Source organism: Chlamydotis macqueenii, chromosome 5, assembly GCF_036417535.1.
Source record: "Chlamydotis macqueenii isolate bChlMac1 chromosome 5, bChlMac1.mat, whole genome shotgun sequence".
NCBI classification, from domain to species: domain Eukaryota; kingdom Metazoa; phylum Chordata; class Aves; order Otidiformes; family Otididae; genus Chlamydotis; species Chlamydotis macqueenii.
In genome coordinates this window covers 4,496,064-4,625,177 of record NC_141560.1, presented here as the reverse complement: position 1 = coordinate 4,625,177, position 129,114 = coordinate 4,496,064, and the positions used below count along the sequence as shown (strand labels likewise).

At 45.3% G+C, this 129,114-nt stretch overlaps 1 protein-coding gene across 3 annotated transcripts; it reads right to left on the bottom strand.

Annotated features, from left to right (window-relative positions):
* Positions 1 to 44,660: 44,660 nt before the first annotated feature.
* PELI2 (pellino E3 ubiquitin protein ligase family member 2) lies at positions 44,661 to 119,047 on the bottom strand. Of its 3 annotated transcripts, none has more exons than XM_086749429.1 (6): positions 118,875 to 119,047; positions 92,826 to 92,955; positions 57,076 to 57,177; positions 50,098 to 50,295; positions 48,946 to 49,134; positions 44,661 to 46,076 (listed from the first exon to the last, which is right to left on the bottom strand). In XM_086749429.1, the coding sequence occupies exons 1-6, from the start codon at positions 118,949 to 118,951 to the stop codon at positions 45,510 to 45,512; spliced, it is 1,263 nt and encodes a 420-aa protein (XP_086605555.1). In that variant the 5' UTR covers positions 118,952 to 119,047; the 3' UTR covers positions 44,661 to 45,509. The 3 variants fall into 3 exon arrangements, with proteins under 3 accessions (XP_086605555.1, XP_086605556.1, XP_086605557.1); XM_086749430.1 differs by having other exon boundaries at positions 118,899 to 119,047; XM_086749431.1 differs by lacking the exon at positions 57,076 to 57,177.
* Between the last annotated feature and the right edge of the window lie 10,067 nt (positions 119,048 to 129,114).

Below are 129,114 nucleotides of genomic sequence, written 5' to 3'. Positions count from 1 at the left end.
GCAACGCGGACCACTGCCCGGAGGGGGACCCTGACCTCCAGGTGCTGGACCCACAGCTGTATGCTACCTAAAACTGCATCTGCAGTGGTCTAGGACTTTCCCTGACTCCAGCCGAAAATAACAGAGTTGTGGGCAGGCCTGGGAGGGCATTCACAATCTTGCAAATTCACCGATTTCTATGTATTGCACTCAGAGGTCCCCAGTCTACAGATGATGGCCAGGCTGAGCGCAAGATCACCAACTACCGCTGGCCACAGAGATCCAGAGATGTTTGCAGGAGGCAGCGGGATGCTGCTTGCACCACCGGCTTGCCTGGCAGCGCTACCCAGGGCTTGTGAAGGACAGTGGCTGCTACCACCGACCTTTTGAAGCAGCGCCGATACGTCCAAAACACCGGAGGTATTATTTCAGATTAAGCCCAGATTAAACCCATTTAATTTTAACTCAGATTAAGCCCCTATTTAGAACCTGGCCCTGTTTCCGATGCAGCTGGGCTAAGCCCCCCCCCATCGAAGGGCTGCGAATCACCACAGCCGGGTGTTGGGTACCACCCAGCCTCTCCCCCCCATCCTCTTAACACAGACCAGTTATAACACTGAGTTTCTAAAATCAGGCTTGGCTTGTGAAAACTCATTTAAGAGTAGAGCCACACGTGGCTTTTGGGATGGGGGTTTAATGCTTCATGGCTTCAGGAGGGACCCCAGCGCCTGCTGCAGCCCACGGGGGCTTCGGGCAGACGTGAGCACGAAGGAGCTGCACCGATTTAATCTCTAAATAACGATGGAAATGCAAGTGTGCACATTACTCCAAATGAATGTATCACCCACACATGCTACGCTCTCTGCATATTTAATTACACAGTGCTTTCTCCTGCCCTGCTTTTTAAGAAATACTCCACAATCCATCAGTGCCTTTCAAAGAATAACTGGTTTCAATGAAATTTAGGGAAAGAAGAGTTTTGGACTTGTTCAGACTAGCTGGAAAACAGCAGTGGGGAGAACACAATCAGTCTCATTCATTTTTTATTCCTATTTGTGTTGCCAGGGCAGCCGAAAAGTCCAAGTCCAGACCAGACCCGGCTGTGCGAGGAGATACACAACCCTCAAGATAAGAAAAAAAAACATCTCTATATCTGAGATGTAACCATGAAGTGCAGGACGTGAGGGATGCACATGAGTACGCACAGCGAAAGAACGAGGTGCTTTTTCTTTGACTGAGAGCTACAAGTCTTCAAGGTCTCTTAAAAACCAGGCAGGCTTTGCAGCACTTGGTTTTTTATTTGATAGATTTTTGGAGTAGCTCTTACTCTGACTTGCCCAGCCCAGCCTTCCTCCTCACCCTGCGCTGGGCTGTGATATTAGATGACTGTGCGGTGTGTTTTCGCTTCCTATTGACTGGTTGTGTACTTCCCTCCTGCTAATCCCTTGTTAATGGACACTTTCTTTGAGCCAGCTGAGATCTGAGTTATGTTGTCTTTGTGCTTCTTGCAGGTTTTATTACTTGGATATCTTTGTTTTCATTATTTTGAGATTTGGGGATTTTGTCTCTTTCCTTTGGATTGATTCGCGCAGTTAGAGACGGGCTGACCTCCCACGGCTCCTGTTTGCGTTTGATCCGGCAGCGATGGGAGAGCAGCTTCTCAGCAGCAAATAGCGCAGTCCCACACTTTGGCCGCCAAAGCCAAGAGAAGACCCACTTTTGGCTTTCGCTGGAAAGCGCCCCTTGCTTGCAAAGCAAAAAAATAAAGCATTTCCGATGCTCCCCTCACTGAACTGGGGTGCACTGGTTCTAACTGGGCTCTGCTTGCAGGGAGGTAGCAGCTTGAGCGTGCAGGAGCGGGGAGCCCCACAACTCTGGCCCCAGGATGCTGGGAGATCCTGGGAGCTTCTAAAATGTGGAGCCCAAGGCTGATGGAGTGTGTCTGGGTGCAAGCTGTCATGATGCGGGGAAGCCAACAGTGACATCGCTGGAGATGGTACCCGTGGAGGTGAGGATACACGTGCACAGCAGGTTCAAGGACACCACTCTGACCTTCAGAGGAAGGAAAAAGCACAGCCCATGGAGCAGTGAGGAAGGATGGAGAGCCCAGACAGAGTTGCCTGGCAGTGGGATGAAGCAGGGTCCCTCTTCTAGGAGGGACGTGGGATCTGCTGGTGGAGGAGCAAGGACAGGCTCTGGTGGAAAAGCAGAGAGGTGGAGATCCAGCAAAGCCACCGGCAGAAGGGAAGCACACAACTGAAGGCTCAGTTTTACCAACCAGCTTTTCTCCTTCTGACACAGCCCCAGGCAAGAAGCAGAGCTATACGGCCGTTTTTTCACGTCTATGTAGTTTAGCCCCATCATCCTTAGCTGGTCCCTGGAGAGCTGAGGCTGCACTCAGGGACCAGACGGGCCACCGAGAGTAGGTGGGAACCGAAGCAGTGTTACATCAGGTTTTCAAGAAAAGTGAGGGAAGGTGTTTTCTGGTGCAGAAATCGGAAACCTGCCCACAGCTTCAGAAGATGAGAGAAAAATTAAAACTCTGAGAGTTCGGCCAAAGGGACGTGGTTTGTAGGTGAGTTTCTCAGTCAGGGCAGTCTGGTGCTGGTCCTGGCGGAGCTGTGACTATGATGTCCCCGGAGCTGAGGACATACTGTTTTCAGACCGGGAGCTGCTTCCCGCCAAATGCCAGGGTCCAGCAAAGTCCTGGCATGTTCATTGTCCCCACTTTGTCTTCTTAGTGCCCTCTCCTCAAAAAAAATAAAATCTGATATTTTGATGCTTCCTGATAAAAGTTACATCTGTCAAAATGACCTTTTGGTTAAACAGCAATAGCTGACATTAATCCTATTATTTCATCACGATTATTTTTTTTTTATCAATGCAACGCAGCTGCCATTTCATCTTGCACTAAGTGAATTGAAGTTCTCAGCTGGGGCACACCACGCTCTCAGATGTGTGAAACGCTGATAGCCACAACATGAATCGCCACTCCTTTTGCCTCCTGGGACCTCACACTTGACTCCAAGTCTACATTGCGATGGTCGGAAAAGTCAGCTCAGCATCAAGAAAAATAATCTCTTTCCAGATCGTGGATTCATCGGATGAAGTTCATAGTTACCTTTTGGGGTGCCCACAGCTACTTGCAGCTGGGCAAGGTGAGGACATTTGTTAAATTCTGCAAAAGGAAGAAATGTGATAGAATTGCTGATGTCTTAAAAGAAATAATGAAAATAAGACAGTCCTACTCCAAGACTGATTTTAAGGCAGATAAAGGTGAGGGCTAAAGCATTTCAAATCCATTCCAACAAAGTCCTTAAGCGCATGCTTTAAGGCAAGCAGAGGAATAATGCCGTTGACTCAAAGCGGTTGTTTATCTGGTTATATTTATGAGGGTGCTTAAGTGCTTTGCTGGATCACAGCGTGAGGTGTGACAGGCCAAACACCCTGCTCGTATGTTGGTAACGGCCTCAGCACACATGACCACGCTGGTGTGAGCTACTCACAAGCTTCAAGGGGAGATGCACCCAGAGGAAGGTACATCTGTGACAGAGTTAATTATAAGGACAGCAAAGCCTGAATAGATGGTCTGGGAAGGTGGTGAGGTCTCACAGGAGGTCTTTATGAGCCCGTTAGACAAACATTGGTCTGGTTTAGAGATCGTTGGTCCCACCCAAGGGCCACACGTGGATTAGGTGGCTTTTTGATGTCCACCCTAGCCTTAGTGTTGGTTTCTGTGCAAGGGAAGGGCTGGATTCACAGGAGGTGGTCGTGCTGAGCTGGTCCTGCCTCTATGCTGCACTCACCGTGGATAGACATGGGCACGGACATGGGGATGAGCACGGACATGAGCAATTAAGTTAGGTCTGAGGGTCTGAGTCACCATAGGGGCCCTCTGGGACCCACCTGACAGTGGGTGCATGGTAGCAGTGGGTGGCACCCATGCGTGGAATGTCCCAGCCCATTCAATGAAGAAGTGACCAAAGCAATTCCCTTCTTCAGGGCTTCCCAAGGACCTAATTTCCAGAGAGTTCAGCCAACACAGCAAGTTCCTGCTCCTCTTGCAACCCTGCAGCTGGACTCCTGACAAACCAAAGCTGAAGCTTTCTCCAGGACCAGGATAACACTCCCAGAAGAGGCCGAGCCTTAGAGAATCCCTCTGTATTTAGGAGATGGTGTCGGACAGTGCCTACTTCTTCTGCAACTCTTCATTTGTCCTTTACAAGGTTCTGTGATTTAAGAACGTGTGTTAAATCTTCTGCAACAATCAATTCAAATATACAAGTTTGGCTATTCAAATTACTTTTCCAAAAGTACTTTAAAATGCATTAAGTTATTAATTGCCTGCTGGCACTTTAATCAAATGGGAAAATTGACATAGCCAGAGGCATGTATTTTTGTGGAAAGGAAATTTATTTAAGAAGAAACAGCGGCTCTTACTGCTTAATTTAAACTGAGAAAACTGTGGAAAATCAACTGCTATGGAAAATTAATAAAACATTTCCAGCTGCAAACAGTGACTAATTGTACAAGATGAAGACTGCCTGGAATTAATAACTTGCAATCTTCTGTGTGAAGAACCCCCTACCAGTTCAATTTACTGGGAGATTAAATTACTTCTAAGTTTGCCGTATTAAAACAGAACATGAATAAAATGTTAGTGAAAGCACATCTATTATTTACTGTCTGTGATATGGATATAATTATTTCCAAACAACCACAATGTGACGTGACTGGCAATATTTAAATTATTTGCTAGCGAATGTAGTTATGCCACCTCGATTCCTATAAAAGGAGCCCAAATGGGTTTTTACAGATGGCATATTCCTGCCAAGGGGAATTATCTCCCCATCCTCTGCTCCGTGGTGCCCAGCATCCCCATCTCAATGCTCTTCTAGCACCACCACCACCGTACTCCTTCCACTGCCCCGTGTCGTATGAACTCCATGCCTTTGCTTGATTTTTATATTTTTTCTGCCTTTTTAAAGTTCACCACACTGAATACCTGGTGCAAACAAGAGCTTTGATGGTGGTAGAGCATAATCAGGAGACTGTTTTGCCTGTGTGCAAGGGCTCCTTGCTGAAGCCGGCACAGAAAGCTCACCTGTGGAGCCGGCAAACCCGCTCTTGTTTTTTCAAAGCGTGCCAAGTTCACAGGGCGCATGAGCCCACTTCAAGGGAGCAGAAAATATGAAGGTGAAAAAGAAACAAATCAAGGCGAGAGGGTATTGGCTAAAACCCAAACAAAACCCAGCAGGATTTCAAAGGAACCCAAGAAGGAGCTGGAGGTGGTAGAGCCACGGAGTATGGAGGAGTTGCCAGCCCTTGGGGACACTCTCTGGGATGCCAGGCTGATGTGGTTGCCTACATCCCCACTGCCTTGCCATGAGATGCAAAACACTTCCAGGACCTTAGCATAAAATTGAGACTCCTAAAAAGACTGCAAAATACAAAGTGTTGCAGAGAGAGAGCACAGGAGGTCTTTAATGGGCTGTAGGGTGTCAGTCCTTGCCCCTCTGCTTGGAGAGGACAAGGGAGAAGGACTGTGTAGCAATATCCTCATTTTAGAAAGGGGAAACTGAGGCATGGAACAGCCCATCGCTGGACATCAGGCTGGGTCACTGTGTTGGGCATCTTGCAGTCACAGCCCCAGCAGAGAGACCTGCTCCATGTCCCTCTCTATCCAGCTGGCCAACTGAAGGATGCCCAAATTGATACTCCCAGCAAAGCCTCCCACCTGCTCAAGGGTGTAAGGACATGTCAAAGTGCTCTCAGGAAGTGATAAAAAGGAATGAGAGCAATGGAGCTGGAACAACCCCAGCTGGAATCACTCAACAACTCATTCAAATAGAAATAAATTATTTAGCATTAAATGGGATTGTTTTTAAAGCTTTGCACAGACATTATTACGAGGTGAAACACTGGCCCAGGTTGCCCAGAGAGGTGCTGGATGTCCCATCCCTGGAAACATTCAAGGCCAGGTTGGACGGGGCTTTTAGCAACCTGATCCAGTTGGAGATGTCCCTGCACCTTTCAGGGGGTTGGACTAGATGGCCTTGAAAGGTCCCTTCCAACCTAAACTATTCTATGGTTCCATGAGTGTCAGTCTATTCTCACAAGTGAGATAATGAGAAGAAATGGTCTGAAGTTGTGCCGGATGAGCTTCAGATTGAATATTAGGAAAAATTTCTTCACCAGAAGGGTTGTCAAGCGTTGGAACAGGCTGCCCAGGAAGGTGGCAGAGAGATCCCCAGAGATATTTAGAAGATGTGTAGATGTAGACATGGCTTAGTGGTGGACTTGGCATTGCTAGGTTAACATTTGGACTTGATGATCTTAAAGGTCTTTTCCAACCTAAACAATTCTGTGATTCTATGATTGTTAAATACAAGTGCAATAAGCCAAAGCTGTCTAGGCAGTGGTGTCGCAGAAGGACAGGACCAGCCACATCATGGCCGAAAGCCCACCTCATCCTGCAGCCCCTCTCCAGCGCTGGCAGTCGCTTCTGACCTGAGTCAGAAGAAGTTAAGCAAAGGGCTTCCTTGGGCTACTTGGAAATGATGTGTTAACCTATCTGAGGACCCTACTAGTCTTGGCTTTATGAGAAAAAATGAAATGCTATACCCTCCTCTGCCATCGCCACTGCTTGAGGCTCTACAGACCTCTGCAAACTCCCTCTTCTACTGATGGGTTTCCAGTGGGGCTCTTGCTGGGGTGGGATCTCAACAGGAACCATTTGCACATGTGTTTAAAGGGATTTGGGCATGCTCTGTGAAAATAACTGTGTTGCAAAAAAGGGAAAGATGTTCTGTGGTAACTGTGAGCATCCGTATTTGCCATTTATTAGTCCTAATCAGTCCTCCAGTGTCCTTCCCAGCTAGAGGTAAGGTGGTCCCTCTTGCTTTCTGCCAAGGAAGGTCTCATCAGGAGGATGCTGGGCCTGAGCAGGAGGCCCTGCAGAGACCAGTCACCTCAGTCCCAGCTCCTCAGCGTGACACTTGGTGAAAGGCAGCTCATGTTCAGAGACAGCCTTTTGCAACGTGCTTCCAAGGCCTATGTGCGATAATGAGCCTAATTATAATTATAGGCATCGGGCATCGAAATATAAGAAGTCCTTCTCTGTCCGTAAATAAATATGGAATTGTAGCTCAGATCTTGTAGGTTAATATAGAGAGCGTGCATGGATGGAGATGGAGTTTCCCAAAGACGCTTTCACGTTTCAATAATTGAGTGTGTCACATTTAATTGCCGTAGGCCTGTCACTGTGCAAACCTGGGGACTTCTCCTCTTGATGTCAGCTTAGACCCGATTGCTTAATTGCATTACCTGGGTGATTAGATAGAAATATAGCAGCCCTGTGCTGCACGGCGGTGAGGATCCACTTACTAACAGAATTAGCCTGGCTTTAGTATGGAAAACTTGTCCACACACACGGATGGACAGAGACATATGACTTAACCCGGCTGTAATCACACCGATTAGACCCAGGGGCTTGTCCTCTTAAATAAATACTTAAAAATTACACAAGTTTGGTTCCAAAATCCTCCTTTGTGCTGTAATTTGGATACCAGCAACCAGAGATATCAGAGACCATGGGAGCCATCATGGTCATCCCATGCAGCACCTTTGCAGGATCAACCAGGAGCTCAGTCCAGGCCAGGTTGAGATCCAGATGTCAGTACATCTGGACCTGGATGCACCAGCCATAAAGGTGCATTTTAGGCTTTGTGGAAGTACGGTTCTGGGAAAGGTTTGGGCTGTTCCAGGCTTCCTCAGTGAGTCACATGTGTTTGGTGCCAGAGTCACAGCAGGTCCTCTGTGGTTGTAGCAGGACCTGGGGAAGATGGAAGGAGCAGTGGCTCACTGCCATCATGACTTGTCACCACGCCCTGCTGCCACCCTACCTTGTCTCAGCCAGGGAGGAGAATTAGCTTTGCTCTGGGGTGGGTTCAAGAACAAGAACAAACCAATAGCCCCCCACAGCAGCAGTAGGGTGCAAGTCTTACAAAAGCAAGTGGCTGTAATGCTCACCTGGAGACATGGCGAGATTTGTTTGCTGAAGGTTCCTTTTCCTGCCCGTAGGCAAAGAACTGAGGATGTGCCAGCCCGCAGCTGTGTTCCCACCGGCTGGGGATGATCAGCATCAATGTTGGCCATGGTGTGACCCGTGAGGAGCAGGAGGAAAAAGGCATCGCCGTGCAGATGGTGACTGGTATTTAAGGCAGGATCAGCCCCTTTTTCAGCCCTGACACCGCTGTTCACCCCTGGCTGGGACAATCTGGTCTTTCTTTGCTTTGAAGGGTCCATTCCCCATCTGAACTCATCTCTGCCTGCACTTGTCCCACCCATTTCTACCACCCTCAACTGTCACGTTTCCCTCTGACGTGCCACCAGCCCTCCCTTTCTCCCTGCCTTTTGTTGCTTTTTTTCTCCCCCTTTCTTTTTTTCTTCTTTTTTTTCCCCTTAAAGAGCGAACAAAACAAAACAAGAAAAAGCAGTACCAAGCCGATCCTCTTAACCCAACGTTCTTACCCTGGGGAGGGCTCCGGCAGCGCCGAAGCGCGCGGTGAAAACCCCCACGCATTTTGTCCTGTTTCTTCATAGCAACTCGAGCAAATTGAAAGCCGCGGAGGGGTGTGCCCCCAGGCACTTGGTAAATCCACTTCCTTTGTCATAACAAGAACAAATCCCACCTTTGAAGTTTTTCCTTCTTGTTACAAGGGGAATGTCTTTTGTTTAATCCATTTTAGCCTTTAATGCCTGACCTGGATCAATCCTGTTGGGTAGATTACACACTACTCACGCCGACTTTAAACTACCCTACAGGGATTTTTGTTTCCCCGCTCCTCTCCCCACCACATCGGTGTGAGAATCTCAGCAATAATCGGCATTATGACTTTAGACCATCACTCACTTTGAAGGAGGAGACTGTCCTTTAACAAAGGGGAGGGAGGGGGAGGAAGCCCTCAAATATTAAACAGATTTAATCAGCTTTGAGGTCTTTCAATCTCAAATTCATACCAGATCTTTATTAGTTATGAAAATCAGTGCAGAACTTGGCTGGGATCTGTGTCCTCCTTCTCCGTTTCGTGCTCCATTTGGGACTGAACTCATTTGCCCTTGCAACCTTCCCAGTGCCGATCTGGGGGAAAGCCAGGACTGTTGCAAACAAATTGTCAGGGTGTCCAGCACCCACATTACTGCACTGTCCTTCTCCGTCCCATTGCTAGTGCAAGTGGATGACGCTGAAAACTGCTACCAGGAGGACCTAGATGCCCTCCTTGATGACCCAGACGTGTGCAGTGCAGCATGGAGGATAAATCTATACATGAATCCATAACATCCATCTCATTAAACCTTGAATTAGGACTTGTTGTAAAAGCTCAGCTATTACCAGCCCCTTATTTTGCAAAAGAACCTGTAGCATGGGCTTCCTTCACTCTCTAATAACAATGAGGGTGGTGGAAAACTGGAATAGGTTGCCCAAAGATGTGGTGGATGCCCCATCCCTGGAAACATTCCAGGCCAGGTTGGCCGGGGCTCTGAGCAACCTGATCTGGTTGGAGATGTCCCTGCTCCTTGCAGGTGGGTTGGACTGGGTGGGCTTTAAAGGTCCCTTCCAACCCAAACCATTCTGTGATTCTGTGATTCTATGAAAATGGAGAAGAGACGAGGAAGTAGCTGCTTTGGGAGCCAGGTTGTGAAAGCACCAACACCCTAATTGTAAAATTTTTTTTCCTTTTATCAAGTCTGAATCTGCCTCCTTCTGTTTTAAAACCATTACCTCTCATGCAATCGCAACGGGCCCTGCCAAAGAGTTTCTCCCCATCTTTCTTATAAGCACCCTTGAGGTACCAGAAGGCTGTTATTTTACACTTGTGTGTCTAATTTTTCCCTCCTAACTGTACCCAGAAGCCCTGGGCCTTAGGGACTTGTATCTGCTTATTTCTGACCTCAGCTCATCAGGGTCATTTTGGATTTCTGTACAAAAGCACTGATCTCTCTCCCTCTCCAAGCTCCACAGAAGGCAGGCCTACCAGCTCAGTGTCTCATCCCACCAAGCGCGAGAAGGCAAATGGAAGAGATTCAATGACTCAAATAGGTCAGGGACATCTTGTATTGCAGCCCTTAAAAACCACCAAACCTCTTGAACAGATGATCCTGCCCGATGGGTTGATATCCTCTGCCCCAGGGATAGACAGGGCGAGACAGAATTTGGAACTTCCCCATGAGCGGGGGTAAAAGGGAGACTTGTCTACCTCCTGGGACCCCAGCTAAGTAATAAGTTGTGACCAGACTCTGTGTCACTAAGCAGATCCTTTTTTAGGAGCTGGGAAGACTGGGAACATGAGGACAGTGAGGATGTGGGACTCCCATCAGAGACCAGTTAATGTCAAGACAACGTTTTGCTGAAGTTGGGTGACTCGGGGACATCTTCCACCCTCACTCCTCCAGCAGCTCGCGACAGGAACCATCCAAGATCATCCCAAGCACCCATCCCACAAGAGTTGGGAACCATCTGCTCGTGCCGTCACCTGTGGCCTCATTTGAGGACTTGCAACAGGAGCCACAAAACGCCCACCATGACCCTGCTGTGTCATCCTAGGGGAAAAATCAAAGAGTAGAACTGTTTTACAGCGAAAATATCCCCCTGGGCTAGAGTGGCCGTGGGTTAGAGCACAAGACGTTGCATCCCTATTCCTGACAGCATCACCCTGAGGGATAAAGCGGCTTTTCCTTGGCTTTCATAGGGCCAAGTCCCAGCAGTGGAAGTGGCAGAACATTTCGACACATAGAGACCAGCTAGGGAAGGGGCTAGTTAGCCCCCAAACATCCCTCAGGACAGTCAAGTAAGGGACCATCTTCTTTTACTTTTTTTATGAGATTGATATGCTTTGAAATTAGTAACCCTCCACTAGCAATCCAAATAGCTCGGAATCATTAGGGTCAGTACGTCTGCACTCCTCAAAACGAGCTTTTACCTGAATTAGCATCTCAAAGAGGCAGGACTCCCTTCCCTGTTTTAATTCCGGCATCTCGCTGCACATCAGGATGGTTTTTGTGGCCAATCCAAGCCGCACATCCCAAATACATTCAGGGGAACCTGCTGGCTTGTTTAAAATGTTCTTTTTCCTTCCCATTCTTTACTAAATGCCTATTATATTAATGTTTAAAATCCATTTAAGTTCATCATGGGTGGCTTTGTGAAAAGACACCGGCTCCATCATTGTAATTAGATGATTTATTGCCCTCTCGTGGTGACATGCGCTAACTAGAGAAGCTGTGATTTAAATTGGATGATCCTTCCACGAGTGTTTGAGTGAGAAATAAAGGGAGAATTATTAATACTATTAGAGAGCAACGGCGTATATGTGTGAGGGATATACCGTGCTAGGAGAGGGATTAGCCAAAACTTGCTGGTTTGCAGCTGAGCTCTGCTTTCGTGGGTGTCCGGCCTGACGTGGAGCCAATGTCTCTCGTCAACCGGAGCTGTGAGCGGGGCAAGGTGCTGGCACAGCAACAGGCATGTCATAAAAACCAACATGTTAGCCAAAATCACTGGATTTAGAGTGGGAAGCCACAGGGAAACCACCACCCTGGGATTTACTGCTCCAGCCCAGCCCAGTGTCCTGGCTCTGCCCCGTGAATGGGGACATCTCTGCCTTCCTTCCTTTCCAGAGGCTACTGGCCACAGGAAGAAGGGAAGAGGTTAATTTTTTTTTTTTAATTGAAATGTTGATTCCTCTCTTCTCCCTGCTGATTAAAGTATATTAAGCACTACCTGGTTTCCAAGCCTTTGAGCCTGCAACCCTCCTTGTCCTTACTCTTGGGATGGCTCCCAAAGTTAACCCACTGTAAGATGATTTCCCATCAGTGTAAGTAAATCCACATTAACATTATTCTTTGATTGAATTAAAAAACCAAGCAGGCCTGAACTGCAATAATTTGGTATAAAAACCAAGTATAGACCTAGCCTGGAGCTGTTATTCAAATGCCTGGGTTAATGCAGTGTAAAACCGTGAGCACATCCTCTTACGATAGGGCTTAAATCTTTTGAGAGTGGCTTATATCAATCTAGTTTAAGTCAATTCCTCACCGAGTTAAGCTAAATTGAAAGAAGCATTCAGACCCAAACACAGAGCTGGTATTACCTAATCTCTTCGCACATAGCCATGGCTTCGGCCAGGCGCCCACACGGTGGGAGAGGGGAGGGTACCAGGAAGCTTTGGCCAGACCCCATTGAGCACCGGGGCAGAAAGTTTCCCAATTTGATCCCTACTGCTCTTTGCAAACACAGCTGTCCCCTCTCAAAGGTTCGCTTTGCTGGAGACCACGGCGTGACCATGTCCTTTGCAGAGGACAGGGGTCTCCAGTTCACCATGCCTTTGCAATGAGTCTTCATGCCCAAATCATAAGTGTCTGCTCTTCAGTCTTTGGAGAAAATCCCTAAAGTTGGGCTGATCCAAAGCAGAGGGCAAGGCTAAAAACCAACAAGGAATGGTTTCCTTGCAGGAGGTAACTGCTACAAAAGGAGTGCCAGACATGATGGATGGATGCCCTGTGACCACCAAACGCGTGTGTGCAAATAGTGACTTTCCAGTGGTAAAGGAAAAAAGCTTTTTTTTCCTACCTGACACCAAGCCCTGTAGGTCACACGCTGGTTCCATGCCCACTTGCCTGAGCTTTGCCATCAAACTGGCATCATGCTGGCTGGCAGGAGGCCCAGGACCTCCCATGAGGAGCATCATGACCTACACAGAGGTAACTAAATAAAATCAATAAAATCAAGCCTTGATTTTTGGCATAGTCATTATGAAGCTACTTGGTCATGTCCCGTGAGCATGTGGACCATCAGCCTTGGATGCACCGGCACCCTTCATCTCTGCCCCTCAGGATCTCCACCTGCTGAGCAGCACCTTTCCAAAAGACAGAGGCAACCCCAAATGTTGTGACCTCCAAACACTGCCTTTACTTGTGCTCAGCCAGGTAGACCTCCTGCCCTCTGCATCCATCACCGACAACAGGAAGAAAACTTAAAGTCACCAGTGGTGAAAGCATCAAAATCCGTTGGGAGATCCTCAGGTGATTAACTAGGCACCACTTTGAGGGTCTTGCCATTCCTCCTGTTCCCAGAACTGGAGTTTACCTTTTGGGCGGGACAAGAGCTGGTTTTAATCCATTTCATGTGCACTCACAGTCATTTGGGTGAGTGGTAGTTTGGTACGTAAAGCCATATGGAGAAAATAACTCTCTGCAGAGTGATGCCGAGTAGGGAACCTACTAAACGGTAGACTACTAAATAGATAAAAAGTCATTACAGACGGCAACACCACTAAAATACAGAGATTAATGAACCCATAAGGTCTGACTTAAAAAATTCTCCTGTCCTTCTGCAGACCTCCTGGTCAGCCCGCCATCCCGGCTGCCCAAGAAACCAACTCCTTCACCTCTGTGGCAGAAAAAGGCCAAGGGGGAGCAGGTTTGGCAGGACCAGAGTCCTGGCTGTGGTGAGCTGGAAGGTGGCTTTCCTGCAAGTTTTGGGTGTGCTCAGCCAAAAGGACCAACCTGGAACTAAAAAGCCTCCTGGGCTACCCTGTGGTCCCACTCGGATGCTCCTGTAGTTATCCATAAGGACACTTTGAGTTGGTGCTTGGGGGCCTTGATCAAGGGTCATTGATGCTTGAGCATCATTTATCTGTGGAAACCATACCCCTTAAAGAAAGGGGGTTACTCTTTTTCTCTCTTAGCACCCAGAAGGTGACGGGTTTCATTTCCCCAGGTGATGCTGACTGTCCTGGGCAGCAGGATTTGGCCAAACCCTGCACCATCCAGGCGTTGGCATTAGATGGCAGCAGCGCTCAGGGATGGAGGGGATCCAGCCCCCCTGCCTCCAATCCCTTCCCTGCACCAACCGATGAGCTGATGACCGGCTTCAGGTCATTTCTGCAGACCGGAAGGTTTGGCTCCTGTTGTGCATCATTATCGACAGAAAATTCCGGACATCGGCAGAGAAGATGAGGGTATTTCAGAAGCAGCTTTGGGTTGTCAGCATTATCCCGAGCGCATTGCTGACCGTGGCCTTCAGAGCATTGTTGGGATTGATCCCAAAACAGCTCTACTGCCGTCCCAGACTGAGGCTGGAAGAGAAAGGGCTACCTAGGAGCACCGGGTGGCATTGAGCGCGCGGGTGGTGGGGACAGAGAGCTGGAACAGCTCCCGCGGGTTGTGCCTCCATCGATCCATAAAGAGATGCAAAGTCACCTCCTTGCACCATCCAGAGAAGTCATCTGCTGGGGGAAGAAAAAAAAAAAGTAGGAAAAATGTCACTTTTGATAGTACAGATTAGGGTCAACACCCTGTTTGGGGTGTTGGGGTGCAACGGGGGGACTTTGGGATACCCTGCCCAACTTTTGGAAGCAATTTGCAGAGGAAAAAGTGATGATCCACTCCAGACATGGTTTTGGGCCAGCCAGTGGGGAGCCCACAGCGTTCTAGTGTCACCGGCACTGACACACCATGAGCACCCAGAGACATGATGGCAGCAAAACAGGTAATTCCCTTAAACCGACTGGCCAAAGAGGGACGCTCTGCGGAGTCTCAGGCCTGAGTTAAGAAATCCCCACAGCTTTTTGGCTTCATGGGTGGTGTTCCGGAGGTGCTGGGGGTCCTTTTCCCCCGGGCTGGGTGCGCAGCCTGCAGCAGAGAGGACGTGGCCGCCAGCCCGGGGTGGCACCGGGGCGATGTGCAGCCGCTGCTCCATCCAAAGCACCGGCGCGTGGCCAGGCTGCTGGGAACCGGCTGTAAACTGCAATGCAGTCCTCTGCTAACGAACGCCTTCGGCCCCCGTCAGACAGCAGCCGTTTAATGGGTATTTTCATAAACAACAACATTTTCAGCCCCAGCTTTCTGATTTTGCTTTGTGAAAAAAAAATTTGAGAAGGGAAGGCCCAGTATTTATTTTTTTAATCTGACCTGTCCACTCACTCAGTCTCACATTGTCTTATCTGCCATCCTGATAAGAGCCCCAGAGAAAAACCCAGCAAAGAAATCAGCAATCGAGAGTTATTTTATCAGGTCTGTGTGACAGACACGGGGACAGCGTGTCCTTTGGCCCCTCAGAGACAGGGGTGCCTGGAAACCAAAGGGCTGTGTTACAAAACAGGTCAGAAAGCTGACGTGACTTCAGGGTTTTGTTGTTTTTTTTTTTTCTCCTGGTACCGCTTCTGGAAATGCCCAGTGCACCCATACGCACACCCCGCGGGGAGCGGCAGGTTCAAGCCCTGCTAACTGGAGGGTGCTCGACCATGGAGTGAGTCTAGAAAGTCTTTGCGTCAGAAAAAAAAAAAAAAAAGTTTTTTTTCTTTCTTTTTTTGTTTCATTTTTTTTTTTTTTGGCTGAATCCTCAGCTGGTTTTGCCCCAAAGCCCACAGAAAGATGCTGATCCCCAACTGCCTACCGTATTACCGGCATGGCAGCACATGGAGTGACCCAGCTGCCCCCTGCAAGCAGCATCCCCCCCAAATCTCTTCTCTGCAAATGCAAAGCCCTCATAGCAAAAAACCCATGACAGACCAGAGATACGACAAAAAAAAAAAAAAACAAAAACCAAGGACAAGCTGACCACGATCTCCAAACCTGAGCAACAGCCCTTTCCCGGGCCAGGCTGGGATCTGGTCCCATGTGCCCCCACCCAAATATTCCTGCCGGAGCCACGTTGCACCTTGCAGAGTGAAAAACCAGCAAGCTGCAGATTAGCAAGTTAACCAGATCAATATTATCCAAATTTATATTAAAAAAAAAAAAATTGCCTATAACCTTCAGCTGTAACCTTTCTCCGTCTCGCTGATGAGATTCGGCAGCCTGCCTGCCAAGAAGGAGTCGCGGGGTTTGCCAAGCGCTATCGAGCAGCGTGCCCTCATGACTCAGGGGGATTTCGTGCCTTATCACATGTGCACTGCAGTGATTTGCACCGCCGGAGCCGGGGAGAAACAGGAGGTCACATTCACAAATGTCGCCAAAAAAAAAAAAAGATAAAAATCCTTAATTACTCCCCCAAGGGCTGTTTCGGAGCTACCGTAGGGCCAAAAGTGAGATGGAAAAAGGTTCATTCAGGAAGTGGGCAGACAGATGTGCCCGAATCACTGAGGCACAATATGGTCCCTGACCTTAAAACAGGGAACCTGACCACCGTGTAATGAAAGCAGAGGGTGGAAAAGCTCTACATCAGCCCTTCTCATCAAGCTTTGCAAGGGAGGCAGTCATAACAGGGAAGATGCTGTCTTGAAACGCAGATTTTTTTTTTTTCCGAATGGGGATTTTGCTCTGTGCAACGTGCGGCGATGCCAAGAGAGGGCAGCCCAAGCCACCACATCTCCGCCTGGCTTTTCCCAAATCTGTACATCGAGCTAATTATTAGGATGCAGTGAGCAACTAGGAAAAAAATAAAAAAATAAAAAAATAAAAAAATAAAAAAAAAAAAGAGGTTTTTTTTTTAAAAAAAGCATTTCTTACTCAAATCCCAGAGACAAAAATGCTGGGAGAGAAAATATGAAGAGAAACCAGAAGGAGACTCCAACTTTGGAGGGATGGAGAGGCTGAAGCCATGAGGTTGCAAACTGTTTATGGGCAAGAAAATAAAATTTTAAAAGATGTGAAGTTCAGCTGTACCCAGTGATGGGGGGGCGTGCACTGAAGGCGGGCGCCCTGATGCGACGGCTATGTTTCACCCCGTGCTCGGGAAAATGAACGGAGGACCAGGGGGCTGAGGTGCTCAGATGCTTTGTTTTCAAAATGTTTTGGGAAAGAAAAAAAAGAAGAAGCCAGGAAAGTTTCCTACCAGGGGCGTAAATCAGGTTTGTGTGGGATCAGGTCCTGGGTCCCTCGCCCCTCGGAGTGGGGAGCAGTGATTTTTCATGCGGGTGGCTGTGATTTTGGTCTCCCCCGAGCCCATAAAAGGCCTTTTCCTTGCAGAAAGAGGCAGCTTTCCACATTTCCAGAGTCTTTAATAAATAGTGACAATAAAACCGGCGGAGATAGGGGGTAATGGACTGTGTCCATGTGTGAACATGTCCTCAGGGCATTTCCAAGCGAGTGGCTTTAGCTCGGCGACCCTAATTGTGGGGGAGAAGCAGGTGGGGTGCGTCGCGCTCCCCAGGCCATTCAAAACGTGCATTATTCCCAGCCCCGACGAAACACTGAGCTCCTTTCTTCCATTTCAATGCGGATTTGGGCAGTCTTAGAAAGCAAGCATGTGTGGCTGAGGGGAAGAGAATGGCACCTCCCAAGCTATTGCTCCCAGAGGGCCTGGGGAAGGGTTTTATCCCTGTTTGTGGCACTGGATATTTTCCTTTCTGCAAGGAAACAAAACCACAAGACCACTTTTTTTTTTTTTTTTTTATTTTTCCTCTCGCGGCGCCCGGCTGAAGCTGGGCTACATCCAAGCGAGCGTTCGGAGATGGCGTTGGTGAAAAATCCGGGACATCGAGATGAGGATCTGCCCCTGAGGTGTCTGAATTTTACCCGGAGAAAATAAATGAATCAGGAAGAAAAAGAATTACCCAGCAAATTCCCTCAATGTGTTTTACCAATTTAAAGCAATGTTAATGTTGATTTATTGATTTGGAAAGGTACTTACATTTATAAAAGCAGCAAGGGCTTGTCTATAGTGTCAATAATGTAACACAGACCTGCTGTCTCTAATCCTGCGAGTCCCTTATCAGCACATAAAATTCATCATGTGAGAAGGATGCAAAGGGAATAAAAGCCAGAAAACTTTCTTTTTCCTGGGGAAAAAAAAAAAAAAAAAAAAAAAGAGAAGCTAAGCCATGTTTCCAGTAAAGGCCAAGATGCTGTATAATGAGCCAACTATCCTGCAAAGAGCCCAGGAGTCAACCAGGCTGGACATCAAAGCAGCAATCGGATGGAGCCGCGATCGCTGGCACATCTGAAGCTCAGGGATCAGTTACTTGAACAACACCGTAAATCCCTCAAATGGCCCCAAAAGACAGTTCCCCCAGGGATTCAGCCCAGCGGCTGGAAACAGCATTTCCCAGACATTCCCAGCAGGAAAGGTGGGAGTGAGGAGCAATTTCTAGGGGTGAAGGATGATGCTTTAGGGCTGGCTGAATAAAAGCACAGAGGTTCTGTGAATAAACTTGGAACGACCTTCCCCAAATCCAGGGGGTTTGTGTGTATATTTAATGGCAGAATTTGGTTTCTGAAAAGCCCCGAAGGTGTTAGGTCAGCGAAAAGTCACTTTTCCATAAGAAGGGCCTTTTGGGTGGCTTGGCAAAGTGTGACGCCAAGCGAAAAAAGGATTCAGGAGGAAAAAAGCTGAGAGATACTGGATGCCAAGCAATGGACAGACATCCCTGGGGACACCATGGGACAAGGCTGGATGGAGTTTTTTTCCCAGGTCGCCGCAGCTCCAACTGCTTGGTGGCTTGTCCAGAAGAGATTCATCAATGGGACAGAGGCAGAAGGAAAATCCTCTTACATGGCAAAGGCAAACCAATAACCTGCTCCAGTCTTGCTGTTAGGAGACGTGGGAATAAAGACCTTTTTTTTTGAATAGGAGGCAGAAAATAAATAATTTCTTGTGGATCCAGCATGGCCCAGGTCAAACAGGCAGTGTAGAAAGGACTTGCTTGTTCAAGAAAATCCATATAAGGTCCCCACAGTTTGATCAAACCCCTCATCAGCTTTTTAAAGTAAGAGAGAAATTGAGCGTCTTGCACAAATTCTGCCCGGGGGATTTTTCCAGGCTGGAGCAACCCAGAAAGGATAGGAATGGAAGAAAAAAACAGTCAATTTTCTCAGCCTGGACATCCTCCCTCTGCATCTCGTGGAGGTCCCGGATGGAGCCCCCATGTCCCCCCGTGGCCAAATACATCCCGTGAGGATGGGGTGCCCTGCCTGTGGTGGAAAAATGGGAGGTTGCTCTCTTAGCAGACAAATTATCCACAAATTGTGCAAGCTGCAAAGGTCGTTTCAGTTACTGAATGATTAAAGCATCTAATCTCTGAAGCGATGAGGGTGAATATGGGTTGAAAACCAGGATATTTGGGGAGGGGAGAGGGCTCCTCCAGCACCTCTCTGGGGGCTGAGCCCTCCGAAAGAGCCCCAGATAAGTAAGACATCATTAATAAATCAATGACAGGGAAATGAAAAGGGAAGTAGATGAATCAGCGAGCTGATCGGGTCACAGATGAAAAATAGCACATCTGCTGCCACTTCCAGTGCGTTAACAAATAAAGCCACTGGCTCAGACACACTAATGCTTGGAATAATGAAGCTTCAAGACCGATTAAAGCATAAATCACTTTTTAAAAATGCAGGGGGTCCTTCTCTGACCATCAGGAGACGTGTTTGCTGTATCCCACGTGTTCCCGGCGGCTGCCGGCTGGTGCAGCGGGCAGCACCGCAGCCCCGTTCTGCTCCCAGTTTCCGTAGGGTTGACTCCCGTCAGCTGAACACACCGAGCCATGGCTAATTTGTACGTTAAATCCATGCCAGCGAATGCCTGCGACCCCCACACTGACCCTCTTGTTGGCTGGAGGGGACCCCAGCACTGTCCCCTCTTCTTTGCCCGTTTGCACCCATTTGGGGTTTTATTTGGATTGAAGAGGGCAGCGGCCGCAGGCTGCAAAATAATCTGCTCTGTGTTATTGGCTTGGATTTTAGGAAGGAAGATGAAGCGACTTTTCCTCAATGACATAAAAAAGCAGAGCTTGGAGCAGCCCCAGCATCAACCCACAGGGTTTCCCTGGAGACCTTGGCGTTGGGTCAGGGACACGAGGGCGAAAGCGTCGCAGGTGGACCCGCACCACGTATCACACATCGCAAGCGGACACTGAACAGTCACAGCTCACAAAAACCTGCATTTTTTCATCCTTCTCCCTGTCCATATATCCCCATCTCCCCTCTATCGATCATGGTGACACAGCCTGGTGAGGTGTCCCAAAGGCTCCCGCTCATCCATCAGCTCCGTGCCAGCCACCCCACTGCAAACCAGCCTCTGAGGGCTTTGTGGGGACACAAATCTGGAGATGTTGGCACTGTCCAGACACCCACACTGTGACCCACAGATGCAGCCAAGGGGTCTCCCCTCCCCTCAATTTCTCCCTGCACATCCCCACCTCCTCCATCCCCTTCCCCGGACACTGCGGTCACTCGCACGTAAACGAGGAGATCTATAAGCTAATCAAGCTGCTTCCCTCCGGGCTTGATAGAGAGACGGTTCGTTATTGGTGTTTCTATTTTTAAATACATAAGAACTGCCTGGATATGATAGCAATAGGGTCATCCGTGTCCCCAGCTTCCCCGAGTCATGACCCCTACCATCAACAACCGGGGTGCGTAGAGAGGCACAACCAGTACATGGAAACTTGGCACCCAAAATATTGATGGAAAGAGGCAGTTCTTCAGCCCCTGAGGACAACTGGCATGGACAACTACCCAGCCTGTTAAAAATAAAAGGGGAAAATTAAAAAGAGAAGCCCCAGGCTCTTGGCATGGGGACTATGGCATGGACTGCCCAGCTGCATCGCCCTCTGTCCCATCTGGGGACACACTGGGGTGACTTTGGGTCTCATCCTGACACCGAGCTCCTCCGCTCAGCCCCGGGTCATGAAGACAGAGCGGCATTCCCAAAAATGAGGATTATTCCACAGCGGCAGCCACATCACCCGCTTGTAAAAACCAGAGCAATCAGAGCTTGCTCTTCCAGCCTCGTTAAATCACATTTAAACGAGGGCAGCGCTCTGCTCAGGGGTCGGGGGGAGCCGGGCTCCGCAGCCGCGCGCAGGATTATTGTACAACGAGATTACGGAGCCATTACAATTTCATACGCTGCCGCTATCCAATTACTTAAGTACAAATGCCTCTCGGTGCACGCTGAATTGCAACCCCGGGTCCTACCAGCAAGTACGATTCTCCAGGCCGATTGCCGCGTGGTGAAAGGAAACTGGAATTATCAATTTGCAGGGAAGGCCGGAAGGGTCAATATCGCTGCCGGATGGCGACGGGAGGGTGCTGGGCTGGGGGGTTTGGAAGGAGACGGTTTAAGATCAGATGGCAGCGAAGGGCCGGGGAGTTTCTGATCCTGAAGGAAGAGGTTTGCTCTCGCTGCAAGACCTTCGATTTATTCTGGCAGCAGCTGCCTCCGTTTGTGTTCACATTAAAAGGCAAAGGAGCAGCCGGCGACATTCGTTCATTAGGAAAAGCATCGCGAAGGAGCCTGCTCAGGCTGAGATTACCTGTTTGCCAGTGATATTAATCACCAAAGCAAAAACTAATTATGTGGTTCACTAGTTTTTTCCTTTCCCTTTGACAGCTCTGCCACAAAACCTCCGGACCTGATGGGCAGGAAGATGCGCTCTGCCATCGCGATGGCACAAAATGCCTCCTCATTCCAAAGGGGAACTGGCGAAGTGATTTAAGTTGAGCCTGGAAGAGCTGCGGGAGCTTCACAGATATGGACAAACCCAAACCTCGGCTGTGAACGTCCACGGGATTTGCACCCGGAGCCAAACGGGGTTTTGCACATCACGAGCCTCCAAGGTGAAGCCCCACATGGGCCTGAGACATCGGGGCTGGACAAAGCGGTCTGGGAGGGGAGAGCCTCAACTGACCCCTGCACCCCTTCCCCATTACTCGCTCCTCTTAGCGGGAACCCCTGAAATCGAGGAGAATAAGTAAAATTCATGGTTTTTTAAAAAGTCATTACAGTCACCCATCGCAGAGCGATGTGGTTGCACTTCTGATTTTTTTTAAAGGTGCACTTTCACATTGGGAAGTGTTTAAAAATGCAGCTGTTGTCCTAAAAAAAGCACCTTGGGTGTGCTTTCAAAAAAATGTCTGTCTTTTGAGTCCAAAAGGTCCCTCTGTTTGGCTGGGGTGGCAGGGCAGGGTGCTTACATTGGGGCTGGGGAGGTGCCGAAGTGGAGCCCCAGGAAAGAGAAGAAAGGGGAAAAAGGAAAAAAAAGGAAAGAAGGGAAAAAGGAAAAGAAGGAAAGAAAGAAAAAAAAGAAAAAAAGAAAAAAGAAAAAAGGAAAAATTTTAAAAAGGGCGGATAAAAGGAAAAATGAAAAAAAGGAAGAAAAAAGGAAAAAATAAAAAAGGAGAAAGGAGAAAAGGAGGAAAAGGAAAGGAAAAGGAAAAAGGAAAAGGTTCAAACACTGCAATCCTGGAAGCAAGGCGAGGATGGAAGGATGGGAGCAGCAGCAGGGCCCGCCGGGGCCGAGTGTCTCAAGTCGCCGCCGAGCGCTCGCCGAGGAGCAAACCAAGAGCGCTGCAGCTGAAGTGGGTTAATTCCCATCGCGCAATGATTATTTCATCGCAGCAGCGCTCCTCGGCGAGGCACGGGCCCTGCCTCCGCCGCCCGCTCCCCGCGCCGCCTGTGCCAGCGACGGCCTTCCCCCGCCGAGCTCCCAATCTAGGTCAGAGCCGCGCTTTGAACGCCTTTCAATATTAAACAAAACCAAGGCGCTGCGAATAACACATCTGGGGGGGTGGTTCTGCTCCCGTCCGTCAGCTCTGTGGGAAAGGCAGCCTTGGAAAAACACGGATAAAGGGCTCTAGTGCTACGCGCGTCCCACACCGGGCAGAGCCCGCAGCGGTAGCGATCTGCCCTGCAAATATTGGGTATATTGCTCAACCTCGTGGCGTATGATGGTGGTTTTTTGGCTGGAAAATCCCAAGAGTTTGCGTTCTGCTTGAGCTCCATGGGTGGAATGAGGGGTCTGTGTTTTCCCCGGCAAGGAAGGGCACAGAGCCATTTCCCTGTGCGAAGCTTTCCGCCGCTCCTCACAAGTGCGAGGAGTCCGGTGCTGCCAAACCTCCCGGCATCGCGGGCGGGATGAACCGCCACGTCACCAGGAAGCACGTGGGATTTGGGGAGCGCTGACCATGGGGAAAAGCAGCGGTGCCCTGTATCTACAGGCAATTGCTCTGAATTGGCCGTTGAGGGGCTGCTGGTGAGCGCGGTCGGGGTCTCCCAGCTTGGGATTTGCTTCGCCGCTCCGTGCCCGCGCTTTCCCATTCCGGCTGCAAAAGCGCCTGTCGAAAGGGGTTTCAGACCCAATAAATCCAACCTCAATTTAGTGCCTGTTACACTCCAGAGGGAGAAGGACACCCCTCCCCAGAAAAATGCACTGGCTGATTTTCATCCTTGTGATTTATAGAGCTTCTAGTTTAAGAGATGTTCCTCTCCTCTCCAAACGAAGCAGACGCTGACAGCTCCATCCATCACCCAGGCTGTCAGAGGCATAGTGCTTTAAGTAAGCTATTAAAGTGAGATCTAGCTGGTTAACAGTCATAACAGACCAGAAATTAGAGAGTTTACTTACTTCAGCGCCCGGTGAAATTAATTTCCTTTTAATGACCTGGGACCGGAGGCAGAGATCGCTCCGGCCTGGGAGCTGTGAAGATCCTGGAGGAGCATCAGCTATGAGCACCTGCCCGAGCTTGCTCTGGAGGGGGAATCTGTCTTCGTTAGTGATGGCAGAGCCTAATTAACGGTCTCAGACACCCATGGAGCTTGGCCAGGTGAAGGAGGCAGCAGGACTTTCCCTTGGAGACACCTCCGTGACTGGCTGGAGCTGTGCTAGGATAAGAGACAGGTATCAACCAAAACGAGACGCGCACCACTTAACAACTTTAAATAAATTTTGTTATCTATGAACATTACCTATTCTGCTTTTTGTTTCCCTAAAGTAGACGTTCATTACTTATAAAGTGAGCGTTGCAACAGATATTAAAGTTTTCTCCTAGAATTAACCCTTGAACTTGTTCTGCCAAGCCTTAGAATCATAGGGTTAAAATAATAAAGAAACATGATCTAGGCGTGATTATCTAAGGAAAAGTCCTACAGAAGGTTGAAACCGAACGTAGTGACTGTAATTATCTAAAAGGAGGCCTATCACTGTGTGATAAAACTGTCAAAATAATGATTGGAGGCTTCTAGAAATCAATAAAGCTAATCCTATGTCATAGCTTGAGAATTTAGAAGTTGTATTTTGAGCTCAATTCATGACAGAGCCATTCAAAACATTTAATAAATGAGCTGTAGTACCTCTGCTTAATTAAGAATTAAAACCATTCCTGCTGGGCTGGTCCTGCAGCACTCTGCCCAGCAAAGCCCATCACATCCCAAAAGCGAGCAGTATCAGTGGCAACAGAACACGTTCCTCAGCTTTTTGTTTTTCTCCCAGCTCCCCGCAGGAAAATCCTGGCACTTTGTCTTTTTTAGAGAGCCCGGCGTCCTTGTCATCTTTTCCCTTTCCATTTCCACCAGCCCCTTTCATCCCTTCCCACCCCACCATCTGTCTTGTCCACCTTCGTGCCTTAATCCAATCTCCCCGCTCGTATCACCTTGCCTCCGCGTCGCGGTTGATTTATTTCCGAGCAGCCAGTTTCTGCGCCAGCTGGGTCGGGACACCTGGAAATTGGCTCGGATTTAATTTCCAGACCCGGGAGAGGAGCTGGGAGGGCAGATTGCTGGAGATGTCCAGCAGGAATAGCTCCCCACCGAGACAGACCATGAAGGGGAAATTGGGACCCTGACCATGTCCCCGGCCCAAACCCCTCCCAAGGTTTGGTTTCATGGGCACAGACCCACAGCAGCCCTTGTCTTTATATCCACAGGGGAATATTTGGCTCCACAGGCTCCATTCCCAGCCCTGCAGAAGGTGAAGAGCATGGCGCTGGGGGACGTTGCCTTCCCCTGGGACTACAAATGGGAGAAAGCCCTCGTGTCCCCACCCTGGGGCCAACCCCTGCTTTTGTGGGGGGGATGTCTGCCTTCAGATGAATTTATGAAGCATCATTGCAGCGAGCAGAGACCCCACAGAAGGACACGGCCAAGGGACCCCTTCTGCATGCCGACAGCGTGGGACAAGGGACGGCTGTGCCACAGCCAGGGATTGTTCTCTCACCCTGGAAGCAGCCTCCATCCCCATCAAACCATCAAACCAAACGGCATTCGAAGCTCCAAACATCGATTGCACCGAACACAGAGCCTGCCCAGAGCTTCTTGCATCCAAGAGTTATCCCTCCGTGGAGCAGCAGCCGCTTCGTGATCAATTGGTGTTAAAAGCATAAATCACACCTTGGGGATTTCCCTCTCGCACAGGCTCCTGCAACGCCACCTGCTTGGGCAAAGCCAAACGCCATCAGCCCTGGAAAAGCGAGCGGTGAAATCCAGCACCGGGAAGAATCGGGGAGGAAGGAAATTGCCAAATCTGCGGCTGTGAATTCACCCTCCCTCTGCCCTGCGTTGGGAAACGACGTCTGTTAGTAGGTGAGCTGCCTCCCCCTTGGCATTAATGACATCGTTATCTATCGTGCGCTTCCTCGGCGGCTGGTTTTGCAGCGAGTGAGAGAAGCCGCGTCCTTGCCAGAATTAAACGAGACGCGGGGCCCTCGCCCGCCTCAAAACGAGTTTGCCAACAGGGATTTTGCTGGCGTTTGCTCTCATCCAGGTAATGCTTCTGGGCAAAGAGCCAAGCCCAGACCTGCTGTCTCCCATCGGCATCCCAGCCCCTTCAATACCCAAAAAAAGAGTTTTCCTCCCTCTGCGCCCCCAACTGCTGATTCCCCTCCCATACACGACCGATGCCACCCTGCGGATGCGCATGGGCAGATCAGGAAACTCCTTGGGATTAAAAGGAGCCTGCAAGGAGAAGAGGAAAAGGCTGGGTTAGTTCGGATCGGTTCCCAGGCCGGGTTTACCGTGCGGCCCCGGGACGAGGAGGCTGGTGCTGGGCAGCGGCACGGGGCCAGGACAGCTCTGCTGAGCTTAGTTCAAAGCAATTGCAGAAATACAGCCAAGACTAGGGAAGAAATAAGATGTGAGGATAATCCAAGTCTACCGATATCGCTCATTATAACTGTGGAAATCTAATTACAGGCGAGCAGGAGCATCGCGGGCGCCTGGCCCGCATCCTGCCCTTTCCCATCTCCATGAGACCTTCTGCCCCGGGAGACGCGGAGGGGGCTGCTCTCAGGAGCTCCTTCTTGCCCTGCTGTTTGCTCCATCAAAATGAAAAAAGGCAATAATAATAATAATAATTTAGAAAATAATCAAGGTCACAGCGTGAGGGCAAACGGCTCCTTTTTGGCAAGGCGACGGGGCGAAGAGCAGGGTCACACGCGGCGATGGGGAGCGCGCCCGGCGCCGAGGGAAGCTCGGGCAGACAGTGACAAATGGGCAGGACGATGAAAAGATACAGCCGTATTTATTACCGCTGGTCACTTCTGACAGCAGAATGTTAATAAGAACACTAATAGTCGATATTTCTTCGGGAGAGGCTTCATCCATTTTTAGCAGCTTGCTGGAGCACAGTCGATGAGTTTCTTACGGGCTGTTTCTTGCGGCTGCCGACACGATGCGATGAAATCTGAGCTCCTCGCACTACGCTACGGTGCAGCGGCACAACTTTATTGGGCTTTCAGAAATCCAATTTTACTGTGTCCAATATTGTGAGTTGATTAAACCTGATTTGAATCGACAAACGTCCGCGAGGGTGGGTGGTAGCTTACTGTGAAAGAAGGGAGAGAGTTTAATAAACAGGCTGGGGAGATAAAAATCTACTTTTTTTTCCAATAAAACTCCCGTGTCAGAAAGCTGACAGTAGCATGAAGGGTAAGAGAGAGAGAAGAAAAAAAAATACGATGTCTCTGAGCCAGTGAAGACTCAAAGAGTACAAGAGATTAAAATGGAAAACAGACACGGAGGCGATATCTGGGTGCAGGACTCGTGGACAGAATTTGGGGATGGGGCGCAGAGCAGGGGGTGCTGCAGGAAAGCCCTCTCCAGCACCAACCACAGCAGCGTGCCAGCGTCCCAGTGTCGTTGGTCCTGGGAGGGAACAGCCGCTGCTGAGTCCCGGACAAGCTCAGCCTTTCCTTCCACCTGCAAAAACCCAGCTGGGCTCAAAAATGGGCTGCTTTTTTTTTGGGTAAAGGTGAAGGACCACAGCACCCAGCATTGTCAATGCTGTGGAAGCGCCTGGGATGGCAAAAGGGAAATGAGGAGGGTGTAGGGGGACGAGTGTTGGTTCTTCTCCTATATAAGTTGTGACAGGATGAGAGGAAATGGGCTTAAGTTGTGGCTAGGAGGTTTAGGTTGGATGTTAGGAAGTATTTCTTTATGGAAAAAGTGGTCAGGCACTGGAACAGGCTGCCCAGGGAAGTGGTGGAGTCACCATCCCTGGAGGTGTTCAAAGAATGTGTAGATGTGGGACTCCAGGACATGGTTTAGTAGGCACCGTGGTGTTGGGTTGATGGTTGGACTTGATGACCTTGGAGGTCTCTTCCAACCTTAAAGATTCTGTGATTCAACAATTCATCCAGCCTTGCCCAGGGTTGGAATGCAGCTTTTTTGGTGCTGGGCATCAAATCCCACTCCCAAAACTCAGCTCATCTCTCCCCTCCTTGCAGGGTGCAGCTGTCTGGCTTCAGAAAATTGTGCATCCCCCCGGGACGTGCCCTCCGCAGTCCCCAGGAGCGGACGGGGTCCCCGGCCTTGCCTCACGCCAATCCCTGCACCAACCCTAAAAGCCTCCGGTCCTCCAGGTTAAACCACCTGAGCCAGGAAGATCCCCAGCCGGTTCCTGCTTCACATTTGTACTCCCCTTCCCATAAATCCAGAAATCCTTCACCGCTTGGAGCCTCGCCTGTGTATGAACTGGCAGTAGTCGGTGCGCTATAAATTCCCCGTATCCCTCTCCGGTAGAACCGTTCAGAGCTGTGTATAAAACCTTCCCCCGTGATTTAGATAGCGGAGGGAGATCAAACACAAACAAAGTGCTCTGTGATAGGTCTCTTTCAACGGCTGCCCAAAAATCATGGGGTCCAAGCCAGCCCCTGCCCTGCATCGCCCGTACCTCAAAACCCGCTGGGAGGATGGAATATGGGGAACGCGCTGTGCTGAGCTGCGGCACGGGGCTGAGACCGTGAAACGCCGTATCTGGAGGGGAGGAAGGAGCAGACCGGAGCCCCAGCTCCTGCCAGAGCCTGGCATAGAGCAGGTTTTACTGCCCTGCAAAAATATATCGTCCTGTCCGCTGCCGCCGCCGGAGTCCTTGCTATTCAGCCCGCATCCCTGCTGACGGCTCTCTCCCAGGCAGCTGAAGATCACAGCCAGAGCTACTCCAGACAGTCACTGTGACTTTTTTTCGTAGGGAATACACTGTCAAAACATACAGGCTTTTTGCAAAAGGTTTAAAAGAATTTTACAGCCCGGGAGGGAAGGTAGAAGCTGTTATTCTCAGTCATCCTAGAGAGACAATGGGCAGAGATGGAATCTGTCTCCGGGATGATGCTCACGGCTGCTCGAACAAAAGCAGAGCGGAAACCTCAGCCAGTGTCTGCCATCGGGCCAGGGAACATTTGGCTGTCCCCGAATTTCTTGACACCTTATTTGAACAAAGAGGAGGCACTTGGCTGTTCCCCGCTCCGATCTCCAGGATCTGGGCATCCTACGGAAATCCTCCAGCACCTTTGCTAAGGAAGCGCTTCGTGAGTGCACGAGGGTACGTGAGCATCTCGTCCCCGCAGCATCTCCCCCAGCCCAGTAAGCCCGGCACACCTCAGCCCAGCTGCTTGCAATCCCACCTCCGCCTAAATTTTAATTAAATGGGAACACTGAGTACCTTCCATCAACGACAAAAAGCCTGGCTATGTCGGATTTCGGTCTCTTTTGAAAAAGATTGCCGCTTTAGGACAAGCAGATGAGGCAAAGCTCAGTATTTGCTGTTAACTTGTTGTTTGAGCAGCAGCCATCCCTCGCCATGCAGCTCCCCGCCGTCGCTGGCTCCTCTCCGGCCCGGCGGCTGCATCTGGGCAGCTACCGAGGAACCCAGGGCAGCATCGTGCTGCTTCTGCTCGTTTGAGAAATGTTACGTTATCACACGCCCCTCTGTGTCAGACCCCCAAAAACCCACCTGGGCAGCGGGTGACACCCATCACCTCCCCTTCACCGCCTCCGGCCGATGAACTCGCGTGTCAGGCGAGGACAGGGATGTAGAGGCTCAGGGACACCTTTGCTCAGCATCCCTGGTCCCTCTATGGTTCGAGTTTCTTTTTTTTTTACTTTTTTCCCCCCTTGACAGGTGAGGCCAAATAGCAATGTTATTCTGGGAGCCTGGACTCTGAGTTTGGAGAGATGTGATGAGCGCAAGCATCGCCCTCTCCCCACCTTTCCCCTTGGCTCGACGGGAGCCGGGTCACACACCCAAATGGGTGGACCAACGGATTACGGACACGGGCTGCATCCCAGCCTCACGTGTGTTTTATTGCCCTCATGGTGCCATAACCTCAGCATGTGAGAGGATCAGCCTGCCCCTCCTTTTCCATCCTCCCCACCCATTTCCCTTAACATCACATTTTCCCTCCATCACTTCCAGCTCTCTCCCCAAAACCAGGCATGCTTCCAAAGCCCAGGAGCTTGTCCCCAACAGGCTTCGATGTGCAGGGTATCGACGCGCATCTCATCGCAACGCAGGCATCCCCTTCGCAAATGCGAAGCCACCCCCGTCTGGGGTTCAAGACATCCATGCCAACATGAAACAGGAGCAGTTAAAGCCAGGAGCTAAAAACCACAGCTCTGGTTTGGGTAAATGTACATGTGCAGACCCTGCTGTGGGTCTCTGAGTTACAGGAACAGGGATAACACGGATGCGCCACACAAAATTCCCACTTGGGTTTATACTTCACTAAAGCATCTCTGAATACACGCGGGTGGCAAAAAGTTGTGGAGAACTTCTTGCGCAGAGAAGCTGTGGATGGCCCATCCACGAAAGTGCTCAAGGCCAGGTTGGACGGGTCTTTGAGGGACCTGATCTGGTAGAAGGTGTCCCTGCTCCTTGCAGGGGGGTTGGAACTGGATGGGCTTTGAGGTCCATTCCAACCCAAACCATTCTACAATTTGATGAAAAAACAGGTGTTTAACAGCCCCAGATCTGCATGAGGTTCTTAAAGACTTTCCAAATAAATCCATTTTATGCCAGGCTGACTAAAAGCAACGGCCCATCTCCAGGGCAAACAGTCGTCAAAATACATTTTCAACCCAACTTTTCAAACTAACTGGGCCTTCCTCAGCAGCTCGTAGCTGAGGGATGGAAGTCTCAGAACTAGACCCCTCCATTTGCTATAAGATGAGGATTGAACAAAACCTTTCATTTCTCAGGGATAAAGTTACACATTGGTATCATTTTGCAGCTTTAACTGTTGCATTTTGGAGGGTCCAAACTCAAATCCCTAGCAGGGAAGGGAAAATTAAATGATCCCCCCAAAATTTTGACCACAAATGCTCCAGGGCTTGGGTTTTTCACCTCATCTGAGAGCCAGCTCCTCATCCAAACACAACAGGTTTTCCTGGGAAAGCTGCATCTTTCCACCCACCAGCGAGCCAGCGGCCCCCAGTCCTTTGCAGCGATCCCAAATCCCTGCAGAAAACGTAGATTTTTGGCTGCCAGGGAGGATAAAGAAGGACATTACACAACTCTCCTGGCGAGAAGGAGCTGTGCTTATTTTAAGGAACCAAAAAGCATCCCTGGCTCCAGCATGGGTGTGGGATCGTGCCGTACCAGACACCGCTCGTCCCTAGTCAACATCCCAGCCCCGATAAGCAGCACCCACCCTGCCCCCCAGCATCCGTCCCTTCACCGAGTCCCACCCGCACAGGAGGTCACTCGGTTCATTTTTTGGTTTATTCCTTTCTTCCATTTTCCTGTCTCCAAATCCCTCAGCCTTTCAAAGCCAAATCAAAGCCCTGTTTTGGGGTTGTTTTTTTTAATTACTCATAATTAAGTGATTCTTGGCAGGGAAGACCGTGGAAACAGCGTTATCCTACAGACAGGAATTCAGCTAGGAATTTCCTCTTAGCCTCCTAGCCCTAAATACATCTGGAAAAATGTAGAATCACTTTATTTATTACAGCAAGTATTTCCTTGCATATACAGCCCTCTCACAGCACCCCGGGACCTTTATCAGCACGGCCGCCAGCAAGACCTTGAGCTGCGCCTTCGTTTCGTTATTTGTTGAGCTCCTCTTTTCCTTCAGCCAAAGTCGCTGGGAAAAACCCTCTGAATTTTTCTAAGAGGTCTGATTTTCAGCGCGTTGGCTGGTGGTAGAGAGTGAGAGCATCACCTGCACCCGCACAGGGCTGTATGTTGCAGGAGCTGAACATCTCAGTGACTTTGGCTGCCATCTCCATCGTGGTGATGCTCTCCTCTGAGTTACAACACGACTGTGACAAAGCCCTCGCAGCCCTTGCTGTAAAAGTGAAGTGGCTTTGGTGAGGGGAGGAAAACAGTAAATCTCTGATAAGAATAGAATCATAGAATCTTTAAGGTTGGAAAAGACCTCCAAGATAATCAAGTCCAATCGTCAACCCAACATCACCATGCCTACTAAACCATGTTCTGAAGTGCCACGTCTACACGTTCTTTGAACACCTCCAGGGATGGTGACTCCACCACTTCCCTGGGCAGCCTGTTCCAGTGTCTATCCACTCTTCCAGTAAAGAAGTGTTTCCTAATATCCAATCTAAACTTCCCTTGACACAACTTGAGGCCATTTCCTCTCGTCCTATCACAAGTTATTTGGCAGAAGGGACCAACACCCGCCTCCCTACAACCTCCTTTCAGGCAGTTGTAGAGAGCAATGAGGTCTCCCCTCAGCTTCGTCTTTTCCAGACTGAACAATCCCAGTTCCCTCAGCCACTTCTCATCAGACTTGTTCTCCAGACCCCTCACCAGCTTTGTTGCCCTCCTCTGGACGCACTCCAGCAATTCAACATTCTTCTTGTACTGAGGGGCCCAAAACTGCAGACAGTATTTGAGGTGCAGCCTCACCGGTGCCAAGTACAGAAGCACAATCACTTCCCTACTCCCCAGTTCCCTACTTTGAGGTGCCTCAACGCCCAGTTTTTCTCTCTAGGTGGGTGCAGTGACATTTGGTAATGGAGTTAGGGCAGGGTGCAGCGGATGGGAGAGGCACAAAATGGCTGGGTATTCCATGCACAAGCCAACGAGTCCCCATAGACTCAAACACCGGCAAGCCCTCCTGCACCCTTCCACCCACCCACAGCCCCAACATCAGGCCTCTGCACGCACTGCACGTTCATACACCTGCATTAGAAGTTCAGCCTTAAGAAGAAAAAAATAATTTTAGAAGTTCATCAGCCATGCTTTTAGCTGTGTTCCTACCAGCAGCTTAATTCTGGTGGGGTTTACATGAAAAACATCATACACATGGGTGATACCCACAATGCTGTCCCACACCAGCCCCAAGACACAAGCTGGACCCAAAAATTGGAAATATGCAGGGAAACAGGGCAATCCAGCCCGTTCATCAGCAATCTCCTCCAGATCTTCCATTTTATTCAGACCTGCCTGCAGTTCTGGGTCTCTTAACAGCCAAACTCTTTGGAAGCAGCAGCAACCTTCTCCCGTGCTCCGAAGGGGAAATAAATCCCAAGATTGTGGGTTTTTTTCTGATGTTTCACAGCATTTTAGGAAGACCCCGTGGGCCTCCTGGGGCAGATAAGGATGCAGCCAAGGGTAAAACAGCCCCAACGTCCCCTTTCCAAGCTCAAGGACCTCAGAAACACTCAAAGGACCAACGGAGCTGGTTTAATAGGGCGAGCTGCTTCCCAAAACCCCAGCACATCTCAGAGAAACATCACCCTCCTGCTAAACCCCCAAAACTAAAGAAACCACGTTCACGTAACTCCAACACGCCCCGCCGGGCTGGGTTGCTTCGAGCTTATCACGTTCTCAGCTTTGCGCTTGAGTTCAGCTCCACTTTTCCAAATAAGCTCAAGGAAAAGCCTGGATCCAGGACTGTCAGCTCTAAATATTCATAAGTCATAAGACCGGCTTCAGAGTTGGCAGATTTTTTTAGAAACTCGCTCATACATTGCTATTATTCAAAATTGTCTTAATTTTTTTTTTTAATGTTCTATATTTGGCTTTCTTTTGATGTATCTCCTCTTCGGGTTTGTGTTCCTCCCTGCAACTGTTTGGGCTTTAAAAATGAAAATTAAGAAGGAAAAGATAGCTGCAATTCTGATACATTCATGCAGCTCCAGATGTTAATCCTTAAAACAAAGCCGATAAGGGGGAGAAAAAAAAAAAAAGGATGAAGCCGCAATAGCTGGTGGGAAGCTCCAGGAATCTGCCACCCAAAGTCTCGTCAGGTACCTGGGGTGCCTTGGAGGTCCCCAGCCCATGCTCAAGAGCGGGGACTGAGGTGGGGTTTGTGTCAGGTACCTTCTTGCTCTGCTGGATTTGCACTGGGATTTACTAGAAAAGCAGGAGACGGCCACAAACCTGCAGATAAAATCCTAGAAAAAAAGCACTTTTAGGCAGTGGGGACGCCTGCTGAATGAGGCAGTGCTGCTCCCACAAGCTGGATGGGGAGACAGGGCAAATCCCCGTTTCCCACTGCCACATCCTGCGCCCAGGACCAGGCCGAAGGAAAATAAACTCCGGTTCCTCCCCAAATCCGAGCGACGACGGAGATGATCCCAGTCAGCGTGCCCGGTGCCTGCCTCATCCCGCCACGGCGCAGGAAAATGCTTTGCATAATCCGATTAAATAAAATTGACGTGTTGCTCGGCGCGGCGCGGGGCCGGTGGGAGCACCCAGCGAATCACCGGGGAATAAAAGCCACCGGGACTTTGATCAGCGCTGTAGAATCCTCCAAGGAGCAGCTTTAGCTTGTAAATCCTGGAGTGCACAGTTTGATGTTATTGCTAAAAAAAAAAAAAAAGAAAAATAGACAAGAAAAAAGCAAACGGATGGAAATGAGCATCACACACCCGCGCTCTCGTTCTTCATGAGCTAACGTGCAGGTTTACCAACAGCCCAGCACGCTGTGGGGACGGAAGAGACTTCCAGGGGCTTTGGACTTCGAACGCCCTGACATTTTGAAAGCAAGACTGCAAAATATCAATAAACACAGACGAAGCGGCTTACGGGGTGGTCAATACCAGACTCCGGCATGGGGGAGCTCCCCGGGGCGCAGGGCTGAGCCGCTGCCGGGGGAACCTCGCTGTTAATGAGCTGGGAATCCATCTGAGCATCTCTGATGAGCATCGAGGAACCAGGGAGGCAGGACGGTGATTGGAGCCAACGGGCTCGTTTGGCAGGCTGAACGCAGCCTGGGAATGGGGATGGCAAGGGGGGGCTCTGAGAGGGGGGGAGGCTGCCAGGACCCCCAGTGCCACCCAGTTCAGCTCAGTAAAACCAGTAACTCCATTACTTACCAGCTGCCTGGAGCCTTGCAAGTATAAAGTGGGCAGTTGCAAGGATGGGGTACGATCTTACATCTCCGCATCCCACTGAGGAGCTCAGCAGGAAAGCGCAGGCACAGATCTGGCAGAGAAACTTGAAAAAGCACAGAAAAACACAAACGTGGTTTTAAGGGCAGAGAAAATACCGTGTAGAGAGGCTCGTAAGGATCTCATCCCGCTTAAGCTTAAGGGAAAGAAGATTGACAGTTGCTTGACTATGCCTGTGAACCTGAAGAAGAAAAACGAGAACTGGAGGGGGATGGTTGTTTTGGAAGGAGATGGTTGAAAAGCATCCAGACTCAACAAAAGAAGGAGGTACACATCATCTGTGGGGACAGCGAGTAAAAGCAGGACAGCCTCCAAGGGAGGCCAGGGATATTCCTCTCCAAATGGCTCAAAAATGAAGAAGAAATGTGCTGTTGGGAGAGATGCGCTGGCCAGATGCAAGCTCAAACCAGGCTGGCATCCAGCAGCCTGGGCTGGGTTTTTGATCCCTCGTGTTTAAGGCCTGTGGATCGGAGGTGGCCCCTGAGCCCCAAGCTGTACCCTGAGGAGGGAGGTTTGGGGAGCACCACTGCAACAGGAGCAGGAACCATGGTAGGTGGCACAGGCTCTCAGCGGCCACCTCCTCATCCATCTGCTTTCGGCCACACCAGGAAGGCCTTGTCTAAACGTGCTCTGCCCCACAAGCTTCTAGAGCCACCAAAACCCCAGCAAAAACCTGATAACGGTGCCTCATCCCACCCGAGTTCCCATCCATGTGCCCGTCTCCCCTCATTCCCTCTGCCCACAGCATCCCGTTGTGCCTGGTCACCAGCACTGGGACAGTTTCCTTTCAACACAGCCCGCAGGCTGGTTTTTTGGGAAACCAGTAGGTCACCAGAAATACACAGAGCAACAGCTTGAGGGTGATGGTGCTTTGGGTTTTTACCATGAAGACGCTCAGGGCAGCTCAGGAGGAAAGCAGGAGGCGGCTCAGTGTTGGTGCGTAATCCTACGGCGATACCCTGACTGTCAACAGGACCAAAACCACAGTGGAAACTGATGATTCCAGTAAAAAAAAACAACAACCAACAACACACAAAAACCAGTCCTTAAACCTTAACCTTTGAGATGCATGAGCCACCCCTATTACACCCCAGTAGATCCTCACCAGCACGTGAAGACGTGAGAGTTCAACCCTCATCACGTCCCTCCTGAAAGAAGATGTTTTTAGAAGCCCCAGGGCTGGAAGCCATCACTTAGTGCTGCTTGATGCTCCGCAGATCGCGGTCCCGAAGGAAACCAGGGCTGCCGGAGCGAACCCTGGGCTACAGCATCCACCAACTACTCCGGTTTCCCATTGTGAATTTATTCTTTGCTTCAAACCCAAGATATTTGGGTTTTTTTCAGAGAAATCCATGTTTTCGGTTCAGAAGGGCAGGACCGAGCTGCTTTTGATCCTTGCTTGCAGAGCACAGGAGGTCGAGACAGGGACAGGGCTGCCGTACACGTCCTGACACTAACGGTGCTTTGTCCTCCCAAGCTAAACTCAGCCTGCCAAACCCCCCGAGATCTGCTTCCAAAAAAATCTTCCCTTAAAAAAAAAAAAAAAAAAATCCAGATCCAGGGAAGCATAGCGCAGTTGCTTCACCAGCCGCTGCAGGAGCGCGTTGATCTCCGCTTGCCCAGATGAGGGGCCAGGGTCCCGTTTCCTAGAGGCTCTGTGTTTTTTAATCATAGAACTTGAATAAAAACCACGCCAAGTCCTTCAAATCTGCAAGCAGATTTCTCTTCCCAGCCTGCCTGGGATCTTGAATCACTCGGAAAGACTTCGGGCTTTCGAGAGAATTTCTGGTGGATTTGCTGGCACGCGTGGTGTTTCCAGCAACCGGAACCATGGTGGAGTCATTGCCTTGAACCTCTGAATCCTTTTGGAAATGTCACCTTAAAGACGTTTTCAGTATTTTCATTTATTTCGTTGTTAGAGACCAAATTTAAAATACTGAGAGTTGCTGCAGGACAAACCACTCCCAACTCTTCCGTTTGGAAACGCTGCTGGAGGAGCGATGCTGCTCGTTGCAGAGTTTACTCGGACCAAACCGGCTGAAGTTTTCTAAGTGGGGAAAGCTTGATCCAAGTCAGATGTTTTCCTGTTTAAAGCAACCTGCAGCAGTGGAGCATTGCGTTTGTAGGCAGAGACCAACAAAAAATTACCTTCCGTGGAAACTGGGTGGAATAATGCTTGGGATGAAGACAAGGAAGTTGCTCCTTTGCCTTAAATACAAACACAGTTCCACTGAGGCTGTAGGTGCCGCGTCGCGACTGTAGGCCTATCAATTATTTAAATGTTCATAGAAATCTTCTCTTCTTCTGCTTGCAAATCCTATCCAAGTGAAAAAAAAAAAGAAAAAAAAAGAGGTTTGGATACTTGTGTGCTTCCCTATGCACCTGACGCCTCGCCGCGAGTCCACCCTGCTCAGGACACACCAGCCTCAGCGAGCTGAACCACGCATGGATGGACCAAACCAGATTCCCCATTCCTCGTCCATCCTGACACCCAAGTCCTTTCTGCACTCGCTGCACACGTCCACGTCCCTGCCTGAGGAACCTCACCGCGGGTAGGAGAACGGGAGTCCACCTTCGCTGCTTGCTGTCCACAGCTGTCCCCAGGCTGGGGAGCCTGCGGATCACCACAGCGATGGTGAGGGAGAACATCTGGCCCTCACGTGCACTGGGGAGGAGAGATTTCTCCATGTACATCAGGGATCACCTGTAAAACTTGCTGTTCTCTCCACTGGAGGCTCCTGGCTGTCTCAACATGTTCGGTTACATGCGTTCAAATCCCGCGTCGCTCCTGATCTGGCTTGGAGGGACCCTCCTGGCTCTCCTCCCAAGGAGGGGCCGGCTCTCCCCAGTCAAGGGAAGGGCAGGAGGATCTGGATACGACGGGCTCGGCCAGCAGACTGCGGTGGTTTGTCCTGATGGGATGGGAGGGGAGGGAGAAAACAAGTCTTACCAGAGGGATGGCACTCCTGGAAAGCCATGGAAGGTGAAGGAAGAGAGACGTGAAGGAACTGGTTTGTGCAGGGAGCATTCCCGTTAAAGAAAGGGAAGCAGTTATTTTCTGCTTGCAGAGAAGGGGACAAGACAACGTGCATGTAACACGAGAGAAGAAAAGCAGAGCAGCTTTCCCAGGACTACGAAGCAGGACAGAGGTTGGGGAACCCACCAGCCTCCCGGCACGCCCAGAGGCAGGGTTTGCCGAATCACCGCTAACGTTCTCGGCGTTGGACAGACGCCGCTCCGACAAAGCTCAGCCCAGTCTTCCTCCGCACCCACTCATCAGGAGAATTACTCCAGCCCCATTCTCCCTTTTTTGGCTCCTCACTCCGAATTAGAGGAGAGGGGATGCGCCGCAGCCCCCGAGATAACCCAGATGTAATTCACGGCTCTCCCAGCCTGCTGAGCTGGATTTGTGGTCTTAGGCTTGACAGGCAATTTGGCCCAAATCCCACGTCGCCGCCGAGGCCGGGGCCGAGCCCCGGTTCCCCGCGTTGCTGACACACCTGGACGCGCAGCTGCTGTGCGGAGCCACAGCTGGATTTCGGCAGGCCCCTCGCCTGCACAAGGGGAAGGACCACGAAGAAACCATCTGTACAATTATAATTCTAGACAGGCATGGATACAATTTTAAGCACTGCTGTAATTCGGGTTCTACTGAATTTCTTTCTACTCTTGAAGTATTTCCTCATCTTGAGTTTTCAGCGAGTTAAAAAGGAAAGAAATGCCAGGCTCAGACGCCCGTGTCAAACCTCTGTCTGCCTTAGGTTTTACATGAAAGAGACTTCTTAAGTTCCTCCTAAAATTACGAATCCATACAGTGACGCCTTGAAAGGGAAAGAAAAGCAGCAATCACAAACACTCAGGAAACCTCTCACAAAGATCATTTCCCCGAGTGAAAAAAAAAATCAACCAACCAACCAACCAAAAAAAAAACCAAAAAACCCCACAGCATCTCTAACCAGGTAGCTTGAAGAACGAGGAGAAAAGCCGCAAGGGAATGGGATCATTTGGATGATGTTTAGTCTGGTTGTCTTCCATAAAATGAACTGAGAACAGACAGAGCTGGAGGTTAAAAACCACACTTGTGGTGTTGTCTCTCTCCTCCACCGATGCATCCAGAAGAGCTGCTCTTTGGTTGCCTCCAAGTGTTTTTAAAGGAAATAGGATCACCCCTGCCGTTGGTCAGGTACAATGGCTGTTCTTCACCTGGGCACTGGTTTTCTCCCAGCACAGCATCCTTATTCAGAAACCCACCCGGCCAGAGACTGGTCCAACCACGCTGCACAGTGCCTGTCCAGCACCACTTCGAGCAGGTTTAAGATGTCCTGAAGTGAAGTTCAACCAGGCCAAGTGCAAGGTCCTGCATGTGGGCCAGAGCAATCCCAGGCACAAATCCAGGCTGGGCGGAGAATGGATGGAGAGCAGCCCTGAGGAGAAGGACTTGGGGGTGATGGTGGATGAGAAGCTCAACATGAGCTGGCAATGTGCTCTTGCAGCCCAGAAAGCCAACCGCATCCTGGGCTGCACCCCCAGCAGCGTGGGCAGCAGGGTGAGGGAGGGGATTCTGCCCCTCTGCCCCGCTTCTGGTGAGACCCCACCTGCAGCGCTGCGTCCAGCTCTGGAGCCCCCAACATCAGAAGGATGTGGAGCTGTTGGAGAGGGTCCAGAGGAGGCCACAAAGATGATCAGAGGGCTGGAGCACCTCTCCTGTGAGGCCAGGCTGAGAGAGCTGGGGCTGTTCAGCCTGGAGAAGAGAAGGCTCCGGGGAGACCTTAGAGTGGCCTTCCAGTGCCTAAAGGGGGCCATTTTTTACACTGAGGGTGGTGGAACATGGTCCCAGGTTGCCCAGAGAGGTGGTGGAGGCCCCATCCCTGGAAACATTCCAGGCCAGGTTGGATGAGGCTCTGAGCAACCTGATCCGGTTGGAGATGTCCCTGCTCCTTGCAGGGGGGTTGGACTGGATGGGCTTTGAAGATCCCTCCCACCCAAACCATTCTGTGATTCTATGAAGCTGGTCCCTGTGCAGACAGTGATGGCCCCAGATGGAAGAGGTTTTCCTCTTCTAACAGGAGGACACGGTTACAGCCAAATAACTCAAAGCTGGGAACATCTTCCCCGGGAAGCATTTAGCACTCCTCAGTTGCAAGGACACCCGACAGCCCGCTGGCAGACCACCACATCTGCACAAAGTTGCAGATACCGTTCTATCCCTTGCCTATTCTCACACCAACCTTGGTTTTTGGGGTTTTTTTTTTTGTTTGTTTGTTTTTTTCTCTACTTAACAAGAAGGCAGGCAATTCATTTCAGCTCATTTAAAAAAAAAAAAAAAAACAAACAAAAAACCCAGCTTATGTATTCACAGGGACTGCACACAAAACGTGCCGAACACCCAACCAAACCACTGAATTGCCATTACGGAAATTAATTTTAAGAGTCACAAAGCATATTACTCCTGGAAATTGCTTTTATTTAGCAATTACTTTAACACCGCGAGAAGGCAGCTGGCGTCGGAAACAAACAGTTCAATTTAAAAAGTCAGGGGAGTGAATTAACTGAAATTCCAGGGCACTCACACCTGGGTACGCTCCGCTACCTCGAATCCTTCAGAACCCTCCGAGGCGTAGCTTTCTATTTGCTGAGGAGTAGAAGGAAGGGGTTGAAAGAGAAGCTGTTGATTTTTGAAGTTTTTGCAAATCACAGTTCCCTGACAACCAACCAGCAGGGAAAAAAAAACCTGAAGGAGTCAGTGACAATACTGAGATAATATTTTAATTTTTCTTTTTTTAAATGGCTTGTTCTTCCACAGGTACATCAGCAAAGGAATTATTCCAGTCCATTTCACACGGCGTAGAAAAGACCGATTTTACAAACCTACTCCGAAGTTTTCACAGCTGCTAACGCCATGTAAAGGTAAACATCACTTCTCCACCACGCAGGGCTTGCTGTGTGAAGGAGACTTCTCCTGCGGCTGTCTCACGAGAAGGAGCCTCCCGGGGGCCCTCCATCAGGTATTGAATCCGAGAGGAAAGCGACACCCATCCCGAACGGCCAGGACACAAACAGAAGGGACCTCCAGGTGACTCAGAGGCTGGCTTGCTCACCAGGAACGTAGAAAGACGCCCCGTTAAAAGGGAATCTTGAGGGCCACCAGGTTTTGTCTGTGGTGTGGTTGTCCAAACAACTTGTATTTTTGTTCCGCTGCCAATAAAGGAAAACCCTGACCAAGACAGAAGGTAAAGCTCTGTCTTTACTACCTGCTGCGGCTGGCTCTACTCTTCTTGCAAGACCAAAGCGTCTGCTGCAGCCCATGGGATGTGGTTTGCACGGGGCCTGCAGAACTACTGCAGCTTCATCCTAGAAACGACCCCTTCTCCACCCCCCGCCCCCCAAAACACAGCCTCTCTCTTCTAAGTTCTTCCTTTTACTTCACAACACCAGAGTGTGAAGACTTGTGAAGAGTGCTTATAAAAACCAGAATAATGAGAAAATCTGTAAGACATTTGCAACTTCAATTTGTATTTCCCTTGAAGAGATAAGCAAGCCTGGAGGTACCTCTTGAATTCTCTTCCCTGTTCTCTTTCCGAGCTATATTTACTTGTTTACCTGCAACTAGATGGATAAACAGAAAGTGAGAGGAGCCAAGAACTCACAAGAGGCTGAAAACTGAGCAAACGAGGAGAAGGAGGAGGAATCCTTGTCCAGAACACCGCAGAGTAGCTGGGCTGTCCACACTTATTCAGCTAAAGTGCCAAACAGATTTCTGTTCCTACCTGTTCCGATCAACAGCTCTACCCGTTGATTCCGCTCCACATCCAGCGCGGCGTGGTAACGACAGTCCGGGGGAAAACAAGACTTAACCACCCGCGACAGAGCCTTCCTCTACAGAGCGCAGACAAGCACAGCTCCTTCCAAAAGCCTGTCTGCAGTTCAGTTTCAAGCAACAGCAAGAGCCAAGCCAGGTCAGTTTTCCTAACGCACTAAAAATTCATTTAAATGCCTCCAGCAGTTCTCAGATCACCACCAACAGCTCTCTGACCCCAGGAAAGCGTCGAGACTGAGCTGGATGAACAGAAACACGATGGTCTCTGAGAAGCTTCCACTCCCAGAAGAATGAAAAAATGGTGAGCATCAGCTACTGCAACTGCACCGGAGGGAGGGTTACCACAGCTGAAACCCACAGTTTATTTTGGGTGGTGCGTGCAGTTAAAAAATAAATAGGTTCCGTTCAGAGACTCTCGCGGGTTCTCACCGCGATACGCTCAGCAGCTCTGCTCCCCAGCCAGGCTCGGAAGCACAATCCTCAAATTGCAGGAACTGCCATTAAAACACCAGTGCTTTGTTGGGAAGATCACAGCTTTTCCACATCACCCCAGCGCTTCTTAACAAGCTGAGGAGAATCCTTTTTAGAGCACAAACCAGGTTTGGAAGCAGGAACGGCTACAATCACATTTCTGATCAGTTCCTAGCAGGCCTTCACTTCAAGGTGAATCTGTCCCTACCGGAATCAGCCCGACAATGGCTTTCGTCTCTTCTGAGCCCCATTCCCACCCTCACAAAGAAAAAAAAAAAATCCTTAATTACTCTGCCAATACAGTACTATTACCGTACCCCGAGGCACAAAGTGACCACACTTGAGAAAAATCTGTGATTAAGATGCAGTGCCATGCTAACTCTTTTGTACAACTTGGACCACAACTCAATGTAAGAGCAACGGTTACCACTCGGTTGTCTACTCGGACTTCAGCGCTCTATGAAGAGGCTGCCAGGAAAAAGGAAAGCATTACAGCTTCAGCGTGCATGGATATGACAAGCTGGTTCTTTCTTTTCTTTTTTTTTTTTTTTAAAGATCAGACTTGAAAAATACTTTTAGCTGTAAGTTATGCAAAGCTGGTTTTGAAGCAGTCAAACAGAATCAACAATAACAGGTGAAAAAAAAAATCCTTATGGAATACATTGCCAGCATTTGAAGTGGTATGCAAGAAATAACATAGCACTGAAATAATGAAATCAACTTCCAAAATAAAGTTTGAGGGTAGTTCTCAAGTGTACTCACTCCAAACCGGTCTTATTTATCTAGAAACGAGTTTCTCCTACGGAGTTACCAGACCAGTGAAGGCGTGTGTTTGCTGAGACGAAGGAAGGAGACAAGGGCTAGGCAGCCACGTGGCCCATCGTTTGATCAGAGCAGCACGTGTGGTAGCAGTGTTTGAGAAAAATAATGCTACAAACTCTTCTGCCTTCAAATCCAGCTCTGCAGGACTTGCCCTGGATTTGAATACTGGTTAATGGCAAAGTACCTGGATTTACACAAAGGAACGGTGGAAGTTTGTTTCCCAGATAAGAGGAGAGTTTTCCTTCCTGCAGTATTTCTGGCGTTATATAGAATTGCTGACAGTGAAAGAACCAAAAGTCTCACTCAAAATACAGTCTTTTCAAACGGACACTGCCCTCAGATACAAACCATCAGCCAGTCTTCCGCTCCACACACGCCAGCCACACCACAACGGGATGGGGTGCCAGCATTTCCAGCGAGGATGCTCTAACGCTGCACATCCTCTTTGCACAGGGTGTAGCTACACGAAGCCCTGAAGCAGCAATTAAACTGCAACCGCGGATGAAGAGAGTGAAGCAGCTCGATAACGGACACGCCTGGGAACCCGCGCATTTACACTCCGTTTATGTTGAGAGGGAGACGACGCACGCAATGCCCGATGAGCTCAGCGAAGCAGCCGCCACCCAGACCCGCGAAGCTGCCGTACACCTCCAGCCAGCAGCTTTTAACACACAGCTCTCTGCCTTAATTCCACAAGGAACGTTTCCGGAAAGCGTGATATCGTAGTGAAATGAAGGTAAGTATTTCACAGAGTCCAGCAAGAACGCGGCGGACGCGAGAGCGCTTCTCGCAGATGAGGTATACGCTAAAGAGACAGAATGCTGCAGAATGCGTACGGGACCTGAGGAACCTGGACTGAATCTGAACAAGGAAGAGGCACCTTCACGTTTACGACAGAAACCGTGAGAAGGAACCGAAGGCCAAAAGCATTTCTCCCCCGTCTGGTTGGCTGCCGTTCTGGATGAAGATTTGCCGCAAGGTTGTCTTGTGGGGGAAAGGACTGGCAACAGGGAATCAAAAGAGGATCTCATCGAAAAGGCACTAGGAAGAAGCATATAGTTTTAGGTTAGCAAGATTCATCCCGTTTCCAATCACTGACGGGGACAAAATCTGTACAGTTTTTAAGGAAAACGCTGCAGAATTATTATTTTTTTTTAAACAGCAAAAGCATAAAAAGAAAAGCTACTTTCAAATCATTAAAATGCCGAGCATTTATACAGCAAAATTGTATTAAAAACAGCAGCAGACAAATTACGTCCCATCACCACTGGCAAGGGACATGGTAAAATGTTTATAAGGTTAACTATAAAACAATTGTACAACCAAAATATGGACAGGCCAGTTCAAGTATATATATACAGAATATATTAAAATCATATAAATTATATATTTATACAAAGGGCATAAGTATAGCAAAAAGCTATCAGTGATTAAACAGAACTGAGCTTGAACGATCAATTTCATCTAGAGATGTCAGTGTTTTCTCCCAATTTATTTTTTTTTTAAACCTGGATAGATTGATACCTCAGATACCAAGAGTAAAGAAAGCAAAAGGAAAAAAAAAATCCACAAGCCAAAGAATTACAATTCTGTATGAAATGAAACTAGCAGTGGGCAGGGTACATCTCTCGTGAAATTCTGATTTAATTATTTCCATAGTAAACATTTATCAGCTCTCTGAAGTCAGGAATTTCAAGTGAGCCACTTCAGACGTACCACCCTGGTGCATGTATTTGATTACATTTGAATGTTGTTTGATTTGCAAACATTTGGGGAAAAAAAAAAAAAAAAGGATACAAACACATCTCAAGCTGCAAAAAAAGGTGACAGATGGCAGCAAGTTGAAAACTGAACAAAAATACTCAGCTGAACTAGAAACGATGCTCTCCTTACAGCACTTTGGCTAGTAAGTGAGCTTAAAAAAAAAAAAACAAACTTATTTTTAATTGCTTTTTTATTTCGAAACGTAACAGCGTATAATCCATTGAAGCACTTGAGAATCTAAACAGTCCCATCCATGGGCTTGTATTTAAACACAAACTAAGTGCTTTCCTGAATTCAGGTTTATGTAAATAAGTTCTGTATAAGTTGTACCTCAACCTTCTGTCTTGCTGCAGCACTACCCCTTCGTTAACGCAGTTTTTCCAGGCTTGCTACATCTCCATCAACCCAATGGGTCTGGGCATGCAAGGAGCAGGTAGGGCAAGCTAAGTTAAGCAGAAATAAAAAAGGCCAGACTACACATATACAGAATATCAGCTTAAAAACCAGAACTAAGTAAGTCAAAAAAAGTAAAGCAGTTTCACCAGATGCAGGTTAAATGGGGAAAAAAAAAAAGAAAAAAGAAAAAAAGAAAAATAAATCAGCCGTATACCATAGATAATGAACAGTGGATATCTATTACACTGAAAGGAAATCAATGCAAACAGGATTTCCTCAGTTTCAAGTAATCCTCGATGCCTTTTTGGCCAGTTGTCTTACACCAGAATAGATATTTTAATAGCTTTTACACTCTACAATTTAGGCAGCTAATTTTTCTCTTACATATCCAATTATCTCTAGTGAACATTCACCTACGGCTGTCCACACATTCTGTATTAGCTTCTTGAGAAACTATTCAAGTTAAATTATATCACAAATTAAAGACAGTTACATTCTGTATGCTCCTTCCAGATTTGAAAAATAGGTTTTAAAGGCTTGTCAGAGTTTAGAAGAAAAAACCTTTCCATTACAAAAATCTTAGCTTAAAAAAAAAATCATTTAAGACACCTTTTTTTTTTTTCTGATCCAGGGTACTAATAAAAAGATTACAAATATACTACAATTTGACCAAGAAGACTTCATGAATATGCTGCTTTTGAGCATGCAACACCACTGATATCTGTCAAGTTCCAGGTATCAATGTATCCCAATTCCACCACAGTCCCTCACAATTTCCTCGCCGGTTCCCCATCCCCACCCTACCACCCTATTAACAACATTATAAAAAAAGTTAAATCTAGAGTTAGTGGCAAAATCTTCACAGTAACTTGTTAAAGAAAATGTTATCGTGGTCATCGCAAAGTGAGATCAGTCAATGGGACCCTGAAAAATCAGCTTGACGCAGTTGTGTTCCCCGGACAGTTGTGTTGCACAAAAAGGGCAGGCAGCATGAAATGCATGAGTACCATGAGGCAGCGGGATCTGAGACCAGTATTTTGCAGATTTCTCAGAGCACACGTGTCCACAGGGGGTGAAAGCATGAGTTGGAGGACCAGCATCCACATAAAAGCCTGCTTCACAGCCAAGCCAGAGAGGCACATAGGGGCCAACGGTTCTGCACATCGGACATTCCCGCTCGTTGGCTTCTGTGTCACTGCGGTGTCCCCAGTTGTGATAGCCATGAACATGACCGCAGCTGAGGTACGCCCAAGGCTGCTTCTCTTCTACCACATCTTTACGGTTGATGCTGGGAAATGCTAAAGTGTTTAACCCAACAGGACACTGTGGTCTGGCAGCGTTTATCTCCTGGCGCAGAGCTTCAATGTGTTTCTGAGTCGGAGTGTGAAACAGTCCATCTGCTGTCCTCCACAGAAGGGTGGCTCCGCACAGGTCAATGAGAGAGCCATCTTGTAGGACGTTGGTCTCGTTCTCTACCTGGTGGCAGAACACAGGGACAAGTAGTTAAGCCTGAAAGCTTTTACAGACAACTGAGTGAGTTCTGCAAACATGTTGTCCTCACCAGATCGTTACCCTCCCCAGCATGCTACCTAATTTTGTCTTATGGTTTCCTCACGGCCCCCCATTTGTCTGAACCCATCTCTTGTCTCTTATCCTATATTTAAGATTATAATGAGCATTGGTCTCATTCTGTGCTTGTACAGGAAGTCCTAAATTCGCAACCACGACATGCTATGGCAATACTAATTGCCATAAACAGTCTTCCTTCCTGTAATTCTTTGGGAAAGGTATTACATTAGCAATCGCTAACTTACTCAACACCTCTGAGCATCCTATTGTTCCTCTCAAATATTGATTCTCTGTATGCCTCTGTCATGTTTAAGGTAATATTTGCTGAAATATTCTACCAAGGCTGAAGAGGAAACTTGCCATTCCTTAAGGGTTGTACTAGCAGATTGCTTTCTTGGAATTCTTCGTCCACGTAGACTGACAGAGGCTGCTCAGGCAGCAAAATATCCTTTTTGGACTAAAAACTGCTACCCAGGACAGACCAGCTGTCCTGCTACTCAGATACCGATTTTTTTTTTTGGCTTGTGGCAAGCGTAAAGCATTTTGCAGCAGCACGAACTCCCACAGCGTACCTCATCAAGAGGGAAACCCTTCCGCAGGCACGTTAGGGATAAACGACAAACGCAGCATGAGCTCCACGCGCAGGTACTCGCACAGATTATCATCACAGCAGAGTGAATTGCCAGTTCAGTTTCTCAAGTGACAAGTTCTGCAGCTGAAGCCACACAGACTCAACTTCTGAACAATTAACCACCCCAGCTAGTTAGGCTCTTTATTTAATGAGGCACTCCATGAAAATACAACCCCAATGTGCATTGCCTAAAGGCTTCTCTCATCAACTAAAAGCAGATACTTACAACATTTTCGAGGGATTACACCAAACACGTGTAGTATTTTGCTGAAATAAGTCTTTATTTTAATGTCACAAACATATAAGCAACTTGTGCTATTGCTACCAGTTTAGTAGTGATAAATACATAAAATTAAAGAGGAAAACAGACCTAATGCCTGGCTTTATACATACAAAGTGTGTAGGAAACACCACTCAGGCAAAACAAACCCCCTGTACATTAAGTAAGTCACATGAAATCATCATGTCTGCCTAAGAACGCTATGAATGACAACCAATTTGGCATCTACATTTTAATCCAGTTTAAATTCACAGATTAACTGTGGATCATCCTTGCACAGAACACTCAGATGCTACAACACAGACTACAGATAAAAAGGTCACCAGCGTAAAGTACTTCCAGCAGAAAAATTCAGTGGTTCAAGTGGAGATGAGAGAAGCCTTGATCTGATGCATTTCTCAGGTAATTCACAACCAGCACAGCAAAAGCTCTCTCGTATGCGATGTGTTCAATTCATTATACAGTGTGCCTTCGGTTTTATGAACCCAATCAATGAATACTGATCACATCAATACCAGCGTGCCACGTAATTTTATTTAAATGAGAATTCAAGTCGTTTTGGATGCAGCGAAGGGAGTTTATTTGTTTTAGTACTGCCTTTCGGTAGCAGCAGCAAGAAGGTGTTTTGCTCACCATGTACAAAGGGCGCAATTGCAACATCATCTGTCCCGGTCCCCGAGGCGATGTTTGCCTGCCACCATTAAAGTGACAAAGCAATTTATGTACTGCCGACTGTCTGCTGAAAGGAGAGCAAAACATTCCAACTCCATTTTCCCAACTCCTTTGAACAGCCAGTTTTCTGCAAAGCCGACGGCAAAGCTGGAAAGCCAGTTCAGTGCCAGTGGGTGGGATACCTTGAAGATCATCAAAGCTGATGGGAACTCGAGGTAGCATCACAAAAGCAACGCTGGCATGGAGAAGAGAAGGATATTCCCCCCACCATGCTCACTTTCTCAGTCTTTAAACTCTAGCAGCTGGATCATAAAGTTACAAAAGAGATGGGGCACCTTCAGCTCCTGTGAAGATGGCCCTTGAGCGCCTCTCACTTCCCGAATCCTAACAAAGAGCGGAAGGGGTGAACCATGAAGGCCTTTTCCCGGTCTGCAGGCAGGAGAGCATTCCAACCTACCTAGAGACAAGGAGGACTCCTGGGGAACCTCATCTGCCTGCCTGGAAATACAGTTGTCTGTATTTGCTGTGCTACTTCTATCTGGTGGCGATTGGTTTTTTTTTTTTATATTTTTTTTTCCCCCCTTTGAGGGTAGGGGTAAAACAAACAAACAAAAAACCCAAGGATGAGCGATGATAGCATTCTCCTTCTTAGGAAGGGGAAAGAACAAGTGCGCTATAGGAATTCTGTTCCATCTTCTCTCCTTCAGTAAAGGCAAAGCCCATCCTGCTCCACAGGCTAGAACAGGTAGATACTTCGCACGGCCTCTCTTATCTTCCTAGTGGCAGGTGAGTCAAGCAGAAGCTGCGCTATCCAAACTTGTTTTGCATGCGAGTGGACTCTTTCTGTTAAGACAGTACTGCAGAAGACAGCTCCCTGCACACCAGCTTCCCCATGTCCCCATGTCCCAGGAGAACATTTCAGAGATGGAGATGCAAGAGCAAAGCTTTTAGACTCCATGGTGTTTCAGTTGGAAAAGTGACATTAGCAGAAAACTTAGAGTGTTCTCCTGTCTAAGCCGAAACAGGACAGCAGTACAGAATCTACTGCAACACACAGCTACTTAGGTAATTCCAGTGCTCGCTGTGCAGGGACAACGCTGTTACTCTGCAGTCACCCCATGACTGCATCTCTTCTACGGCAGGAAAACAAGTACCTCTTGTTTTGTTTTAATCACCAGTTACTTTAAACTTACCAGTTTCCCCCTTTGTTGAGCAGATCTGGTTTCCCGGAGAGTGTACACATCACCGCAGACCGAGATCTCCCGCCAAACTCCAGGTCTGGACTCCTCAGTGAACCCTCCTTTCGGATGCATGACCAGCACCCCATTAGTTGTCAATCCATCCATGTGGCCATCAGGATTTTTCCATTTTGCTGCTTTTTCCTGCATGTGACAACCACCCCAGGGAAGAAAGAGTTTGTCTAGAAGTTCACGGACTGAAGTTTTACAGACTAAAATTTTACTAGCGCTAAAACACAACATTTCCTCACCAGCCAGCAGTGCTTAGGCATAGATTTACAAACAGGAAAGACAGGGAGAAACTCTTCAGTAGGGCCTGGTGTGACAGGACAAGGGGTAATGGTTTCAAAATAGAGGGAGGTAGATTTAGATTAGATATTGGGGAAAAAAAAATTTACACTAAGGGTGGTGGAACACTGTGCCAGGTTGCCCAGAGAGGTGGTGGATGCCCCATCCCTGGAAACATTCCAGGCCAGGTTGGCCGGGGCTCTGAGCAACCTGATCTGGTTGGAGATGTCCCTGCTCCTTGCAGGGGGGTTGGACTGGATGGGCTTTGAAGGTCCCTTCCAACCCAAACCGTTCTGTGATTCTAAAAACACATTTTTAAGAATACCTTGTGCCAGAGTGGTAACATCTTTTGCTTGTGCACCTTCAATTATTATTCTATCTTAAACATTATTATTTTTAACTCAGTTGAGGGCCTCTGACTGCAGATCAGGTAAGAGTTAAGGCCTCAGAGATCAGCAGCATAGATACTCCCGACCACCGAAATGGAATTCCATTGCAATGGGCACATCGACTGCAACAGCAGCTTATTCAAAATGAGCATCAAGAATACATCAAACAAGCCTAAAGAAAAATCCTCTAACAGTTACTAAAGTAGAGTTGCATTGTTAAAGACAATTATGACCATGAGCCCATGCTGGTAGTAGGTCAGGCACATAAAACTGCAGTTTCTACTTAACACTGCAGCGGGTACATTGGAGTAATAAAAGTCTAACAACAATATAAGTTATTAACTAGTACAAGGGAATTTTGGGGCTTGAAAATAAGAAAGAATTTTAAAAAAGTGTTTGCTTGTACGTAACAATTATTAGCAGGACTTACACCGAGAAATATATTTTTCGAAGAGTCAAATCCAGCTGCAAAAATCCTTGCTGTATATGGTGGGCTCCTGTCACAAACAATCCTGCACGCAAAACGGGATATGGTGCTTTGCGTAATCTGGGTTTCATCATTATTCTGACTTCCAGAAATAGTATCTGTTACTACAAAGTCTATGGGGCTTTCTGTTGACCTCCCAACCTGCAAAAGAATGAAGATAATGGTATAATTAGAAAGATCCATAGAAACACCAAGCATTAAGGACACAATTTTGCCAAGGTAATGTTGACGGCATCAGTGAACTACTGTCTATGGAATTTTTGGATGGCAAGATCCAACCAGAGACTAACTTGTATTTTCACATCTGTCCTAGACAGAAATATGTCACTGACATGGCAAGACAAATTATCCACTTACTACAACTGATGTACGCGCTTACCCAACACAGTTGCAATAAACGGTTTGTTAGAGTACTGTCAACAGCACGAAAGTTTTATTACCTTGCTATTTCATAATCCAACCACAGCAAATTACTTACCGCTATATTCTGTCAATTAAGAAAACGCTATCTTGAAATGACAAGTTTTAGTTACATTTCTAGTACCAAGTTAATTGACCATAAAAATACAGGAGTTTTTTTAGACCCAGAACTTGGTTATTTTGGTACATCACAACAAAAAGTTACCCACCTTCATGTTTTCAAAATCTGTAGTTGCAGAATAGAAGAGTTTTCAGGTAAAACTCACCATATGATTAAATTTATTCCTAATCACGCATGTGCATGACTAGAGAAATGTAAAAGCCTTCTTCGTCAGAAATAAAACACAGCTGATCGGTAGACAAGAATATTTTTCTATCTTGCCATTTATAAATTTTAATTCTAAAACTGGAAGCATCTAGGCATCTGGAACAGAAAACTTCGTAACAGAATGGACAGAGGGATCTGACTGCCGCTCAAACACACAGTGAGACTTCATCAACACTTCTACAGATTAGCGTTACACCAACTTTGAGCATATCTGGGAAAGTGGAGCCGAGTGAGGAACAAGGAGTGGAGCAGAATATTAATTTAATAGCCACCTTGTGATTAAACAGAATTAAGAATATTCTTCGCGTGAAGCTGCCTTCAATATCAGGAATCTACATTTATATGAAATAACCTCCGCGCTAAACATCATCTCGTTGTCCCCTAAGAAATTACATTCTGCCTCACTTCTTGCTCCTCAAAGTCAGCTGTGGGAACACAGGTATGGTGCTGTCATCAACAAGCATCTCTGCAAACTCAATTCACTGTAAAGAAAGATTATTCAGGAGTCAAGAAAAGTGGTGTTATTGATACCTAACCCTTGTCACAACTGAGCCGGCAGCCACAGGACGGGGATCTCTCCCATGCTTCTCTCCTGCTTTCAGTTCTACTTTGCAGTGTTAAACTCAAGACATGAATTCTGGGATGTGTTCAAGTTATACATCCAGTTACTTTCTCCACATAGCAGTGTCAACCTGAGTAGAAAATGTGATGAGCTTGGTGCAGAAGCAGCGCCAAGGAAATACTAAAAAAGGCCTAATCAAAAGCACGCACTTCAGCTTCTCACAGAAAGCAAAGTGAATGCCCAAGAGACAGAGTGGAGAAGCTATTTAATATGGGACATCTCTGATTTATCTAACTTGACAAGTCGAAGCTGAAACTTGTAAAGCTATATTCCTCTTCCTTGTACAGTATTATTTCTATTCCCCATCCAACGCAATTCCTGCTAAGAGTCAGCACCGACCAGCAGCAGGAAGCTTATTCATCACTTTGGACTATTCTCTATGTGTATGTGAAGTGTCTGAAAGGATAATCAATAATCAACATGAAATAAATTAGTTTATAACAACTTTCTGCCTGTTGCAGTCTCTCAAATAGATCACATAGAGTTTTCAGATGCAATTAGAGAAAAAACTTGATTAATTTTCCCTTAAGGACGATAAAACACACAAGTGGTTGCTCCCAGTCTTCCTCACATCATACCTATCAGTCAACATGGAACCCAAATGTTTCAATATAAGCATTAAAATCTATATACAAAGCTTTGTGGTTTTTAAAAATGTCTGAACTTACATTACTATTTTAAGTAACAAAGCAATTATTTACACATCTCACTTGTGTCTCAAGTATGTCTATACGATGTCAAGTATTTTAAATATTTGGTTTTCTTTTGTTGTTTGTTTTTTTTTTTTTTCTCTTGAAAAAGCCTCCTGGGGGATTAGTCCCATGCATTGCGCTACATTTCACCACTCTGAATTATTTTAAGAAGTGGCCTTCGAAACATGCCCATTTCCCCATGCTCCGTATCAATTCAAAATCTGGGCTTTGAGATCATCAGAGAAGAAAGTCCTCCGGGAACAAATGAAGAACTTGGTGCTACCAACATTTACCCACCAAAAATTTTGACTCATCTGATGCTGCACTCAGACTGCAGTCACTACAGATCTAGTTTCATTATTCAAAGCTATTCTTCACAGACTTTATTACTCAATTTTCTGCTATTTTCCTCTATAGCACTGAAGATTTTCTTCTTTTTAGTCATTTTAGGCTGTATTTTGCGACTCTTCTTGTTAACGGTGTCATAGTCTATATTATTTCACTAAATTTCTTCCAATATCAAACCATAAATCTTCCAGCTGATGCATAAGAGAGCTTCTGTTGTCTACACTACAGGTTATTGTTAAAGCTGTGGGAAAGCCAGGCAGTCAATCAATTTGCTACTGTCTACCGTCAATCAAAGAATTGCTATTAAAAACGCTCGCTCCTGAGACGTGGGAAAACCAGACAACCTGCCAGCAGCTAAATTTAACAGCTGAAGATTCTTGGAGTTCAACAGAATTTCCCTCTGATGACAGGGAGAATTGGATCATGCGTCTTCTGAAGGGCTGTTCTTCAGAAAAAAAAAAAATTAATTCTTCATATTGAACGTGCCTGCTTCTTGTATAAACTGTCGTTATTTAGAGTACAGGCTGCACATTTTGGTTCCTTGTTGTGGTACAAACAGGTATAATTACCCATTCTCACCTAACGAAACCATGACGGAATGGGTTCTACTCCAACTGATGCACCATCAACAGAACGTTACTAAATTCTGAAGAAAATCTTCATTTTTAGCAGCATATAGACTGCGGGAGATGCCAGATGGAACACGCTAGTACATTCTTTTTGTTATTACAGGAAGACATCTGATCTGTGTGTCACTAAGACAAAACTATCTAGTAGCATTTGTACACAAATTTCACCACAGAATTATTTTCATGGAAAAGAAAAAAAAAAAAAATACACACCAAACACAGCACAAGTACGAGGGACTGAGGAAGGGGGGTGCGGGCAGAGAAAAAAGCCCGGCTGCAGGAGCTTGTCAAGCCAACTTGTTAAAGTGATCCAGGAGAAGACATTTGTCCGGTGGCTGACTAGGATACAAGTAAGCAAGAGAAGACAGGAGCACCCATTTCCGCACTGTTTCCAGCTTTCAAGAAGCAAGAACTTTCCTGGTTAGCGCTTTAAATAATATATTCAAACATTCTTAAAAGAGTACACTTATTTGTAAGTAACTCTTCATGTTAGCTTCAGAAAAAAAGCCAGTAGAAGAACAAAGGATAGGACTACTCCTGGAGGAAACCTCATGCATCCATGGAATATGCATCCAGCTTGCATGCTTAACAAATAATGTGTGTCTGCACGGGGAGGCGAGTATGTGCAGGTGATTTAAACCACTTATTAACTGCTAAGTTATATGCATAAAAACATGGTAATTTTCATTTTATTACGAAAAATGTCAAGAAAATTGGTATTTAGACAGCTTGGACACTGCTCTTCAACGCCTTCTGAACTTCCTTACTACTCCTTGTATAGTCTCCCCACATTTTCCACAGGTGCCTCAGTTCTGCTAAGCATGCAACTCATGCTTCTTGCTTGTAAGCTTGGAAAGCATAAAGCAAGAAGCTAATCTGGGTTTGCCATCTTCAAAATCTTCCTGGAAAAACTGCAGAATGAAAGTCACCAGCACAACTCTTCTCATGTTTTCCTTCAAAGAAAAGGACTGACTACAGACTCTCAAAGTGGAAGAAGGAAAAGGCGACAGCTTTTTTTGTCAACTGTGGATCTCTCTCACTTTCATAGGAAATCCACTCTAGCCCAGTGGATTCAGACTTCACAGCTTAGAAACAGTACCCTGGCCAAGGAAACAACAGAAGAACTCTGCCCTCACTTTTCCCTGTGTCAGGTCCCAGTGACTGAGGTGTTACTACAACCACTCTTCTAAGCTAACACACTCCTTACTGTGATTACCTTGGTGAAGTCATCGTGAAGTGCTACCATCCCATTTTACAGAGAGGAAGACCGAGATTTTTAAAAAAAAAAAAACAAAAACAAAACTATGTGATTTGCTCAAGATAATACATGTTTATGTAGCCAAGGAGGAGCCTCAAGATAATCCTGCGGTCCAGACATTGGCCTTCCCTTTCCAGCTTCCACATCTTTGCCAGTGTTCTACAAAAGCCAGGGGAAAAAAAAAAAAAAAAAAAAAAAAAAACACACTTGAAAAGAAAACAGCAACTCCAAGGATTGTCTAACCAAATGATGCTTGGATTACTTCATGGATCAATAAAGACAACATGGAATTTGCCATCATGTACAACAGGGCAGCACAAAACAGCCCTCAAGTAACTTTTCTCTTGAAAAATCTGTCCATAACAAGATTACTGAGAATAATTAAAACCTAAGCCTGGCTTATTTAAATAATAGAAAAGTCTTCAGTTGCTATGTGGCACTGCTTTAGCTGCAAAATATTGCCACAGCCCGTTCCTTTTCTCATTCTCACAGTTGTGAGCCCCTCTAGGCCAGTGCTTGCGGTGTGATTCTCAGAAGAGAGCTACAGAGTGGAAACACGAACCTGGACGCAGCGCTTGAGGTGAAGCCGAGATCGAGTCACAGCCCGACAATCTACACATTTCAAGACAGAAGAAACAGACTGCACTGAAAAGAGAAATTGTAACGACACAGAAGGTTTAACTCTGACACGTTAGCCATTTGAGGGGACTCCAGAAGGACTGAGACACTCTACCAACACAAAATTTAGCTCAAAAAGTTTTATTGTTATTAGGATGGGACAGTTTTACCCGTTACGAGCCAAACCAGTCACCTAACCACAAACATATGGCAGATAATTGCCTGAACCACAGGTAGCCTCTCACAGGTGAATTAGTACATGGGCCAAAATTAGGGCTTTTGTGATGTTTTACCAGGCACCGAAGAGCTGCTGGAAGGAGAAGGCATCATCTGTGCTTGTAAAAGAGCAGCAAGAGATGTGCGCTCCAGTGCCGGCCATGGAAGTGCAGTAGGTCTCTGGGTCAGGCAGCGCAGTCCCAGCTGTCTCAGTGAGTTACCCTGTGCAAACTCCTCCTCTACTCAGCATCAGTGGCTCTCAAAGGGGAGCAGGGGAAGATCGGTTGTTAGCTGGCCTACGCTACGCTTAATCAGCTCATTCCTCACTGAGCCAGACCCTTGGTTTAGATCCAAAACTCCCTTAACCTCCTGCCTTAGACCAGTTCACCTGAACTGCAGTTTGTGGAGCACTGCTTTGCCTATGCTCCATCTCACCTAGCTAAGCACCCCAGCCTACCTAATTCTTCATCAACACCCCTCAAGTAAAAGCTGTAACCATCACCAAGCTCTTACACAATCAAAAAAAAAAAAGAGCTGTCTACACAATGCCACCAGAAAAGCAGCTGTTCTGCAACTCTTCTTTATTCATTTTTTTAGTGTATACAAGTGGAAAAATTCCAGCTTTCAAAAATGTTTTTTCAAAATTTACGTACAGGAAAAAGTTCATTTGGAGCTACTCAAGGCACAAAAGCATCTTGCAGAGATAAACACACAGTAACCCAAAAGGATGGGTTATATTTTCCTTTTACCAGTTCACAGAGAAAAAAAAAATCTATTTCAGTTCACTCTGGCTGTGTGAACTTTTCTAACTACCTATTAATGTGGTGCTGCAGGAAAAAGACTTTTTTTTAAATCAATCCCTATTCGGACATAATCTTTGCAAAGTCACACTGGGAAAATTTTATATAGAGAAAAAAAAAACAGAAGTCATGTGAAGCAAAGACATCTTGACAGAGCGATTTCCTCTTCTGTCAACAACACTCAACTGCTGACCCTTCTAAATATGAAAGGCTGAATGAGGAGGGATAACAATTCATGATAAGATGCTCTAATTACATAGGTCACTGACTAAACAGACCTGATTAATCTGATTGGAAAAGGTTATACATGTTAATTTTTTTTCCCCCAGGTCTGAAGTCTAAGTTTGCACATAATTTCTGCTCTCTTATTATACATAAAAATAAGCATTGCAAAAGAAAATAACTTTGGTTAGCAGAACGTTAGATGATGCAGAAAAACACAAATGCATGCAGAGAAGAATGAAAACATGTTGGATAGATGGTGGCTTAGAGAAACTCAGCACAGTCCCCTACACCATCTGCTATATGTGCACACACTTCAGGACAGTTTTCTTTATCACTCTGTCACTAGTTTGTCTCCTTTAGCTCCCACATTGCCCTCCCTGCCTTTGCTTTTACCTTCCTCCTTCCCCATTCCATGTCCTACTCCTATCCACTTCCTTTTTACTCCGGCCACTCGATTAACTGGAGGCCGGGGGATGCATTCTTGCGCTTATTCGTGAACCCAAACAGAGCACACATCTGTCTTTGCAGAAAAAGCAGAGTACAGTGAAAGCAGTAACGACATTAACAGACGCTGGCACTGTTCTTTCTTCTTTGAGAAGAACAGACAATGCAAAATTTCAAAGAGCTCCCGTGTTAATGCAACGGGGTTAAACCATGGAAATTCCACACATCACGGTAAACACCGAGAACAGAAGAATACACTGCAGAATCATGGTTGCATATGCTGCTTTTACGCAATACAAGCGTTATTTTTCAGAGTCTTACCTGAAACATGTCTGTATCTTTATCGTGAGTGTACTCCACTACAACAGTCTGGTTTCTGGATAACGTGTAAGAGATACTGTGCTGGCCTTTACAGCTGACTGCCTGTTGAATAAAAAAAAAAGTCTATTACACACAGCTTCCACAAAAAATATTATAGTCAAATTCATTTCAGTATATAAACACCTCTACTACGATCAGGAAAAGCAGTGTATCGTAACCTTTGATTACAAGGCTGGGCAAACACATACAATAGGATTTTTTGTTTTGTTTTTAATGGAAAATCCTAAGCTGCACTTGTTTGTTTCTAGTTCAGAAGTATCCAATACCTACCATTCTCATAGTTTAAACTCCAAACCACGTTGTTTTCTCTCTGAAATTATATTAAGTTCCTAACTGTCATAGGAACTTGTACCCCAGCAAAGACTTGGGATTTAGGGTTCTTTGGTTTATTCATTTGTTTTTAAAGCAAGCGAGCAATGCAATTGATTTCCAGTTAAACAGGCCTAGGATTTAAGGGATATCATCACACTTAAGCAGAATTCTAGTTATATATGTAGAGTCTAACAATTTTATATGAATTGTGACCAAAAGTGAGCCCTTTCAACCTGTTCTTCCTCACTGAAGGGTACCTCTTACTACCTGTCAAAGGCAACCCACTCTATAGATATGGATATACCAAAGACTGAACAGTATTTCAGTATTTAAAACAAGACTAGAAGAGGACAACTGTTATTCTGCTGCACCTTAGTAAGACTGAATTCCATATTTCTTCAGATTTCCCAGGTTTACATCTCTCAGTTGCCTTTTTACTAGTCCAGCAACTACTTCAGAGAACAGAAGCGAGACATCACCCCAGCACAGGAGCAGTCCCAACTGGGAAAGAAAGAGTGAGAAACAGTTTTCCTTGACGAACAAACTCAGAGCAGAGCTGCCAGAGCACAGAGCCGTAAGCAGGGGCAGGGCCCAGCGAGCCTTTCAGAGGCTCTGAGACTTCGGATGTAAAAATCTTTGTGGCAGAGACGAGCACTGCTCAAGATTGCAGACCAACGATGAAGCGGTGTCAAAGCGTAACGCAGGTGCAGTGTAAACGCACCAGTGAAAGCTTCAGGACAGAAGGAAACCAGCTGAGAAATGAAATCTGTTGGCTAACAGGGAAATATATGTGAATATAAGGTCCATGTAACTGCACAGTTATGAAAGGTAATGACTGTTACTGCTCAGAAAACACTTTAAAATTGAATTAACAGGTTAAAGCGTTCTCATTTTTTTTGCTAAGTTTTATGAGAGGTTCTCTCCCTACCTCCATCCCTTCATGCTGCTCTTCACCTACAAAATTCACAGATAGAGATGATGAAACTAAGCAAATAAATATATCCTGCTCATCTGTATCTCTCACAAAAGTCTACATGATCCCAAAGCTACAGATCAATGATTAAATAAACCATTAAACTAACTAACTAACTAAATAAATAAAATAAAATAAACCATTCCTGAATGTTGGAGGTATTAAAAATACCTGTGTGCCTACTAACAGCCTACTAAGGGTAGCAACAGCTGAAAAGTGAGGTAAACATACATGGTGATCAGCATTATGCAGATTCTAAATCTCCCAGTCTAAATTTATAGCCTGTTTTGTAAGAACCATTAGACTGACGCACAGTACGTTGCAAGAACACACAGCATCTCGAGATGCAATCCAAATGAAGTCACTATGGCTTTGTGACCTGCTAGGACATTGAACTATAGCATCAAACCGTCTACCAAGAGCTTTTCCTCTACGCATGTTTGACAACCAATAATGGGATCTCGAGCCCTGAGCAGGTCTCAGGTGTCATCAGAATATAAATGAAATATTAAGTGATGAATAACGACCCTTACACCTTGCATTTTAAGCATAATATTGCAACAATCTATTTCATAGAATCATAGAATCACAGAATGGTTTGGATTGGAAGGGACCTTCAAAGCCCATCCAGTCCAACCCCCCTGTAAGGAGCAGGGACATCTCCAACCAGATCAGGTTGCTCAGAGCCTCATCCAGCCTGGCCTTGAACATTCCCAGGGATGGGGCATCCACCACCTTTCTGGGCAACCTGGGCCAGTATTCAATTTATACTCATATCATCAGATATCATAGTTTCAAACATCAGAAAATAACAGCCTCCACACACCAAGTTCATTCATTTCCACAGAACTGTGTTGCAGCTGAGGATACAACGGAGGACAGGCCCATCAGCAGCTGTTAACGTGACGGTCCTGGCTCCAGCTCCAGCCAACCTGTGCAGCACAGACCACCAGCAACCGGGTAAAATTCCGGGGCATGGACGTGTGCCCCAAGCTTACAGTCTTGTCAGACAAGATATCAGATCAAATGGAAACTTCGGTGAGACCCAGAACTGAAAGTTTTGAGGTCCAGTGGAAAAAACAAAGGGGGAAAACATAAGAACTTCCAGAATTAGTAATGTCCTACATCTACAGAACTTAGGGCTTAGATATGTTGATAATACCCATTAGGCTGACCAGGGTCAGCATCTCCCCTGAAATATTAGGGTAGGACACAATCTTTTTCTTTCATGTATGCATTCCTTTTCCCTCCCAACTTTTCTTCCCCATCTTATTTCTCCTCCTCTTTGTCTTCCACTATTTAAACCCAGTTATTTCCAGTGTGAAATGCTGCATTTCATTTCCTGGAATTGTGTAATCGTTCTTCAAAAAGCTAAGAACATAATGAGAAACGTTTCAACTTGTGTGCTTTCACAGCCTGCTCAGCACCAACAATTCCTCCGATTCAAAGACATTTTACAGGCATTTTAATAGCCGGTTTCAAAGCAACTGGCCACTTCCAAGTAAAAAGAAAAAAAAGTAACTATTTCAGGAACTACACAAAACAGAAGAACTATGAACTATCCACAATGACTATGACAAGTGAAATTCCCACATTTTTTTCTGCCAGTAGGATTTCCCTCCAAAACACCTCGATGCTGTCACATAACTGCACTGCCGTGGTAACTGAAGTTGTGAGAAGAGCACTGACTCTCACAAGATTTATTTCAGCACCACGAGTTCTAGATGACTTCAGAGTTTCAGGCTGGATACCATGAGGTCCACCTTCCAGGCAGGAACTAAAACATGAAAGAACAAAAACCAGGCACTAAACCTTACCTGTATCTCCTCATCTCCACCCCCAAGGCTGCCAACATCCATCAGACCAACAGCGCGTATTTTCAAAGCTTGGCCACCAAACTTTTGACTGTACGGGCCAACATCAGCTTAATTTGAGAGCAGCTTTCTAATATCTTTTAGGTGGTTCTTAGAAGTTTCATGAAAATCAGCAATTGAGGACAGGAAAAAAAAGAAAAACCCCACACTAAATTAGTTCCCAACAGAAACAAAGGCTGGAAAAACCTCGCTAACATACATAGCCTGAGCCTGCCAAACAAATGGGAGATATGTGGCTCCAGACTGGCCACGGCATACGCCACCTCTTGTCCATCAGGAATGCTGGTGGGAGATAGAGGCCAGATTAATCCAGCCGCCTACACAACAGTTTGTTTTGTTAACTGTCTCAAGCTGCTGAATTCAAGCAATTCCCTTTGGAGGAATGAGATAGCAAAGTGGAGACTAACCAACAAAAACCCTGCGGAGGAATAGAGGGAACAAATAACAGCAGAAAGAGATTTGTCCAGAATAATTCCACTGCTAGTGACTTTGTGTCCACACTGGGGCTGAGGGATTTGAAAAAGTCCAAATGTCAAACGAGAGCAACCAGGGAAACCCGAGGTACCGTATTCCACCTGACATGAAGGGACAGGTCACCCCAGCACCTTTCCAAGACAGAGCTTGTGTTGGCACAGCGATCCATCCATCTCCATAGGGCTTCCACACTGGAGGACAGCGTGCAGCAGTCCCAAGCCCTTAGCCTAACAGGAGGGCTCCTCTCCTACCCACGGCTCAACGTAAACCTCACAGCTGCCCCCACTGCGTGGCATTCCCACCGCCTTGAGGTTTGTGTTCCAGTGATTTAGGGTCATCAAAATTGCCGTATGTTACCACAGACTGAAAGGAGCTGCATCTCAGAAGCCCCACTATCTCACCCTGGCACTAGCACGCCCTAAGCAATACATATATATATATTTTTTTTTTTTTATTTTTTTCCCCCTATCCAAATCTTTGCCAGTAGCTCCTCAAGTTTTCAGTTATATCCTTCCCGCTGGCTGGAATTATACTTGGCCTTGTTTTTTCCCCTGCCTCCTTACAGACACTTCCCATTCTTGCTCCTTTCTCCCATTTTGAGAACAAAACCTCACTCCAGAGCTTTGTGCTCACAGCCAAAGCAGCAGCTAAAGGCTGCGGCTTACAAATCTGTCAGGTCTCAGAAGAAGTAAGATCAAACAGAGACAGCTTTCCCAGCAGCACCACTGCAACTCAGCCAGCCCCTGGAACACGGCAGTCCACCCAAATTCTTTGCTCTCCACTTATTAGGCAGCTACGATCAGTTTTATCACCATTTCCAGAAGTGAGAAAGTAGAATTCCCTCACCTCACGTATAAAAACACCTTGCAGGTAAGGGGAATAAGAGTACACAAAGGTTTCATTTTAAAAACCACTATTTCAGTACTTTGCTCTTTTTTTTTTTTTTCAGCAAAGATACAGAAAAAAAGAGGGAACACAAAACTAAAAGGAAGAGTTTTCAACAGATGGGGCACAGGCCCAACCAACTGGCAGCGACGCACGCCAGCGTATTTGCAAACACACAGCGTTACCCAGGCGCGTGCTCTGCGCTGAGTGCCGCCTCTCTCCTCACCACAGACAGCATCGGTGGAAAACCTGTCCCGGAAACGAGCAGAAAGGTCAGTACTGCAAAACCTAACTGTTTCCTGTGGCACGATGGCAGATTTGCGTCAAAACAGCCACAAGGATGCAAAATAGCAGCAGACCCCCCCTTCTGCAAGAGCAAACAAAACGCCTGTAAAGTAATCAGAGCCAAGATGGAATTGTTTTTCAAGAGGTGACCCATCCCAGTGCTGGGTTTCTCCAAGCGCAACAGCAAAACCTACATCTTGCACTCCTTTTTCATGGGCTATTCTTTGAGATCTCCGAAAGCTCCTGTTTTGCACATAGTGATGAACAAGTAGCGTATATTCTTAAAATTTTTCTTCTGTAACAGGCATGCCACTGCTTTGACCAACAACAGACATAAGCATGCAGCAGACATTCTGGCTTAAGGATCAAACCTGAAGAAAGGCTTGCGAAGTACACGTTAGGTTTTGTTTCCTTGCCTCAAAATTATACAAATTCTTTTAGTAAGAGATTCTATGTTTATCTACCACACAGACTTTACATCTACCCTCAGCCAGATGTTCCCTATCTAGGAGCATCTTCTGGTGTGCCACAGCGCTTTCCCGCACACCAAAGTTGCCCATCTCCCTTAGTCATCTTCAGCCCTGGAGTTCAAGAACAGGTCAGGAACTCACAGCATGTCTGCATTAACTTAACTCTATGAGGTCAAATCTTCTCTGTAAGGAGTGTGTCCATGAACCAGAGAAGCAGATCCTAAAATTTTCACAGCCTTTAGGCTGCCGCCTACAAGGCTTGCAGGGAACAGGTCTAAGCCACTTCTAGAAATTGAGATTTTGCTGCTTTCTTCTGGGTTGCAAACAATGTTTCCAAGAATGAAAAGAGAAAAAAAAAAAAAACACCTCTACATGTGGAAATTTAAACTTCACAGTTCCCTTATGCCTAGCTAGCACCACGAGAAGGACTCAGCATTATTATGGTAACCAACTCCTCTGCAGTACCGCAGAAGTGAAGGCTAAAATCCATTAAGAGAGAGAGGCAGATGTCTCACAGGAAGGGCTGCTCCATTAGCATAGGAGTTTTAGTTTAGTTAATTAGGTTGGATTAGGACAATAAAATGATTTATGGGAACACTTTAGTTTTCTTTGTTGGTAGTCAAGCTGACCGACACCACACTGACGTGTTTAAAATTAATGACGGCAGTGCCTTCACGAGTTAAATGCTTTCTTACTTGGCTGCCAGCCTTCGATTTCTTTTATAAGAAGAGAACACAAGCAACACTCAGGGACATCAGACAAAAGATCTTGCAACTTAAGAGAAAAAGGAAGCTTTAACTAGCAAGGAAGGAATCCTTTTAAGTGAAAAACACATCACATTTCCACTGGATTTTTGGACAGACTCATTGCCAGAGCCAGCAGACGTTAGGTTACCCTAAGAAAACAAAACAAAAGCTCAAGACCGTGACACACTGACATTTTGCCCATGTCAGGGAAGTGTGTTCGCTTAAGAAGCTTCCCAGCAAATCAGGACAAATATCAATTCATACGATATTAATTAAAGAGCGTTCGCAATTTTACTCTATCTCAACTTAATGGGTTTAAGTCATTGACCAGAATTACCGCTTCTGCAACACTAGATTTGAACAACACTGAAAATTTACGCTGACCTCTGTCTACTGATATAGCTATTATATGTAATTTTCCTCTAGCCTTTTGCAAAGAAAATAAAAGGCATTATCATGGAAACCTTACGGGCGTCACGTGCCTGCAAGGGGGGCTGAAATGATTGTACCAACCAGAAACAGAGGCCCAGCTGTTGAAGAAGTCTGCATCCGCTTCCTGCACAGCTCTGTACGAGTCGGTCCTTCAACGTTCTTCCTTCCTTTCCTTACAAACAAGTGTCCGCATTGAACTGCAACAACATCTACGCGTGCATTTTTCAAATACCGATGTTAAGACCTGTCTGTAATTTTTCAGCTGTCAGTGTTATCTTGACAACTTAATGAGCATCGAGGAAATCATCAAAAAAAAAAAGACCAAAAGTCAGCAAATGCAGGTAAAGCAGAAGAGCGCGCCACCATAAATAAATTAGATTTTGTACAAAGCACTTGGTGAGCATTTCCAATAAATATTTTTAATACATACACTGATGTTGCAACTACCTACAGGCAAATTATTTTTTTTTTTTTTTTCAGGACATGGTAAACTGAATAGAGCAATGCTCGCCTTCTGAAATATACCAATTCACTGTAAAAACATTACAAATTCCTTATTGGTTTCAGATCATTTTATTCATTTGTTAAATGATCCAAGCACAAACAGACTGGGGGAAGTTAAAAATGCACGGGTAACAAGTAATTGGACAACAAATACTTGATATTTAAAGAAAGAGTTTGAAACTCTGTATGTGTGGCACCGTCTGCAACCCCAGTCCCAGGGAGCAAGCTGACGCCTGTAACCTGGAGACCACCCCTCCCCAACCCATTGACTGCAAATCACCCCCCCAAAACTCACGGTGCAGGGGCTCAGTGCCTACGCAGAAACAAATTTCAGCAAATAGTCTTGTTTATTTACACTTCAGGCTTTTATGGCTTTCAAAGCATCCACAAGTTTGTTTTTCTGTATCCCTTCATGCTGAGCTGGGAGATTTCAGGGGGAGGGGCCAGGAGGGACAACACATTTGTCTCCTGCATACATCAAAGCCATCTGCTACGAGTGCACATGTGAGGTTGTGTGCTACTACTTGAGTAATTTACCATTTATCAACTCAATAGGCAGATGTTCAACCATTTTCTCCGTTTGCTGAATTTGTGTTGGTGTGCAATTTTAGACAGCCAGCCACCACAGTGCAGACCGCCCTTTCTCCACAAGAAGCCTCAAAACACACTGTTCCCGTAATTCTCCATTTTGGGTACTGCAACAAGGAGGCAAGAACCTGGAAATATTTCTAGATAAACTACTGTAAAGCTAGACTGCATGCTGTTATTCAGGGAATAACGTGGAGTAGGCTACTCCTCTGACAAAAGTGAGTACTCAGAATACATCTTCAAAAGGCATAGTGGGTGCTGACTAAAGCACACAGACTAAAGGTAGGCGGCCAACACCATCATTGTTGCAGTCACTTACTAGACCCAAGTCCTACCTCATACCTAGGACTCCTGATCAGCTCAAGTAAAGCAACTCCAGTTCACAGAATCACAGAATGGGTTGGGTTGGAAGGGATCTTTAATGTCATCCAGTTCCAGCCCTGGATCTAGTTCCTGCCCTGGGCAGGGACACCTTCCACTGGACCAGGTAGCTCAAAGCCCCGTCCAACCTGGCCTTGAGCACTTCCAGGGATGGGGCATCCACAGCTTCTCTGGGCAACCTGTGCCAGTGCCTCACCACTTTCAATAATCCAGCGCATTAAAAGCAGCTCAAAGAAGGTGCCAGTTTATACTGACAGGCACAGTTATATGATACAGTAGCTCGGGAACTGTTTGGAAATCACAGCCTTTTGGTGGTTGGGAATCAACACTGAACCTGCCTAACCTGTGAATCATTTTCCTCCCAGTCTCACCTTTTAGCTTTCCTAACTCTTAAAACCTTTATTTTCCCCTTCCATTTTCTCCCATCCATGTTCAACAACATTATATCGCGAGTGATCTTTCATCCCTCTTTGAAGTCAAGCCTGCAGTTCCCCTCCTTTAGTCAGCTTGCTGAATTTCCTCCCCCAAGCCGACCAGAGCTAGAGACAGCTCAGAGGCATGACACAAAGCTGCGGCAGAGTCACATACATCAACTACTCACAGCACCAACCATTTACCCCAAACTCCAGAATGCTCTTTTGGGCAAATTACTGCCTGCACGTGGCTGTTACACTTTATATTGCAGCTGCTCCAGAGTTGTCAGCTGTAGTCCTGTGCTGACGGCACATCTCACCTGCTCCGAAAACCCAGGAGACACACGTTTATCACGGTCCTGTACCGAGTTTCATATATTTGACGTGTGACCTTAACTGGTTTTTGAACGATTGTTTCAAACTGTCAGTGCCTCCATATTCCTCTAGATTTTGCAGTTCATATATTGGTAGCCAACAATAATTATTCATACTTTATAAAAAAAGTCGTACTGCAGCTTCTCATTTACTCCCCCAGGTATTCTCTGTTCATTATCTCACTGATCACTACAGAGTATACAGACAGCCACCCGCTGTATGACAGGTTAGACTTCCCTGTACCTGTCGATACAGATTACAACTGAAGGATTAAGATACTTTTTGGAAGACACATCTGTTCCCGTTTCAGCTTCAATCCACTGTGCAGTCATATCACTATCTAAAAGAAAAAAAATGCATACGAGCATGAATTTACTAAGTGGTTTTGCAGAGTATTTCATAGCCATTTGTGAAAAGGAAGCAAAACGACCTAGAAAAGTAGAACCAAGAAGCTGAACATATTCCTGCCAGGATACTGCTTTAGAACAAGACCTCTCACAATCAACACACTGAGCAGTCCAGGTCTCCATCTGCCACAAACAGGGAAGCAAGGAAGAGATGAGCAGCTGAGCTCTGCTGAGAGCTGCTGATCCTGGTCGTGCTGCTAGGGCTTCGGCAGTACTCAGGCTTACTACCTTCATATAACGGAGCCGCTTGTCATCATCTCCACTGTAAAGAAGCCTAAGAAATCTTGTTTAAAACGAAGCTGAAGAGACTGGCAGTCTGTTAAGAGACCACACAAGAGACAGTTCAGCTACAGGCACTTCTGGGAGAAAGAGACTAAATCATTGACTTGAAAAAAGCCCACTGTACCGAAAGCTGTGCTGAATATGATGCTCACTGTACTCAGATAACATACTGAAGACCAGCAAGACCTTCTCTGATGTGATCTGCTGAAAGAAAAACTTCTGACCCCCAAACTCCTGGTTTTAATTCACTAAGGGTAGGATTTCTTCTGGAAGCCTACAAGCCTATGAATTTAAACATGAAGGCATAAACATGATTTTGCCACTGCAGCTGGAGCACGTCCCTGCAAACTCTTGATACACCCACAAAAATATCAGTAATTAGAGAAGGATGCAACAGTGTTTGTAGCTGAACATTCTGGTGCCAACAGTCTACATCTCATTTGTATACATCAGGAACAAAAGCAGCAGATGCCTGGCTACACTTACGTACTTGGATATGCCAAGCACACAAAATAGCCACAAATTAGAATCCTTAACTAAAAACCAGACAAAAAAAATAGAGTGATAAAGTCCCCTCAAGGGCTTCTATCAACACACAGACTGTGAGATTTGTACACTCGGCGCATCAGCAGTGAACGCTTCTGTGAATCAAAGCGCCCAGGAGCGCCGATCTAAGCCTGCCTGCCAAAGGAGAGCACGTAACAGCAAGATGAGAAGCTGCACATCATTCTGTAGCTTCCAGAAACCATAAATTCAACCTGACACAAATCAATTTTACATTAAAGACAGCCAAGGACTCTGCAGACAGTTACCTAACAGACCTGTTAAGAAGCTGCATAAAAATCTCTCGGGGAGGGGAGGGTGGGGGGGGGTGGAAAGATGTGAACTTACTCTTGCCAAAAAGCCATTTAGTGCTCATAGAAAGCCGTTACATTTTATAAAGCCCAACAAAGGACAGAAGTTGCTTTCTGGACTTCACACTACAGCTAGAATATTGTCTTGACAGAAAGCACTCTTCAATGGAACAAACCCAAAAGCAATCAGATTATTTTCTGTTGGTCCGAGATTCCTAGAGAAACTGCAACAAGTCACTGCAACAAATTGGACTTTGTAGAATTTCCTTCATGGAAGCTACTAACAAAAAAAAAAATAATCCCGCAGAACAGTTCAACTGGTACTTGAACCAAGGTGGATAAACATTACTGACAGTACCTCTCAGAGGAAAAGTAAGTTCAGCCCCCGCTTTCAAACACAGCATCCTTGCTGTAAGACGTTTTGGGGGCGGAAGGCACAGAAGAGCACGTTTGTAGGATCTGTCTGCTGTACGGATGAAGGTGATGGGTCTGAGCAGCAGGCTCTGTGTGCGAGCGCTGGAGAAGAAATAGCATGCAAGCTAACAGCATGCATCTCGCACGTGGGAAGGGATCAGTTTTGGGTTTCCTAAAGTCCTATGAGCCTACAGCAAACACAAGTATTTCTAATCTTCCCAGTTATAATTTATATGTATCACCAAGCATCTTCCTGTTTACAGCTAACTCATACTCCTTAAACAAAACATAGTATATTTAAAAATACACATCCACACACTTGGTTTGAACTCTCTTCCGCTGAGCTACTCAAGTGACTTAAGTCAACAAGGTAACACACTAAACAGCAGACAAAACGCAATCCTCATATCTGCTGCTGCACAGGAGTTGAAAAAACAAGTTGCTAACAAGTGGGAAGCAAGATTTCTTCTCTGTATCTGCCGTTGCCAAGCTCATTTCAAAACATAACCGACTGTAAGCTCCTCCAGTGCTGCCTCTGAATCTCTACAGAACTGAAAACAAAAGTCTGATTCTGGTTCCTACTTTTTTTTTTTTAATTATCCAGGGGAAAAAAAAAAGACAGATCATCCCTTCCCACAGGAGATGGCATGCCTCTGGGAGTAGGAGGTAACCAGCACTGCCTCTCCATCCCGCAAACAGAGAAGGACAGTCAAAGTAACCAGTACGTGTCCCGTTCTCAGTCACCCACCTGAACTATTACAAAGTGTTAACAACCAAATTCAAGATTCATTTGTCAGAATGTTTTGTCCCTGGCTGTCACTCCAAAAATTTTACAGCCCAAGCTAACAGCTAAGTTCACAAAAGACATTCAGTACCAGTACAGGGAGGTTCAGCTGAAAGCCAGATATTTAACTTCAGCATCTCTGTTTTATTCACAAACTCCAGTGTGGAATACCAGATTGGGGAAAATTTCCGTATCAGCAGTACGCTGCAGAGTAAAGCAAGTGCAAAAGAACCGACCGAGAGCAATGAAGCCATGAAAATTAACGCCCAGGAAAATTCAAGCCTGTAGACAGACACTCGATGGAGTAACCACATCTGTTTCACCTCTGTCAGATCAAGACCACCACAGCCCACTGCCGTTCTGAGTCGGCAGCAAAATCCCTCCCTCTCCAGCTTTGGAATGGAATAAATTTAGCTCACACTGGATTGTACTGAAGGATATTCCGCAGCACAATTCCCAGTGTTCAAAGAAAGTAATTAGAGGATTAGTCGCCTCTATTGGTCTCAGTCCCTGTTAGTTTCATTGTGTTCTCAAATTCAAAATCTTCTTTTTTTTTCTGTAAGATTGACTCAGACAGGGAGGAGGAAGGAAAATTTGAATCGATCATGGCAGCTTAAAAATTCAAGCCAGAAAGATTTGGTTTAAAATTTATAATACCAGAATTCGGTTTTAGCAGGCTGTGCTAGATGCACTTACATCCACAAGTTACCACTTACCTCTTCTGCAGTTTATTAAAATTTAAAGCAAGCTTTTCAGGCAACTTGCTTTATATTCATATGTACTGTTAGACAAGAGAATATCTCTCAAAAGCTGTGCACCTCATACAACATGATTTTACCGCTGATATGACCCCATTCCCTCCCTCCCCCAAACACACACACAGGCTCACTCAGAAATAAGGCAGAATTCCGGGCTGCATTAACACATAGTTATTATATGTCTCTTTAGTAATAAGGCAAAAAGCCTTTTTTTAAATGTACAGCACAAGACTAAAGTTGCAGTAACAAAATTATGGGGTAGGTTCCTATTTCTGTGGAAAATACAGACTAGTAGCCAGTGATGTATGGGGTTTGGAGTTTTATATGGAATGAAACAAACGCTGAGAAACAATATAAAACAATGAGAGAACTGACTTAGGAGGAAATACAGTGTAAATAAGCCAGGGTTTTAATTAGGGCTATAGAATATCAAGTGCTTCTGAAGGCAAAGCAGCCTACATTTATGTGGATAATACAGAAGGCTTATGAAATTACACACAGTAAAACGCACTTCAAGTAGCTTCTGTTTTCCTCAGCACGCCTGGGTACAAGTTCTTTACCTAAATATTAATCATGCTTCCCAGAATTACCTGATTTAAATCGTGTTTTAAATCTGGCGTCTTAAACAACCTGATTTCTTAAATCAGTGGTTTAAACCAGCTTTTAGCAAGTTGGAAAAATCTCCTCTGCGTTGAACTCCTCTCTTGGTAGAGCTTCCAATCTCACTCAGTTTTGTGACGAAGTGTTCAGCACCCAGTACTATTAGGCTGCCCATGATAAGGATGATAAATGACAATATTACTGCTTACATTTAAGAATTAATTTATTTCTGAGAGTTTTAATAGCAATATTTGACAAGTTTCTGGGTCAAACCACCTCACCATCTGCTATTTTACAAGCTTACTGAGAAGCAGGTAAAAAAAAACAAAACCAAAGCCACCACCCCCCTAAATATTTCAGTTTTTAACCTCTTTTACACTGCAGCACAACACACGCGCAGTGCAAGGAGCCTGCAAGGCTTCCCTGTAGGACACCACACTGCATTCAAGTTACAGCTCTGTGATCTTCCAGAAGACTTTACCCCAAATTTAACGGTTTTGACTGCTGGTGAGACATTAATTGTTCTCCGTTGCAGGCAGCACGCGAGCATTGGTACGGACACCTACACATTTTGCATACAGCTGAAGAGAGAACTGCTTACTCACTCTGTGCAGCCCATGACCGCAGCTCTTGCCAAGGGAACAGCTTGTGCAGAAGCTCCCCAACCTGTCTGGACTCGTGACCCAGCTGGCCGATACCCACCCGTGAACGCATTTTTGACAAGCTAAGCAGTTTGAAGGGCAACCTTTTCCATCCACACAGCTGGATCTGAAGCTTAGTCTGTTGGCTATTCACATTACACAGGTTTTAAAGCTTGTTTGGCAGATAAAATGAATACACACTAACTACTGTCTGTTACAGACCAACATTCTTTGAAGTTTCTGAGCTTTGATGACTCCAGCATAGAGGTGGCGGATGCCCCATCCCTGGAAACATTCAAGGCCAGGTTGGACGGGGCTCTGAGCAACCTGATCTGGTTGGAGTTGGGGGAGTTGTTGGGGTTGGACTGGGTGGCCTTCAAAGGTCCCTTCCCACTCAAACCATTCTGTGATTCTGTAAAAGATTCCATTCTGCAAGCCCTCTGCAAATCCCATTACCGCTATCCAGAGAGCTGCTACATAAAAGCATTCCCAGAACTGCCCAAAGTCACTTGCACTGTCCCTTTCTTCCACAGCCACCTCCAGACTTACCTGCCCTTTATGTTCTCTTGACCAAATATCCAATGACGGTTGCTGCATGATTTGGAAAAATATATATCTCACATTACATATATATAGTATATAATTTAAACATTGAAATCACATGGCTTTGGGTCAAATGTTAGTAAAATTCCAGTACACTTTGGGAATATCTGGATGGTATCCAAAGGAATCATGAGGACACTGAATGTACAAATGGCAAGTGAAGTCAAGTCAACTGCACGTGGGTGAATTAGGAAGCAGCCATAGTGACTCCTTGGAGCAAACACTACCTACAAATAAATGATCAGATTGTTCAATGTAGGCAGCAGTAGAAAAATCATGAATAGGCTGCCTTTTAAAAAAAATAAACAGCAGTGACTGAAGATGAAATTGCAAAAACTGATCATCTAAAAAAAGTAATTTAAGAATAGTTAATGTGGGACTCTGCACTGAAACAAATTCTTTTGCAAAGTATGAACTGTAAAGCTGCAAAAACCAGCAGGAAGTCCAATTAATGACAACTGACAAAAATGGCAATCCAGATCAAATGCAAGATTAAAAAAAAATTAAGAACGTACATATTTTTAGAGCAAATACAATAAATGGAAATCCAAAGAAAAAGATAATCTCTTCAAAGTCAATATAACTGAAGAAGCTATTTAAATTCACATTTAATATAATTATAACTGAAAAAAGCTTATCAGTTTTCCTAACAACCACCCAAGAAGCTAGGACAGATTCACTGATACTTAAAAACAAGAATTAAATAATACAGTACTGTTGGAGAAACACAGACTACACAGATTGCAATGGCAACACAAAAGTTATTTTTAGGTACAGATTGTACACAAAGAGTTAGCTTTAAAGAATTACTTTCAGAAAACTTGTGGAAACCCTATTGAGTTTTTCTAGAAACATGTAAGGAAGGGTTTGAGTGTCTCAATAGCTGAATGCACTCCCCTGCACTCCCCACCTGCAACGTGACCTCAACAACTCACTGTCTCAGCACGTCTTGTCCTAGCAGAACATTAATGTTTGCACTGACCCCACCACGCTTTATTAAATCTCTAGGATAATGGCATTCATTCATTAACAGAAAGCCTAGTAAGTAAGGCTGTAAGCAGAAAACATTTCACAACTAAAAGGGTTTTTTTCAGCTACATTAACCTATCCTGCTATATCAACCTCTATTATCATGATAGCTATTAGATACAATAAGTAATTTAGAACACCTTTCAAAGCATCTCATTTTGGCCTTTTAGTTTCTGGACATGGTAACTGATGTAAAATTGTTTTCACTCAAGAGATTCGCCCACTGACTGTTAAGTTAGGTCAGTGAGCAGGGATAACACAGGGATTTAAAGTGATGGTAGAAGCTATAAACCAAAATTTACAGCTGATTATAAACCACTTCTTTACACCACATATAGTGCCATCCCAAATTTACAATTCTGCAGATTAAACACAAATCGTCAGTTCGAGGATTTTTTGGTATTGGGTTTTGTTATTGAGCCTAAGAGTAGCAAATAATCTCTTAGCTCCCCACTCTGTTAAAGACGGGCAGCCTCTGCTTTGTCCGATGAAGCTCCAGAAACAAAAAGCCCCAACATCTGAGAGGGTTTCTGCACATCCCTGAAGGCACAGGCTTTTCCCTCCTTCCCTGCAGTATGATGCCTCTGCAGACAGGAGCTGAAGCTACAAATCACATGTGGGTAATAAAGCTGGTATCTGCCTTTAATCTTCCAAGACTAATGCTTCCCAGGTTTTCTGTCTACATTGTATATATACACAGATGCTACTCTCTGTCAGCAAGCACTATCATTTTCTACACCTAAAAAAAAAGTCTCAATTTTGGCATTTACTCACAAACAGCTCCGATTTGTTTTTACAACACCCATTACCCTCCACACCCAGTTTCATCCATTTCAATTGTGGCTGCTGTAACACACCACAACGTTTTCCATCATTCATAGTTACTGCAACACAACTTACCTGACCCCCACACCAACCTCAAAGAAAACAGTGAACACCTGCCTCAGAATAACCAAATACCTTTGCGCACATCACATTCATTTATCTGAAAAAGCACTTTAACTAATTCAGAGTTTAAAAATCTTAATTATCACTTATTTATCAGCTCCCATTTTCCCATTATCAGGTATCTTCCCATTTGTTGTTGTTTTGTTTGGTGAGAGGGGGCTATGGTGGCAGCTTCTGTAGGACAGAAGTCCCTTTGTTCAGCGGACTCGGCCGGGCCTAGGGCGGACCCGCTGCTGGCCAAGGCCAAGCCAATTGGTAGCAGAATGTTCCGAGATAACACCTCTGCGATAACGTATTTAAGAAGGGGAAAACGGGGGGGGGGGAGAAAAAAAGAGAGAGAGAGAAGAGAAGATGTGAAGACGCAGAGGGGGAGGCGCAGGCCTCGTGGGCCTTGCAGGCCTCACCCTCTGGCCTCCCACCTGGCAGCCGACTGGGCCCGACTCGGCCCGGCCCGGCTGCAAGAAGTGGAGAGGAGATGAGATGGATGATATGAAGAAATTCTGAGAGGCGTCTGCCTGCCTGTTGTGAAGAACTTTTCTTGTGAGAGGAACGGCTGCAGGCGCCAAGGTCAGTGAAGAAGGAGGTGGAGGAGGCTTGGCTCCTGGCCAAGATTCCTCTGCAACTCGTGGTGAAGACCATGGTGGAGCAGGTTGTCCCCCTGCAGCCCATGGAGGAGCAGAGATCCCCCTGCAGCCCATGGAGGACCCCACGTTGGGGCAGGCAGATGCTTGAAGGAGGGTGTGGCCCATGGAGGGCCTGCAGGCGCAGCTGTTCTGGAGGGACTGCACCCCGTGGAAGAAGTGACCCATGCTGGAGCAGTTTCCATAGATTTCATAGAATGGTTTGGGTTAGAAGGGACCTTGAAGATCATCTAGTTCCAACTCCCCTGCCATGGGCAGGGACATCTTTAACTAGACCAGGACACACAAAGTCCCATCCAGCCTGGGATGGATCCCAGTGAGGGGACATCCACAACTTCTCTGGGCAACTTGTTCCAGTGCCTCACCACCCTCACCATAAAGATTTTCTTCTTTGTATCTAATCTAAGCCTACCTTCTTCCAGTTTAAAGCCCCCATGTCTTCTCAGTACATGCTCTTGTCAAAAGTTCCTCTCCAGCTTTCTGGTAGGCCCCCTTTAGGTACTGGAAAGCTGCTGTAAGGTCTCCCCAGAGCCTTCTCTTCTCCAGGCTGAACAGCCCCAACTCTCTCAGTCTGTCCTCATAGGAGAGGTGCTCCAGCCCTCCGATGATCTTCGTGGCCTCCTCTGCACTTGCTCCAACAGGTCCACATCCTTCTTATGTTGGGGGCTCCAGAGCTGGACACAGTACTCCAGGTGGGATCTCACAAGAGCAGAGCAGAAGGGCAGAATTACCTCCCTCAACCTGCTGGCCACGCTTTTATGAAGGACTGCAGCCCCTGGGAGGGACCCCACGATGGAGCAGGGGAGGAATGTGAGGAGTTCTTCCCCCGATGACAAAGCAGCGACGTGAAACAACGCGTGATGGACTGACTGCAACCCCCATTCCCTCTTCCCCCCGTGCCGCTCGGGGTGGGGGAAAAGGCGGTAGAGATAATGTTAAGCCCAGAAAGAGGGAGGGCTGGAGGGAAGTTATCTTGTCTCATTATCCTGCTGTTTTTAGTAATAAATGAATAGTTTTCCCCAAGTCGAGTCTGTTTTGCCCGTAACGGTAACTTTAAGGATCTCTCCCTGTCCTTATCTCAAACCTCGAGCCATTTTTCCTTATATCATCTCTCCCTATCCTCTCGGAGGGTGGGGGGAGAGAGAGAGAGACTGCGTAGTCTCGTCCCGATCGGGGCTGAACTACGACACCATTTCATCCAGTTGTCCTCTTACTGGTTTTTAAGTACAGTGTGTTTTGATACGATCTTTCAAGCCGCTTCATGCCAATTTGATTTCATCAAGATATTAAAAGTAATCTTTCTTACTAGCTTGCTCCAATAGTTAATTATTCTCCTAAAAAGCTTCCCATTTGAGTTGGTTTCAGCTTCTCGCTCTCGTTATCGATTCTCCAGCTAGAACAGGACGCCTTTGAGTATCCCATATTTCCACGGCCACAGGATGCGCGCTAACAGAGCTCAACATCACACCAGACTGTTCTTCAAGGAGCCTCAGCTCTCCTGCAGCAGCGAGTTAAAAGTGCTAGGCAGTTGCTGCAGCTCAGCAGCAAATTTGTGAGCTGCTTTCTGCCGTGGAAATGGCAGTTTCTCAAGTGGCTGCGGTGAGTAACTTGCAGAACAGCTCTTTAAGCTGCCAGGTTTCATTTGATGCTGTACAAGTCAGAGCCTCTCTACTCCCTCCTTCAAACCATTTTTGCAGCTCCTTGTTTGCATCCTCTCCAGTTCTTCAAAATGCCTCTGAAAACTTGACAGCAGAACTGCAGACAGGATTTCATTAAGCAGCCTCATCAACGCAGATGATAGGATGCTACCCTTCCCTTACTCCTACTATTTCCCTTTTCATCCAAGCCAAGAAATCTATTATTCCTTCTTACTGATCGCAGAAAACTCTGGTTTCCAAGATACAGTCCTTGTTGCAATAGCTATAGATCCTACTGAAACCCTCCAAATATTTAGCTTTGCTGGTATTTTTGTTACAGCTGAACTACAATTAACACGCCTTTAAAAAAAACCAAACCTATATCACCAAGCCATCTAGACCACTCTATTTACCCACTTTTATTTTATTTACCCTTCTGACAGTTGAATTGTTAGCAATTTTATCAAATGAAGCTTGTGGGGTTTTGTTATTTGGGGTTTTCTTTGTTGTTTTTTTAAAATTTTCTTTCCTATGATGCGTTTAATGCAGCAAATTGCTTACCTCTATGGAATCCCATTAGTAATCAGCTCAGGAATTTAAATTTTGCAGTTTATTAGGATTTAAATTAATAGCCAGCTGAAAATGGTTACGATAATATCACAGAGCTCCTTCCCATTTATCTCTACTTGACTTTTCATACCAGAATATTAACTTTAAAAAAAAAAAAAAAAACTTAAAGAATAAGGAAAATACAGTACACAAGTTATCATCACTCAGCTGTTCTACCATCCTTGTACACGATCATCACTTCACAGCATCACACAATGCTGTGGCACACTCGCTAGTTATTTTACCCCTCTCAGTTAAGAACAAGTAAGCTTCCCATAGTAGCAGCAAAGTTACTCTTCTCACCAGACTGAGCCACAATAACTTGTCCAGGATTATACACAACAGGGTGTCGATACAGCTCATCAGACAAGCTCGCATGCCAAGGTCCTGGATAAATCAGTAGATTGACAAAAGCACGATACCTGCAGGACTGTGTTAACCAGCACTGTACTCCTGTCCTGTATGTGGAGTTACAAGAAATTCAACTCTGGTTCCTAACCATCCATCGGACCATTGAAACCCTTCAGGAATTCCCCCACTGCTCTAATACCAGTAATCAATTACCAAGCCAGCACGCCTGTGCTCCCTCTCTTCGGCCACTTAGGATTCTTGGAAACACATCCAATTTAAGTGTTTTTTCTAGTACCTACTCAACAGACCAGAACCCATTTTATAACTCTCCAGTGAACAGACACACACTGTTCTGCTTTTCTCCCCAAATACAGGCAACAAGTACGTCTGAACAGGGATGAAGAGGCACGGAAGAGGTGCTGTGCAAGCTTTATCAAGCCCACCTACCTCTGGGAAAGAAACACAGCTCTCGTGTTCCTAACAAACTTAAACAATCCCTCATTACTGTAACTATAAAAACAGATACCTTAAGGGGCCCAATCCAACTGGAATAATGGGGAACTAGATCATGGCATTCACACTACGCTCCTGCCTCTTCCTCAACAAACAGGAGGGTAAGAGGAACACCACATTCCTCCTCCGTACTTCCCCATACCCCTTCTCAAAGTATCCTTTATTGTATCAGCATTTCACTTACACAAATCCTCAGCAAGTTACAGAAATGCCAGAGAAAGTTTCTTCTCAAGTGATGACTTACAGAGATTCCTTGCATTATTACGTAGGCTGGTAAGGAATTTCTTTGGACTAGAACTGGCTGGCTGAGTTTCTCACAGACACTGCTTAACACGTGTAACGTGGACTGTTCTCCTGCGTGCTCTAAGTTGTCTTCAAACCAGATGACAATCCCGTTTGCAAAAAAATTAGGGTCATCCTTCATACAGCCCTGTCTTCCATTGAAATGGAACAAAACAAGGAACAACACTGGAATATTTAATTCTCACTGGTCATGGTACATTTTTTTTCCGCCTTCCTCCATGCGCTGAGAGTCTGAGAAAGTCAAGATTTGCACAGTGCCACATCCATACATTCACATATTCTCTTTTAAGAAAAGTATTTTTGATAGACCACCCCATATCACTTCTGTTTCTAAAAATAAATATTGAACAATATTTAACATTCATTTTCCAGGCATAGACAGAAAACTGAATTGCAGATAGCTACTTAAGTACATTCTTTACACATTATTGGACATTCTCTTAACAAGCAGTTACAGATGCATGTATAAACTATTTGTTTCCCCTGACTTGCACTCAACACTTAAATGCTGGCAAAGATATCACCATATACAGTATGGAACAAGAACTATGCCCACTGAAATATATAAGGAAAAAAAAAGCATTTAATTGTAAAAAAAAAAAAAATTAAAATATCTGAGTTGTATGGAGTTTAGTTATTTTAAGGGTCTTGAAATAATCAAGTGCCCAGCTGACACATATTCTTACACAGTGGAAAGTATAAGCATCAGACAGTTTTTGCGTCCATAACCCAACGCATCTTTATCTCAGTCTTGTGCTGACACTCATATTTGTAGCTAAAATTGCCACATGAAAGAAGGTTTAAGACTTAGAAAAAGAGAGCACTACCTGAAGAGGATGATGTTACTACGATGTGTAACTAACAGTCTGGAAGGCCTGAAGTATTCAATACTTGCCCTCAGGGTTGCTTAGCAAATCTGAAACTTAAGGAAAGTTTGCTTAAATAATATACACTATCCCATCACGAAATTGTCGTTATGGCATAAGGTTTTAAGAGTTAAAGTGTTAAGTGCCTGTCAAATTGTATTAAGTAATAGCAGAAATACACCAGTTTAAAGCCATTTCAGAGATGCAATTGTCCCTGTCTTTACCTGGTAGCAGTGAACGAGCCGATGCAGCAAAACATTGCTATCAAACAAGTAGGTTTAAATACTAGAAAGTCTGTCAGAACTCACACAGATTCTCCTGTTGCTACAAGAAACGCAAAAAAAGAGTGGTTAAATGTTCCAGCTGCAGGTATGAAATACTACACACAGAAAGAATATTTGTTGTGCCTGCTGAATCCTGAATTTCACCATGCTGGGAAACAGAAGCGGCTAAAAAGGAGGCACTTTAATGAAGCCCCTCGGGAGTACAAAGATAGAGATAATTGCAGCTTTGTATCGCTGCACATCAACCCAACTAACTTCTGTCAGAAAGTTCAAACACAATTTCAGAAATTAATGCAAGATTTTTTTTTTTTTCAGTTGAAAAACAAACAGAAAACCCACACAGCACTTATGGAAAAAAGCATTCACAAAAGAACAATGCGCTGAAGTTGTAAGAACAAAGAGACAGACATTCCTCTTGGAGGAAAAAAAAAAGCTGAGTTGTTACTATGAAGCTTCTCCAGCACAAATGCTACAGGAAAAATGAGCTGAAATTCTGTCCAGAGCTGGAAAGACTCATTTTGTTTGTGACACTAGGAGATCACAAATCAGCGTTCTGCCACTAGACACACAGATGGATGACTGACACTTTCTGCTCAGACTAGCTTCCAAGCAAAATAATAGTTTTGAGGAAATGATAGCTATGAGAGAACAGCATGTATCCTACATTTTTCCCTTCAGTAGCAAAAGGCCACAGTACCAAGGAAAATATAAAAAACAGCAGAAGAGTTGGAAGTCAACTGCAACATGTAATTTTTCACGCTTGCCTCTGAGCATCTCACGTAGCAAAGCCCGTAAAGCACTGATTTTCAGTAGGAAATGGTAAAGCGAAGAGATAATCTAACGTAACTAACAGTCTAATTATAGAAGCACGTTTATTACTCCAAGCTTCCCACTCACAGAAGCCTGGAGAAACAGCAATGCAATAAAATCCTACAATTTCCTGCTTTACAAAGTTAAGACCTGTTTATTCATGAAGACTCAAACCAGGATTCAGTGAAGATTTTAGGATTTAAGCCAGAACACAAGGACTGAAAACAAGTTATTAAGAGAACAATTTGTAGTTCTGAGCTTCAGATTATTAAAATATCTTTTCCAGATCTAAAGTTTATGTGAATATTCTGTCAACGCATCCCCTCCCTTTCTGTTGCTACACATAATTTGCGTTCAGAGAGAAGGAAAGACTCGCTGTGCCAAAACCAAGCTTCTTGTTTTGCCAGCTCAAGAGGAAAAAAAATACTAAAATCAAATGCTACCAAGATGGAGCAATGGATCGACATGGTGCTAGTGTTAGCGGTACAAAGGAGAACTGGGACACATCAACTCTCAGTTCCTGAGCATCCTGGACTATTTTTACTCTACGTATTCCAGTAGGAACAAGGATCTACAACAGCAGCGAGCGCTAAACACAGTCCATCTATGTTCTATATATTAAAAGCAAAATGAGAAAGAAAAGCCCAGGAGTACAGTTTTAACATTCTTCTTTCCAAATATAAAACATTCAGCAATGTTTTTCTCCAAAATCTGAGCAAAAGCATCTCTGATATCTGTGACAGGCCAACCTCAAGGCTCCTCGCGTCCCTTACTTCCCAGTGACAAGAGCTATGTGTTGTATCTATTTTCATAAGATGCATAGCAGATTATGCGTAGAAGAAAAAAAGACAAACCGCAAGCTTCTTTATCAGCTTATTTCCACATTATATGTCATCTTCTCATGAAAAATTAGAATACATTCTTCCAAAACTATGTCACAGCCAGATCCCGTCCGGCAGTTACTTCAGAGTTGAACGCAACCCCCTCAGCAACCGTTTTTAATGCTTTGAAATCTCCGCAAAGTTGGAAACTGACTCCCAACCTAACAACTTTGCAGCAATTCACCCGAAACACCACATCAGAGAGCAAGTCCTCACGGTGTTTACACATACAACCAACCAACCTACATACCTGACAAGACGACAACCTGCCCCAGACAGGTATCAATCTCAGTTTCTGCCAAAAGCGCTTTAAATTAACCACAACCCCCATTTTAAATGCAAGGGGTTTTTCCTCCAATGTGAAGCAAAACATACACTCAGTGTGACAAACCAGTAGCATAGAAGTACTACACAATCCTAAATTAGATTAACACGGCACTGATAGCGCCAACACTGTCAAGTTTTCAGTCGATTTTTGGCCTTTCCGCTCAGCATGCAGTTGTTTGCTGTTGACAAAGTTATGTTAGCTTTTTTTGTTCCATCAAAGGTCAATCTTACTCCACTCCAAGGCTTCCAGTAGTCTAGATGAAAGAGCATTCAAACATCATACTAGCTATAGTTAGCGGGCACAAAACAAACAGATTTAAATGCATCTGAGATACATCATGAAAAAGGGTAGCAACTGTAAATTGCCGCCCCTCTCCACAATAGAGTGCATGTTTCCTTTAATACTAGTCATCTACTTTAGTAACAAGACTGTGGTATCTAGACAAATGCATAAACAACAACAACAAAAAAAAAACAAAAAACCAAACACACCCCAAAATAAAGAAAGTGCATATGCAGCAAACCATCACGTCAAATTAAATGTGCAGAGTTTGGCCAGTCATTGAAATGGGACTGTGACTCCTTAACGTTTGAATGGGGAGGTTTTCCATTTTAAAGAAAATCTACTTTTTATCTTCATTGTCCTTCAAATACACAATGGGAAAAGTTAAACAAATGAGACAGAAGAGACATTAGGTACCCGTAGTGTTCCAAGTGCTCTCTCCTTGCTGTTAGCCTGAGCAACACAGGACTGAGGCAATCCTGAAACACTGAACAGGCTGATCAGACAGAATCAAGGTATCTGTGATTTATGAACTCCTACTGGTATTAACACTCGATTCACAAGTCGGCAAGTGAAAGCTAAGAAAGTACCGCCTTTAAGACAGAGCATTCAGGGCTAATAAAGCCAGCCCTAAATATGAGCAGAGCTATGCACAATTAACAAATGATTCTGGGTATGACATTTCCTTGCAGAAGACTTGAGTTCAGAACAAAGAGTAACTGAATTTTGGCAGGTATACAAAAAAAAAAAAAAAAAATTACTCTGCAGACACTCCTTGAGTGTTTGGCAGAAAACTCACTGAAGGACAATAGATTACATAAGGTTCCCAAAATGTCAAACATGAACTGTACCCAAACTTGCTAGAGTTCCTTCTGGAGTTATCTTCAGCTGGCGTTAAATTAGTGATAAAGATATATTAATTGCTATGACCTACCATACACATCAGATGTCCAAGCTGCTACTGAGTCCATGGAGCCTTGACCAAATCAGTTTGCTGTAAAACAGGCCCGTGCTGCTCAGCTGAGCCACCTTCTCAATCCCACTGACATCTAGACCAAACCTGCACAGACAAGGCTTCAGCGTCTTCAGCAGGTCAACACAGACTCATGCCAGCCTTAAGGGTCCTGACACTCCTTTCAGCGACCTCCACAAGTAAGAGTTGCTGAAACAGCTAGGCTGCCAAAGTGATGGACTATCTCCACTGCGTCTACCTTTGAGGACAGTTGTGGTGTTTTCTTTTTTTTTAAATCTAGTGCAAAGTGGCTTATTCAGACCAGTTCCAGGCAGGAGTGTTACACTTACAGCTGGGCACAAGATGATTTGGGTATCAGAGATCATCTAATGGACATTAATGCTCTGCCATCAACACTGCAGCGAAACATTATGTGGCAAACACTACTGCTTCACAAAAGCTGTAACATTTACTTATTGAGGCAGAACTATCATCTATCAGGATTTGCACAGCCCGCAATCCTACCTGAGGCAGAGGTACTGCTCATTACATTCCAAAATCATCATCTTTTCAGAGATTTGTTTGAAGCCATCCAATCCTTTAACCTAGGAGCGTGCCTCCACATTGTTTTAACGTGGTTCAGTGCTTTTAAGGCTCAATGTGGTTACCTTCACTGCCACCAAGTAAAGCAAATTACTACTTCAGTCTGAAAAAACTCCGTACGTTCATACTGCCACGCTGTGTGATGGTGCTCCCTCTTGTCATCCGCATTTGGTATTCATCTATGTATTTATCGTTTCGGCTAGAGTTCCATCAGGCTGTTTTCTACATAGAATTCCTGTGTGTTTACTCATGCAGTCACAGAGAAAAAGCAGGGCTCTACTTTTTCATCTCAGCAAGTTCCCTCTCTAGATGAACATGTATGAGATTACAGGGAGGGAAATCCCTCCCCGCACAGTGATGGAATCAAGCGATGCAGTGCTACCATCAGCACCACCATCGCACAAATGCCAACTTCCTAAAGCATTAAGTGTTCCACATCAAGAGTTTATAATCGGTGGACAGCCACAAAACAAGGAAAATCGTAACTCAAGCAACAGCAAACAAGAGACCAGGAGGTATGCAGATACTGGTATAGAGGGAGATTAATCCTAGAGCACTAAGGATTAGCAATAAAGCTTGGATGTTACAGAGGTTGGCAGGGGAGGTGCAGGCTGATCTGTCAGGATTTGGGGATGTTCCTCACACCCACTCCCCAAGAAAAAGCCTTCTAAACTTGAAGGTCTAGAATTAAACTCCACACTAAACAGGAAGAAAAGCATTCTGCCAAAGGGTTCTAATTGTAAAAGAAGTAGTTGTTGACGAACATCAAATGTTAGAACAAAGCACATGGTACAGAATATATACTCCTGTTTAGACTTATTTAATGAAGTCTCTACCCAAATTCTACGGTAACAACTTTTATAACCACTCATCTAAAGCTACAAATTTCTTCTCTCAAAAAAATTCCAATATTCTTTAAACAATGATTGAAATGCTTTCTTTTTTCCCTATCCTTAAAATATTTCCATGGCAAAAGCCATAAGAGCATTTCAGAAAAATATCTGTAAAACATATGTTGCATCACCTAAATATGTACATTACATAGGTATTTGACAAAAACACTTCTGGAAGAGTTTTGAATTAGAGTAAAGAATGGGGCTACCTTAACTCAATAGCGTGATCTTTCCACAGACTACTTGAAACCTTGGGTAAATTCACAGATCCAAAAGGACTTAACAGATATGCAACTTCTTTCCTTTACGAAATCCTTTTCTATTATTTCCAGAAAAAAAAGTTCTTCAGGAAGAGTAATGTTTTTATATGCTTTACACAATAACACAGTAATACTCTCAACTCCAGTAGTATCTCCTACTATAGTACAAAGATACTAAGATACAACATTAAATAAAAATATTTTTAACCAAGGAGTTGGTTAATTAGCATTAAACCTTCCCAGTGACAGTCAAGATCATAACAAAGTGCTGTTTTAAGATATTTAACACGGGTTGTCTCTTGCACAAAACTGCAAACATTTTGTTTTGACTTACAGTTTGTTTATGACACTCAAGCAGCAACAGAGTCAATTTTGGTGACAAAAAAAAAAATCACCAAACAGTAAGACTTGGGAAAGCTTTGAGGGGGAGGGATGAGTTAGGAAGAATGCTTTATGGGCTATTAGAAGTTTCACAATCCAGCTTTCCAAGGCCAGCTTTTCCTTTGGAACAAAATCAGAGCAGCTGTCCGTGCTGCAGCGAGGTCAGCGCTGCTCCTGCCCGCCTCCCACCTGGACCACCAAGGCACTGCCTCACTGCTGACCTTCAGCAGAGGAACATTCTTTGGTGGGCTGAAACAGAGAGAAAATGGTGTGGAAAACCAAATGCTAGCATAAGAAAACAGGGAGGAGGAAAGATTTCTGCATGTCTTACACAGCAGTCTATTGTCTGAAGTTTATAATAGTAAATGTCATTATACAAAGGGTAGCACTCAACAGTCAGTCACAAAGCCCTCCCAAAGTTCCTTTCAGTCTTCCTTCCAGTTTTTGTGGCCTTGCAGTCACTGTCCTATTCAGTATTTCCTCCAAATCTGCTTTCTAGAAGATTCAGAACTAGTAAGGTTTGGATTTATAAAGTAAAGTGATATCAAATGTGCAAACTAGAGAAATCAACCCACAATTGTTAAAGGGTTTTTTTGAGCATTCATACACTTTTTTTTGCATTCACACAGTACAGATTAAACATTTATGCTTTACTGACACTCACCAAACACTAAAATGTCAAGCAAAAAAATGCACCTCTCCCTCACCGTCTCTCAACCACATCATTTCCTTAATTCCCTCTTCTGGAATTCTGGACTCGGGAGGAGGCTGCATGTTAAAGAGATGCACAGTCAAAATACGGTGAAGGAGAGAGCTTCCAAGAGAGAGGCTGGTTGGTTATCTGTGCGATCAGCTTACATCCACCCACACAGGGACTCCAAGAACTACCTGAACACCCAGTTGTGGGAAGACGACTCTCAGAGTCCACACTTAAGCAAAGGACTGAAGGACAGCTGTTTCCAAGTACAGCATCTAAATATTTAGGCAGCAGTGTTGTGTTACGTTGGTGATACGTAACTACAGCCAATCTCAGAAACTGAACCATTCTGCAGGAATGGTTTCCATCACCAGGGAAGTTCCAGGTTCTTTTCAAACTCCCCTGCTTAAGAACAAAATCCCTTACTGAAGCTAAACAGTACTGGTTTAGACAGAAGAGTTATTCAAGCTATAAACTGGGAGTGCTTTGTCATCTAAGCCTCAAATAAGTTGAGAGATCTGAGAGGAGAAACAGAATTGTGCAGCTACAGGTGACTACACTACAGGCCCTGGAACTGAAGTTTCTTTGGTCACATGAGACCCAAGAAAGAAAGATAAAAAAATAAAACACACACCTATGTTTGCTTCCCTTTTCCTGACCCTGGGTTAGGGCAAGGAAAGAAAGGAAAGAGGAAGAAAACTATGTCTCAGTATCATAAACGTAGAAAACAGGAACAGGTCCCAGGGAAATCTCGAAACACAAAAGTGGTAGTTGTCAACATTCAAGGCCGAGCACGCAACGCTTCTGGATAATCCCAGTCCAAGATTGATTACTGCTAAGACACTAGTCCTGTTCTCATGACTAACCAGTCAAACGCCAGGCCACTGGTCACTGGTCACTGGAGTGAGAGTACCACGGGCAATATACGCATCTGACCTCAGCGCACCAAATCCACAGTTTTTCAGCTTGACAGGGACCAGTACCCCTCCTCGCTTGCCAATATTGAAAAACAGAGGGGAAAACATCCATCATTCCCTGTGGTGAACACAGAGTAGGAGAGATCACTGAGCTCACAGTGATATGGAGCTGGAGGACAACGGAGCCAACAAGCTCCAACAACCAAGCAAGGTGGCAGTGCTGGGCCTTTAACGAGCTTCCTCAAGTCAAAGCGATAGGCATCTGCTGTTACTGAAATTAGAAGGCCAAAGTATGTATTACTATGTACATTACCTCACACCACGCATCTGCGGAGTCCAGAACTTCCTGAAGTACTGGCAGAATCACTATGGACAAGAGACATGCAGAATTTAAAGACAAGCATGTACACATTACACGCAGCCTTTGCACGGAGGTCATGTAAGGACAAGCTCTGATGTAGACCCAACGGCTAGACAAGCTCGTTTTCATGGAAGGACAGCTCGTGAGACCATCAAAAAAAGATAACCACCTTGCAGAAGCAAACCCACAGGGGTAAAGAATTCCGATTTGCTCTTATGATTGCCAAACACAGATAACATGAGAATTTCTGCACACAGGGCTAAAGAGCTTGCAGCATTCAGCAAATGAAGCATCACCGAAAGCACTCTGCTGGGGATACATCCCTTCAGAAGACAGTATCCTGATAAAGTACTCCCTGTTTTCTCCTAAAATCTTTGTGATCTTTGGTGTTGAGTAGGAGCAAAACAGCAGGATCCCAAAACAAAGTAGTCCTGCATCTACAAGAAAGCATAAACATATCTCATGCAAGAGACCTACAAAGAGTGCAGAGAGGAATCTCGCAGTCTCACAAGTCAGTCAGCCCTCTGGTACTTCACTTCATGAACAGATAAAATTACTCATTTTACAGATGTAGTCATAAAAGACTCCCCCCCCCAAAAATATTTAGATTTTGTTCTTTCCATCAACAAAATCTCACAGTACTCTGGAAAATAAGTCTTTTCTAATTTGTAAAACAGGAATAGCAGCTGTTTGTTTCTTTGAAAAGTTACTGCTGGCCCATGAAGCTTGAATCACTTTGTGTTTTCAAAATAATTCCCCTCTCAACAAAGCCTTAGAGCACAGGAGTCTCATCTACTCTTTGATGCAGTTCCAGCTCCTCTGTTTCAGAAGAGCTGTTCCATACTGCTGTGATTGAATGTATGCTACCTGATTTTCCCAAAACACAACATTCTATCCATTTAAGAGAACTTTGTTTGGACATTACAGTTTGAGATAACAGGAAAAGCACATACACCATTGGTTGCATGCCCCTCTTGTCACCACATTTTATTTTGAGCATGAAACAACCTATATACATAACATCAGCAACAAATACTCCGGGATCCTTCCATTTCACTGACAGAAGGTAACACAAGAATAACGTGCACACTGCCTTATGCCTCTTCACAGTGCCAGAACACTTGTCTTCAGTTCTGTGGCACAAGTCTCAGTCAAGGACATGCTAAATCCACATTCTGTACAGCTTAGAATCCAACTGTTTCTCTCTACAGGCACTTTGCAGTTCAAACCTGATGTGAAAGCCACGCTTCAGACTTGTGTGGAGTCCCTCCGTGACAGAGGTGAGGCACCATGTTTCCAAAGCAGTGGCTAGGAATTCCTGTATAGTAGATGCTACCAGTCCCAGACTCTTCTAACAATTGTATTATGAGCCCCTGCAGCCATCAGGATGCTCATAATTGTGCTGCCGCACAGCCCACCCAAACACCTGGAACACAAGGGCAGATCGCCATCACTTTTTAGTATTCTAGGGAGGTTCTCATTCAGTAATGCCAGCTTGCCATTGTGTGTTATCCCCAACAGCAAGTTTAAAAAGCAGGAGTACCACACAGGCAGAAACATTACAGTCAGTCCCTGCAGCTTCATTTGATACAAAACCAGTTTCAAGCGTCCTCCTAACTCTTGGGAAGCTCAGATCAGCCCAGCTCTCAGGAGACAGGCACTTCTAAGACTAGATCCACTCCAAGCAATTAAAAGTCCAAGTAGAATAAATGTGTAGGACAGAAGAGAGCTGCACCACTACAATAGGTGGTCCCACATTTCCACTCTAAATCCTGAGGAACAGTGGGGAAACCTGCAGAAACCAGTCAAATTGGAACAAGATAGTTTTAAATAAGTCGTGCTACCTGACACTAAAGCAGTGGAATTGTTAACTCTGAAGTGAAACAAGTGGCTCTGCTGCCTGCAGTGCAAATCCTACTGGTAGCTTTTCCAGCAGCACGAACAATTGAGAACGTTCCCTGATGGGCAGCAAAGGTTTGCAGCCTCTGACCTTACACAACAGAATTTTAAACTCAGCTGAGGTACAGCCTCTACTTTACCTAGCTCCCCATTTACACACGATTTAACTCCTCTAGCTTATTTCTGGCAGGGTAGAAGAGGTGCAAACTGATAGATATCGCTCAGCGGCGAGTTACGCAGCCAGCAAAGTGGAAGTGTACGGGGAAACGCAACGCTCCCAAGTTTCTTATCACTAGCCCTGGTGATCACTGCACCTTCCTCTGCTTTCAAAGGGCACTCAAATTCTAGTAGAATCTGCTCTAGATATTGATTTATAGTCAATGCAGTTTAAACAAAGTATACAAGGAAAGCATTTTTTTTGATCTTTTGTCTACCCTCTGAAGGGAGAGCATGAAAACTCAAAACAATGTTAAGACATACAAAAATAAACTGCCGTAGTCCTCAGCAATTTTTAATTCCCCTTCCTTCAAGTCAACATCTGGGTTTTGTTAGAAAACACTGTAAAGTGATTTTCCAAAACCTTTGACATGTGTTCTGCTCAACAGGTCCCAAAAGCTCAGGAAGGAGAGCCTCAAAGCAAGTTATTTATTAAGCTCTACTAGTGAAATTGTCTAACCATTCCCTGTTATTTGCGAGGGAAAGGGGGTAGGGACTTCACGTGTTAAGATGATGCGCACTGAATAGAAGAAAACGACAACCTACACCGAGGAAACTATTATTCAAGCAGAGTCAGTCTGATGAGCCACGAAAAAGCTGCCTCTGCACAACCCAGGAGTCTCAAGACACCTATGTGATTAAGTTACTTCAGAACAAATTAGTGCTCCGTGAGCTGATGACACCATAAATAAGCCCAATAGGAAAGAGAAAAAGCCACTGACAGACACAGTACCCTCCTGACAGCAGCTGAGCTCTACAGCTCTCATCTAGAATGAACACCAAAAGCTATCAGTGCCAAAAGGATTTCTGGTCTTTTTTACTCAAAATTCACAAAGTACCTCCAAGCAGATGCAACACTTACAGTAGATAACGAATCACAAGAACCCTATACTTTCGTTTTCTCTCATCACTCAAAGCACAAATTGCAGCTCTCTCCCCGACCTAATAATTACTGGTATGGCTGCATTTTGTTCTTCTCCAGTAGCAGCATGAAACTTGATTTGAGCTGCAGGAACCCAGCCAGTGACTACAGAAGCTGCTGTTGTGATAGCACAAAGCAGAAGCCAACTCGGCAGGTAATTGGACTTTAAAGTTGGAAAGATCTTCCCCAGGCAGCTTGAAATAGTAATTTCATAGGGGAGGAAATAGGCTGTCTTTATCTACCACAGGTTACCAAAGGAAAACTTTGATCCCGAGGAAGGCAGACATAATAAATACCAAGACATACCACTCTAAAAAGGTATTAAAGGTGGGGTTTTTGTACTCTGCAGCAATTCAAAAGACATTTGCAATCTTCTATCAACTCAGTATTAAGAATGCAAGTGCTTAGGTATCAAAGCAAACATTGTTCGAAAGGAGTCCTTCTAGTGCTTGCTAGTTACATTGAAAGGTCTCAAATACCACACACGCTGTTACAATAGAATGAATTCATGCTTCTGGAGTAATCCTAGGGAATCCTGGAGAGCTAATGTCAACAATTCACGCTTCCTAATATCATACTCCAAGTAACTCAAATGCACGTGAAGTTCCTTCTTCATTTTCCTAACCTTCACATCCATAGAAGTAATTCCAGAGCATTACAAACCAATAAAGAAATGTAAATGTACGTAGAGTCACGGGGGGCTACACAACTTGAGTGTTCAGTACCACCAGTAAACTCATTGTTCATACCAGCTGCCAGCACCCCTCATATGGCACTGGGGGAGTTCTCTCCCATGGTTCCACAAAAAGAACAACTCCCACTAACAACCTCCAACAAGGAGTTAGTGATGGCTACGAAGAGGAGGAAACAGGAATGAAGATCCACCTGTGCTTGCACAGGGGGGAAAATGTTAACCTAGCCACCCACTGAACCAAGATATTGGATACGTACAGGAAGATGAACATTTGTGCTTGGCAAAAATTGGGATCGTACAGTTTTATTTAGACAGGGTTTATTATTCACCTACTTAAGATCTGTGAGAAAGATACACTGTTCTCAAATATTACTACACCAATATTAAGCTGGTTTTGTTTTCAGTAACAGACACCTCTTTCCCTGTCAGACATGTACACCCTAAAACAAACAAACAAAACCACACAAACCCCCAAAATAAAATAAAAAAAAAAACCCAAATCCTTAAAAAACCTCCCATATCCCCTCCCAAGAAAACTAATAAACTCCAATTCAGCACCCCATCATTCCCAGGTGATTATTCTGAAGACTTACATCCCCGTCTCCCTTGAAGTTCAGCACTCACTGGAAAATTTTTGGCAAAGTAAACCTTGTAATCATCTCGGCCACCAGCAGAAAGACTTGAGTTCCACAGCATTAACTACTGTGCGTGAAAGCAACAGTGAAAACGACTCAACCAAACAAAATAAACATTACAACCGACTTTTGATTTTGTTAAATATCTCTAATAGCTCGAAAATAAAAATCAGCAATCCTGGCTATGTCATAATGAGCTAGTAAAACACACCTAAGAGTTTGGTAGTCAGAAGGTTTTCACAGATGATATGATCATGACTGATAACAAGTCTTCCTCTTCACGAAGAGACCCAAGCCAGTGCAAGGAATGGCCTCTCCTGCGACTTGATGATTTTGAAAAAAAAAAAAAACCACAACTCTCTAGTCTAGCAACAGGGATTATTAAAAACTTGAGTAAGGTTCATACACAGTTAATGAAAAGTCTCACACTCCCCTCACCCCCTTAAAAAAACCCTTGAGACTGACTACCCCGTGCAGTGCTTTCCCCCTAAATACACCCATATACCCTTAGAAGGCCAAGCAATTCTGAATTTTCTTCGGCACCTCCAGAAGGCAGAGTGGCAAAAAACAAGCACTCCAGTGGAAAAAAACCAAAAGGCACTGATTCATATGCAATTAGCTCAGCTAAATTTACTACTGAAACCACTGCTGCTCCAGCTGTCCTTGACACCTGCACAGCAGGGACAATGGAACATGACAAGCATCCTCTTACAATCTAGTGCAGCAGGCTGACACGCTAACTGAGAATTGGTGACAGCTACAGTTCTTAAGCTGCTGCATTAATGCAATTAGCACAAAACCAGCCATGCACCTTATTCAAGCATCCACGCCACCGCAGACGGAAAACAAATGGAGACAGCCAGTGCTGTACCCACCACAGCTACAGACAAGCAAAGCAAAACAGAGAAGCGGTATCCGAAAAGTTACAAAGAAGGACGTAAAGGGAGGAAACTTGTTAATATCCTGTGCAGCACAAGTTCCCACTGTTTCATCTTCCTTAAACAAGAGTTAGACTGAAAGACTGAGAGCAGAACAAAACCTCTGAGGTCAAGTTGCATATTATTTTCCAAGAACAAAGGAGCTCACCCTTTTCTCTATGATTCTACGTTTCTGGAATCATTTACAGAAGTTGTAGGCAGAAGCCATTCCTAGTAAAACACATTTAGGCTCTGGTGTTTAAGATGTCAGAAAAGCCTACAAAAGCATCTTAAAATGTAAACGTCCTTCCTGTACATCCGAAAGAGCACTAACTGAAATCCACTGCATCACTGTTCTGGCACACGTCCACCAGCCTTGCCCCAGACAACAGTATAAATACACAAAAGCTCTTTTACACGGGTTCAGAGAGAGTGCAAAAGAACACATTCAACCTGACATATCTACCTGAATCCAAATTCTCAAAGGAGGGACTTTAATGTCTCAGATCCTATACTGTCTTTGAAAGGGCACTAATTTGTACAGCACACATTTTATCTGCGCGACAATAACAACGCAGACAAACATTAACCAGATATCTTGTGGTGCCTGCCAGGTGTTCAAACATTTTGCAACTCAAATGTCAAAATACTATCTGTAGTCCAAACGCTTAAGATTATCCAGCAAGAACACGTGTGTATTTCCATCAGCTACGTACAACACATTTTTATTCATTTCTTACATTTTAAGCAACAGACCAGAGTTACCCACACCCAAACAGCCTTCTGTTTTGAAGGTTGACTTCATCAGGAAGATTTAACTCACAAATGCTTTCATTCTGAGAATACAAACACTGGAAAACTTTAAGAGAAATTTTAACACAAAAGGCTACATATTTATCTGCGCTATGCAGGCCCTATAAATCTTTAAAAAACCAAACTCTGATACTGTATACTTCGATAAGTTTAGGTGTATACTGGTATGGTATTTATTATAAAAGGGAACATATTCCTATACCACGTATAAAACAATATTCTTCTCGTGGTCTAAGTTAGACAACACACTTCTGAGAATGGCGTATGTTCTCTCCCTCCCCTGATTTATATCTCCTACAAATGTACATCTCCTACAAATAATCCACTCTTGTGAGTGTCACCACAGAACTTCCCCTCCAGTTTGGCCAGAACCCCTAGTCACTTTTTGCTTCCAGGAAAAAGAGTTTGAGAGAAGGGATGACTTTCTGCAGCTTGAAACATGTCCCACCAGCAAAGCTTCAACCTGGACAATTCCAGACATTAATACATTTACTTCATCACTTTTCCTCCCTCACTTACATTGGTCTTCAAGCGAAAAACATATACAATGTCATTATTAGCAACAAAAATGAGAGGCCCAGAGGGATCACTAAGTTTTTTATACCGTGCCAGCTACCTACCTGAAGAGGAAAGGGATATACCAACCTCACACTCTCCAGTGAGAGAAAAATGAAAATACTTCTTGTATTTACATCACATGACCACTTTATGGCTCAGATAAAACCGTCAGCATTGACAAAGTCAGCTGTCTGAACAGGGGCAGAAAGGTCAGATTATCTCATACCTGAGGTTAAAGACTATTTTCAACAGGTAAATGGATTAAAATTGAAGATATATACCCCTAGAAAGAAAATCCACTGCAGACTTTTCAGTAAACCAAATACATCTGACTACCACAGAATGGAACAGCAGCAAGGTAAATCAGTAGTAATATGAGAGTTGTTTTCTGTGCAGGATCATCAGGAAAACAGGATTTGTCCCACTGTCACATACCTTTGATGCTTGGGGAGTAGAAATCACGTGAACAGTGCTGGGCTTAACCCCATTGGCCTTAGGTCGCTTATAAAGTGCAAATCTGCTTTTCCGGCGTCCTCTGTCACCACTAGGGAGGGATCCATTATACCTACAAAGAAACAAAAAAAAGTTTGAAATGAAAGACTAACAATTTGGAACACAGAAAAGGAGAGCAGCAGTTTGGTCACAATATCCTGATGTCATCAAACGCACGGCCTAAAACCAAAGAAAGTAACATAACCATGGTAAATTTTGTTTCCTGAATTATGAGCATTCAAACATCGTTTCCCTACCAACCGTTGAAATTTTATTCATCATTAATAGAGTCACCAACTACAAATGAAATATTGAGCTGTTCAGCCACGGAAATACCTCTTCACCTCTAGAATTAAAGGAATTTGGGAGAACAAAACCTAAGTCTCCTCTGTAATTTCAGCACATGGGGAGTTTTAAAAGTGTCTTTACCCTACCATCCCCTTCCCCACATCTCATGCAGGAATGGAGAAGACAAGAGGAAGAACAGGAGCGACTTGGGAAAACAAAGTAATTTAGTGGCAAGTCAAACGAAGTGAAAGGGAATTTGACTCTGCTCACATAGCAGTGGTTTTAGTTGTTTTATTCCACTCCACCCTTTTTTTCCCCCCAAAGTCTAATCCTTAAGGCTTAATCTATTACTAAGGAAAGAGGAGGCAAGTTTTTTTTAATTCACATGACTGTATCTGAAGATTTGCTAATGACTTCCTTTATCAGGTGTAACACAGTAGCCTTCAACAGTTCTTTCATCTCTCTCTGATAACAGAGACCCACTGAATTCATTATTCAGAGAAGCCTTAAGCCTCAAGGGGACAGAGCTCCTTACCTACAGAAGGAATCAACTGGAAATTTCTTTGTAATGCACAAACATTGAATTCACCACCACCTCATCCTGAAGATCTAGGACAAGGAGGTGCTTCTCATCACAGCACTGTCACCTGTAATAGTCTTGATAACTCTCAACTGGTCTATGAACATCTCTCAAGGCTTTACTGCGTAGGTGCCTCTTCCATTCCTGATCCTCAGAGATTTCAGACTTTTGCCTGAAGAACTACAGGTGTTATTCGGTTTATAAATCTCAGTTGTCTTACCAGTGAGGTCTGTTCTATACTGATCACATATATCCCTCTCCTACAGTCTTTATGTTAAAAGCTAATGTGTCAGGAAAAAATCTGAAAAGAAGAAAGAGTAAGATTTCAAGGTGAGTAACTCCCTGCAAAGTAAAAGAGGTTGGGGAAAAAAATAAAAAAGTTAGAACTCATCATCTGTTTAGAGACACACTTAGAAGTAGTTCAGCTCTACATCTGCTACACTGTGTGCAGATCAAAATCATTTGTTCGTAGCCCTGCAGAAGGCTAAGTAACAGTCACTCACTGCTCAGCTGTAAGAGCAGTTCTACGACAATCGCTGACTAGGAAAAGCAAAGCAGTAACCCAGCATCTTTTTTTTTTTTTTTCTAACTAGTTCATGTAAGAAGAGTTCACTGGGACAGCCTTGTATCCTTTTGCAAACAAATGGGAAACGGGTAGTGGATGAGCACCCAGTCTCCTCTTTAAGGCTCTGGAGCACTGCCCTGCAGAAGGCACGGATCACCGGGTGTCGTGCAGGAAAATAGCTTAAAACTTCACATGGTAAGTGTCAAAATGCCAGTAATCTGAACTGCAGGGCCGCTGAATGTTTGTGAGCACAAACAAGAGCAGATTTAAGATGGAAACAACCTCAAATTTAAGTACTCTAGAACATAAAACCAGACTTAAAAATATACATTTAATACCTGATGCCAGAGATGCATAATAAGGTAAGAGCTTTTCAGCTGGGCTACAATTGAACTTGTTCTCTCACTCCCATTTTCACAGGGGAGACTACTGCATCTCTCTAGAATATTACAAGAAATTCCCCAACGCAGCAGAAAAACAACAGGAATAACTCAGTATTATGTCACGCCAGGCCTACTCATCGCCTGCAAGAAAGTGGGGGAGGGACTTCTGATGAGGACACGTAGTGACAGGACAAGGGGTAATGGCTTTAAACTGGAAGAGGGTAGGTTTAGATTGGACATAAGGAAGAAATTATCTGCTGTGAGGGGGGTGAGGCACTGGCACAGGTGGCCCAGAGATGCTGTGGATGCCCCATCCCTGGAAGCACTCAAGGCCAGGTTGGACGGGGCTCTGAGCGACCTGGTCTGGTGGAAGATGTCCCTGCCCAGGGCAGGGAGGTTGGAATTAAATGATCTTTAAGGTCTCTTCCAACCCAAACCATTCTGTGATTCTATGATTTTAGAAACTTGTTATTAACCCTACACAAGAGAAGAATGGCACTCAGTTAACACAGCGGATCCTTGTCACAAGAGACCAGTTCCTAGAAAGATGTATCAACACCATCCACGGGCAACTTAAATACCAGCCCTTACAACAGGAACAATTTGATTTTTCCAGCTTGAATCTTCCTAGATATATACACGTGCTTTCTTTCAAAGACACTACATTACCATAAATATACCAGCAAGTTTTAACTTGCCTGAAGACAACATTCTTTCTACAAGTATTTTTATCTGAAAACCTGAGAAAGCAATATATATAGAGTAGTATATGTGCATATCATCACTAGCTTTATATTCCATAATTGAATTTTTTTTATTTGTGTCACTGTTAAGCAGCACTGTAGCCTCACTGAAAGTTAAAGCCAGGCTAGTAGCGTTATTTTGTTTTTTTCTCATGTTCCCAAAACAATTATAACTGGGAAAGGCTACTCGATTTCATTTCAGGTCTCTGTGGGATTTAATTATCTTTAAAAAAAGGAAGAAGCCGCTCAAGGTTAAAAGGCCTTTTGAAAACTTTTAAATAGGAAAGAAATACAAGCAAAGTGAAAGTTTAATTCATTCACCCTGGTTAGCACTGACAAGTTTTCATGAAGGTTTTCTTTGTGCCAATTTCTACATTCTGTTTGCACAAAAGGGCAGGAGGAACTGCGTGGTAGTTTTATTATTTGTTATGCTTTAATTACAGACCTGCAAGTTTTATTTTGATCTGACACTGGTAAAGAGCTAGGACAATTACTAGGCATATGTATGTGTTTTATAAGAGGAAAACTGAGTATCAGAGAACTTGCTGCTTTCCTCTCTGCAGCCAGCAGACACCTTCATTTTTTCTAAGCCAGGAGTCTCAACTTGCTCACCACAAACCAGCCCTCCCCATGGCACCCCGGCCACACCTTTCCTGGCCACCACCTAAACAGTCTACATACCAAAGGAACCAGCGGTCACGCCCCGGGACCTTGTCACCCACAACAGGACCTGCACCCACCCAGCGTCTCCGTCCTGGTTAAGCGTGCGACTTCAGACAGCTCCTGCGGCAGGAGACCCACACACACTTCTTGGCAGGTCTCTGCCTTTCTAAACTGAAATTCCTCACAGGACACAATGTGTCTTGCTTCACAAGATGGCCAGCGCTGCCAAAAGACAACCTGCATCTGGAACTCTCCTCCACCCCACCAAAAAGCCTAGAACACATGTTGCTTCCAACTAATATAACAAACTAGGAAAAAAAAATACCAAATTTTACAGAGACAGAACAACCATTTCCAAGACCATTCTGCTCACATGCAGATCTACAGGTCACTTCTGAAGTTCTCCACATGCTCCAAAACATCAGACCAACACCTGAGGTAAGAGTAGCCCTATACTTCTTCCAAATGCTTCTCAGCAACAGCAACACTTGGACAGCCAGCATCCTGAAACCTCACGGATAATTAATTACCTCTGTTGATAGCGCTGTTCCTTGCAAATAAGGGAGTGGTGCTGGCATAGGCTGTGGGCACCATAATTCTCAAAGCCAGTTTCCTACAAATTTACATGAAACAGCTGAGGATTTCAGTATATAATGAACTGCAAACTCCAATTAAGTTTTTCCCATGGTTGGGATATGTAATGAAAGCCTCTCCTCCGCGTGGACTCATTGCTGTCTGGAAAGCAAGACCACACACGCCCTCTCCCGCAGTCCAAATACTGTGGGCAAGTTCCTATTTTCTACAAGTCCTGTAGGAACCTACTTGACTACTTCAGAGATCATCAAGTTTTGAACAATTTGTGGGATGGCTTGTTACACAAGCTTTTTTTGTCTTGGTTTTTAAAGGGAACCAGGCTTAGCCAGCAGCAAAGAGTAAATAAGACCTCTGCTATCTAGGACAAGAGCTCTGAAAATCTTGTCCTACACCTCAAAAAGTTAGACTTCAACTCAGTAAAGTCATCCCCAAAATTAAGGGGAGTATCCTCTAGCTACCAGCTGCTGCATTAAGCTAATATTTTTTTTTTAACACACACAATGCTATGTAAATACAAACTATCATTACACTTCAATACTTCTCCATACTTCTGCAATCTACCTCCAAAAAGACTACAAACTGATCAAATCATAAGCTTCCACAGGTAGTAATTCCACTGAACAAAAAGGAGTAACGTCGCTTTGCTTTCCTCACCTCCTTCTAACAGTTCTACTGCACACCTCATCATTTTAGACGCAAACCACCCCACCTCACAGACTCAGCGCTGAACAGACGACACGCCACAGTTCAGCTGTTACCGCAGCTCTGATGTGTGAGACACAGCACATCTCCGCTGCGCTAAACAACAAAGCTGCAGAAGTATCAGCCACAGCTTTCACCGTGAAGTCAGACTTGAGTGAATTTTTCCTTTCATTACATTCTGGTTCCGTGTTTGGCATCATACAGCAGTATATACTCAGCATGTACCAGAAATTCTTTGTGCTTACACCGTATTTTTACCATCACTGAAGCAGTGTGGGCCAACCAGCCGTCCCACCTCCGATTCGCTATTTTGTTCCTGCTACTCTCCCTGGTTCACGTGAAGGAGCAACACAACTAGATTTGTGCTTTAAATTCAGTTTTAAACCACATCAATTCCTCACTCTGCAGTTCACTGCAAAGCCACAGAAACACTTATCTCAGCAACCAGGGAAAGATGGCACAGGGAGCGTGAGATTCCTTCGGAAACAATGCAAGTCTACAGTTACGACATCTCCAACATGAGAAGTCTAATGATGCACTATTCACCTTCACAATACCCAGGCACAGAGCTTTTCATGACTGTATGCTGAAGTCCTGACTAACTGGAAAGCCCTCTTCTGCTGAGGCATCCAACATGTACTCCCTTGAACACAGATTAAAAAGAAAAAAAAAGTCACAAGCTAGTTTATATCAAAACACAAACAGAAAGCTTCAATATCATCAATGTTGACAACAAAATAACTGAACTTGTGTCTCCTTTTGTGGAACATCACTGAGGGTATTTGATACTCCTTACACCACCCCCCTCGTATGATGCCAAACAGTTCATTTTGTACCTAGGAGAACCGATGTACTATTTCAGCAAAATAACTGAACGGCTTGGGAATTTCTTTTTCAAAGACACTATTTATTCCAGATATATTTTTCTGTATCAGACCTTCACAAAACAAGCAGTCGCTGCCTGCCAATTATCTGAGAATTGCAGTGAAACAGGACAGTGAAGTTATTCTCAAACAGTCTCATTGGGAAGTGTTGCCAAATAGGAGAAGCAAAGATAAACGGTACCGCTGCTTATTTTCTCCTGTGAACTCTATTCTCTGGTACAGGGCACTGCTATTAAGGATATTAACTCTATATGAATTTAAGCCGAAGCCTGTCTCCAGCTGATTGCCACACGCATTAATTTCTGTCTCAGAAGCTGCCTCCACCACCACAAGTATTGTTAATCACTGGCCTGGTCCTGAACACTAGCGCTTCACAGATGACTACAACAGATTACAACAGAAATCTTGAAGTTTCTCAGAGGTTGGAAGAAGGAACCTGTTGTCCTTGTCATCATCCCTCGGCACTCAACAACTCACTCTTCAGAGGCAGCTCAGCAAGCCCAGACCGACCAGAAGGTCCCCTTCTGTCTTCCAAGGATGCACTTTCCCCATTGCATCGCGAGTAGCTTTGCCAAAGTGTATAGTTGCCTGGTGATCACCGAATGAGAGAAAACAGAGCTAGAGGGAACTTCAAGGAGTCACCTAGTCCATCCCCACCTCCAGGGCTTGATCCAGTCCATCTGTGACATTTCTGTTTCAGTTAGTCTGGAAAACCCAGGCCTCCTCACCTTGTTTCAACATCTTCAGGGATAAAACCGTCCCCATGCAGGCAGAAAGGGAGACTCAAGTTAAAGCAAGTCTCCTGCACTTCGTGCCAAATCCACCACAGAACCAAACCACCTGTTCTCCTTCCCTTTTCACAGCAGGCTCACACGCTAAAAGATTTGATTTCTGTCTGATTTTTCTTTATTTCTGAAGAAAAACACTTAAAGAAGTTATAGCAGCAAATGGAAGTAATGTTCTTAAATAGAGTTTTTGTTACAATAATGACAATAGCAATGAGGAACTCATGGGTGAGCAAAGAGCTCATCCTTTGAGTAACAAGAGCCACTGACCCAAGACCTTTGGTTTACGCAGTCTTGGAGGAAATACAGAATAAAAGACCCAGTCCCACCTCAGACTCTGCTGGCATAAATGCTCTATAGGTATAAATGCTTCCTAATCACTACCGGCAGTACAGCTTAATAAAGCAGTCTTCCTGCAGAGCAAGAAAATCCAAACCAGCAAGTTCCAAAGTCCCAAATAATCTCATCTCTTTCCCCAATTAAGGTTTTGCATCTGTGAACACGATTATCCCTGAGAAAGGTATGTTGGAGTAGGTAATTATGGCTATAATCAGCTTCCTGGTTTGCTTTATTTTTGCATTTTTGTTTGTTTGCTTTTTTTTTTTGAGATGCATATTTGTTCTTACTACTTGCATCTGTGGACTAATTTTACTCTCATCAAACACTTGAAGAATTCCTTTCCCCAGTACTTTTGGAATATTCGTTGGCATAGCGATCAATACTGTGTGTTCACCACAAGCTTCTCTTCCCCAGCGCCAAATTTTAGCACTGCCTGCACACTTTACCTCTGTCTGTACAGTCCTAGAGCCTTCAAAGAGGTTGCAGTGGTTCAGTGAAATGCAGTCTGACCTGATAACCCCTATAGTTATTAGGCAGGTTTTTCAGAGAGAAGGCTGATCTGCATCGCTGGCTAGTGATTAGGGGTTATTTTTAATTATTTTTTTTTTTTTAGCTACCTGTCAAGAGTTGCTCCTAATTGCTCCTGCTACCACTAGGAACCTAGCAGTCAGCTTGACCCAAAGCTGTATACTATGCTTACGGAGCTTTTACGCTCAAACACAGCCAGCCCCTTTCTGATCAGAATCAGAGGTGTGGATTAGCTGAACACATGACTAAAAGGTTATGTACACCACGGAAAAAAAATAAAAAAGAAAAAATAAATATTTCAGATAAGCCACAACCTACTCCCCTCAGTATACAAATTAAGTAGAACCTTATCTACTGAAAACACCGCAAAAAATCACATGTGAAGTAGCTGGGGTTCTCCAGGGTGACCTTACTTCTCCCTTGGTGTTCTGGAACAGAACTGGTTGCTCTTCTGGTTCGCAGGGAAAAAGCCTGTTTCTGGCTGCTACGGCCTCTTGGCCTCTTCTTGTTCTCCCCCGCCAAGCGATGAAATGATCTGATGTGGGACAGTTCAGATTAATTCACAAGCTGCTTTTCAAACTGTTCCACTCCACATACTCCCTCCACTGGCAGCAGGTCTACCCCACTGCTCTAACAACTGGAACATAATAGTTTAAAAAAAAAAAAAAAATCTATTTTGTTTTAGGGAGAGTATGTACAGAAAATAGAGTTGATGAATCCTCATGCGTATTCAGCTTATGTAATATAGGCAAATCAAGAAAACATACTCCTGATCTATATTAACTTAATCCTATACAAAAAGTTAAAGGATTCTGTTGGCTTGCAAATGCCAGATCAATTGTTTAACAGCTGCTTTTAATCAGCTTTATTTACACTCCATATCCAGTTCCCTTCAAAAGTCCCAAGTCTCTCTGCTATTTTGATCCCCTCCCCTTCACTGACAGGGCCGAGGAGGGGGGCAGGATATTACAGAGCAAGAAAATACAGTACCAAAAGCAACTAGTCTCCAAGTGAAGGACACAAGAGTCAAGGCTTTATTGCTCTAATTAATTGTAACAAGGCAACTGATATCCAGTCAAGAGCATAGTTTTGGTGTGCGTATAAACTAGCTGATGCTACTTCTGCGGTGGGAGGAACTTACTATAGAAGTCTCTTATCACTCTCTCGGACCGTATTTCTCTTAGCAAGTGGTTTGTTACTTCCCCAGATTATTTTTCAATAGGTTAATTTGTGACTTCTGTTTTTGTGAAATCAAAACCAGCAAACCCTCGCCACCACTTCTCAAAGACGTACGCTTCTGTAGAAGTTTCAGTTGGCACTGTAACCTTGGTTTAGTTAAAGACATTAAAGATCTTCACTTGCTTGTGTTAATGGCAAAGTGGAAATAGGTATTTCAAGAGGCAGGAACAGAGGATATTTGCTGCATAGGCTTCTGCAAAACAACTACACAAGCAGCACAAGAGTTTGATTAAAAGCTAATACTCTAGAAAAACCTAAAGCAGCATGCTGATGCAGACTACTAGAGCATCAGGATAAGCTTCAATTAAAGCAGTCAAATAATCTGACAGTTCCAAACAACTTAATAGCTGAAAACCTATACAGGCAGCCCAGTTAAGCACTACAGCCAGAGAAAGGAAGGATTACAGTCTCACCTACAACACAGATTTCTCAGAAGCCATCCATAACCATGACACTAATAGGGAAAAAAAGAGCAGCTACCTTAAAACAGGGGGGAAAAAAACAAAAAAAACCACCAAAGCCCTACATTTAAGATACTATTATACCAATTCCAATGTAAGTAATACACTAGAACAAGCAGTAGAATGCAAGAGGTTTTCCTTTCAGAAAGCAAAAGGGTTTTTTTCACATAATGACTTCCTTTAACAATCCTTATTTCCAACATTTTACCGCTGCCCCCCAGCATTCACGTAACAAGGAGGCAGTTTTATTCAGTGCTTTAAGCCCCTCTCCAAAGCCGTCAACTGAACCCATTCACCGCCGCATAAACCCAACAATGCTAGTGCACAGCAAAACACGGGGTATAAACCAGTCAAGTTCATCTCAAAGCATGCTTTTTATTCTGGCTAAAAGAGCATAAGAGGTGGGCAAAGCACTGTGTTTAGCGAATCCTTTTTCCACCTCTAAATCTCTCATACTACAGAGGAAACACTGTTCATCTGAGAACTGTCTGTAACCTAGCCAAATGCCACTGAAACTGTTTGATACGGTATTTTGTTAAACTAAATACAGATAGAAAGTGAGATCTAGAGTTTACTGCATTCAAAACAAGTCGGATAAACACAAAATCCCTTTCAAAGGAAAGCGCTACACACAGCTGGGTTATGACGCAAAGGGAGAAAGAAGTGAGGGAGGACAACTATTTATCCAGAACACCAGAGGCCTAGGATCCACACACTTCTGGACGGAAACAATTTACAATCTTCTTTGAAATACCAGATCAAGGCTGAAAGTTTCAGAATTAAGACAAATTAGACTTCATAAAATGGCAGGGGACAACAGACCTCAACACACACCTGCCCTGACATACTAAATACGCTCCCAGCCTGTCTATTTGTGCTTCGCACGTGCTTGAAGGCACAAAAGCAAGCTGTTCAAATTTTAGTCTGAGGAATGAATTGTAATAACGCCACCTTACATCTGAAACTTCACTTCTTTAAACATTACGGAAAAACTACATTTGATTCAAAGCACCATTTGAGCCATGTAAAAAGAAAAAAAAAAAAAGCACAATTCAGACAATACATTTCCTAAGCAATCAAATACCTTCCCTAAAACACTATCAAGGACTATCTGACAATTCATTTTTTTCATAAGAAAAAGTCATAGCTTTCCCGTAACCTCAGTTATTCTCCAAATACAAGCAGTTATATCATCATTTTTGTGACTCCATAGACAAGAAGTTCCAGGATGCCTGTTACAGCTTTTCCAAACACTCAAGCATGGCAAGAATCATCTTAGGTTCATTCCAGTATAATTTGGCATAGAGGAACAGATAAAATTTGCATCTATTTTGTGAATATAGGTGATCTCACAGCTGGTGTACTGAATAGAAAGTGAAGCACTCAACTACTGTATCCTGACCTGCAACATCTGCGTCAAATCCTACCAATCTTAACATTCCTTTTAGCTTCCCAGGGAAAAGACAGCCTTAAAGATGCTCAGTTCCCTGTGCAACTCCAGTAGCTTAACAGAGTGTTTATGTTTGCCTCATACAGAAAATAAAGAATCAGGTTTCCCTCTCTGTAGCACTTGTAAGCATTACTGCCTCTCTTCACACAGCAGCTCCCCTGATGTCACTGGTGCTGCATTATCCTCGACTGCCACAGCAGCACCAGCAAAAAGCAAGATAATCTCCCCTACAGCCTGCTCCAAGCAGATTTAGAGCAGGTAAAGAGAAAAACCAAAGAATTACCTTTCTGCCTTCTGGCACCAAGCAAGATCTAGAGGAGAGACCTAGCTGAGAGCCACTCTGTGATTACATTTAGCACGCAGTATTCAGGGTGAGTTATCGTCAGAGGTTCCCGCTTTTAATTCTTATTCTCAAAACAAACATAAAAAACCAGAAATGAACGGGCACTCCGTGAGGTAAGTGTAGGAATAAAACCAGTGAGACATAAAGAACACACAGAAGGCTGGAAGAACCGCACAGCGCCAGACGTCTGGAGGGCACCACGAAGAAAGGCAGCATTACACCTGGAACAGCCAGCAAGGAAGGTAAGCAGTACCTGTTCTGCAGTGACAGGTGTGTGACGTGCTCTCAAAAACATACAGGACAAATTATTCTTCACACCCAGTTTTAAAGATCTACCTGAAACCTACCAGATCAGTGTGTGTACCATAAGTACACAAGAATCACAGCACAGCTGAAGCTGTGAGTTTGGGGTTTTTTTTTTTAAAAAAAAAAAAAATCTTAATAAACCAGAAATTAACAGTGCAGCAATGCATAGAACTAGACTTCGATATATCTTCTTCAGACTTAAAACACACTGACAACTTACTAATTCAAAGTAACCTTGGGTGTTTGCTTTTATCATAATCTATAACAAAGTTAATCAGTCACCTCTAGCCAGGAAAAGATTTTGCAAGGCTATTATATGTTTACTGCTGATTAGCAAAACCAATTCTGATCCACATAGCTTTATGATGGCAGATTGTTTCAGTTTCACCCTTCTACTCACAAAATTTTGACATTTTTCTTCCCGTAAGACAACTTCCAAAATGCTATATCAAATAAACATTGACCCTTTACAGGTCTCAGAACACTACCACAAATATTTAAGAATTACGAGGTATCTGCATGTGCTTACTAAGAATGAACCAAAGTCACAGAAACTATGTATTCCTGAAGTTTTTCATTCCTCATCTCTAGAAGAATCTCACTGTACAGCTTCTTGCAGCAACTGCTCGAACAAGAGATTTTGCACTGCTGTCGTCTTCAGATGGGAAGGCACGTTGCTCTCAGCGACGCAGCAAGACACGGTTTTATCCAAGATAACTTTGCGAGACTGTGCTTACACGCAGATGCAACCACTGAAACCCTACAGCCACAACGAAGGCTCTACAGCAGCTAAGTCTCCTGGAGGACCAAAAATTTTCACTTCGTTTACTTCCAGTGCTAATCCAGCCTGCCTACTTCTAGTTACACACTCTACAAACTGAAGTTTCATAGAATTGGCATTTACACATTCCAAGGGATATTAAGTAATGCGCACAAGTGGCACAATGGTTTGTAGAACAGAAACCAAGTTTAAAACCACATCTAGTTCTTCCTCAATTTTTTTTTTCCCTTTGGAAATCCAGCTCTTTTTCTTAGCCAAAAACCACAAAGACAGTCAGCATACCGTTACTATTTTTGTTCACCAGCTTTCGAAAAACAAGCCTTCCCATATGTTTCTCTCTATTTATCTAGATTTCTTTGATTTTAAAGGCAAGGATGCCCTACGGGGCAAAACAGAGCAGGAAAACAGAGGATCTGTTTAAAGCAGTGTTTCCCAAAGTACAGGCTATAATTCCAAAAAGCATTACAGGACTTAGAAGTAGCACTTGCAAGCCAAATGGAAAATCAGCTGTAGAAATAAAGCTCATGAGCCCAAGACTGAAACTGGAAGAGGATTCCCCAGCAAAGCATATCTGAAAAGAGCTTGTTCAGAGATACGGAAATCAAGTAATCGATTACAGCTGGCTGGCTCAAGAGATTCACTTTTGCCCTCAAGTTTTTATACCTGGCATCCCTCTCCATGAGGGCACCTTGGCCACGGTACGCTCTTTTGAACTGAACAGAGGAGTAGCGCGATGCTAAGGAATTTCACATCCCACTCCCTTGCCGGTGCATGATATGCAAGTACAGACACAATCTGAGCCTATCTCCTTTTTAATGTGGGTCTTGCAGATATCCAAATTCTTGCCTCTCCTCCCTTGCCCAGCTAAAGATACTGTGTATGCATTTTAGAAAACAAAGAGCACATTCCCTTGCTACTCTGTCAGTACTTTAGCATTATACCCAAAGACTCTCCCACAACTGTTTTACTTTCCTCCTACAACCAAAAGCAAAGGAAAGAGCTACAGCATTTGCTCCTATTACGTAGAAATGTCTCAGGTGAGAGGTGCCACAGCTCTACCACCTTTAGAGGCAGCAGAAGATAAGAATGACGTACAGAAACACTCTCACTCCCTCAGTCTGGTTCGACATCTTTGCCTGTAAAACTCAGAAGTAAATCTTCCGGAGCTGCCAATTACAATGGAACAAGCCTGAAGTCCACTAGAGAGGCATCCACATCTGGACAAATCCCAAACAAACTTCTCCTTTCAGAGTTTTGGCCAAGGACAAAAATCCTCAACTAGGCTATTTTACAACCACTTGGAAAGGGAGACTTTTCACATGCAGAAAAATTCAATGTTTGAGTAACACAGAACACTAGTCTCAGTTCTGAACTGAGCTCACATATGCGAGGCAAAAGTATAAGGCTGCTAAACTACATCGGACATGATGTGCAGTTTCCAAAACAAAGTTTCAGGTTGTGTTCAAAATGCCTCCAAAAAGCTGGCTTTCCAAGAAAAGCAGACACTCAGGAGTTCTTCTTTAGGAACACCTTTTTCTACTGAAAAAGCAGAGGTGAACTGATCCAAAGCAAAAGCACGTATCAGCACAAGACCTCTGTTCAATACCAAGTGCTTCACGAAGCACACTTACTTCAGGCTTTTCCCGTACCCCAATAACAACCAGACAATTTCTCACCCCGAGGCACTGTGCTGACTTGTACAGACTACACAATGAACTGTAGTTCAAAAACTGTAAGTTTTCTTCACAAACACCTGTGACAGACCTTACGATGTGGCCCAGGCTGCCACTAGGGATTACACCACTCTTCTACACCCAAATCTCTTCCCCAGAGCCACCTGCAGTGCCAGAACATTTGTGTCCATTCCCGTTCACTCAAAGCTGTCATGCCACCATTACTGCAGGCACTAGAGGCAAAGCGATCGTAGTGAAAAGAGAACAATCAGAAAACAAGGAGTTTCATAAGCCACAGAATCAGCAAAACATTATTTCCTCTGCGTACACGTCTTGCAGTTGGATTTCTTCTTTGTCTACTAAGGTGACAGCTCCAGTTGAAGCTTTTCCTCAGTGGCGAGAATCACAGTCACATGGATTCCCTGATGGGGGGGTCATTCATCTCAGACTTTCCTCCATAGAGCTCAAGCAGCATTGGGAGGCTCTGGAATAAAAATCAGCTCAACAACAGACTTCATTTCCAGTTACAGACTACAACTTCACCTGTCACTACATCTTTCAGTAAATCACAGAGTATTCATCAGAGACAGACGGAAAATGACTGGAACAGGGAGCAAACAGTGCTAGCAGAGTTCAGGATGTGGTGTCCTCCAGCAAGAAGACTGCCTAGACAGCCAGGAGCAGGAACTACCTCAGACAACTGACTTCACTCCATCTGTTTGGGTCATCACCCCAAAACTGACTATATTGTTCTGCCTCTACCCAGCATCCATGCTGAACAGTCTCAGAGGGGCATCACATCCTTAAACAGTTTATCCCACGCCATTAAACACAAGCACTTCTAGAGGGTACGAGCAGTTACCGTGATCAGTTAGAAACAGGCAACTCTTCAGAACTTCTCCAGATTTCAACTCAGCTTAATTCATGCCCAGACAAACTGCACATCTGAACAGTCATTATCTGGACTTTTGTTCTTCCAAAGCAAAGGAGGATCAAACAAACAGCAAATAACAGGAAGCTAAAAGGTCCTGTCAAATACTGCTTGCTCTATCACTTCTTTTTTTTTAATTCCGACAACAGCTGTCACACTCTGCAGAAGTCTGTACATCAAATAAAACTCCTTTCTCCAAAAACAGGCAACAGCATATGTAAAACCTAGGAGTGGAAGAAAGAATAAAATGAAAAGTTTCTATTATCCCTGCTCAGACTGCCCTTTAGACTGAGTAACGAATACGGCAGGGAAGTTACTTTAATTTAATTAAACAAAGAACCACTCACAATCACTTACATAGGCTTCACTCAGCTCACGCGCAAGCAAGAATGGTGGCGGGTGAGGGGAAAACATCCCTTTGCACATCTGGTTTTAATGAACAAGTTGTTGTTTTTACAAATGAATACACTTATTTCCTGGATATCACAGAGCATCATACATGCTTATCTACCAGTCTGTCTTTTACTTTAACTCAACTAAGTGTTTTGCTCCCTTGACCTGTGCATGACAAACGGATCTTTAATGCATTTCTCTAACTGCACAGCACAAAGCATCACACTGTTCCCACCTGATGTATTCATAACAAATTTCATCAGTTCACAAAACAGCCGGTTTTTCTCAACTGCCATCTCTGCCCAAAAGTCACAAATCAGCCCATGCTCTTTCTGGCTTGGGTCTGAATAGAGTCTGCAACTGGAATCTAGCCAACCCGAAATCCAGTTCCTTCCTTGCTGCCTGCACTGCCTACGAAATGCCCAGAGGAGAAAGAGCAAATCACTTTTGCCACAGAAAGATCTCCTCACCCTTTAACAAAGTAGTATTATGCAATTGCTCTCTCTATGCTGAGAGATTTGCACCAGGTAAAGCCTCCCTATAAACCAGTCTCCTCCGGAGTTTAAGGTGCAAACTGGCAATATATGATCAGAGGCCAATTCCTGAACTGAATTTAAAGTCACATTGCACATAATAAACTAGGAGGGTACGCTGAGCTTGATTTAGACCCTGCTAATCACTTAAACCCTAGCTTTGCTTACGGAGGGAACTGGACTTTATATTTTGTAGTCCTCCTGCATCCTTACATGGAAAGGTATTTGCTATATTACACCAGGCTGCGCATGCTGGAAACTCAAAACTTGCAGTAAAACTAGGATATATAGCGCTCAAGTATTGCAGCTGGAAGTGTGATTGTGCAACTCAAGAGATAAGGCAGGGCTGAGCCAGCAATACAACAATATTTTGTGCTCAAACATTGGAAGTAAGGCACCAGATAAGAGTCAGAAGTTAAGGCTCTTTTGCTGTGACAGCATGCAGACTGAAAATACTGAAGAAAAAAAAAAAGGCTTATTTATCTCTCAAATGCAAAAGGAGGAACATATTTAGAGCTTTTGGGAAAGCTCTGTCAAAGTCTTTAAACAGGTCCAGGGGCTCACTACCAAAAAGGGTTATTTAAGAAATGCTTACTGAATTGTGAAAAAAAACTGCAGTGTACATCCCTAAAAACAAACGAGTAGCTTGCAGTCTCTGCCCTGGCACCTTCGGCAAGACATCTTACCAGCAGAGTCAGCAACACCAAAGCACTGCAGCTTCCGCGGATGCTGCTCATGGAGGCACATTCCTGCAATCTCCAGGAACACCAGTACCTTCCCAAGGGCTGCTGGCTTGCCAGTGCTGTTTAACCGCATCCCTCATGTTTCAGACTTTTCATTAGTCCAGTGAAGACCAGCTAAAAACAAAGGAGTAAAAAAACCATGCAGAACAGATCCGTTTGGCTATTGTCAAACTGCCTTCTCCAGATTTAGCTCTGATGGAAGAAGTTATTCATCTACTCATGTCAGCCAAAGCTTGCCTCCTCATAGATTTGTCCTAAGACCAATGTATTCCATTTGCCTAATTTGCTGGAAGTTTTTTGGCAAAAATCATTGAGGTACCGACAGCCCATTTAATTAAATCTTCTGGCAGAATCAAATTAGGGAACACCTTTACGAAGAAATCCTCTGTCTCTACTGCTGTTCTGCAAGAGGGATTACGGACCTGCAGCAAGGCACTGTACGCTCTCCCATCACACACACCGTTCTGGAACAGGACTTCTGCCCACAGCCTACAACAAAAGGCCACATGCTAAACTCACGAATTTACAACTCACTCCTTGATGAACTGGGAAACTATTCCAGGAAATGTTAAGATTCAGAAAGTAATTCAAAGTAGGTCTTACGCATCCGTTAGCAGGAAGGTCAGGACAACTCCAAGATAATGAATCCTGTCTACTCTGAAAGATTCCTCTCCAGTGCCAAAATGATTTTTGAATCCCAGCATTGAGTTTCACAGCTGTTTGCTCTCAGAGGTCAAGCATGGACTAGGTGGAAGGCAAGTTGGAAGTACAGCAACATTTTGGTTTATTAGCCAATGTTCCATAAAGCCCAGAGTCATCTGTAAGATGCAGAATCCTGTCACAGGATGTGCAGGGAAGTGGGAACCATACAGCTCTTCATATCTTTCAACAGCTCTGTCTTTCCTACGAAAGAAGGACATACACATGCTACTCCTGTTTCAAAGGCTACGACTCCACCATTACTAAATCAGACATCAACAATCAAAGTTGTGCTGCTGCACATGAAGAAATACAGCTGTGCTTATAGCAAAGTTTCAGCCTATCAACTTCTGTGGCTAGACTAAACAGTTCTTTCGCTCTTCCTAAAGGCGCGTGCTAGAGAGTTTGCACATTTGGTTTTCAGTTTATTTGTAATACACAAGAGGAAATTTAAGCTGTTATATGCTTCAATTTGTTTAGTTTACCTTCACAGAGTGACTAATTGTCTTCACAGACAGTACCATTTTGTGTCCATCCGTGACATCCACACGCCTTAAGAGGACACACCTCATCAGTTTGAAGCCTACCTGTTTGTTTAGGCATCACTAAAGCCATCCAGTTTAAAGAATAAAACTACTTCATGACAGTTTATTAACTTACTGGATTCCAAAGTAAACAGAGCGTACGTATTTCATCGTGAAGAGTAATTTGAAAGCCTACTAAGTGTGTCACTGCAGTTGAAGGCTGCCTTCCAAAAGCGTTTATCAATTACAGAGGAAGCATACACCAACGCTTCTCCTTCGTCCTCAATGTAAAGATGAAAAAGAAGAGTTTTAGAAAAAAAAAAAAAGGTTACTCAATGAAAAGACCATAATGCTTCTTGGCCTTCTCCTTTTCAACATACTATGTGCCAGCTACCTCTAACTCTTCTTGCCTGTCTCCATTCCTTTGGGAAGGCAGTGCAGTGAACTGACATTTTAAGTTAGTATTTGTCTCGAGACAAATGTGACACGCAACTGGCTGCTTTCGTCTCTAGTTAATACAATTAACCGCTACACAGTTAATATAGCTACATCATAGTTAATATAAGCAATAAATGTGTCAGATGAACATTAGGTCTTTATTGCAAGTACTTCATAAGGACACGTGTAGCCTTCATACCATTTGCTAGCACAGGAAGCCTTCTCCTATGTCAGATGAGGAACAGTCCCACATCTAGTTCATCCTCCTTGATTCATGCTAGTTTTATCTACGTGGAGGTCAGGATATGCAGTGTGCCGAAGTCCAATAATAAAGATGATATTGTTAAAGGGAGAAAAAAAAACCCAACACCTAAAGTAAATCCCCTTCCAGAAGCACAGAACAAGGCTTGCTTACTTTCCCTCTCTACAGGGGAAACAAATTGCTATTGACAGAAGCATGTCCTTCAGCAATCAGCACCTTCATCTCGTGCCTAATCAAATTCAGCTCATCTCGAAACCACTTTGCTTTTAATACAACAAACTCTTCAGCATTGTAGATGTTGTCTGCATCCATTTTCACAACTGCTGTTTATGAACTCTTTTGTCTGTACGAGATGTCTGTTGTGAAACAGAGGAAAGCTTTTAGCTGAATTATTCTTTCTTCACCATGAGCTAATAACTGCCGATAATACGAAGCTGCACGCACACTTCTAACTGACCTAACAGGACTTTATATTGGAGCCTTGGAAGAACTGAACAAAACTCCAGTGCAAAACAGCAGATACTTGCATACACTGCTCAGAAGCCCCCTGTATTTAGGAACAGAAGTTATATTAATCGGAACAAGCAAAAGCTACATCTAGTCAGAGCAAGTCCAGTGACACCTTGTTCACGTATCATTCGTAACCCAATCATATTAAAACACCGTGTCCTCCTGCCACACGGCCAGCCCCTCAGCAACAAGTTTTCAAAGACTGAATGTTTATATTACAACTGCTGATGTGTCGCTGTGCAAAGATTTCCTATAAGGACCATCTCCTTGTATCTTAAGCTCTAGCAACTCCAGCCAACAAGTGCTGTTTTTGGGAAGGACACTGGAAAGTTGTTTATTTTGAAGAGTCAGTCAAACCCAAAGACAGATTACTGTTACTGCTGAACTCCCAGTGTCACAAAGTGCACTCGGACATTGAGAAAACCCTGCAGTTTTCTCCCTTCTCCCAGTCTTCGTTTGGTTTTAAGTCACATCCAGAAGTGCACCCATTATATAGTCATCAAAACTACAGATAGACCCAGAGAGAGGTCATATTACAACGTTAAATGTAGGAGTCCTACCACAGAAGGGGCACATCTGGTCATCCAGAGACGATGGTGTCCCACAGCTGAAGAGCTGGGACAGCACTGCTCCAGCTATTCCCCCTCATACCGCTTTTGAAACCCCCACTGCTCTTGACTGTACCATTTGCTCAATATGAGGACCAAGACCTATTCTAGGCCACCAAGTAATAGGATTAAAACAGCCTAATCCCAGATGTTACTTACAGTTTGCTAGAGAAGTTGTGAGTTGATCCCCCAAGGTACGTGAATGACACTATGATCTCAAAACCCAGTACTAACCTGCATAAAGCCACACCAGCAGACATGAAAAAAAATATGAGGTCAAGGTAAGGGACTCGATTTAAAATTAAAGTTCTGAACTGCATCTTGTCAAGAGGGAAACAAGTCATCTGAAAGAAAAGTGAGACTCCTCAACACAGTATTAGCATATGCAGGGGATAAAAGTGGAAAATGCAAGGACACAATTCAGCGATGTATTTATAAAACAAACAAAACGAGCAGCGTTGCCTTACAAGTCTCTGGAAGCGGGCACGCTCTCTATGCAGCATCCCTGTTCCCGTCCCTCAAGGTTTAAGCTTGTGACAAGTCACATGCAAGCTTTTCAGTGGTGACCTTGGGCCAGAGAGAGAATAAACATAAGGGTATTTGTTGATAAAAGGAAAAGTATCCTCAACACAAGTGAGATTTAGGATATCAAACAGTACAAGGGGAACAGGGTTTGACAGCACAAAGTACACCTGCAAACCAGCTAGAGTTTCTGCTTCAAGCTGGGAGCTCAGACTGAATCCTCTTCCACTTCACTTGTCTCGCTGGCCACAGGACAAATCAGTCACAGGTATGACAGTGCAGAACAAGCAAACACAACTCTAGATGACATCATGGGAAGCACTTCTACCACGCACGAGGTTAAGGGCTGCGACTGTACAACACGCCAGAGGAGTCTCCTTTGGAAGGTTTCGTACCCATACTCATCACGGATACCCAGGACAAATTCAGAACCAAAACACGTGCAGACAACACCAAGAAGAAAAATGACACAAGACAACGAACGGCTGGTTCAGCTACCTAAACAGCTGTTGCCTACAGTATTTTGCAAACAGTTGTAAAACTTCTCTGCTGTACTCTGAACTGACAAACCCAACCTTCAGCAAGGCACGCTGGCTCAGGCTCAGCGCCGTACTACGCTCACACAGCTTCTCATTAGCTTAGAGTACAGGAAAAGGTTTCATCTTCTCCAAGTACCACGTTGATACGTGCTAGCACTACCGAGGAACAAGGACTAAGCGGGCTAGAGAGCAGCATTAACTACATAACAAATTAGCATAAACCAGCCATAATTTAGTTTGAACTGGATAATAAAAAGTTCCTGACTTCTTAGTAAAAAAAAAAACCACCTGTTCTCAAGCAACCTTTTAATCATAGTTGAAAGACAGCCTGCTGTTGAGACGGAGCATGAAATAGCTTAAGCAAGATGCTGCTTTCAGCAACAACAACAAGAAAAAAAATCTTAATAGCCTAGAAAGCAATTTCTAGTTTTATATGTATATTTTTAAGTGGAGTCAAGTGGACTTTCACAGTATCTACCCATTTATAAATTTCAACTGAAAATGGAAAACTATGCATCCCTGATCCTGCCAAGATACGAAAGGAGCAGCTATTTGGTTCTACAGGGGAAGCGCATCAGTCAAAGGCAACAAAGCCTTACATTTCTCAGACTTGTTTACTCAGAGTAAACAGTCTGTCTCCCCTATTTTAAGGAAAAAAAAAAAAGTCTTTCACTTCTACACGTGTGACCTACTGCCTGTACATGCCAAAGGGATTACAGTTTAACTTCCAGAATGCACTCAGTTTCCTTTTTATAACAAGCATTAAACATGCAGATGTTTGATGCTCCGATTTGCTTCAACAAATATAGATCTTAGCTTCTGGAGTTTGAAGTTTCTGCTCTTTGATTTTTACATCGGTATCGAGATGCTGTGAATAAAGCCTACAGATGGATACAAATCTGCACTCCGAGAAAGTCAACAGGGCTCCAAGGAATTAGGATAGTCTCAAAGAACCGACTCGGGTACGTTTTCTTTCTTAGCTTAAACGAAGCAAAACCTTTGCTCTACCCAGCCATACACAAGCTTTCACTGAAAAATCCATGAGTCTTTCCTCCAGTATAATCCCTTCTACTATTTTTTTTTTCTACAGTGCAGTTAATGTTCTATTCAGACACAATACTTCTAGTGTTTGATTAATCTACTTGCAAGCTCTGAACTGGCACTGATCACATATTCTCAACATGCAGTATATAAGATCCATCATAAACTAAGCACAGGACATAAAGGTCTCCTAGAAGCCACTGTCAATATCAAATAAAAAAAAATAAATCAGTTTCTCCAGAGCAGCAGCCTTCCAGCTATGACTGCTGAAGCAAATGATTCTCAGAGAGAATCATGACCTTGAACATATTTAACGGGTGGCTACCATTACTTGCTATAGATGCTCCTTTAAATGAAGCCTGGAGCACATTTTTAAATAAGGATCAAGAGCAGAACCGGAGTCACCTGAGCAGTTTCGCCAATATATCTACACCAGATAGCAGAAAACTACAAAACCATTAAATAAAGCTTCAGCTGGATATCAAACAGCACATCCGTATAAGCGCAACGTCAGCCCCCAGTTTAATGCCACAGCCAGGATGACCCTCCCTCCGCCTTCAGCCCATTAACAGAAGCAAACGGCGCTCAAGGACGGGCAGAGGTACCACGTTGGCTCTGCATTTGCCATCACTACTGGAAACCTGCACCAGCTTCTTCCTGAACCGCACAGCAAGAGATTAACAAAAGAGCTCCACAAAAAGCCAAAACAGATAAGTTAAAAAACCAGAAACGCGCTTAAAAGTAGGAAACACTTCAGGAACTTTATTTAGCTCATCAAGGAGGCAGCGGTTAAGGAGCAACTTTGATCCGTCATAGAAAGTCTGTATGAGAAACGGGAGTCTAAAAATTGAGGTCTGTAGTCTAAATCTACCCTCTACCCTAACGATTTAAAACCATTACCCCATGTCCCATCACAACAGGCCCTGCTAAAACGTTTGTCCCCATCTTTCGTATGAACCCCATTTAAGTACTGCTGTAAGTAAGGCTGCTCTAAGGTCTCCCTGGAGCCTCCTCGTCTCCAGGCTGAACAGCCTCAACTCTCTCAGCCTGGCCTCACAGCAGAGCTGCTCCAGCCCTCTGATCATCTTTGTGGCCTCCTCTGGACTCGTTCCAACAGCTCCACATCCTTCTGATGTTGGGGGCTCCAGAGCTGGACTCAGCGTTGCGGGTGGGGTCTCACCAGAGCTGAGTAGAGGGGCAGAATCCCCTCCCTCGACCTGCTCCCACGCTGCTGGGGATGCAGCCCAGGATGGGGTTGGCCACCTGGGCTGAGAGTGCGCATTGCCGGCTCACGTCCAGCTTTTCATCCGCCAGCACCCTCAGGTCCTTCTCTGCAGGGCTGCTCACAATCCCTTCATCCCTCAGCCAGGGGTTGCTCCGACTCACGTGCAAGACCTTGCACTTGGCCTTGTTGAACCTCAGGAGGTTTGCATGGGCCCACCCCTCAAGCTTGGCCAGGTCCCTCCGCATGCATCCCTTCCCTCAGGGGTGTCAGCCACTTTCATCACCAGAGAACTCAGCCATTTACTAAAACTTAGGCTTCTTTGTTATCCCTCCTTCAACTTGCATCACTTCAACCAAGTTACTTTTCTGAGAAGTCAAAGCAGCCCATCGACATCACGCAGTCCCAAAGGAAGAGACACTTAACGGCACCAGGCCATTGACACCTGCCCTCAGTGAAAGCCACTCCACGCAGCCAGGGGCCAGCACCCAGCACAGAAAAAGCCACGCTGGCCTGAATGCCATTACGCCAGAATAAATTCTTCAGAGTGCAATTCAAAGTTGGGGGGAAAAGGTACTGGGAGGAAGGGCACAGGACACACACCTCCAGACACTAACCAGATACCAGGCAAGTCAAATGAAGGCACTGACGAACAACGTGCTAATACTGTGATGTTCTATTCAGGTACTTGTTACTGTATTCAACATCTTCAAATCTCCCTCCACCCCCGTGTTCCAAGAAATACATAACAGCCATTACTTTGACAGGACTTCAAATAAAGCTTTTTTTTTTTTTTCCCTCCCCCAAAAAATTAGAATATGAATGTTTCTGCATCACCGAGAAATCCACAGCCTTCTGTGAACAGACGATGCCAGGAGCAGATGTACACGAGCAGATTCCACAAGCAGATTCACAATCAAGCAGATGATCTCTTCTTTACCAGCCATCTTGACCTGTCTGCCTTGATTTACATCAACTGTTTTTATTCACTACAACAGTGATTATGTAAACCTCAACAAAACCTTAACCAAACACGCAACGCCACATCACTGACAGAAAAGAGGTAACAGACTACCGGGAGAAGGTTATTAGAAATGTATTTGCTGCCATGACTGACTTCAAACACCTCAGGCTTTACCCTCTGATCACGTTAACGCGCAGACAAGCAATCACAACTATTGCGAGACGATTCGGGAACACGTTCTGGTGGGAGAACTACTTACTGCCAAAATAACACCTTCCCCTTGATTTAAAGGTCATGCATACAACAACTCTACTTTAATACCGCTAAGACAGAGTACGGGCAAAAGATAAAGGGAGAGTTTTGTAATCTTAAAAACAGGACTCTCAGCAGTTTGCCAGATACGCCAACTCCTTTGTTCATCATCCTTTTTATCACCTAATTTAAAAGCCTCACATATCAAGACAGAAGTTACTGATCAACATCACAATGTTTTTTTTTTTAAACTACACTGTGTCTCAAAACAACTTTTTTTTTTTTCTTCCCCTCAGTCTAGCTGTGAGGTCGCTATCAATTTTAATCAAGCAGTTGTAATGAGAGCTGCGATTCTACGCTTCTGCTAGTCCACAGGTCTCAGTTTCACCATGGGGAGGAGTGCAGACTTACATTGTCATATTTAAATGGAAATCCAGATTACAAGATTTTAACACAAAACAACTTTAAGAATTTTTTTCAGAACACTGAACAGATGCTTATGCTGTTCCAAGAGTTCCTAGTCACAAGTGCTGAGTCACCAAATGGAAAAAAAGAAAAAAAAAAGTGTATTATTTATGGCGCTACATTTCAGACATCTCTGATAGGAAATGCAGTAATCAACTCCTGAAGTGTCAAACGGATCTTAAAACCCTGATCTTCAGTCCAAAAATGGAAAATGCAGTTACTGATGTCATGGTGCTTCCTGGACTGCTCCCATCACGTCTACCTATTTCTACATCGCACCCAGCCAGCGCATTGTGTCAGCAAGCCGTGACAGCCCGTGCCCTATTGTTTCCGTGCAGCCTACAGAGACAAACTGACCAGGGAGAGTCAGCTGCCCGTTGCAGACTTCTTGTTCGCAATTGTTGTACAAGGACAAGAGGGTTTGTTTGCTTTTTCAGTACATGTAACACCCAGAAGATATAACCCCAGTAGTTTTACAGCTGATACCCTAATAAAAACTAAACTCAGTCCCATAAAGTTTATTTAAATTTTATTGGCACGTTTGAACACACAGCAGTGAAGATCAGGACCTCTGGCAGAACCGATAAGCTGAGATCAATGCATTTCCATACTAAAGGAAAAGCACACCAGACTCTGCTAGGTTAAGATCAGAGCCAAAACATTTCATACTTCTGTACTTTCAACTGCTGCTAAAAATAGTAAAGCAACAGAAAGGAAAATGCTTCCAGCTGTGCACAAAGAGCCTCTGCAGCACAACATCAATTTATGCACTCTAATTTAATTAAAGATTCAACATTATACTACGACTTCATTGTTAGAGACTGTTGCACAGCTGAGGTTACCCTCCATTTCCACAACTGAATCAGTAAGGATGTTTCCTTATTAAATTTGGTTTGATATGGGTATTTCTCCCAAATCAAGTTACTCAAATTAAAGTCTTTCAAGTGCCAGCTATGGTACGTTCATGGTAATAGCTGTGTTTTATTCCATGGTAACTGTATTTTCACCTAGTCTCGTGGTAAGAAACATTTAGCATCCCTGAAGGAAAAAAAGGCAAACCATTGGACACATGAGGACCCAGTCCTGACTGCTCTTTTTATCTGCTCCCAGAGATTTAAAGAGTTAGTCTGCAGAGATGAGCACAGTTCTTTATGAAATTACTTGATCAAAACAAAACAAAAAATCCCTCACAAACCAGAACGAGGTTTTCTACGACCTTGCAGCAAACGCGTAACGGATTCTGAATAACGCAGCAAGGCTGCAACCGCTCTGCTTCGCAGCTGGCTTGAAACCTTTCTAGTGTGTTTATTAATAAAATTATTCCATTAGCCGTATGTTTCGACGCGTTAAACTACCGAAATTAAGCATCTCTTATAAGGTTCACGAGGGCTCTCAGCAAGCGCGGCTCAGACGCGTCTCCCTCATCTGCTTCCACGGCGCTCAGCAGAAAGGCTTCAGGCTTTAACAGCAGGGCAAGAACATAATACCAAGCGGATTACTTTAAGATCCCGCATCAAGCTGAGAAAATAAACATTTCCACTACGAATCGGAATAAAACTGCTTCACCCCCACCCCTCCCGCCTCTCCTCCTCCTTCCTAAGCCATCTCCCCTGCGCCCTGCGGGGCGGACGCCCGCCTCCGGGAACCGGGGCAGAGCTCGGCCGAGGAGCGAGGGATTCATAAATCTCTCCCCACCCCACCCCACCCCCCCCCGGCCAAACTCCGCACCCCCTTTTCCCTCCCCGCACAAAGTTTCTCTCCCGCCCGCCGCGCCGCGTCCCCATCCCCGCAAAGGCCCCGCGGTCACGGAGCCGGAGGAACCGAACCCGCGGGGATAAACAGTCACCGGTGGCCCCCCCCACCCCCCCTCCCGCCTCTCCCCACGCAGCGGGGCCGGACACGGGTGGGCGACAGGGAAAGGCGGGAAGCGGCGCGCGACCCCTTCCCGCCGCCGCCGCGCGCTGCCTCAGCGCGGGAAAGGGGCTCTCCCCCGCAACCTGCCTCCCCCCCCCCCCCCCGCGCCCCTCCGCAGCGCTCACCCCAGCACCACCAGCTCCCCGTACTTGACGGGCTCCTTGTTGGGCGCGCAGTGCTCCTCCTGGCTGGGGGAAAACATGGGGCCCGCCACGCAGCCTCCCGCCGCTACAGTCCCATCCGCGGAGGTGCGGGAGCCTCAGTCCCGAGCGGGCTCCGCGCTGCGCCCCGCACTGAGCCGGCGCCCGCCCGACAACGGCCACTACCCCCGGGGGGGGGGGCGGGGGGAGGAGCGCCGAGGGGTCGTACCAACTCACCGCAGTAGGGGGAGGGAGGAGCAAAGCGGCGCCCACACACCCCCCCCCCCCCTCCTCCGGGCCACGCGTGGCCCCGCCCCTCCCCGCTCTGGTTCACCGCCTACGGAGGGGGCGGGGCTCCGCACCCCTGCGCTCCGCCCCCTTGTCGGCTGCCCCCCCCCGGCGCCGACAAGTGGTACGGCCTCGCTGTGTTATGTAAACATAGAGTAAAGGGGACGGGGCCGCTCTTAAAGGGGCCGCGCTCAGGCCAGGGGAGCGGGAAGGGGATTGGTGGGCAGGGAGAAGAAGGGGGCGGGGCGAGACGGCGCGCGCCCGGGAGGGGTGGGGCTCTGGATCCCCCCGAGATCCAGACCACGGGAGGAGGGGTTCTAGGTCACCTGCCCGGGGATGAGCGTGCGGGGTTCCAGATCACCTGGGGGACCGGGTCGCTGTTTTGGGTTCCAGATCACCTGGGGGACTGGGTCACTGTGTGGGGTTCTAGATCACCTCCTGCCCTCAGGGATCTTCAGACCCATACCTGCCTGGAGGCCTGGTTCTAGGTCACCTGGGGGTCTGGGTCACCTTCTGTCTGGGCTGGGCGTTCCAGATCACCTGGGGAACTGCATCACTGTGTGGGGTTCTAGATCACCACCTGCCCCTGGGGGTGTCTAGATCCCTTGGGGGGGTGTCTTCAGACTCACCTCTGCCTGGAGGCCTGGTTCTAGATCACCTCGGGGTTCTGGATCATCTCCAGGGGTCACCTCCTGCTATGGAGGGTGGTTTTGGGCCACCTGCAACTGGGGGACAGGGAGGCTCTAGATCAGCTCTCCGTGGCTCTAGATCACTGTGGTGCTCTGGATTCCCTCCAGCGAGCTCCTATGTCATCGCCTGCCCTGGAGGGAGGGGGCTCCAGACCACCACCCACCTCCTACACCTTCCCTGTGGTCTTCAACATGGCTATCTTGAGCGACAAGGCCACCGTCACCTACGCTTGTGGCTGTGGAATGGCTGCTCTCAGGTCTCCCGTCCCTAGATGAGGAAGGAGCTGTGGAGCCCACCTTCCAACCTCACCTCTCCAGTGTCTTCTTCTGGGGGTCCAGAAATGTCCCCCCGCCCTTGTTCTTCCGGAAGAGCTTTACAAAGCCGGCACTTTTCAACACTCCGACTCATCTCTCCGGGTGCAACCACCATCATCAGCATCACCAGTTTCCTCCAAAGCTGGGCCGGGGCTGCTTTATTCCTTCAAAAACCTTACTTTCCAAATAAAGTATTTGGAATACTTTCCAAAAAAGAAAAAGGAAAAAGTCTGGAATGAAGCCGAGTGACCACTATTCCCGAGGCCACGGCCCCTCCCTGAAAGCCCACACCCCACAGTGCTTAAGCACAAACACATTTTCACTCCATTTCTGACAAATTTGGGTGAGATAAATCATGATGTCAAAAAATTGGTGGGCAGAGAGGCGCCTGGGGTCTTGATGCCCAGACACCAAGGCCTTGTCTGATGGAAAACCAGGCTAAAAAGGCATTGGGGTGCAAAAAAAAACCCCCAAACTCCCAACTTTTTACAGCTATTTCCAAGGATTTTCCCCCAGTTTGCTGCTGCCTCAAGTGTTTCCCCCACCACCCCCTCCGCTCAAACCTTAATTTCCTTTCTCCTCGATACCCAACACAAAACCAACAGAGATTAGCTCGACATCGATCCGCGCCGAGGACGGAAATTCTCATTAGCCGCTGTTTGAGGTCTCCAACCCGGGAGCCTGTTAACGAAGACAAAAGTAATTGCAGCGGCCGCTGCCACGCTGCTCCTGGCCTTCGCCGAAAAGCATCCCCCGGGCCGGCGCGATCGGACTCAGGATCAGTCCTGCTCCTCCTGCCGAAAGCTTTCCCTCTGCCTGAAATTGTATTTAGCTATTAATTTTCCCGGTAATGTTATTTTTCTGTCATTTCTTGTGAAGAGGTGAAATGGAAAAACCCAGCCAATCTCGCAGGGCTGCAAAATGGAGATCTTCCCAGGGGCTGCGTGAAGAAGACAAGATTTTATTAAAGACAGCGAGCTGAATTATTACAGATTTATCTTCTTTATTGCCCTAACAAAATAGAAAAGAAAGCCGGGCTGTAAGTCACTGTCAAAGAAAACAAATACGGCCCCGAAAACAGTGTGAAAAACAAACCTTCTGGCTGCATCCTCTTCAACTTCTCCCATTTCTCCCCCTGAAAGCAAGATTTTTGCAGCAGCTTGGCTTTCTCATGGTGTAAACAAACGTCAATACTTTTCCAAAAAAACACTCCTAAACGGCTTGGCTCGGCCGGGCTCCCCCTAAGTCAAAGCTCCCATTAAACATGGCTGGAAACACAGCGTCTTCTGCTGCTCCCCCAGCCCGGAGCGGGGATGGAGGGATGAGGAATCACAGAATCACAGAATGGTTTGGGTGGGAAGGAACTGTTAAAGCCCATCCAGTCCAACCCCCTGCAAGGAGCAGGGACATCTCCAACCAGATCAGGTTGCTCAGAGCCCCGGCCAACCTGGCCTGGAATGTTTCCAGGGATGGGGCATCCACCACCTCTCTGGGCAACCTGGGCTGGTGCTCCACCACCCTCAGCGTAAAAAAATTTTTCCCAATATCTAATCTAAATCTGCCTGCCTCTATTTTGAAACCATTACCCCTTGTCCTATTGCAACAGGCCCTACTGAACAGCCTCTCCCCGTCTTTCCTGTAGGCCCCTTGAGGCACTGGAAGGACCTCGAAGATCTGATTTTACCCCTTTTCCCCATTTCCCCATTTTCTAACACTACGCTTTTTGGAGAACAGGGAAAAGTTGTGCAGAGCACTGCACACGAGGCTCGTCACGGCAAAGCTCTGCGTCCTTTTGCCAAGCCGGCACGGTTTTTTCTCAGCATGCAAACCAGCACATTTGCTGCGTTTACGTACAGAAATGCAGGTATCGTTAACTACAGAAAATGCACTGGTTTGCATTGCTGAAAAAAAATTATTAAATACAGAAAACGCTGAAAAATAAATGCACAGTGCATTTATAGGGTTTTTTTAAATACATTTATTCATAAATAAAAGAGCTCAGTGGGGTTCACGGGGGAATATTTGCATCTGACGTGCTTGTAGGAGGGGGATGAGCTGTGCTGGGGAGGCACCCACCCACCCATGGTGAGAGACAGCGAGATAACCCCTGCGCTTGGGTTGATGCCGTATTTTTTTTTCCTTGGAAACGTGCTTCATTTGTACAGGCACCGTCTCCTCCTTCTGCATCTCCTCACAGAATATTTTAGGCTGGCAAGTGAAGAGGAAAGCTCAGCCCCAGCCCCATGAGGTGTTTGTTTTTAAGGGCTGCTGGGGCTTTTCTTCCCAAATCCTAGGATTTCTCATTGTGATTTCCAAGGGTCCTTTGCTCTCAGCACTGGAAACCTGCATTTAAATTCTTTAATTTTTAAAATTTTTAAATTTTGACTAATGAAACAGAGGAGGCAGCAGCTTTGCTGTACGATGCACAGCTCCGCATCCCGCACAGACTGCAGCCTCAAATCCCAGCACCCTGATTTCCTCCAGCTCCAAAAATTCCTTTTACAACCGGCGTGAGCAATGCTTGCCTGGCCTTTTCCCCCAAATCCATTGAAATAATTGAGAAATGCACCCACAGCTGCAGCCGTTATTTTTCAACTCCAAATGCCTTGCGGTCTTGGATTCGGGATGGCTCGGCGCGGCTCCTCAGGGAAGTTTGGTTGTTTTCCCTGTGGAAGTGGGAATCGTGGATAACTCGGAGCTGCTTCCCGGCGGCATCAGGGCCAGGAGTTTGCTCCCAGGTTTCACGCGAGCAGCTGCTTGGCTGGAAGGAGAGATATCCAGCCGAGCCAGAAGAGCATTAAAATCAATGTTCAACAAAAATCCCAAAGTTGAAGAAATAGTACATGCCCATTTATTTTTAAAATGTAATAAAAAGTTATTTTAAATGCAGGAAGATTAATAAGACTCTAATCCAGCAAATCACTTACAGATGTGCTGGACTCAGTGAGTGCTTCAGCGCTTTTATGAATCAGGGCTTAGGGACCAAGCTTGAACTAGAAGAAGAAGAAATTGAACAAGAGAAATTCTTGAAAGATGGAAATAGCCCTCGCGTCGTACCTGCGGCTTTTGCCGCACGTGGAGCTCAGGGTACGTGGGATCGGTGCATAAATAGGGATTTCCATTCCCAGTCCTATATTATCACCGTGAACAGAAAGGTTTCCAGCAGCAGGATCAAGTTTATGGTCAACGGGTGGTTTGGGCTGGGAAAATTGATCTCTGGGGTCACAGCAGCCTGGTTTTGGTGCTCCAGGGTTGGGAATAAACCCCAGGAAAGGAGAAAAACCATCTCAGCTCCAAGGTTAGGATCAACCGGATACGAACCTCTCCGGCTGGGAAGTCCATGGCTCGCGGGTGGCTGAGGGTCTTGAGCAGCCATCAAGTGGAAATAGCAGCAGAAAGAGCTGTGGATGCTTTAAAATCAGGTTTGATAAGTACACTGCAGGGAAAATCTGATATGATGGCTCGTAATGACGGAGTGGTTTTTGGGCCCCCTTCAGTCCTGCGTTTCAGGGGTTCAGTGCCTAACTCAGATTGGGCTAAAATAGCTTTTACAGCATTTGGGAAGCTGTCTGTGTGCTTGGGACCTGCTGTTGTCTTCATTTTCCTCCATGCCCTGTAATGGGCTTGATTCACAGTAACACCTAAGATTTAGAAAAGGGAGTTCTATTTAAAAAATAAATGGAAGAGCTGAAAGGATAAAATAATTTCAGGTATTGTGGCAGCAGCCTAAAGATACCTTACAGATTCCAGCTTAACATGTAACACTCCTTAATAAAGACTCAAAGATTTTTTTTTTAAAAGCAGAGAAGTTAAGTAGCAGAGAGAAGGTGGCTGTTAGGAACAAAAAAGATAGCCATCGAAAAGCTACACCTGAATGAGGAAAATAGAATCTGGCATAAACACCAGCAAATAGAAAACCACGATAAGGCAAGTGAAAAAGATTTTGCAGAACAGTTTGCCAGAGGCATAAAAAAACGCACGTGAAAACCTAGCAGAGGCAGAAAGTCTACCAGGGACTCAGTGGAAGTGTGAAAGAAATCTTGGGTGGAATAAAACTCTGGTGGGACAGGTAAATGAGCCCCCCATGTCTGCAGCTGGAGGCTCCCACAGCCAAACCCTCGTTATCCGGAATGGGTCTGATGAGCTTCTTAAGCACAAGTGTCATCAACAGAGCTTTTGGAATAAACAGGAAAATTGAGAGAGGAGCAAATTGCCAGGGTAAGATGTCACTGGCCCAAGACTTGCAAAGAAATTCAAATATAATTATGTGAATAATTAACAGTATTTGTCCCCAGCGGGTGGGAAATGGCAAACTTGACACCGGTTCCTGAAGGGCAAGTTAAGAGCTGTAGCCCAATCAACCTAACGTGAACTGGGCAAAATTAGCAGAAAATACAAGAATGTGTGATAAATATGGCTACACAGGGGTGCATTTGGCAGATCTGACACAGCAGGGAAAGGGCAGCGGGAGGCTTTTGCAGAAAGAAGTTGGTTTATAATGCATTCACATCCTTCGAAGCACTCAATGAATACCGTGAGTGTACTGTGTATCGCGTACCTGGGTTTGAGGAAAGCTTTGCCACCGTACGAGCTGTCCAAGCAATAGAAGCAGCGTGAGATAACGAAAGGGCTTCATGAATTAATAGCAGACTGCAAGAGAAACCAAAGCCTAGAATTAGGTTCTCGTTTTCACGGTGGGGAGAGGCTGTTGCTGGGATTTTGTGGTGTTGTGGGGCCCTGGCCAGGCAGCTGACTCATAATGGGAAAGTTTGCTGAGAAGTCAGCAAGTTTAAGCTGACTACAAAGAGTTATAAAAGGACCCAGCAAGAAAACGTCCGAGGAAAGTACATAAGAGATGACCTTAGCCATATCTGTCTAATGACTGGCTCTAATGAGCTATTATCATTCAGGAAAGACATCCCGAGGTTTTACAGTCACCGTAGGACCTTCTCCTAAAAGATTAACTCAGAGATCAACCTAAGCCTAAAAGACAAATAAAACCTGCCAAGAAGCTTCTGTACGTCTTCTCCAGGGACACGGGTTATTCCCGGTGGATGGTTTATATCCCTTTTCCTACGGGGCAGAGCCAGCACTCTGCCTTGTGCCACATCGCTCACTCATCTTCCCTGGAGCACCAGCGCTGTGCGCTCCCTTCACAGCTTCTGTCCTGAGGGACTCGTGACAGCCAAGGGGGAATAAACACATTGGGTACCTGCCTGCCCAAATCAGAAGCACTGGCAACCCAAATCTCAGCATGGCCTTTCCTGCTCTCTCCCCAGGAGGATCCGGATCCGTCCACAGCTCCAACCCCTGCCAAGGACCTGCAGCCCAGAGCCGGGTCCCCTCTAAAATCACCGCATCCCTCTTTGCGGGATGCTCTCCCCCACCCCAGTTGCTTATCTGGGAACGGACTTTCTCCAAGACGTCACCCCTTTTTACTGATAAATTTTGTCTCCATTTGAAAGTTAACACTAACGTAGTGGTGGGAGATAGAGGAGGAGGACGGTTTCCTTATCATTAACTTACATCTAATTTAGGGGAAATTCTGCTGCTCTGACCTTCACCCCAGCAGAAAAAGCTGGTGAGACTAGTTCCCTGGGCTTGGACTACATTATCCTACTTCAGAAACCAGCCCTGGCGATGATGCTCCCCACCTCCCAGGAGAGCAGCTTCGAGAGCAGATGGCTGGGCCCCCATCCACAAAGAGATGTTCAACTGTCCCATAAATCAACCAGACTTCCTCCATCGAACGTAATAAAAACATCCAAATCGTTGCAGGACATAAGGTAGAAGAGGAGCTCTGCTTTTCAAGTGCTGACGCTCTGGCGAAGCTCGGGTGCGTGGTTTCAGCCTGGCTCTGGTTTACGCTGCGCCGGCCCGCGTACAAAAGGCTCCCATTGCGAGGGCTTGGGAGCTAATTGTACTGATCCCTGCTGAAAGCCTCATCTAGCTACTCGTATCACAAAATCGCTTTATGTTAACCAAGGAATCTGCTTTTCGAGAGATGATCAAGGAGCACTGGGATGATGGGAGCTCCGCTGTGTCGGCACCGTGAACCTCAAACCCAAAATTTTCTCACCGAAGTATTTCACCCACCAGCAAAGCGCGAACACCCACAAAGCCACTTAAAGTTCAACATCATTTTCACATATTTCTGCTACAGAGAATGAAATGCCTTTTAGAAATTATTGCCTATTAGACAGGAGAGACAGTCCCGTGGCTCCCATTCAGCCAGCAGATAACCAGCGGGCGACAGCAGCATCCTCACATCTCCAGTGTGATCCAGCACGCGCTGTGCCCAAGCAAGATTCAGCTCCGCAGCTGAAAGCTGAGCCAGCCCCTCACCTCATCTCCCCAAACTCCTCAGCACAACCTTTTGCAATCTTTGCAGCACCGATAAGCGGATATGATTTTAGAAAAGAAGGAAAAACACCGTTTTGCTAAGGACTATAGGATCTGCAGTGAATAACTACTTGGGAGTTCAGACTTCACCGGCACTGAGACCTAACAATTAATCAATTTGCTCCTCTGTATCTTGTTAGGGTAAAGAGGTGCCAGGTCATATCTGAAAATGTTAAAAGCAGCATTTGGCCTTCAAAGTACATACATCAGGAAAGCCTCATAACTACCTCCTCGCATTTGAGGTTCTTTTCATTACTATAATTTACTAAGTGCATTGCCAGGTGCTCCTGGCAGGCTTCCAGGCTGCCTTCAGCCAGCCAACGGATAAACTCAGAAAAAAAAAGGCTGTCACTGCCCCCGGAACCTTGGAACCTGAGCATGAGAAAAAAAAAAAAACAAACCAAGAACAACAAAAATTCCACCCAAAAACCCGACCACCGGCCAGGCACAGATGTTGGGAAAATGTAGGAAAAGGAACAACGTCCTGCAACGTCCTGTTAATTCAACGTATAACTGCGGCTCCCGAAACCCCGTGCACTGCCTTCCTCCCGATCGTGGGAGCTTTCGCTGCATCAATGGTTATAGATGGTCACTTCTCCTACGCCTGTTCGGCATGGGTAATTAGTAAGTCGTTAGCTTCGTAAGCTGAAAGGCTTGCTATTGTCAGTATCGGTGGAGACGCTGGTCGAGTTGTCATTATTATGGGCTCTTTAGCAGATGGATGGCTGAAACGGTATTTCAGAGCAATAAGGTAATGGCTCAGAAATGTAATTCTGGTAGCCTCCTGATTGCTACCGGCCTTCCCTGGAATCGTTAGGAGATGAAGACGCCTCATACCTCATCAGATAATGCCTTTCCCTAACAAAGGAGCCAAGTTATCCTGGAAGAGGTTGAGAGCTCCTCACCTTTCAGACAGGGAAAAGGCACTGTTATGTGTTGCTGAGATTGACTAGTTCTGTTAAATTAGGGAAGATTTTGTATGGAAACATTAGGACAAACTATGAAAAGACTGTGAGATTTTTTTTTTGTACAAAAAGAGCACACGTATATCTGCTGTTGCCATTAAGAGACAGAAGATGAATGAAAAAAGCCTTTGAGCTGAGAGAAAATCAACGTGAATTCATCGCTAAGTGTTAGCAACCGTATATATAGCATACATCCAACTGCAGCACCAGAAAATGCGTGATTGAAGGAATAGAAAGAACAGGAAACCACTTGCTAATAAAAATCGCCATCTGCCTTCTGGAATGGAGGAATCCCCATTTCAGGTGCTTTAGTCAAATTGAAGCATCCAGGAAAGCAAAAGCAACCTCGTAAATCCACGTCAGGATAGTAAGGAACCGTAGAGCTGGTGGCGAAATCTCATTGACTTCATAGGTGAGGCCTAGGGTCTTACCACTCTGGGTCTCCAAAGGGTGAAAGCAATGTGAGGTGGCCCTGCGGCCGCATTGACAGCCCCTGCCAAGCCGATTCTACGACAAACACCCCAAACCTGCTCTGAGACAAAGAGAGACGCACCATTTTCCTCTCTGCGGGCCGTTAAACCCTCTGATTTCCAGGTACGTGATGAAGCCAATGGCAGGAACGCTGACATCTTTACGAGGAGGAACCGGCTGTGACAGCCCTGTGTGCGAGCGGGGAGCTATTTCATGTTTTGTTAGCCTGATTTTTTGGGAACAGATGGGAACAGAGCCATAGGAAGCCTCCTCCTTCAACAACTGGCCCAACTTGCAACTCATTAGTGAGGCCCGACACAGCCGAACCCTCTGCTTGTCCCATCTGCAGCAGCCAAAACCTCGGTGACCTGCACACCCACCACCTGGGCCCCCCAACCCCGCCATCGCTGCTTATAAATCTTTACATTTGAGACACGTGGCCGATCGATAATTCCAGGATGCAAATGGAGCATATGGAGCCTATAGCAAGCAAAACAAAGGCAGAAGCCATGGGCCGTTTCCACCACCAGAAACAGAAAGAGTTTTTCATTACACAAAGGTCATCGACTGAGCATGGTCCGACATTTTAATGTTTCGGTGTGCGTTTGCCCAGGTCCTCTCAGAAATGTTTGTGTGCGTGTGGGTGAACGCTCCCCTGTATTTTTGGCAACAGAGGAAAAGTGCAGAGGTCTTTGTTTCGTGCCACGTGAGAACTTGAAAGTGCACCCAAGCGTCGTGGGGGCTTTGGGCTTCTTTTTTTTTCCCTTGTAGTGAGCTGTTCATGCTTTGACTCCTGGTTCCTCCAGCATGAAGTTGAGATAAACGCTTCTGCCTCCCAAAATTCGCGTCGTCTCTGTGCAGCGCTGGTGGATACGCTGACAGAAGCTTGGTGCTGTGGGTGTCACCTCGGCCACCCCATCACCTCCTCCATGCCCGCAGGGCATGGCTGGCACTGTCAGGGCAAAGGAGACGAAGTTTGACTTTTTTTTTTTTCCCCCCTCCTCCTCCTCTTTGCCAATGTGTAACAGTGAGAAGGGACATTGTCCGCAGGTCCGTGGGAAGCACAAAGCGATGGCTGTGCTGACCTCCTTATAA

Bases quoted from the DNA above. Each gene is read 5' to 3' on its own strand.
- PELI2 (XM_086749429.1), bottom strand. From the start codon at position 118,951: ATGTTTTCCCCCAGCCAGGAGGAGCACTGCGCGCCCAACAAGGAGCCC. The intron at 50,296-57,075 runs GTAAGACTCTGA...ATTCTTTTGCAG, and splicing joins AAGATACAGACATGTTTCAG to GTTGGGAGGTCAACAGAAAG. The intron at 49,135-50,097 runs GTAAGTCCTGCT...TGTCACATGCAG, and splicing joins CGAAAAATATATTTCTCGGT to GAAAAAGCAGCAAAATGGAA.